General features: G+C 37.3%; 11 protein-coding genes, 1 long non-coding RNA gene and 2 pseudogenes across 20 annotated transcripts in view; 6 read left to right on the top strand and 8 right to left on the bottom strand.

Annotated features, from left to right (window-relative positions):
- LOC132131627 (BOS complex subunit ncln-like) overlaps window positions 1–10,098 on the top strand; it is a 10,506-nt gene extending 408 nt beyond the window's left edge. The window contains exons 2-15 of one of the 4 annotated variants that reach the window (XM_059543688.1): window positions 1,978–2,168; window positions 2,247–2,391; window positions 3,241–3,335; window positions 4,631–4,708; window positions 4,794–4,897; window positions 4,971–5,059; window positions 5,543–5,682; window positions 5,767–5,990; window positions 6,102–6,189; window positions 7,412–7,450; window positions 7,629–7,792; window positions 7,880–7,933; window positions 8,179–8,257; window positions 9,310–10,098. In XM_059543688.1, the coding sequence (XP_059399671.1) occupies window positions 1,978–2,168; window positions 2,247–2,391; window positions 3,241–3,335; window positions 4,631–4,708; window positions 4,794–4,897; window positions 4,971–5,059; window positions 5,543–5,682; window positions 5,767–5,990; window positions 6,102–6,189; window positions 7,412–7,450; window positions 7,629–7,792; window positions 7,880–7,933; window positions 8,179–8,257; window positions 9,310–9,372 (1,553 nt within the window). In that variant the 3' untranslated portion in view covers window positions 9,373–10,098. Of the gene's footprint in view, window positions 1–1,977; window positions 2,169–2,246; window positions 2,392–3,240; window positions 3,336–4,630; window positions 4,709–4,793; window positions 4,898–4,967; window positions 5,060–5,542; window positions 5,683–5,766; window positions 5,991–6,101; window positions 6,190–7,411; window positions 7,451–7,628; window positions 7,793–7,879; window positions 7,934–8,178; window positions 8,258–9,309 lie in introns of all 4 variants that reach the window. The other 3 variants (XM_059543690.1, XM_059543686.1, XM_059543689.1) reach the window with 3 other exon arrangements.
- Window positions 10,099–10,817: 719 nt separating this feature from the next.
- Window positions 10,818–23,139, bottom strand: LOC132131146 (ceramide synthase 1-like). Of its 2 annotated transcripts, none has more exons than XM_059543129.1 (7): window positions 22,104–23,139; window positions 15,958–16,117; window positions 14,632–14,812; window positions 14,292–14,453; window positions 13,688–13,835; window positions 13,205–13,329; window positions 10,818–12,595 (listed from the first exon to the last, which is right to left on the bottom strand). In XM_059543129.1, exons 1-7 carry the CDS (start codon window positions 22,362–22,364, stop codon window positions 12,553–12,555), a joined length of 1,080 nt encoding a protein of 359 aa, XP_059399112.1. In that variant the 5' UTR covers window positions 22,365–23,139; the 3' UTR covers window positions 10,818–12,552. The 2 variants fall into 2 exon arrangements, with proteins under 2 accessions (XP_059399112.1, XP_059399113.1); XM_059543130.1 differs by having other exon boundaries at window positions 22,117–22,334.
- Window positions 23,140–25,299: 2,160 nt separating this feature from the next.
- Window positions 25,300–30,387, top strand: LOC132131427 (tumor necrosis factor alpha-induced protein 8-like protein 1). 2 transcript variants are annotated; one of them, XM_059543445.1, is made up of 2 exons: window positions 25,300–25,503; window positions 28,723–30,387. In XM_059543445.1, exon 2 carries the CDS (start codon window positions 28,728–28,730, stop codon window positions 29,286–29,288), a length of 561 nt encoding a protein of 186 aa, XP_059399428.1. In that variant the 5' UTR covers window positions 25,300–25,503; window positions 28,723–28,727; the 3' UTR covers window positions 29,289–30,387. The 2 variants fall into 2 exon arrangements, with proteins under 2 accessions (XP_059399428.1, XP_059399427.1); XM_059543444.1 differs by lacking the exon at window positions 25,300–25,503 and adding an exon at window positions 27,096–27,250.
- LOC132131429 (uncharacterized) lies at window positions 26,100–27,081 on the bottom strand. Its single transcript, XR_009428874.1, has 2 exons — window positions 26,900–27,081; window positions 26,100–26,343 (listed from the first exon to the last, which is right to left on the bottom strand). It is a non-coding gene; the product is annotated as an uncharacterized LOC132131429 (long non-coding RNA).
- A 3,675-nt stretch (window positions 30,388–34,062) lies between the features above and the next one.
- On the top strand, window positions 34,063–36,369 carry LOC132131470 (uncharacterized). The gene is made up of 2 exons (XM_059543505.1): window positions 34,063–35,413; window positions 35,879–36,369. The coding sequence occupies exons 1-2, from the start codon at window positions 34,484–34,486 to the stop codon at window positions 36,275–36,277; spliced, it is 1,329 nt and encodes a 442-aa protein (XP_059399488.1). The 5' UTR covers window positions 34,063–34,483; the 3' UTR covers window positions 36,278–36,369.
- A 1,302-nt stretch (window positions 36,370–37,671) lies between these two features.
- On the bottom strand, window positions 37,672–40,759 carry LOC132131144 (myeloid-derived growth factor-like). The gene is made up of 6 exons (XM_059543126.1): window positions 40,500–40,759; window positions 39,318–39,368; window positions 38,951–39,012; window positions 38,678–38,759; window positions 38,061–38,133; window positions 37,672–37,887 (listed from the first exon to the last, which is right to left on the bottom strand). The coding sequence occupies exons 1-6, from the start codon at window positions 40,749–40,751 to the stop codon at window positions 37,808–37,810; spliced, it is 600 nt and encodes a 199-aa protein (XP_059399109.1). The 5' UTR covers window positions 40,752–40,759; the 3' UTR covers window positions 37,672–37,807.
- A 1,905-nt stretch (window positions 40,760–42,664) lies between these two features.
- LOC132131651 (protein-lysine 6-oxidase-like) lies at window positions 42,665–45,317 on the bottom strand. Its single transcript, XM_059543709.1, has 6 exons — window positions 44,474–45,317; window positions 44,054–44,162; window positions 43,821–43,958; window positions 43,122–43,278; window positions 42,942–43,037; window positions 42,665–42,869 (listed from the first exon to the last, which is right to left on the bottom strand). Exons 1-6 carry the CDS (start codon window positions 45,315–45,317, stop codon window positions 42,750–42,752), a joined length of 1,464 nt encoding a protein of 487 aa, XP_059399692.1. The 3' UTR covers window positions 42,665–42,749.
- Window positions 45,318–46,553: 1,236 nt separating this feature from the next.
- LOC132131466 (nicotinamide riboside kinase 2-like) lies at window positions 46,554–49,590 on the bottom strand. 2 transcript variants are annotated; one of them, XM_059543500.1, is made up of 8 exons: window positions 49,429–49,590; window positions 48,618–48,708; window positions 48,035–48,083; window positions 47,671–47,845; window positions 47,300–47,371; window positions 47,115–47,221; window positions 46,944–47,029; window positions 46,554–46,855 (listed from the first exon to the last, which is right to left on the bottom strand). In XM_059543500.1, exons 1-7 carry the CDS (start codon window positions 49,452–49,454, stop codon window positions 46,944–46,946), a joined length of 606 nt encoding a protein of 201 aa, XP_059399483.1. In that variant the 5' UTR covers window positions 49,455–49,590; the 3' UTR covers window positions 46,554–46,855. The 2 variants fall into 2 exon arrangements, with proteins under 2 accessions (XP_059399483.1, XP_059399484.1); XM_059543501.1 differs by lacking the exon at window positions 48,035–48,083 and having other exon boundaries at window positions 49,429–49,478.
- A 2,943-nt stretch (window positions 49,591–52,533) lies between these two features.
- LOC132131652 (caytaxin-like) lies at window positions 52,534–58,165 on the bottom strand. Of its 3 annotated transcripts, none has more exons than XM_059543710.1 (12): window positions 57,878–58,165; window positions 57,000–57,096; window positions 55,080–55,138; window positions 54,758–54,994; window positions 54,499–54,675; window positions 54,325–54,427; window positions 54,088–54,219; window positions 53,924–54,010; window positions 53,606–53,704; window positions 53,494–53,529; window positions 53,337–53,390; window positions 52,534–53,229 (listed from the first exon to the last, which is right to left on the bottom strand). In XM_059543710.1, the coding sequence occupies exons 2-12, from the start codon at window positions 57,077–57,079 to the stop codon at window positions 53,199–53,201; spliced, it is 1,095 nt and encodes a 364-aa protein (XP_059399693.1). In that variant the 5' UTR covers window positions 57,080–57,096; window positions 57,878–58,165; the 3' UTR covers window positions 52,534–53,198. The 3 variants fall into 3 exon arrangements, with proteins under 3 accessions (XP_059399693.1, XP_059399695.1, XP_059399694.1); XM_059543712.1 differs by lacking the exons at window positions 57,000–57,096; window positions 57,878–58,165 and adding exons at window positions 55,853–55,994; window positions 56,386–56,599; XM_059543711.1 differs by lacking the exons at window positions 57,000–57,096; window positions 57,878–58,165 and adding an exon at window positions 56,386–56,598.
- Window positions 58,166–59,345: 1,180 nt separating this feature from the next.
- Window positions 59,346–79,397, top strand: LOC132131626 (zinc finger RNA-binding protein-like). Its single transcript, XM_059543685.1, has 19 exons — window positions 59,346–59,513; window positions 59,932–60,172; window positions 60,259–60,373; window positions 61,585–61,800; window positions 62,706–63,046; window positions 67,089–67,271; window positions 67,406–67,625; window positions 69,056–69,204; window positions 69,420–69,539; window positions 70,433–70,578; window positions 71,426–71,552; window positions 71,630–71,820; window positions 71,907–72,075; window positions 73,402–73,549; window positions 75,806–75,891; window positions 77,056–77,151; window positions 77,230–77,341; window positions 78,691–78,788; window positions 78,871–79,397. Exons 1-19 carry the CDS (start codon window positions 59,443–59,445, stop codon window positions 79,033–79,035), a joined length of 2,994 nt encoding a protein of 997 aa, XP_059399668.1. The 5' UTR covers window positions 59,346–59,442; the 3' UTR covers window positions 79,036–79,397.
- Window positions 79,398–93,135: 13,738 nt separating this feature from the next.
- On the top strand, window positions 93,136–98,880 carry LOC132131270 (retinal homeobox protein Rx1-like). The gene is made up of 4 exons (XM_059543295.1): window positions 93,136–93,412; window positions 94,436–94,807; window positions 97,500–97,750; window positions 98,223–98,880. The coding sequence occupies exons 2-4, from the start codon at window positions 94,513–94,515 to the stop codon at window positions 98,667–98,669; spliced, it is 993 nt and encodes a 330-aa protein (XP_059399278.1). The 5' UTR covers window positions 93,136–93,412; window positions 94,436–94,512; the 3' UTR covers window positions 98,670–98,880.
- Window positions 98,881–110,779: 11,899 nt separating this feature from the next.
- On the bottom strand, window positions 110,780–110,896 carry LOC132132003 (U2 spliceosomal RNA; annotated as a pseudogene).
- A 7,615-nt stretch (window positions 110,897–118,511) lies between these two features.
- Window positions 118,512–118,628, bottom strand: LOC132132002 (U2 spliceosomal RNA; annotated as a pseudogene).
- A 7,951-nt stretch (window positions 118,629–126,579) lies between these two features.
- Window positions 126,580–132,592, top strand: LOC132131628 (NACHT, LRR and PYD domains-containing protein 4C-like). The gene is made up of 5 exons (XM_059543691.1): window positions 126,580–128,400; window positions 128,570–128,743; window positions 130,750–130,911; window positions 131,402–131,448; window positions 132,023–132,592. Exons 1-5 carry the CDS (start codon window positions 126,650–126,652, stop codon window positions 132,556–132,558), a joined length of 2,670 nt encoding a protein of 889 aa, XP_059399674.1. The 5' UTR covers window positions 126,580–126,649; the 3' UTR covers window positions 132,559–132,592.
- Window positions 132,593–143,083: the final 10,491 nt, after the last annotated feature.

Raw genomic sequence — 143,083 nt, 5'->3', positions numbered from 1 at the left:
TGAACGCTACTCCTCCGAGAGCTTTCAAGCTAACGTTACACCCCACTAACTCCGATCAGCTCAGACCTCCAGACTTTCTGACTCATTGTTTATCATGAAACTGAGGATTTTAAATGATTAAACTTACATTGACGGAGTGTTGAGATGAGCCAAGACTGTTAGAACTCCAACTGTCAAATTCTAACTCCAACTGTCAAAATTCAAACATACACTCCCAGAATGCCTTGAGACTCAATCAATCTCATTTGTTTTCATCGTTCTATCTATCTATCTATCGTTCTATCTATCGATCGATCTATCTATCTATCTATCTATCTATCAGTCTGTTGTTCTATCTGAAAAACAAAACAACACATTATCATCTGTGAAAGGTCATCCTGTTGCTCCGGGAATATAAATCCATGTGTTTTTAACAACCATCGGCTGTGCAGGATTGTGGCATCTTCGAATTTTCATTGATTATTATGGTGAATGACGTCAAGTTGATCGTTAAAGGGTACATAACATACGTGGTTTCACCTAATCTCATGTTAATCTTGAGTACCTATATAGTACTGCATCCTTCATATATCCAAAAGGTCTTTAGTTTTATCATATTTATAAAAGAAAAATACAGCTTTCCGATTCTTTCCGGAAAAAGCCGAACTCCGGGAGGCGTGCGGTAGGCGGAGCTATACCGTATTTTCCGGACTATAAGTCGCACTTTTTTCCATAGTTTGGCCGGTCTTGCGACTTATAGTCAGGTGCGACTTATTTATCAAAATTAATTTGACATGAACCAAGAGAAAACATTACCGTCTCCAGCCGCCAGAGGGCGCTCTATGCTGCTCACTGCTCCTGTAGCCTACCACTGAGCAGCATAGAGCGCCCTCTCGCGTCTGTAGACGGTAATGTTTTCTCTTGGTTCTAAATAAATGCGACTTATATATGTTTTTTTCCTCATCGTGACGTATTTTTGGACTGATGCAACTTATACTCAGGTGCGACTTATAGTCCGAAAAATACGATAATACTGATGTTTGGTGTTGTTTCCATTAACATATATTCACTTATGTGCTGATTTCCAACAAAAGATAGAAATCTGATGCAATTGTATTTACATGAATGGGGTCTTTTATCACTGGGATCCCTCCATGTCTTAATAGCAAACGATGTGCAAATCCAGCATCGACTTGGGCCTTGTTTATAAAACATTCATCACTCAAATGACCAGAACACACAAAGGCACTTGCTAAACACCGTTACTGCCCTGGAAAAACAAACTGCATCCACTGTTCATGTAACGCTGGGTTCTTGGGGAAGCTGAACACGGTAAACTTTCCCTCACATCCAAAAACAAACTTATTTGGAGGCATTCTGGAACAAATCCTATATTGCGCTGCCAATGATTTTGAAGCGTGTTGATGTGGGCGGTCTCGCTCTCCTCTGGTCAGTGTGTGTGCGCGGGCGCGCTTTTCCGAAATGAGAAATACTCATATAAGCACTTCGGTTCTCGTCCACGTCATTAGATCCGCGATCGAAAAAACCAGCCGAAACTTGTACCAACCCAGAAGTTAGATTTTCGGCGCAGAAATTCTCAGTCATTCTTCTAAATTATTTTTTAAAACTTTGGCCATGTTTAGCATGAGAATCCATCTCTTTAACACTGTGAACAACTCTGAATACACGAAACACCATTGTACCCCCCCTTTAAAGATGGTGGACGCGTCTACGTGCTTGGCGCAGTTGAATTGGGCATCTACCTATACAGTACATAAATATTTTAGAAACATGCTAGCAACATGCTAATCATGTGAGAAACTATTTTTTAAAGATACAGTTTTTTATTTATATTTCGGTACTTTTTAATTTACTTTTTGAGTTATAGCTTTTATTTATAAATAATGTCATTCATTATTTTTATTTTAGTCCGATATTTAATTTTCATATTGTCTGTAATATGCATCCCATGCACTAATAATCCAAGTTTATTCACAGGTTCCCGTAACGCCATTTTAAACACAGAGGCTCGTACGGTGGAGGCCGAGGTGCTCAGCCGTCGATGTGTGATGATGCGACTCGCCGATTTCTCTTACGAGAAATATCAGAAAGCCCTGCAACAGTCAGCGGGGGCCGTGGTCATCATACTGCCCCAGAACATGTCCACTATGCCGCAGGACATAGTGCAGGTAACGCTGGGCCTGCTTGAGTCTGATGGGGCCGTCCCGCTCGCTGGAGGCTGATTGTGGTGTGTTTCACTCCTTTAGCAGTTCATGGAGCTGGAGCCGGAGCTGCTGGCCACAGAGACCATCGTGCCTGTGTACTTTGCTCTGGAGGACGAGGAGCTGCTGTCCATCTACACACAGACACAGATCTCCTCTTCCTCACAGGGGTCTTCATCAGCTGCTGAAGGTACTTCATACTGAACCCAGAAAATATTTATTTCTGTGCCATTGTTTATATCTTGAATTGTATATAAATACAAATGCTTTATTTACGTGTATTTATGTATTATTATTTTTACATATATCTTTTAGCATGTATACATTTTTTTAAAAAAAAATCATTTAAATTAATAAATTTAAGCATTTAGCAGACGCTTTTATCCAAAGCGACTTACAGTGCATTCAAGCTATCAATTTTTACATATCATGTGTTCCCGGGGAATCGAACCCCCAACCTTGCGCTTGATAGATATATTTATATATATATATATATATTTATATAATTATATTTAATTAATATATAATTATATTTAAATTACATGTTCTTTTAATAATGTGTTTTTAAGTATTATATTGTTATGCAGTATATGTATTAGATATACATATTATAATCAAGCCTATGCACACAAATATACCATAAATATATTGTATAAATATATAGTATTATATTAAAGTGTACATATACAACATTTTCACAGTATTTTATACATGTTTATTATATTGTTTATATATTTTATATGATATTTGTACATGCAGATTTCAAATGTATAATGTATTTATAAGTATTATATATATATATATATATATATGGGTGTGTTTGTGTGTGTGTGTGTATATATATATATATATATATATATATATATATATATATATATATATATATATATATACACACACAAACACACCCATATATATATATATATATATATATATATATATATATGTGTGTGTAGTTATATAGTTAGATATATAGTTTTTGGCATATATTTATATCTTAATAGTAAGCTGAAGTGTATTAAAGTATGTTTTTGACCAGTGCTGCTGCATACAGCGACAGCTAACGGTTTTCAGATGGTGACCAGTGGAGCTCAGAGTAAAGCTGTCAGTGATTGGGCCATTACTAGTCTAGAGGTGAGTAAAACTGACTCCAGAACATGAACCCAGCTCCTCTCAGCAAATACTGACCCTCATGTCGTTTAAAAACCCGTGTGACTTTCTTTGTCCTGTGGACCGAAAGTAAAGATGTTTTGAAGAACGTTCACGCAGATCTCATAAAGTGAAAGTCAATTGTGAATGGAAGCTGTCAAACTCTAAAAAGGATCTTAACAGTAATTCATCCACTTTTGTGTTGAATGCTCAGAGCAGTTTTAGGCACAGAGGACATTAAAAACACTAATCTGCAGGGATGTAACGATTAACCGTGAGCCGGTTAAAAATCGATTTAAATATGTGACGATTCAAATTGGTTGAGATGCTCAACAAATTGCGATTCAATTAAGGGTAGAAGTTTTTATGAATATATGTCTGAGGGGAACTTACTGTCTTAAGAAAAGTTTAAATGGTATATTTTTCTTTTAATCTTGCCTCTGTATAATGCATAGTAAAGTTTATATGTGCAGTGCTGCTTTGTTTACAGTGATAACCAAGGAAATGCCTTAAGCTCCACCCGCTGCAGTGTTCGTAAGTGCTTTGTTTACAATGGTAACCAAGGAAACGCTTTAAGCTCCACCTGCCGCAGTGTTCGTAAGTGCTTTGTTTACAGCGGTAACCAAGGAAACGCTTTAAGCTCCATCCGCAGCAGTGTTCATAAGTGCTTTGTTTACAGCAGTAACCAGGCACAGACAAAGCCTTATTTTGTTTATATGAAGATATTTATTTTATTTGTGTTACTTATTTATTTGATTTGGGCCTTTTTTTATTTCAATTTAGTTTTGTTATTACATTTCCATTATATTTACATTTTGTCATTTAGTTGATGCTTTTATCCAAAAGGTAAAATGGACAATGGAAGCAATCAAAACCAACAAAAGAATAATAATATGCAAGTGATATATTATTATATTATTATTATTATTATTATTATTATTATTATAGTGTTATATTTTCAATTTCACAAAGAAATGTAAAGCATTTTGTCCAAGCGATAATAAAAGGATCCTGTGTCAATTCATTTAAATTTTAATTAGTCTTAAATCTCATTTTGTAAAAAGAAAAATCATGAATCGAATCATAAAATCAAAATCGTAAATTGAATCGAATTGTGAGTTGAGTGAATCATTACATCCCTACTAATCTGAGAAAGTCAGTTCAGTCGAACGTCAGGTGTTTATAAACCCTCCAGCTGCACCGAAATGTCACTTGATTAGCTTCTCGATAACTAGTTGCCCTTTTTGACTCCTGATATAATTTCTCAATCTTGTTCTCAGGGTCGTCTCACAGGTGCGGGAGAAGATCTGCCCACTATTGTCCTGGTGGCTCACTACGACTCTTTTGGAGTTGCTCCGGTAAAGAGGTCATGTTGGTTTCATTCTTCATACTCCCTTTTGAGTTGTTTGTTGTTATATTCAGAGTGTTGTTTTTTTCTTTCAGTGGCTGTCGTATGGCGCAGACTCAAACGGGAGCGGCGTCGCTATACTGCTGGAGCTCGCAAGACTGTTTTCTAGACTCTATTCCTACAAACGCTCTCATGCAGGGTAACTGATGATTTATGTCGTTATTTTGATACTGTTTCCTATCTACGTGTTTTACGAAAAATGTCTTTAGTAGATACAACCTGCTGTTTTTCTTGTCGGGAGGCGGGAAGTTTAACTACCAAGGCACTAAACGCTGGCTGGAAGACAACCTGGATCACACAGGTACCTCACGACCAAAGCTGTGCTTGATGGGTTAAACATTTTACTCGCATTTGCGACTAAAATTAGATGTTTATGAACGTGCAGAACAAATATAGTTAACATGAAGTGCAATTTCATAATAAGAGTCTGTTTATTTCAGCCTTGTTTGTAATTAAAAGTCTTGTATAATGCATGTTTTTTTTTCTTCTGGTTATCTTTTGGTATTTTGGGTAAACTGTGTTTATTATGAGCAGCTGAAAATAGTAATGCATGCACATTTCAAAATAAGAGTCCTGGTGTATTTTGGGGTAATTACAAATCAAATTTTATTAGATTTTGTAAATTTTAATTTACAAAAGTCCAATTTTACAAAATTAACCATAATAGCACTATATAGTACTACTACTACTGTTAATAATAAATATGATGTTATGATGTAAAAAAATATATAAAAATTCTTAATTTTAAAAATCAGTACGGATTGACCTCCCCATTGTCTTTCAGATTCCAGTCTGCTTCAGGACAACGTGGCGTTTGTTTTGTGTCTTGACACTCTGGGTAACGGCGACAACCTTTACCTGCACGTGTCCAAGCCTCCGAAAGAGGGAAGCCCACAACACATCCTGCTCAAAGAGCTAGAGACTGTAAGATTCTCTGCTCCTCGTCTAGAAATAAACACAGCATTTACTTCACGCCTTCGGCCGGTCATCGTTGTGTCCTGTCATTAGGTTGTGGCCCATCAGCACCCTGAGCTGGAGTTCTCAATGGTCCACAAGAAGATCAACCTGGCTGATGACACTTTGGCGTGGGAGCACGAGCGATTCGGCATCCGCCGCTTGCCCGCCTTCACCCTGTCCCACCTGGAGAGCCATCGCAGCCCGGCGCGCCACTCCATCATGGACAAGCGGTCAGTGTCGTCCTCTCTGGAGGGGGCGGGAGAGGCCACCGCTGGGTGGGTGATGATTGGTGCTCTCTCTCCCCTGACGGCTAGTTTCTTCCCTCGCTGCCCATTGGTTGATTCGGATTGATGACGTCATCTCGCTCTTGATTCCGTTTCCCGCAGGCCTCACGTGGATCTGGCGAAGCTCAGTCGCAACACTAAAGTCATCGCAGAAACGCTGGCGAGAGTCATATACAACCTGACGGAGAAGGTGATGTTGCATTATCTTCGTTTGTGTTCGTTTGTGTTTGTGTGTGTGTGATTGTGTGTGTGTGTGTGTTTTAGAATAATATATATAAGCTATATATATTGATTTAATGTATTTCTACAGGTTTGCTTTTACTAGTACATCGTTAAAATAATTAAAACGTTTAATTTGCAAGTAGCTGAAGTTATTTAATTATTTTAACTAAGTTGTAAGTTTATGTAATATTAAACAGAATTAAAACAAATTACCATAGTGATATTGAACTATAAAATAAGAAAGTTTTTAAGAAAAATTATATTTTTTATATAATTTACTTTTACAGTACAAATTGTTAAACTCATTTCTTCACTCTTGAAACAGTTTTTGTGATTTGGTATTGTGATTATAATTGCTTATAGCGCACCATGTTTATTCCTTTATTATTATTACTAAATAAAAATATTAAACAAAATAATACATTTTATTATTGTAATATTTGACTGTGAAATAGAGAAAATAATTACTAAATAAAAATATATAAAAAAGAAATATTTTAATATTTGACTAAACTAAAAAGAAAAATAATTACTAATTTAAAAAATATAATATTTGACTGTAAACAAATAATTACTAAAAATATTAAACAAAATAAGAAATATTGTAATATTTGACTGTAAAATGAAAAGAGAAAATAATTACAAAATAAAAAAATATTAAACAAAATAAGAAATGTTTATTGTAATATTTGACTGTAAAATAAAAAGTGAAAAATAATTACGAAATAAAAAAAAATATGAAACAAGTAACATTATTATTGTAATATTTGGCTAAAATAAAAAGAGAAAATAATTAAAAAGAAAATATGAAACAAAATAAGAAATATTTTATTATAATTTTGATTAAAATAAAAAGAGAAAAATAATTATTAAATATAAAACTATGAAGCATTATTTGACTGTAAAATACAAATAAAAAAATTACTAAATAAAAATAAACAAAATAAGAAATACTAATTGTAATATTTGACTATAAAATAAAAAGAAAAAAATATATTTTACAACACAAACTGTAAGAAAACTAAAACACACATCGCATATATTTAATTATAAATTTAAATTTGAAAATCACACTTAACCATATCACAATTTTATCTTTATAACCTTTAATCATGCAGCTCTACCATTGAGCACCACAAAGCCACAAAATGTGTGTTTTAATGATGTGGTCGTTGTCTTGTGTCACGCAGGGAGTCAGCGGAGACCTGGAGATCTTCACTGAACAGATGGTGAGTGTAATCAAAAACCCCATGTTCAGCACATTTGAGTCTTCAGAATTGCATTGAACAGCCCTCACTCACAGTATTCAAAGCAGCATTATGTGCACGTTTCCTAGCGTTTTAGCTCTCCGTGCAGACTCGTCTCTGTGAAGCTGACGTCGTGTGTCTGGTTGTTTTTTCCCAACAGCAGGTGCAGGAGGATCAGCTGGTGTCACTGCTGGACTGGCTGACCGCTCAACCGCGAGCCGCACAGCTGCTGGACAAAGACAGCAGCATCGTCCACACGCTGGAGTATTACCTCAACCACTATCTGAAGGACGTCAAGAGACATCTGGTCAGAGCCGATAAGAGGTGAATTCAAATCAGCACGGCCGCGTGATCCCATGTTGAGTGGAAATGAATTTTCAGAGCTTAAATGATGTGTTGTGTGTTTGACAGGGACCCCGAGTTTGTCTTTTATGATCAACTCAAGCAGACCATGAATGCTTATAGGTGAGATATCCACTGATTAGAGCCTGCAGTTTAAATCTCAGTTGTCAATCCAGGATTGTTTTAAACATGTTTTGTGATTAAACCCAGGTTAGTGATGAATTTGAACCCGGGTTTCAAGGTTGCACGCACTACATGTTCATATTTATGAGTTTAATGATGTTAATGATTAATGTTGGTTACAATGTTGGTGAGTGTGATTAACCCAGGGTTGGTTGAATAATTATGTTGTATTTGAAACGATCCAGGGTTAAACCGGCGATCTTCGACCTGCTGCTAGCCTTCTGCATCGCTTCTTATCTCGGAGTGCTGTATCTGGCCATCCAGGTACCACAAATATTCAGACGCATTTAGAGCTGCTGCTTTATTTATAAAAAAAACATTTCCACACTTTGCATGCAATATATATTTGTCTAGTTACATTTCATCCCCCAAATCAAAAGAAAAAAAATGTGATATTTATTTTTGCAATCTTCTGTTTATGTCAATATTATTATTATTATTATTATTATTATTATTATTATATTTTATTTTAATATTATAGGAATGTTATATTAATAAGATTGAAAAATATACGTGTATATATGTATATACACACACACACACACACACAAACACAGACAAGAGTTAAATATATAATACATTTAAATACAAATACTTAACTTCATTTCATTGTTGTGGTAAGTTTTCAGTTGAGCACATTTCCTCTACTTCTCATTACTATAATAAAATATATATTGTAATATCTGTCTTGGAGTATCATTTTAGTATTGTTTTAGTATCATTTAAAAAAAATGTTTATATAGTTTAGTATTTCTTATTTGTGACCCTGGAACACAAAACCAGTCTTGAGGGTCAATTTTGAGATTTATACATCAACTGAAAGCTGAATAATTCTCTCCATTGATGTGTGGTTTGTTAGGAGGACAATATTTAGCTGAGAAACATTTGATAATCTGAGGCTGCATAAAAATCTAAATACTGTGAAAAGCACGTTTAAATTTGTCCAAACTAAGTTCTTTGCAATGCATATATATATATATTATTTTAAATATTCTTAAATTATATTTGTATTTTATTTTGTGTGATATATATATATATATATATATATAATTTTTTTTCAGTGAAGTTACATTTATAGTTTAAAATATGTATATTTTAATATAAAAAAACTTATATTTATATTATAAATATATAATTTAATTATATATTTTTTTGTTTGTTAACCATTGTCTTATTTCAAGGAATGAATATATATATATATATATATATATATATATATATTAGTTTAATAACCTTGAAATTTTTTTTAAATATGTCATTACCATATTACAAAACAGTAATTTTTTTTGTAAAAGGTAATTCTTGTTTTCCTGCAGAATTTTGGACTTCTGTACAGTTTCCTGCGCAGAGTCACGTCTCCTCGGGTCAAACAGCATTAACCCCCAACCATCTCTTCACACACACGCAATACGAAGGGCCCCCGGGGGCCACAGCAGAGCCAAGAGTGTGTTTGCTTTCTTCATTTCACTAGTTTGTCTGATTGCTTTAGTTTTCTGAAGAATGAATGTTGATTTCCCTGTCAAGAGTTTCATCCACTACACCGCTAGCCTTTCAAGTCATCCTCGTCTCAGCATTGCCTCAAGTCCCACGACCTTAAAAATACAATAAGTAATTGTTCAAATGGAGTAGATTTCAATTTGAATCACAAACAAATCAGTTCCCATCATGAAATGTGCACACTTGCATCAATTACGATTGTACTTCTAAGCAGCGTTTCCTGAAAGCCTTTCCTCGTGTGATTATTCTTCACTGGCAGCTACTACAAAGTGGGCCAAAACCGTTGCTGGTTGAGAAGAAGTCTGTTGATGCTCCTCAATCTTCGTCATGTGCTCACACGAGTCTGAACTCTCACTGCTGATTCTCTTCTGAGAGAGTATTATATATAAATGTATATATATATATATCAATTATGTGATGTTTGGAAACCTGGCTTTTCTTGTTTTGCATATTCTTTTATCCTAAGGTTTGACAAATATGAATTATTCCCATGATTTTCAAGACATTTTATAACTCCCATTTCTTTTTTCCTAATACCACGTGTGGGTTTTGACATCAGCTGTTCACTTCTGCTTTCGTTAAGGAAGCAGTGTGGCACAAATGTGCTGTTTTGGAAGCTGATATGTTTCAACATGCACTGATTTCTTTTTTTTTTTTCCTTTTTTTTTAAATTCCCAAACTCGAATAAACTTTGCAAATCAGAGGTACATAATCTTGACTCTTAAGGACAAAGAAAAATAAATGAATAAATAAAGGTTTTTGTTGAACTAAGAAAATATTGCACTTGTTTACTTTGAACAGTTTTTATTAAATGGAAAAAAATGACAACACAGTTGGGTTCAATTCACTAATTCAACTGGAATTATTAAAATCTGTTCCATTATGAATGAGATAATACTTGTTACTCATAGCAGTCAATGGTCAAAGAAAAATGTTGAAACAAATCTAATAACTTATAAATTATAACGTATAAATCCCCCCTAGTTGCTACTATTGCTAAAATGCATTTACAGGAAAAACAGTAGTATGAAATTACAGTGCAATTTTAAATAAATAACATTTTACAACGCAAAAATACCCCACTTCAAATTAAAGTTGCTTTTCATAACACTCAAGGGGTTTGATATTTATATTTGGCACTTTACCACATTTTGATTATATTCTTAATCAATTATTATGAATAACAAACAATCCAGAACAAAAACAAAAAAAAATATATATATATAAAATCAATGGAGTGTATGGTGGGGTTTAACAGTTATTGCTAGTTGATAACCCAAATTATGAGTCCAAATAATTGCTGGGGGGAAAAAAATCGCAGAATGAGGGTCAACATTTAACAACATCGTTTTTCTTCAGTGATTTGACATGACGGGTAAAAATAATAAAAGATTAGAAAATGACTCAGCTCCTTTGCCAGTACCATTATAAACGGCTGCTTTAAAAACAATGGACGTGTACACAGAAAACACAGCAGCAGCGGTATTAATTGCGTTAAATATTTCACCCAAAAACAAAATCATAAGCGGCTAGCTCTTAGCTCAAGCTTGCGTCATGAACGGAAGACGTGACCACAACACGACGCACAAACCTCATTAGCATTTGTGCGCGAAGATTATGAGCTTCTTCCACAACTGGACTTTTGATACAGTAGGCAAATCAACTATTCAAGTATTGCGATAGTTTTGGAGTAATTAATACGTCGCGAGAGATAATATCAGTTCCATTTGGTCTTTTGTCGTAAGATTAGTTTAATACAACATATTCTCAAATATCATGCATTCCTGAATACAACATCTGCATAATTACTTTGATTAATTTGAGTATAGGCAGCAACAAAAAAAAAAATGTCGGACTGAATAATAATCATTCACTATTAATTATAAGTTCTCGCTCTATATTTTTGTAAAATAAACACGAATATAGCGTCTGGAAGATGTTAGCCAATCCGAAGCTAGTTTAGTTCGCGCCATTACAATAACGGTTGCTAGCGGGAAAAAAACAGTAATAATAATCGACGGAAGGAATGCAATCAGTATTATTGTAATCCAAACATTGAAAGAGATTCTCCTGTACATTCAAACACGGTAATACTGTACAAACATGATTTTGATTGATGCAGGTCAGGCTGATTTGTAGTTGTAACCAAGTTAGTTGGATAACTTCAAATTAGTAGTACTAAACAAGACAGCTGATGTACTAAAACAGAGGTTCTCAGATGGTTTTGAGGTACTGATCAACAGGATACTGATTTTAATATTATATTATGTATTATACAGTATTGTGTATTGCACTTTTTTGTTGTTTAAATTCCTTAAAATTGAAAAGTGTTAATATTACAATGGACTTCTAAAGCCCACACTCTGAAAGTGATGGATTAACATGAAGTTGTGCCAAAATACTGATGAGTGATTGGACGCACATCTTCTCCTTTGATGCAAACAACAAAAGGTATGGTAAGATTTTGTTTTTCTTCACTCCCCTAACTATGTGTGATTACATAGTTAATTGCATTTTATAATTTGCATTTAACATTATACCCATTTAAATGTTCCTTTTCCTGTTTTTCAGATCAGACTGTCAATCTGAGAACCACTCCACTAGTACTCACTACAACAAGTTATGTATAACTATTTTAACTCTTTCACTCCTGGAATGAAAATAGATACAGCAGAATGACAAAAACAGTGGTCTAAATCTAAAAAAAAAAACTGTAGTCGACGACCACAAAACCTGGTTTTCATGGTTTCCGCTGTTCTCCAAAATGCATGGGTTTGTTTCTCACGGGTAGAGATATATGCCGTAAGTTTCTAATTATCAGTGAAAGGTCACTCATTTAACTAAACAAAAACAAAAAAATAATGAAATACACAAGAGAGATAACAATCACAGTGCTATGATTACAGTTAAAAAAACAATAGAGATAAAACACAAATGATGGTCAATATTGTTTCTTCTTATAACTGTCCAAGCACCTTGGCATTCTAGGGTTACAATCAAACAAGGTCATATAAGTACCTTGCAGTCATCAGTAGGTGCCTGCAGGTGGCAGCACCTAGACGTTATAGATGTTTCTTCTTTGTGATCCCGTTCTGCACGTGTTTCCTAAGAGGAAGGAAGAGACGTAAAAAGCACAATGTCAGGCTAGGAGTTTGTGATTGCAGGATGCATGTGGCATGGTTGGATATCACCTTACTTCAAGGTCCGAGAGATAAGAACAGGACTAATGCCGTGAGGCTAGTCACATAGACACGAGACGGCACTTTCATCTAATCTCCACGTCTCACAGATCAGGTCAAAACGGACCATCACACTCCGTGATCTCTGACTGTGTTACCCTAAAGCCAAAGCTATTTCTGCCCAACTCTGAAACTCTTAAAGAAAAGGAGTCCAGATTAAGTGGAAATAAAGTATCTAATATAGCTTTGTTTTATATACTCTTCTGGTCTATTTGGGATTATATTTTAGTAAAGCAAAACATGCATTTTCAAAGAAAACGAACATTCATAACAGCCTTCATAACAGTTGGAATTTATTAATTTAATAAAGCAGACTTGACTTGATTAGGCAAAAACATTTTGGTTCAATCAAGGTAGTTGAATCTACAGCTCTCAGTTCTGCCTGAATTGCAAGTTGACCACACGACTTCCTCTTCGTTACATGCACATGCTGTAAACCTGTGCTAACCACAGACTGCTGCATTTCTTTGCTTACCCTTCAGTAGACATCTGATCATTAGTGTCTTTTTTCTCCTTTAGGTCCTCGTCCTCGTACTCCCGGACGTCATTTACCTCCTTCATCTGGCCCGTCAGGACCTTCACCACGAACAGTACAATGAACTGCAAAAAGAAACAAAAAATGTCTGACATTGACAGAGGGATTTCATAGAAATAGCACATGAGAAATGCAACTTGAACACCTCGTAGGTTATATTTCAAGTTACAGTTAAAGCCAGATTAGTGTGCAGTGTTCATGTTGTAAGTGTAAAGCAAGACACTTTGGATAAAGAATGCTAGATATCTAGCTAACGTGATCTGATACTACTGATTTCGGGACGGTAGGATTACACATTCGGGGCCTAATTGACTTGATCACAGCTCACAGTGGATTCACTGCAAAACTCAAGCCAGCAATCTTCGGGTTATAACCCTGAGCTACACTACACTGCTGTTGTGTTCTTAAACTACCCATTCTTACCAGGAACCAGTAGATATTCATGAGGAGCAGGGCAAACAGGAGTGTGTTGAAGAAGAAATAGAAAGGGATTTCGGGAACCGACTGGATGCTGGTGATGCAGGAGGCCCATAGAACTTTAAGGGGGAACCAGTACAAACGGAACCAAAACCTGCAAACATAAGAACAAGTTAGCTCACATGAGAAAGCAGCTGCAGCAACAGCAACAAAAATCCATTACAAAGTAGTTGTTACATGTACAAGGGATATTGTAGAGCAGGGGTGGGAAATTCTGGCCTTTGAGGGCCAGTATCCTGCAGAGTTCACCTCCAGCCCTAATCAAACACATCTGCCTGTAATGTCTAACCCTAAACCTGGGGTACCCAATCCTGCTTCTACAGATCTACCCTACTCCAGAACTGAGGTCCAGAAATTACTAAGTTTCACATGTATTATATGTATAAGTTTTGTCAGATGAAAGTGGTGGATTGAGCAAATCCATAGGACAAATAAAGGATGTGTGCCTAATTCTGCAAATCACTTTTAGGCTACCATAACATTTCAATGCTGTGTTACTATATGCATCCATTAGAAAACTTCTGGTTTCTTGAACAAAAGCAAACCTCACCATGTGATGCTAAAACTAATGGCCCCCATGTTGGACAGGACATCATTGATGAGGTACTCTTTTCCTCCCCGGGTCTTGAAGTAAACGTTGAGTTTGGTGAACTCCAACTGAACGTCATTGATGTCATGAAGAAAGAGGACGATAATGCCAATGTTGTGGTATCTGAGGATGACATGAAAAATGATGAGTGGTTCATTAACTGTTTTATAGTGGCATATAATTTAAGTTGTTTATCTGGAAGTTTTGGAAATTGTTTATTTATTGTTTTAACTGGAACTTCAAACCCCCATTTCCACAGGCTGTTGCATCACTGCTTGAACATAGTCTAAATTAGCCTTACCTGAAGGCATAGGAGAATGTGATCAGGGCCAGAGTGATAAAGTGATGCACCACCATCACAAGGGAGTCCTTCCTCCAGGCGTCCATGTAGATGGTGGCATATATGGAGTGGCCATAGAAGCTACCCTGGATTAGGTAAGCTATTGTAATATCAGTGGGAACCGACATCCCACTCTTCCAGTCTAAACCAAGAAAGAGAGAACAAACAAGTGAAAATGAGTTCTCCAATGGCGCTTTTTTCACTGCATGATACGACATGGTATGGTTTGCTTTTGGGGGGGTTTCCATTGGGTACAGTACCTGGTACTTTTTGTTTGTACCACCTTGGTTGAGATTCCAAGTGAACCGTACCGTTACCAAAACGTGACATGTAAACTCTGCTGATCACAGATTGGCGTGAGAGAATCGTCACTACCTGTGCCACTGAACTTGCGACACAAACATAACAGAACCGCTAGATTTAAATCGGCACAGCCAGCTAAATATCAAACGAAACTGTTTAGAGCAAGCGCACCTTTTTAATAACTAAAACATGGCTGTTTCTTTGTCTGTTGAGAAAGTACAGACGTTCTTCTTGTTGATTGCAGAGGAGCGGATCCAGTTAGAGATTGATGGGACGAGGCAGAATGAACAAGTTTTTCACGAGTCGCAGCAGTAGAGGTGGTGGAACTATAACGACATGTGAATAATCCCGCCCTCTCTAAAGTGATACTAAACTGCAGTGGAAATGCAAACCAAGCTGAGTCGAGCTGTGCTGTGCCGTACCGAGCCGAGTAGTACCACGCAGTGGAAAAGTGCCACCATTGAACTCCACAACCATAAAAAGAACAACACTAGATGGTAATGACCTTGACTTTCAAAAAGTTGAACACTGGCCTCATAAAACAGATGGTTTATCCAGCAACAACAATCATCTTTGCCAATGTGTCAAACTTGCAAATAAGCCATGACATGATACAGCAACAACCAATGGGAGCGTAAATAGTGATCAGTGGCCAGAGTAAATGGGCCTCTATTGTGTTGATAAGGAGTGTTAACAGATAATAGCAACTTGAGACCTTTAATGTTTATTCATCAGATCTTAAGTCATTAAACATTTAACATTTTCCTCAAGTTGTGTAACTCCCTTGTAAACATGGATTAATGATAACTTAGTACATTTCAGTTGATATTAAGTATATTTATACCCTTTAAAAGTAGAATGCAATATGTTTACTAAACCACTCAAATCTCTGTAAGAAATCAAGGGTTGAGTTATACAGGCCTGACAGGATTTAATAAAACTATTACTTACAAAAACAGGACATGCGTTAGGTATGAAGCTTACCGTAAAACACAGATGGGGGGTTTTGAAAGAAGGAATAGCTAGTGAAAAACAAAAGGTAAGTGCTGTATGACCACGACATTGTGTAGAAGACCAGCTTCCACGCACTCTCCGGCATCTTCGAGACATCTTTAGGTTGGATACAACACCATTGTGCAAAAGGCTGTGAAAAACAAGAGAAAAGAATGAAATAACCACTAGCATTTGAATAGTAAGTGTTCATTCGTCAACAAAGAAGAAATCGCAACCAAATTGCAGAGAACAAATAATTGCCGCATTTCCACTGAAATTACCAGGAACATTTATACCAGGAACTTTTTTCCCAGACCTGTTGCTTTCTGCGTTTCCACCACGGTCTAAAGTGCCTGATAACATCAGTCAGCTCGCATTGGCTACTGCAATTTTTCTCACTGTATATTTACAATAAAACGAAATAGGATATCAAATACCACTGCCTCCTTTCCTTTTCATTTGAACATAATAATAGCCACAGACATGTACTTAGTTCAGGGAAATGTTTATACAGTCATTACAATGAAACGAAATATATCAATTTGCCTTTTTTATTTTCATTTTAACATATAGATAAATTGAATACATACCAAAGATTACCTGTTAGATTTACCCAAAACGAATGATATTTTATGTTTAACGACTAAAGAGACATCAGAGCCAGCGGCACATATCAGAAGGTCTAGCCGAGGTGAGGCTGATCGCGTGGAGCTCACCATCTCTGAAATTGGCAAAACACATTTTTAAATAGGCGCTGTCTTTATGAATAAACCACAGATTTTAGTTTTAAACAACTACATTCTCGCCTGAAATACTTTTAAAATTACATTTCATGACATAATAACAGTAATATTTTGAAAATGATCAGAATAAATGGTGGTTGAAAACACAATGCTGCATGAACTCAACCAATCAGCAAGTTTAGCGCCCAAGTCTCGCCCCCGAAAGTTCAAGAACTTTTAAAAAGTACTACCTCGCCAGCAGGGACTTTCTGGGGGGCATTTTTTTTTACCCTGAACTTTATTTAGTGCCTGGTTCCTGTGGTGGAAACACACCAAGTACCAGACCGAAGTCCCTAGTTCATGGATAAAGTCCCTGCGGTGGAAACACGCCGAGTACCAGCCCAAAGTTCATGGGTAAAGTTCCTGCGGTGGAAACACGGCTAATGTTACACAAAGCTACCCGGTAAAATTACCATGCTGTACATAGTAACTTTGACTCATGTATTTAATTTGCCTGAAAGTGAATGCTAACATTTACTTTGTACTGTATATCTCCCCTGGTGGTACAATGTTAGTGTGATGTCATAAAACCACAACAGTGCAAAATCAGTTGCCAAATGTTTATCAAGTTGAAAAAAGTTAAATACACCATACATTTTTTTCTATAAATTCACATGAAACAAAACAAGGAATAGTAAAGCATCTTTGTGATTTTCCAAAGTAGGATGAGCTATAAAAAGACCACTATGATTAGCTCACGACATTGGATGACTCGTGACATTGGATGACTCACATATCCCACTGACGGTAACAGCCTCAAGCTAAAGTAGTACCTTTGCTAAACTTGGATATTTTGTTCATATGTTTTTTTTGTGTACTGACATGCCTTCACCTTATCTCTCCTGTGACAGACTATCCTGCATGCAACTTGCCGAATGTCACGGTAACCGAAGATGCGATTGAAAGCATGTCTTAATCATTTATCTATTCATGATCACCACCTTTACTTGCCGTTACCTGATCTGCACTCTCCCTAGTGCTCGAGACAATCAAAGAAAGTAGGCATATATTGTATGTTGGCATTGTGTGACCACACTCTTGAGGATTTAGGTCTCATGGTTGCCTCTGATTGGCCAAAAGGCAATGTGGCGCACACTGCAGGATTCTGCTCTCCGCCTCCACCCGCTGGGGTTATTTATAGAGGCCAGCTGTCACCAAAATCCCCCACCCCCCTTCGTCTATCACTGCCTCTTGCTGAGGGCCGAGGTTCAGTCGGCTGATGATGGTGGCTGAGGCATGGCGGATGACTGCAGCTTTTGGTTGTGATAGACAGCACAATCCTTTCTCAGCTGAGGAGCCTGATATTGCTCTGTGGTCGTTTGGCCACTAATTAGTCAAAGATGAGTTCAGGCCAATCCCAAAAAGACAACCACAAATGAGATCTCTTTAATATTCCATTTGCTTGCTCTAGAAGTTCAATGAAGACGTTCTCAGATTGGCTGTTTTCTTCTGGTAAAATGCTCAAGAGAGATATGGATTTCTCTGGATTTGCCAAGAAAAAGTATGATCTTCAATATGATTCAGTATGACTATTTTATTGATTATTTTATCTACGCTATTCGGTTGCATAGATGTGTTCTCTTACTCTGTCAGCTGTTTCATCTGTGTCACTTGTTTTTTCCCTTTAGGAATCATTGAAGAAACTTAATGATTAACAAATGTGTTCCCCAAAAGTTTCTTGAGCTTTGGAAAACCACCTCTACTTGCAACCCATAGTAGGCCGCCAACAACTACTCTCTCTCCCAGCACATGAATGGCAAGCAGAACCGAGGGTTGAATTGAACCCAACCGGAATCTGGTGACTGAATGTGACTAAAACACATTTTGTTTTAGGGTCTTTTACAAGTGGTGACCTATTGGCTAAACCTGCAGTTTCCATGGCAACTGATTGAGGATAGCAGGTGGTTTTGTATAATACATAAAAGACAAATTACAAGAAACAAAAGGAAAAGAAAAAGCCCATCTCGCACATATGTAATTACTGTCATTATTAACTCATCCTCATGCCTTTCTTAACCAATACTTTTACTTTAAAGTTTATTTTAATCTTCATGCAACTTGTATGGATCACTTTTGTGAAATGTGGCCACTTGTATGAAAGACAAGAATGAATATTCTTCTACTAATGTGCTCCATAAAGGTTAAAAACGACATAAGGATGAGTAAATCATGATGATTTTCATTTTTGAGTGGAAAAAGACACTCAATTGCGTTATGAGAGTGCCAAAACATTAACGGATCGGATTGGAGAGAGATCCGGTCAATAAAACCCTGGGACAGATGGCGCCACAGAGCCTCATCTTATACTCAATTGCCCCTTTAAACACCCTCCTCTTTTCTTTCTTTTGGGGTTGAGTTATATTTACTTAAGCGTTGATTGTTCTTGGAATTACTAGTTTATTTTCTGTCATCATTTCGGGTAAAAATTATGAATCTGATCAAGAGATCAGAGTACACTTAACAGGGCGGCACAAAGGGGAAGGAAGGATGCAGAAATTGTTAGATCCCTATTGATAATGGCATGCAATTTTCTCTCTGAGCACCAAACATTGTAAATACATCAATACAAGCATTTGGAACGGCACAGTTTATCAGGTCTCTGAGAGGGCGTAAATAAATGAGTGCTTTAATCGCCTTTCAGGGATGCTACTTTCCGAAGATTTTAGAAGAGTCTTCTATCAGCACTAGCTGATAACTGTTTCTGCTTGGTCATTAACCTTAAGTACTATTTTGTGTTGATTACAAAATCTAGAAGTTGTCCTCTCAGTAGACATACACATAATCGATTACTTAAAAATGTATTGACAATATTTTAACAGGTAAGTACATTAAAGATAAGTGCACCTGCTGCTGTCATAATTGTTTGTGCAACATGTGTTAAGAATGTAAATCGTTCAAACACGTCTGTAACATTAATATCTGAAGATCTGATGATCTCTGTCTGTATGAACTGCTGTTAATACACAGAACCCAAAGGTTAGTGCCTGCAGAATTCACAGTGTGACATGATATTTATTTGGCAGCTCTTCAGACAGCTGATGTTGTTTGCGAGAACACGATATTGTTGTGTATTTTGATTTTAGTGGAGTGATTACTGAAAATATCCTCTGGTCCAGTGATCATGGCAGTCTCAAAACAGCATGCGTTCGGTCTCGCAGCACACAGTCAACACCTTGATTTTTCACAGACACAGATCACAGTACTGGCCAGATGGCCTTGTGCTAGTCATCCGTCCAGTCTGAGAACATGAAAGTGCAAGGGAACTTTACTTAAAAAATGAATGGGCCTCATTAGCACTAAGAGCTCATGCCATAAATTGTTTATTAGGCAACATGGAGATTCGTTTAAAAAGCAGGCAGAAAGCTCATGTTGCGTACAGCATGCATGTGTTTGTGAGTGCAGGACATAGTCCACAAAACACTTTAAATACTGCAGACTGTGTCAGAAATTATCTCCCAAGACGATCTTGTGGCCAAAGTACAACTGCAGTAGTGAGTTCAGACAGCCAAAAAAAAAAAAAGGCTTAATATGACTTGTGCATTATATTTTATGTCTTCTGAAATAATATGATAGCTGAGAGTAACGAAGAGACCCATAGTTGAAGTCATTAATCACTGAAAACCTTGGCACATTTCATGATCACTCAAATCTTTTCAGTTCATCCAGTTACTTCAGGTTCAACTCGATGACTCAGTAATTCCAGTGGTTGAAAGTTCCCTGTCTAAAAACCAGCATATGCTGGTTAGGTATGTTTTGAAGCATGGCAGCTGGTTAAAGCTGGTCCAGAACAGGAGCTAGTTGTATATGTTCAGCTTAAACCAGCTGCCATGCTTCAAAACATACCTAACCAGCATATGCTGATTTTTCAAAAGGGTTCACTGTAGGGGAAGATTATCAGTAAGTAATCTATTACTCATTTAAATCTATTCTTTTTTTTTTTTTTTGCAATAAAAAAACACAGGTTCTATTTGGGTCAACTATTCCTTAAAGAAGCCAGTACCAGTAAACCAGAATCCCATCTGGTTCCTAATGATTGTTTTTTTTTTTTTGCATGTGGTTAACAAGCAATGGTTTTATCATATGGTTGTGTTGTTTAGAAGGGGACACCCTCTTTCATGGAGAGGGATATTATTAGCAAAGAAGCAAAAGTTTTTCAGGCCTGATAAACTGATATGTGACTAACGGCCTGTAAGGGACGAATGCTTGAGCCACGCCTGTTTGTAAAAACAAACTGCAGTGCTGCAACTCTTTGCCATGACCTCACTGTCTTTTACTCAAGGGTTACAAACCAGACAGGGTCCTGACACGTCACATATTTCTGTAGAAACATCACGCCAGCTGCCCCATGCCATCTGTCAGGGTTTCTCAATGCATTGAGAGAAAAGAATAAGAGGGAATAAACCGCAGACTATTGCACCCATGAATGCAGAGCACCAATGAATCATGGCAGTTTTGATCCCGGTAAATGCAGCACATGCATGTGGTGGGCCATGCAAGCATAATAAACGCACATGAAAAGCATGTTTCCGCCCCACACGTTTCAAGACAGGAAGTAAAACTGACATTTGCATACGTCAGCTAGGCCTAAAATAAGCATGAAATGCAAAAGGTGGGGATATCATAATCCCAGACATGAGGCAATTTGGTAAAATTAACATCTAGGAAACTTCATAGTAATATGACCTGTTTGCACAGCTATCTTTGTATGTAAAAGATAAAATCCAATGTAAAAAAACTATGTAAAGTAACTCTTGTGCAGATGGAAACTTTGTACGGTGAGTTTCAAACTAATTTCACTGGCCTGTGAACAGCAAACAAAACCTCTGACAACTTTCGGGTTCAACAGAGGATAAACTACACCACAAACTCATTTTGCATTCACATGTGAAGTAATGAGTTTCTGCATCAAGTGTCAAGACTTCTGCTATACTGCTGCCCAGAAACAACAAGAGTAAAAACTAAACGTTCGAGTCTAAATGAGTGGTTTGCTTGTACATCAAGTATGGGTATTAGTAGCCTACTAATGATACTCGACATAGAAAACACCACTAGAAACACACGCTCGAACATCTAGATGCACAAATGACCTTTAATATACAAATGGTTATGCAACGTCCAATGTTTTGAAATGCTACAAATATTCACTGAGGGCGCCAGTGATGCTTTCGAGACCTAGTGTCTGATACACACACATTTACAGACTACTCTATTGAACTTTTCTAATGAAGTTTTTCAATACCGATACCGAAATTTGAATTGTTTAAATAAAATGAACACTTATTGTACAAAATATAACTGATACCAATCGGTAACTGGTTGCATTTGCATTGATAGTGACTTCTGCAGTATATTCACCTCAAAGACGTACATGGTCAGTCTCCTGCGCAATTTCGTCCACATGACCGCGCACATGAGGAACATGAAGATCTCCATCCATGATATGTATGCATGATCCAGCAAGGTTCTTCTGGACAGCTCCAGGCCGCAGTCTTTACAGTCTCTAAAGGCACTGAACATGACTGAATAAGCTCTGATGATGAACTCCATATAGCTAGGCATGATCTCCATCTCCATGCCATTGCTGGAGGAACCATCATCCATGTGATTGGTGTCCATTATATTAAAAAATACTGCAATATTTGCTATAATGACAAGCCACTAAGTGGGAGAGATTCTTTTATATAATATACTGCATATAGGCCTATGCCATGTCAGCCATTGGGGTGTTAATGGATTTAGTGTGCCACCATCATCTGCTTAAATAGCCTATAACAGGAAATCTTCTCTGTATATAATATTCACTATAACTCCTCCCTTACAGTATGGTTACAAAACCGCACAATATATGATTTAGCATCCTATATTAGTGTATTATAAATTTGAGATGATGGCTTACAATTTAAGGATTCTGAGCAATCCTGAAACAAAAGGTTCATAAAAACGATAACCAGCCTCGTTATAGTCCGCGCATGGGATGTGTGTCCAATTCATGTGCCAAAATAGCGCGTCCTCTTCTTTTCGTTATTTTGTATATATAGCATCTCCTCTGGGTTTCATCTCATGTCGAGAGGTTTAAAGGAGAAATCATCCCACAGTATGTCCATATGTGGGTCGAATATAGAAAACAGGTAGAAATAAAAATCGCCAAATGAATAGACTCAAATAAACCTGCGCACAAAATCGCTCCGTATGTAGCCTAATGCATATGATATATTCACAAACGCACAACGAAAACAAACAAAAAAAAAACCCACAAATGTCTATGAATATGTGTCTAAAATTGAGCTAAAGTCTCCCGTGAGAAGCGACAGACGCGCCGCGCTGTGAAGAAGTTGAGGTTAGTGAGCATAAAAAGCAGATGATGTCCTTGTGCTCGTGTCAACCGGATCTTTTGAACGATTCAGTAGAGTCGATTCGCAATGCGCTTATGATTCACTTGACTGCAGCCATCGCGAGAGATATGTTTTTGATATAGAAAATCTACGATTCTGATAATAATGGCATTTGGAACAAAAATATGTGGCAAGTACATATAAAGGAAGAAATATTTTAGTTTACACAAAAATATCAATTGCACTCATGAAATGGTTACATTTAACTAAATGTTTATATCTTTATCTACAGAAAACAAATTATATAAATTGTCGTTGCAAGTTGCAACAAATCGTTCGAACAAACCGAATCGCTAAAATGACTCGGATTCCTAACTCAAGCGGCGGCCCCGTTATCTTCAGACAGATTACACACACACACACACACACACACACACAGAGAGAGAGAGAGAGAGAGAGAGAGAGAGAGAGAGAGAGAGAGAGAGAGAGAGAGAGAGAGAGAGAGAGAGAGAGAGAGAGAGAGAGAGAGAGAGAGAGAGAGAGAGAGAGAGAGAGAGAGCAGGAACTGGTTTAAAGTAACAGTAGTTTGTTTATTGTGGCTAACAGGGTTTCAGAACTTCCGTTTTATTCAAGTAGATTAGTACATTTCATGTTTACTTACAAAGATAATGTTATTTTTTTAAATGCACTCTCTGTAATGAATATATAAACACATTAGTGTAGATTTAACCACTGCATTAGACGAATCAACAATATTCACATGAAGACGGTTAGTCTTGTACTATATTGCTGGAGGCATATTTTATTATTATTCCCTGATATGACACGTAGCCTACATCACGGAGACGTCTATTTGACGTCTGCATTACATCTGCGAAACGTATTTTTTAGTTTTTGCTCATCTGCAATACGTCTGTAGGACGTTTCCTATCAGATGTCAAATAGACGTTTAGAAGATGTCTTTAAGATGTTTATGATTTAGAATGTTTACATTCTAAATCATAAACATCTTAAAGACATCTTCTAAACTAAATAAATTTGTACACAGCAGATGCTTTCCAGATGAAGCGATCTTTAACAGACATATCTTGCAGAAGTACGTGTGCTATCTGTGTTATTATTATTATTATTATTATTATTATTACTGGAAGTGGCTGTTTTAGTCATTTATTATGTGATGACAAATCTAAATGACATTCAAATGAGCTGTGTGTTAAAGAAATGTGTAATACTTGTGTGTAGTTAACCCATAAATTAATTAAATACATAAAAATATTTAATTAATTCATTAAAAAGCATTAAATAAAAGTTTTTTTATGTTGCTGGAATGGGTTCCAAACGCAGCAGTGCAAAGATGTAACCCTAGGTGGCGCTATCGGCCCGTGTTCAGAAACATCCCATAATTACGTGCTGCATTCTTCCATATATAAACCATATGTGGAAGGTCTGACTAAATTTCAAATCATAATAGTATTTAAAAAAGAAGTTAATGTTGAGAAATGTAATGCATTCGTGTTTAAAAGAGAAAAAAGAGAAAGAAAATATTTTACGTTTAGAATACATATCATTCCTGTGTATTATTATTAACGTATATGATCACTCTCTGTGGTCGCAGGTGTTAGGGCTGTTTGTGTGTCAGCAGTCACTAAAGAGGATGTTATAGGTTTAGAATTTCTAGTGTTTATTTACAGCCACCGGATGTTTCTAATGTGTTCCATTTATGAACGGAAAAAAACCATGTCAAAAACATCCGGAGAGGAATTACTGGATGTTCAATCTGTCTCGTGCCTTTCATGCAAAGTTAACAAAGCACAAAAAGCCATACATAATAGCACAAACATACAAACATAATAATATTAAGAAGCCTACATTTGAGTTTAAATTACAGAAACAATCCAGTTAAACGTCTATAAGCTCGACAGCCATGTGGTTTACAGAAAACAAATGACTAGTTACGAGAGTCCCCCTTCATTGTCCTACAGAATATTCTCTGGGAAATTCTCAGCCTTTGGATTTTCACAAGATAATGACGGGAAACCATATGGAAGGCGGGACGCACGGGCCTCTCCGCCTTCTGATTGGCCCGCTGGGATTCCAAACCCGAGCGTGATTGGTCGATTAGAAGGTCACTCACCGAGCGCCTTGGAACCTCAAGTTTGAAACTCTTCGAAAAAGGTGGAGTCAAATTACAAACTGGTAACCAAACGCGAAAAGAGGGAGAAGAAACACTTGAATTATTTACACCAGTGGCGCAGACCCAACACATACCTGTTGGAGACATTCTCCCGTCTTTAGAAGATATTTTAAAGCCTTATTAATGCGGCTGTAGGTTGTTTATTAGCTGTCAGGGGTGTTTGGATGGAGGTTTGAAGAACGAAAGTTACTCTTTAGACGCCCAGAATCTGCTTCTAATAAGAGGAGAGGTGAGTGAGTTTCTAACTGCCTTCAGTAACACATATTCTGCATGTTGTGCATTCATCAAACCCTTCTTTCATCTGTGTTTATATAAAAATCAACAGTTTGGCATATAATGCACATGCTTTTATTACTGAGTGAGGTTATTTTGCATACTATTTATACAGTGATGTCAAAGCATTTTTTCAGTTATTCATTGTTTTGAGAACAATGCTTTTATTGCATGCATAGACCAATTATAACATTATGTCAAGACTAATTGCTAATTTGACAGCAACTCAAATGTAGGCTACATTTCTATGCATGCAAAGGAAGCATACTGTTGTAATACATATTTGAGATGAAGGCTGATTCAATGGAAAGTCTGGAAGAGTAACAGGCCGGTAACTCATTGACAGAGACGGGGGGATATGACCTTATTTACTGGCCTGCAAAGTTCACTTACATGGAGGCTTCAGTTGTAACCTAGGAAACATTAACCGTCGGTGTTCTTTTAGTTGTCAGGGATGTGTCTTCAGATGGTCTGAACCTTCATTATGTCCTGCACTCAGTTATTAAGGGCTTTAAGGCTCATATAAACTGGGATTTATTATATGGAAATACATTTAGAACAAACTCCCAAAGTCTTTATTATCAAGACATCGAATTTGTTGACTTACAGAGAGTCAGGTCGTTGGATATTCAGTAAAGAACATGTAGTTTTAGTTCATGGAGGCACGACGATGCTGATTAGGTGTTTTCTATGTGTCTGGAGACACTGGGTGCAGGAAAACTCCTCATCCATCTCAGGCAGTTTAGCTTTACTAGTGGTTTGTCAAGTTTCCAATAAATTGAAAGCCACTTTTGACCTCAGAGTAAAAAAAAAAAAAAAAAAAAAAAAAAAGTTTAAAATAATGAATAAAGTCACATTATGAGATAGCGTGAGAAACTAAACTGCAATTGTGAAAAGTTAAAATTCCCAAAAATAAAGTCATAATTAACTTTTTTAACTGGGAAAAAGCTTTTTCAGTTTCAACTGAACAAATTTAATGACAACAAAAAGAAAAAAAAAATTACACAAAATTGCACAAGATTTACTCAATATAAAAAAAAAAGAAATCACAGAAATCAATAATTATTTATTTAATAAATTAAAAATGTATAATATTATGATAATTGAAATATGAATTAAACATTTGATATAATTTAAAATAAAACAATTTTAAGGACTATTTTGTGAAACTGCAGGCTTCTTTAGATCTCTGTGGCCAGAAAAAAAGAGTGCATTTTTTGTATCATTTTAACTACACACAACATAAACCTTGCACAGCAGACGATCGATGAGACCAAACGCTGCAAACAAGAGCAAAACCACATGAAAGACATGCTGCGGTTACATGCTGTGACTCTTGCCTCAGTCCAAACCTGAAAACAGAGCTAGATGTTAGTTGACGTTTGGACAGAAGCCCTTTTGTTGGCTTTTCCAGTTTCAAGAACCCTGTTCCTTGGTTCCTCAAGACATAATTGCTGGGAAGGCCTATTAGATGTCAATGAGTTCAAGTATACTTGGAGAAAGCGCTCCATTGGTTGTAGTTCCATCATCTACCAGTAGGAGCTAAAAGCTCAAATCTACAGGTGAAATCACTCACACCCTCACACACCTGAAACAATCAGTTCAGACAGACATGCATGGCTCAGTGATCTCCACCGTCCTCCACAATCTCTTGCTTTCCCGCTCCCCAGTTATGGAGAATGCAACTTTATACCTTAAGGAAGGTGAGTGTTGGCTTTTGGTTGAGGCTGAGCAACTGAAAACCTCAGTTTTGTGTTACGATGTCTTTGTCCAGTGGTGAATCAAAAACCATGAGCGTTGCTGGGATATCTGGGGTATGAAGTTGTTTATTTCATGTTGGTCTTTGTTGTTACATGAGCTTTTATGTCTGTTTTTTTTCCACCCATGTAAAACTTACCACTAATTATAATATTGTGAAACTGGTTAGTGCCCAATGTTGCTTGGCCAGCATTCAGCTATTTGATGCTGATGCAGTTGGCGACGCACAATGAGAAAAGAACATAGACTTGGAAGTCTGGCCTGGAAACCAGATTATACCTTGGGTTGATTTTAGTATCATCTGTTTTGTGGGAGTATTTTGACAGCAGTTCGTAATGGCCAAATGCATCTAAATTTGGCATTTTCCTGTCAGGAGTCCAGTCTGACCATGTCTCAATCGTATTTACCTTTAATCTAGACGCGTATCAATGCAAGGCTCAGCAGTCTGCAGGTAATCCTCCGAAAACAGTCTCCTGAAGATTTTCCCAGGGAATTGAGTCACATCAAACAGGCCTTTTTTTAAAGAAATGCAAATGTACAAAAAGACAATGAGCTGGAGAATCTGCCAGTCTCGGACCACACACACAGTATCACTTCCTAATGACTTTTGATGTTTAATTAGCAACAGTTCATCACCGCGACTCAGACTTGAAGGGATTCTGTTGTGAGCAACACGTCCCCAGGGAGCGGTCATTTTAAGAAGGGGAAATTGTCCTGTCAGGCCCGTGCAAGACTAGGAAGTCCATCGTTTATTAATGCAACTAAAGTGTAGTATTCACAGTGTGAGAAAGGAAATGCATGGATGTTGTGTTTGCATTGTTGCATACAAAATCTGTGAAGTGACCATTACGTTTGTATGTGCTGGAAGGAAACCTGTACAGTGAGTGGCTTCAGAAACCTTTTCATGTCTTGCCTCTTTGATGAGAAAATGAGTCCGTGTCCTGAAGTGAAAACTTTTGAAGTCTTAATGTAGCGTGGAGGTCTAGCATGTTTCATATACTCTTAAAAATAAAGCTTCCAAATGTTTTTTTTACATGATGCCAAAGAAGATTCTTCCCTAAAGAACCTTTAATCGAACCTCTTAATGATCTTTTCCACTATAAAGAACCTTTTGTCCAATGGACGTTGAACCAATAAAGAACTGTTATTTGTTTGAGACTAAAAAACAGCATGGTTTGTGTTCCTCTCATTAGATTGTATTTGATTTCAAGAGTCGATGTTTAGCATGTTTGGACTTCAACGTGGGAGTCATCTACACTTTCCATGCACGCTCCCAAACGAGACACTCAAGATAAACATCTGTTGTCCCAATTTGGATGCGGTACTGTTGTTGGGAGAATCCTAAGCCACAGCTCTGTTTTAAGTTTTTCATGTTTGGAAAGCTAATTTTGAATGGCTGTCTTTGTCTCATCCATAGACATCATGGACTCGTTCAGCACGAAGAGCCTGGCCCTGCAGGCCCAGAAGAAGCTCATGAGCAAGATGGCGACTAAGACGATGGCCAACCTCTTCATAGATGACACCAGCAGCGAGGTACTGGATGAGCTGTACCGGGTGACCAAAGAGTACACGCGCAACCGCAAGGAGGCGCAGAAGATCATCAAGAACCTCATTAAGATGGTGGTCAAGTTGGGCGTCCTATACCGCAATGGACAGTTCAACAATGAGGAGCTTGCGTTGGTTGAGCGCTTCCAGAAGAAGGTGCACACGCTCGCGATGACAGCCGTCAGCTTCTACCAGATCGACTTCACCTTCGACCGCCGCGTCATGAGCAACCTGCTCAACGATTGCCGTGAACTGCTGCACCAGGCCATCCACCGGCACCTGACGGCGAAATCTCACAACCGTATCAACCACGTCTTCAATCATTTCTCCGACTGTGAGTTTCTCGTGACGCTGTATGGATCTTCGGCAGTGTACCGCGGCCACTTGCAGAAGATCTGTGAAGGAGTCAATAAGATGCTGGATGATGGCAATCTTTGACCACTACCTGTGGTCTTTTTCTTTATGCTAAACTTATTTGAACATGTCTTTGTTTGTTTTACATGGAGCTTAAGCTCAGGAGACGTCGTGCCTTATTTGTTCATTGGACACTAAGTCTTGAACGAAGTCTTAAAACGTGGGTTAGAGGTGGTTTACAGCACCAGTGCAAATCTGCTCCTGTTTGTCCAAAGGTAATTTGGGAGCACAGATTAAGATCCACCATCAGAGGAAATGAAGGACCATTTGCAAACCTTTTTGATGCTGAGAGGACATTTCAAGCACTTGCGAATGCGAAATGCACTGGGGGATACGTATGAAACGTTTCATCTCTGATTTTAGGAAATGAGCCTGCAGCATCACCCTCTCGCTTCCCAAAAATAGACACGTTAAATCCGCAACCCAAAATGACTGTTTTTGGTCATGTCTGAAGTGATTCATCTGGAGGCTGATACTGAAATATGTGTAAACCATCACCCCTGTGATTTCTAAACTTGGTCATATAGTGGTTTACGCTCATTTTGTTTGTTTTTCCTCTTCATATCGCCCCCTGCTGATGGGAGGTCTTTACCAAGATGCAGTTCCTCATCGAGGAATGAAGAATGTGCTCGAATGTCACTGTACTACCTTTCAACATGTTTATTTACTGTTTTAATGAAGGTTTTATATGTTTAAATCCACAACTGAGCCGTTTTCTCCATGATACTTGTTTGAACAAAGAATTCAACGACCATAAGTCTTGATGTCCTATTTCTGCCATCAGTTTGTTTTAGCTCCAGCTGTTTTGATTGATTATTTTGTGTATTTTAGTGGGTGAGGATGTCGATTAACACCGATACATTGTTAAAGCTACCCAGAAATGTGCAAGCAGAAATGCTATTAGTAGAAGTCTATGAGGCAGCTGTATACTTGTCCCATAGACTTACATTGTAATTGCTAATCTGCCCACATTTTTTTTATTCGTATGTATACTTGATTTTAACCTTGAATGTTTTAAACTTGTCTTTTTACAAAATGACAAACTGAAAGAATCACAAAGTTTGAGTTATTTGGATCTTTCTGGGATACCTAAGGGCCTATATAAAGCTCTTAGTTAACTTTTGTTTGTTTGGGTTTTTTTTTTTTTTTTTTTCACTTTTTTTTTTCGCTATGCACTTATTGTTTTTTTTGTTTTGTTTTTTAAGTCCGTAGTTGAATTTGTCATCTTGTCACTAGATTTTTAAGTTAAGCTCCATCTAATAAATGAAGTATCAACAGTTTCAAGGGGAAAAGTGAAACTTTTGAGTAACTCTGACAACAGTAAAAGCCATACCTTCTGGTTATCCTAAAACCTCTCAGGGTTCAGTCTTATATGTGGTGTTTTGGGCCAATTTAATCCGATAAAGGACCGGATACCTTGTTTTGCTTTTTGCAGATGTCATCTGAGCATTCACATCACAGCATGGTTTTAAATTAGAATGTTAAAGGTTATTTTTGTTCATCACAAACAAGTTCTATTAATGTACACACTTCTTTTTTTCTTTTTTTGAAATTGTGTATATAAATACATTATTTGTGTGTGTGTGTGTGTGTGTATAAATATAAATGTGTCAACCTTAAGATGCATGTGTTTTGTTTTTATTTAATAAGAAATGCAGAACAATCTAGTGAAAGATTCCACTAATCTAGTGCATTACAGTATGAAAATCTCTCTAGGCATCCTAGATTGTTTTTGTTTTCCAGAAAAACAAATCCGAACGTTTTTGTTCCCATTACGTGAATTGTGACATTGCAGATGCACGTTTAGCATTAACATAATACAGTGTCTCCAACCCATTTTTTTTTCTATAATATGACTTATTTTGGGATAAAATAATATTCTAGAAGGATAAAAAATTTGTTTTATTAATTAGATTGTGGAAAGTGGGTGTTATCAGAAGGGACCTGCTCTGTACAACATTAAATAACAATACAATAAATGGCTTAAAAAAAAAAAAAGTTGTTTAGATCACAAGGCTTTCTTCTTTTGAGAGGAATCACATTAAGACCAGAAACTATTTATTATCACTTAAATTCTGGACATTTTGATAATTTCGTGCTAAGAAATACATCTGCGTATGGCATCAATGTTTACAGTGTGGTATCAGTATAAAAATATAATCCTAATTCTCCATGAGCCTGAAACCAATCGCAGGGATGTTCACGGCCCTGATGAGAGTGGGACAATATAAAAACGTGTGAAAATGACATGCTGGTTTAATTTGCTAATCCTCTCACGGCTGTTTCGGTGTCGTTCTGACACCGCTTCTGTTCTCTATGCTGATGCTCGATCTCCCTCCGGCTGATACCGGAGATGTGTCAGTTATCAGGGATTTAAGTTCTTAAACCTGTCAAGTTCTTTGGTTTTTTCCCCTCCTCCTTCACTTTTCTCTCCTCTAGAGTGTCCCCTGGGGATCTAAAACCTGCTGTGTTTGTTTTCAGTTGAAAGCAAACGTGAATGTAAAGCAATTATTTATATAATAACAAATACATAGCCTATATAAATAATTCATTGATATTCTGCACGGCTCTCAAGGTTGAGATGAAATTACGGACCCCGCTGGGTGGGTTAACTCACCTTATCTGTCCTGATTTTTATTTATAAGAAATTTCGGAATTATTAATAGCTGGCCAAGACATCATGCATTGACCCGTTCACCGCAATGTCCCTTCACACCTAACCTGCAAAAACGCATCTTATTCGGGCTGCCTGTCAGTCGTCTTGGGAACCGCCACCAGAGGTGTAAAAAATGACCATCTGAGCACAAGACAAAGATGAGAATCACATTTATAGCATGTGTTATAATCAGCTAGCAGAGGCTTGTCAAATCTGGTGCTTTGTCTGATCAAAATTCAGTATAAAAGAAAGCGAAGATATCGTTAGTGCTCCATACTGTAGTGTCTTGAGTTTAAACACACCACAGCTGTTGAACAGCATCTGCAGGCCATAAGTGTTATATAGTGTCATCAGTCTTGACAAGTAATAGCACTTATGCATCTAAACTGAATTTCAAATGAACCGCCGCGTTCATGCGTTTTGCACTATTTATGGCTCACGCTCAGTGTGAGAGTGACGTCTCAAAGCAATGCTTTGTGGTGTGTCTGGTGTCAAACAGAAGACCCTCTGACCAGCGCTCTAGCTCACAGAAGCAATGTGGATTTTTGTGGGTCCTTTTAAAGTTGTTTATCAGTGACACTGAACAGTGTCTTTTTAGTCATGTTGCGTTGGCTGCAAAACCCAGTGTTATACACATAATGCTTTTATTTTTTTTTATTAAAGTGACACTTATGTTCCAATAGCATCACCAAACTGCTTTATTCAAATCAGTTTCTTGTTTAGAATAGCATGCTAGCATGCTGCTATTACGATCCTTGGAGTGTATATAGTATTTACAAAATATACATAATTTTATGTTTGCATTACATTATAGCACTGAAATCTAGTATGCAACAAAATGTAATGCTGTATCCCAAAATGCAATGTCCTCAACTCGACCTTCCCATTTCCAGAATGATGAATGAACTGAAAACAATTAAATCCACATTTGGGTTGATGTGCATCAGAGGTAAAACTCCTGACCTTTCTCAGAGTGATCTTTAAGTTTATGTGGAAATGAGAAAAGAACTGAAACCAAATCAATGTTCCGTTGATGAATAATTTTCGACAAAGTAAAAACCCTTTGAATGACAAAAACATTGATTAATTAATCTACTGACATTTTCGTCAACTAATAAAAATATGCTTAAAATGTTCTTATTGTTAATGAATCATCAAAAGAGAGAAAATCACTCACCTCTCTTGACTGAATCACTTTAGTAGCCCTAATAAGGATTAATATAAATGTAATCTATATAAATATGTAAGCAAGTTGTAATAAAAACATGCATATTATATATCCATTGATATTCCATTGTTTCTTTATGATAAGAGGCTTTATTTAAATATTTTTTAGATAAAGATATGTTATGTGTGAGAACACCTAAGCCTAAATCTGTTTCTATATTGCATGTTCATGTTACCAGGTTAATAGATGTTTTCTCTGGGAATATATAATGAGTTTGGAAATTTTAGAAAAATCCATAATAAATGTAACTCAACCCATTAGGATTTTAGCCGACTGAATCTACTGTACACCTACAATAGTGACTAAATCTACTGTAGATTTAGTTGACCAAAACAATTCAGATGACTAAAATATGTCTAAAACTAAATGGCATTTTTGACTAAAACTAAATCAAAATACAGTATGCTGTCAGAATTAACACCAACAAACAAATACTTAAAACTGTGAAAAATATATACATTGACTTTCCAATTAATTTCATTTAAATTTGATTGTAATTTTCTATAGGTCATTATATAGCTAATAAAACTGTTACTAAAACATTTAAAAATGCAATTGAATTGCTCCAAATGTAGAATTAAAACTTGAGAATATGCACTTTCTGAGAACCCCTGCACACCAGAGAAACCAAAAATAAACCAAATACATGAAGAAGTATTTTAATGCTGCAGTGTGCCAGGTTATTAATTTTAAAAGTCACATCCTCATGCGTATTTTTAAGGACTAGCTCTGCCTGTGCTGCCCCATAAAGCACTAGAGGGGGAGTGTGCCTCCCCTGGCATCCTGCTATAAAATCCCGGGAGTAATTATAGCGTACTGAGGCAAATCAGGAGTAATCAGTTCAGTCCCGAGTCTGGGAACATAGATGGACACACAGCATCAGCACTGGATTAAACTTCCCCACCGCGACCCCCTTCACTGATTGAGGTATGACGAGTTCCTGCAAGTAGGTAAACGAAAGGGAGAGAGGAAAAGCTGTGAGAGGGAGTGGGAGGAAGAATTAACCAGAAAGGGAGGCAGCGCAGTGAGAGCGAGCGAGCAAGAGAGAGGGGACGGGGAGGGAATCAAAGGCAGGAAGCAAGCAACAGCAATGAAACAGATATGCAGGGAGTTTGAGGGAGAGGGTGGAAAACGGAGGCCCGCCGCCAACGAGAGGACTACGGGAGCGAAGTGAGGTAAGAAAGAAAATAGGGCAAGGGTCCAGAGGAAGAAAACACACCGGGATAACATCGGTGGGAGGAAACAACACTCCACAAGGTGGGGGTCAGAGTAAAGAAACATGCAAGAGAGTTTAGAGTTTAAAGACAGGACAGATGAGAAAAACATCTCCTGGTTATGACAAAGCCGGTACACTTAAAAAAGGGACACGTCCTCTCGGGAGTCCCCTTCTTGGGTCGCAGAATGTTCTCCAAGACAAAAAGGGTCTGGGAGCAATGCATTCAACCCACGACTTCAGACCAACTGCAAAATGGAATTCAAAGGCCTCAAGCGGACATCCTTGCAAATTTTAGGACTGGGGACCATGTAACGAACACCTGTGGACCAAAGAAACAGAATTCCCCCCTCAATGGATATACTGCCAAGAATCATTTAGCTAATCAGTGGGGTAATGCACGGCTAGACGTGACTGGCCAGATTTGTCAGACAGAGTTAACCAGCATGCGTTGGAATCGGCCTCCAGGGAAGGACCTGCAGCATAACAGAGTCTCTGTGAACTACAGCTTGAGAGAATGCAGCTTTGTGGTCCACCGTCATCAGATCGAGCCACACCCCTTCTTGAGGAAGTGTGCTCTGGACGCGCCAGCACAGTTCAGAGGTCATGGAAACTGTGGAGTGCCTGTTTGTGCAACGGAGCAACAATCGGGCTCTGTGCGAGGGGCCCTGTTTACAGAAAAACATGCATCGGACTGGATGGACTCAAGTGGTGCTCACAATTCGACCTTTAATAAAAATGCAGAACTTTGCACTTCTAATGGACAGGGGACTTTAAGTAGGTGCCTAGGACGTGTCATGCAAGAATTTAACGGACCTAGTCTGGTGCATGAAGCTATGCTGACTACCAAAGATGTCAACAAGACCAATTCGAACCACCTAAAGTGTAAAGCAAAGGTCACCCAAGGGGATCTCAGTGGACCAGGAAGAGGGTCTTACGCTTTCAGCTCTAAGCACTCGCAAAGAGCAATTCGGGACCAGATCCAAAGAGTTGTTGTGAATCTCGAGGAGGTTCTACGTGGGTTGAAAGAGATACATCTGGAAATGAAGGAGGTAAAGACTTATATATCACTTGGGAATATTAACAGATGTTTCTCATAATGAGGGCGGCGTTTAAATGTTCTGTTTAGTTAAATCCCAAACTCTTTACTATCCATCAACTGCCGGATACTCTTAATGGCCGTACTTTAAATAACACACAGACCATGAATTTTGTTTTAATATTAATCTTTTTATCAACAATGAATACTGTTTATAGAGGCCCCTGAATTTATTGCACATGGGGTAATTTCTCTTCTGTGAGGGGAGAGTGAAACTTTAATGCAAGATTGGTCTGATCCGCTTGATTTATCAAATTTATTTGGCCGGTGGTTTTTAGTCCTTTTAGACAGGCAAAAAAAGACCAGTTGTTTGCTCTTAGCTTTCTGCCACAGTTTCATATTCTTGCAAACTAGCCTGTTGCCACTAAAAACCTCATGTAGTACTCTACATTTCTATTTGACTTCCCCTGGAATTCAGGTTGTCCAGAAGATAGACCTGCTGACGGCCGACATAGATATGGGCAATGAAGAACCAAGGAACACTTTCAAAGGAAGGATAGACACTAGAGCGGGATTATCTCAAGGAGTCTGCTCTGACAAGTCATCCCTCAAAACACCAACTCCATCTGTGGCACCACCAGCATATCCCATAAAAGATCAAGAGCTGCATGATGCAAGTCAAAAACGGGGATCAACTCAGGAATTGGTAATTTCTCAAAGAGATGTATCAGGGACTGCTTCAAGGCTCAGGAGCCAGAAGCCTCCTCCTTATCCCTACCCCAGCACAACAAAAAGAGTGAATCCTAAAGTAAAAGACAAAGGTCAGAAGACGCCACCCTACCCCTTCAGACGGAAACTGCTCTCGACCATTGTTTAAGCAGACCTTGGCTTCAGGGTACAATGTGGAACATTACATTCTCTACATGATGTACTGTGTTACAGGCACCTTTGTGGTAAGTTTGGTCTTTACTAGACCTGATGACTCAAGTGCAGCAATTTATTGAAGGGAAAATCTCTTCGACCGCAGGTGAACCATGTAAAACATTTTCTCTTTAGGTCTATAAATAGGATATGGCAGAAACATCATGTACTAATATATCTAGAGAGTGACTAGGGACCACTTCTTAGAAATATTATTCATCAGAGGCAAGCCAAAGGTAGCGGGAGATTATTTCTAGCCTTAGATGACATCTGGAGTGGGACGCAATCACAATTCCAATCTCCCAGCAACCCTCATCTGCTAAAGGATTATTCTTTTATTGCTTTACTAACTATAGTCTAGTGTTTGTGCCTTGGCAATATGATGTTCTCAGATACACAGTATATTTTAACAAAATCACAATGCGACAGTACTTCGTATTCAAATGTAGGCATTTTTCAACTTGTACTGAAAATAAAATGGGCGAAAGGTACTTTTACATGTGTACTGCAATGCTCATTTCAAGCTTTTTTAAAGATGTAGGACAGTATATTGTATTTTCTGGCATTTTACATTTTTTCTAATGTATTCTAAAGATTCTAATGTAGTTAAAATGTCACGGTTTTGGTTCAAGACATTCATTTTCAAAACTGCTGACAATGAGAATTATGAAACTGTGCAGATGCTCATATCTACATTAGTGGTACTGACAATCCTTTTGCAGAGCTAAGAAGACAAATCTCACGATATGACCAGAATCTGCACATAGAAGGATTTCTGCAGATTTTTTTCAAACACATTTTAGTGTAAAGTATATGCGGCAGAATTGTACAGACTTCACTCTAGTGCAAAACAATGCAAAAAGGTCTGCAAATTCTGGAAACAGATAATTCACATTAACTTTATGAAAAAAAATACAAGAAGTCAAACCAAAAAAGTTCTGAAAACAGATTTATTTAAAATTCCAGTACTCCAAATAAAGCACGATTGGGAAAAAGGGACTCAAGTAACAGTTTTTCTGTCTTTTCCTTCACCACAGAAATAATCAAAGGACTCTGACATACTCCAAAGATTTAGTGGAAATTCTCTACAAGTGTGCCATTACACCAGCTTAAGAAAGTAAGTATGAGCATGAATGCGCTCATGATAATCAGATTTGCAGGTATGAAGTCAGGCTGAAATCCTAAACCCAAAAATGCTGCCAGGAATATAAATCAATCTACTGCTCTGAACTTAATTTAAAGAAGCCTTCATATCACCTCGCAAATATGAATGAATGTACATTGTCCGATAATAGACTTTTCATGTACCTCCCTTAGATGATCAGTCCAGTTCTTAACGTAATGATCACAGGATGTTTTTTTTTTTTCTCATTACTTCCTACCACTTGGCTTGACTTATGACAGTGAGCAGTTAAGTGCCAGAGTGTCCATAGCTGTTAAATAGATGTCCTTGAGTGATGGGACAATCCTCTTTCAGATCGGCCAATCAGAGTTCATCATGCCGTGTCCGACCAATGACAGTGAGCTTGGAAAGCTCAGAATGGAATTTCCCTTCTCTGTGGGTCACTGATTGACAGAATAAAGATGTGCTTGATTAGAAACATTGATATTCAGAATTGAAATTGCCAAGACAGACTTTTTCAAACCTGGAAAACACCATTTTAAAATTCTCTGACATTTCCAGGCTTTTTCCCCATTGCTGTGTCAACCTTGCTGGAAGTAGGAATATGCAGACTCACCTGAAGACTCGGACACATTGTACTCTTCTTCCTTCAAAGCAACATCCCTCTGTTCACCCACCGCCGTCTGGGACTGAGGAGAAGGTAAAGGGAGAGAATGAAGACATTGAAAGAGAAGCCTACAGGAGTGGGCTGAATAACAAAGAGATCCTCACTGAGAAAACAAAAAGAGACATGGAGTCTATGGAGCGCTTGTTTCAAACATTTACACAAGGAACAAGGCCACCAATGATATCACCATCATCCCGCTACTGAGATTTCAATACAATCTGAAGATAAAGATGTTTTCAAGTCTTGTTATGCAACACCTGTACAAAAAGGGCTGCCTGCTTTTGATCTGAGAGCGATGAGCGTTAGGAATCTGAATTAAGGTTTGATCGGCAGCAAATGTCAATGTCACGACTAAGGACAAATTTTAAACAAGATCTTCAAAAACCTATGTCAATTCTTTGTATGAGCAAAGCACACAAATAAAAAGTTATTATTTGAATATTCTTGGTTGAAAAAAAAGCATATTTCTTCAGATTGAATCATATATTCTATGGATTGCTGAATGTTTCACTCAGCTGATGTGGTGTCAGGTCATGAAAGATAGCTAAATGTTAAATGATACTTACATATGCAGTGGCATACTCAATCTTGGCTCCTTTTAGCTCAGCTTTGAACTGGGTAAAAAACAAGTATGACTTCCCTTGGGGCCTATCATGAAAACAAAAATTACAGAGACAAATCTATATCATTCCGTATTTCATCTCAAAATTACACGACAATGTTTGAAAATGCAGAAAACCAAGATTAGATTTGCTTGTACTTCTGAGTAAACCTCATTTTTGGTATTTTATATTAAGTAGAACCACCAAAAACCAATATAACACTGTTTTGAAAGTTACCTCCATACTGAACAGGAAAACATCTGGTCATCGTCACTCAATCCAACGCTCATTTGCCATTGCTAGAGGAAATTGAAGCACAAAGGGTTCGCATTAAAATCTGAAACTACGCAGTATTCTATGAAATCAGGACGTTTTACAACAGCTCATAATTGCTACAATTTCCTGGTCAGTAGTGCCAGCAATTAAAAGCAACTTTTAATTTCCACATTTTATCTTTGAAAATAGAATAACAAACTTCTCAGCAAACATGATCGATATGTATGTAATAATAATGTGCTACGAAATAAAAGTTTTGTTTTTGCACTGACTGCTTTTTTGAACTGTTTATACATATAGCTTATAATTAACAGAAAATATGTCTTACCTCGTTGGTTCCTCCTTGACAAGCATACGTGAAGGTACATTTATACTTTTTCTAAAACGAAAACCAAGAAAGAGATCACTATAAACCGATGAACAGGTTGACAATGCCAAGCTTCCGCCTACGTTATATGTAAATTTCCCAGACTTAACGGAACTCTACATTAGTTTTTACAGATCTTAAAGACATTTTATAAACGCCTATTTGACATCTGATAGGAAATGTGCTATAGACATATTGCAGACACTTAAAATAGGTCTTGCAGATGTCAAATAAACATCTCAGTGATGTACACGTGCTATATGAGATTTGATTTGGGAGCTACTTTACAGAGCAATATTTTGGTGTGTCCCTCACATAAAGAACTCGAATGGCTAAGACTTAAGGTACATTCCAAATCACATACTAATGCACTATTCTATGACGTTTGGGGAGTAGTGCGTTCACACTGAAAATTCCAAAAAGAATAAGTGAACTTTAAACACCCGGATGATGCACTTAACAACATTGAAAAAACGAAGTGTGGAACGTTGGACACTTCAACTGTCACAGTTCAAATTGCGTAGCGAATGGGGAGGGGCTATCAGACTCTGATTATGAATGATAAAATAAACGTATATAATTCATATATAATTCATACACTAACGTTACATGGTCGAGTAAACAGTGTATGCGTGTGTCGTTTGAGACGCAGCTTTATAAACACTTTATAAACCATTCAATTTCATTCATTAGGAAAGAGCAGCTCGGAGACTTTGGGGGTTTCACAGAAGAAATTAAGTCACACGGTGTCCAAATAACATGCAGGTGAGTCAATAATGTAATCATTTTCTTTTTTTCTTTCTTTTTTTTTTACTAAACTATTCCTTTAAATTTAAAAAGTCAAGCCGTGTCGCTAGGGGCGCAGTGAACGTCAGCGATCCCCGACAGTCCAATAAGAAAATGACGGGTGGATTTCCCAAAACACTGCATGCATTCATTACTATAAGAGTGTAATATAAGTTAGTTAGACGCATTTTAACAGATACGAAGTACAGCATGGGATTAATATGGCTACTTTTTAATACGAAAACTGAAAATCAGTTAACAGGAATAGGCCTATACGCGATAATTAGTCGTTTAACTTTAGATTCATAAAAACATTTTTTTTTATTCGTTGTTAAAATATTAAGGGGCTTTACTCACAAGTTTAGCAGAGAAAGTCTGCACAACTCCTCCAGGTTTGACATCGAAGTCGAGAGTTTTAGTCTTGTCAGCAGAGGCGCGTGACGCGCACAACACCACCGACAGCAGCAGAAGCTTTACACACGAGTTTAAGAGATCCTTACATGCCATGATGCTTTCTAGATGAGAGATCTGTGTTGATGTTGTGAATGAAAAGACCCCAGTACTGACTGTTCCTGTGTTCTTCATAGGAAGGGACAGCTGTGTTTTCATAGGTGTTAAGCTTCTAGTGGACTGGAGTAGAATAACATCTCATTTCTACACCTTACATTGCCCAAAAAAGAATGTGGATGCTAAAGGTTATGCACATACAAATGTATGAAATTTTATGAAAAAAGTTTTAATGGCATGACTTTTGGAATATACAAAAATAGCATTATTACTGTACCGTCAAATAGATATTTCACTGTCACAATGTAAGTTTGAATGTTGCATGAAAATGAGTTGAAGCATTAAAGGGATAGTTCACCCAGAAATGTTAATTCTGTCATTAATTACTCACCCTCATGTTGTTCCAAACCAATAAGACCTTCGTTCATCTTCAGAACAGAAAAAAGAAATAAAGATATTTTTGAAGAAATCCAAGAGCTTTCTGACCCAGCAAGGGAAATACTACATTCAAGTTCCAGAAAGGTAGTAAGGACATTATTAAAAAAGTCCATGTGACATCAGTAGTTCAACCGTCATGTCATGAATACTTTTTATGCACAAAGAAAACAAAAATAATGACTATTCAACAATTTCTTCCCTTCCATGTCAGTTCCACGTACCACGACGGATGCATGACTCGGAATGACTGACACAGAAGAAAATAAATAGTTGAATACAGTCATTATTTTTGTACAAAAAGTATTCTTGTAGCTTCATAAAATTCAGGTTGAACCACTGATGTCACATGGACTGTTTTAATGATGTCTTTACTACTTTTCTGGGCCTTGAACATGGTAGTTATGTTGCTGTCTATGCAGTGTCAGAAAGCTCTCGGATTTCATCATAAACATCTTAATTTGTGTAACGAAGATAATTGAAGGTCTTACAGATTTAGAACGACATGAAGGTGAGCAATTAATGACAGAATATTCATTATTGGGTGAACTATCGCTTTAAATATCTTATTATACTTTTGAAGCATTAGATGTTCTGATTTGATTTTTTTACTTTGTTAAAGATATGCACTTCAATCCTTAAGGGTAAATATTTCAACAAAATACATGTCTTTAATTCTACGACAGTTAGCAAGAGGCCCAGGTCTTTGTTTCTTTAATGTTTTCCTGAGACTAACACTTCTCAATGAGTGCCTTGTCTATGATTTAGTGTACAGTAACCCGCTTGTGGGCTTTTTCAGTTTAATTAACATATGAAACAAGTTTCCCAGCCACTCAGGTTGTGGCTCATTTCAAAACATCCAATAGCACTCGTCTCCACAGCCAAACGTGACACAGTTTCCTTCTGAATTCAGCTCTCATATGAATGTTTCCCTGTCCACGATGGCTCTGGAATTTCTCTTTCTCGTCTTATATGTTACATTTTCAAGCAGAAGGGAACGTTTCCAGAGACTCTCATCATGTTTAGAGGTCTTGAGCAAACTGAACTTTCAGGACTCTGATGTCTATGTTTATTTTACCATTTACCATTTTCATATGAGCCACAACCAGAATCACTTCAGAAAACTATGAATATATATGAACCAGTGGTTCTCATGAATGGACCATAAAATCTGGGTGAGCGCTCAACTTTATTTTTAGTATTCTTTGAACAAAACATACCCATGGTTAATGTTATTTACTTGAGTTTTTCTAAAACTGTAACACCAACGTTTACACCAAATTACAGAAATATAAAGCAAAATTTAAATGAAATATGTAAATGAATACTTTTTAAAATTAAAAATTACAAAAGGTTAATAAATAAAAAAAGCATACTGTAGTATAGCATTATTGCCACTTATTAAACATTTTCTAAATATGTCAATAACTTTGCAAGAAAATTGTTTGCAGAGAACATTAATTTAAATAAGTAAAAATAAATCAAGTTAATGCTTAATCTATCCATAACAATGTGATTTTTATTTTTATTTATTTTTTCAATTCAGAGCACCACTTGAGGTTTGGATGGAGAAAACTGGATCAGAATCTGTGAAATAAACCAACACCATTAAAGTGTGATAAAGAGACTATATATATATATATATAATTAAAAAAAATTTTTAACTCACCCTGTGATTCTGCAGTTATATGCTTGGACATACGACCCAGTGTATCTGATGTCACATCTAACAACATTATTGGAGAAATCAGACTCCTGCACCTGGAAACCTGGGTTCACGGTTACCTGTCAATGGTTCACATACTTTCAAAAGGTGTTTCTAACTCAAAATACTGGAATGACTAACTGATAACTCACCTTTAGAATATAATCTCCAGGAGAAACATCTGTAATATCAATCCACTGACAGTCAATGTTGGCATGGTAGGTGTCATAGCAGCCGGGGCCCAATCCCTGCCCCAAAACAGACCACAGTTCTAAACCGGCTGATAAAATGACTTGATTGTAGAAAAATAAGAGTCACTTCATCCTCCAGACCTGTGTTTGAGCTGTGCAGGCGTATCTTCTCCTCACACCTGGATCACAGCTGGTGTCCTCCAGACAGAAACTGGCTTTATGTCCCTCGGCCACCTTTCTGCCCGTGGAGGCGTCCAGGAGGTCGTAATTGCTGAAGGCATCCATGCTGTGATAATGTCTTTAGGACAAAAACAAAGTAATTCAATCACTTTGTTATCAATATATTAATAGAAGAGTGTTTTTTGTACTATACTAATTTCTGTTGTTAGCCATGCAAATGTTCGATCCCCAGGGTGGGTGTTAAAAATGTATATTGTAAATTAATTTTAAGTTGCAAAGAATTGAAGAAATTTGCAAGATGTCTGTTAAAGATCGCTTCATCTGGAAAGCATCTGCTGTGTACAAACTTCTGATAGACGTCTTGAAGATGTCAGTTTTGCATGCATTCTAAATCATAAACATCTTAAAGATGTCTTCTAAACCTCTATTTGACATCTGATAGGAAACGTCCTATAGATGTATTGCAGATGAGCAAACACTAAAAAATATGTCAAATAAACGAAGGCATGATGTACCTGGGCTTTCAGGGAATATATTTAGCGTTATAGCTGCCTTCATAGTTATCATTCTTGGTGTGAACTGGTAAAGAATAAATCAATACTTTCACCCTTTCTTCTACCTTTCTGTGAATGCTGATAGGTGAGTGTTGTAGAAACCTACTGATGGCAGCTGTGCCATTCCCACTGATGATGTGGTTTCACCGGGAGAAAGTCTGCTGTGCCTTGATTTTTGACCCTTTGAGGAAATCTGAGAAGCACTCTGTAATCAAGGTCCCTCACTCTTGAGCTGTACGCAGAACTTTAGAAAAAAAAGGCAAATATTCTACTTAAAACGGTTCAACGGTTTTAATTCTTTACTGATGTTGTGGTGTGGTTCCCAAATGGAGTCAGTACCTGGAGAGGCAGTTCTCTTCTGCAGCACATCTTAATGTGTACATCTGAACTCTCTGGATATATGATGCTGCTTGGATATAGTATGGATCGGGAATGAGATCAGGCAGACCTGGAAGATATTCTTAGAACTTAATAATTAGACTCTTAATTAGTGCAATGATTAATAATTAAGAGTGTGCGCCATTTAACAGTCCTATGAACACTGATAGCACTCGTACGTCTGAAAAATGTCTGTTAGAGATCGCTTCTTCCCTGTGTACAAACATCTGACAGACGTCTGTGAGATGTCAGTTTTATCATATAAACAAACTTCAAATAGATGTCTCCGTGACGTATGTGTGCTATCAGGGAAGACGGTCAAATGCCCTTTAAGTCATTCTAATTTGCACTTTGACTAAAAAGCTTAAAATGTTGTCTTACCGTTATGAAAATAGCTTGTACCATGACCCGTTTCTCTCTGAGGAGATCGACTGACACTTCCATGCTGGAGCAGGTTATGGTGAAAAGAGTTTATTTGATGATTCACTGGTTCATCGCCAGTCATACCGTCACCTCGTCTTCTTCCCTCACCCTGGAGAGGAGGATTTACTGTAGTTCTGTTGTTAACAGTTGCTGGAGGTGCAGCTGGACTGGTTCTTGTCGAAAGTTTAGATTTGTTAGCAGTTTTACCCTGGGTGGGAAGTTGAGGAAGTGGATTCTTCTCAGAACTGATGGTGGGTGGTTTTCCAGTAGCTGATGCTCGTTTTGGCACTGGTGTGCTGGTAACTAAATTATGGCGTCTTGAACTCCTTGAAGCTTCCAGTGTAGTTGTGCCAGTTGGTGCTGTCCCATATTGGATGGGCTGGGGACGCAGTGCTTCGTCAGAAGAAAGTGCTGGTGCATGCAAAGGCATCTGGTTACTAATCCTCACGTGAGATGCGTAACCAGACATCATGTAGGGTCTTGCATCCATACCAAGACTGTCCTCTGGCACATAGTTTGAATGCACCACATGCCCAACTCTGTGTATTTTAGTATTTGCAAGTTGTCCCATGAAAATCCTGCTTGAGAATATTGGCATTTGTCTTGTCAATAAAAACCTTGCGTTCCGTTTTGCAGAAAAAGGTGTGCGATACTGAGAACCGGTGCTCAGTAAACTGTAAACCTGTCCATTAGTTTCCCACTTAACCCTATGTCTCCAGGGTCCGTGGTGCTGTGTAATGCTCAAACACACCAGGATGCACAGGTGTATTGAGAAGAACACAATAAATAAATGTTTTGTCATTTTAAAATGATTAATCTGTGAGCATGATGCAAGTGCAGTACTTTAGGCTCCCAAAAGCTGTTAAATAAGCTCAGGTACAAATGAAGGCGGTATGTTAGGAGGCGTTTCTATTTCTTTTTCCCTAATGAAGTTATAAATATACACCAACAGGCACACCTCACATTTACAACATAACTAAATGTGGTGCCACTTTAATTACAAGGGCATAGTTATTTGACCAACAAAAAAAACAAACCAACAAAAAAATGCTGTAGCCTATTTGTTTTCTAGTCTTTCTTTATTGCAGATCATTGCATGTGATTGGTTTTACTACTTGAGGGAGTGAGATGGGTTCTCTTATTAAATTGCATAAGGGTTATTACTGGTAATGTTAACAATATAGTTATTTCTTTACCAATAAATCTTAAATGTGAACTTCTCAGTCATGCCATTTTCCCAAGAAAATCTGCCCTACGAAATGTTTAAACCACTCGAATCCCCCAGTGACGACAATTGCTCATGATAGCAATGAATGGCTTCACTTTCCCTTTCCACTTATTTCATTGCACAAATATTCAAAGTGAATGTGTAGGCATTTGTCATATGAGAAAGGGACACTATTTAAAAGCACATAGGCACATTCAACAGCTTAAAACATGAGCTCAAGGTTTATTCAGGAACATGTCTAGACAATGTTTGTTTTCATGCAGGTTGAACGTCAGCATAGGCTTTATTGCACAGAGATAAATAGCAGAGCTGAGCTGGAACTTGTGTTGGGACTGGAAAGGATGATTATTTGATCATGGAGATTACTGAATGCATTTAAAAGTTGTTTTTGTAAAAATAATCTATGGATTAACTGCAAGATAATTTAGGAGAGAGAGAAAAAAATATTCCCAGGAATGTTATTTTTCATTTCAAGACCATTAGAAGGGGAAAACCATGAAGGTTACTAAATGGTTACTTAATAGTCAAATGTCTTGTAGAAATTTAGCATGACATTCAGCTCTTGTCTTGAAGTACACATTCACAGTATTTGACTGTTTTATAACTCTAAATTCCTTGTTTACTCAATTAAAACAGAAATGCTCACAGTGGACAAAGTATACAAAAGGACTCATTTTTAAATAAGTATTATGATAAAAACTAGCATTTTATTAAAAGTAAAAAAAATTACATAGTAAAATAAATTGAAGATTAAAGCATGGTCTTTATGGGTGTAAAATGCAAATTCTAATGCAAAGACTGACAAATGTAAAGAAGTCAAAGCACAATGTTTATTGGTACACAGGTACAAAAACAATTCAGTTTTTTTTGTGGTTAACAGACTAGTTCCAATGAGTGCTTTGAAAGACAATGGCAAAAACTATTTTAAAAAAAGAATTAAAATATGGATACAGTCCAAAAAATGGTAATGCAAAAAAGTTCCTCCACAAGTATTTAAGTTAGATTCTGGTCAAACTATTTACAAATCAATTTGTTTAAAAACAAAAGGCCACTTCAAGTAAGATTGATATTTACAATATACTGTACAGATGATCAGTTGCAACCTCCCATTGCTGAAAGACAAAAAACAAAACAAGTTCCTTTAATATGACATAAATATAATTATTCCAGCAAACATCTGGATTTTTTTTTTTTTTTTACCTATAAACGATTCAGGAGTGTGTTGTGGATGTCTTCGTGAACCTGATTGTAGATTTCGTTTTTCGTTTTCAAGCCGTCCAAGTATTCTGTTAAAGTAGACATGACACCAAATGAGTATTTATCTAAAATAATGTGGCTTTAGTACAAAATCAAATGTCTGAAGGACTGTACCGATCGGCAAACCACAGTTCTCCATGTCACTTCTGTGTCTCAGGTACATGGGCCACACGTGACCGTCAAAGAGCCCAGGAGGGTCGGGGACGGTGTATTGCCTGGTTCTGAAATAAATAATACAAAATTATTTCAGCTACTCATATCTAGCACAAATCATGTGTATGATTGAACTTTCAACACACCTTCTCCTTGACTTGCACTCCTCATATGGGATGGTTATGTAATATGATTTGTCAAAGAATTCCAGCAAAGGCCTGTTTGGATAAAAAGAAAAGATAAAAAGGTCATAACCTTAAAAAGAACACCATCTCTGAAACTACGAGTGAAGTCTTTTACTGAATACAGCACTTCTACATAGCCGGCTCAGAAATCAGCATGTGTACCAATTGCTCAGTGCATCTTATCTACGCCAATGCAGAGCGTCACATGAACAGCATGTGTGCCCCGATGGTCCCTTCCTACAGATGCGTTGAGTACGTCACCAAACTTTCAAATAAACTAATCTTTGCCATTGATGCAGTTCATCCCACCAAAAGTTAACCAGGTCACTCACTTGTAGTTGTAGAGCAGAAATCCTTCTACGATGAGTATGTGCACTTGGCTCTCAGGGTCGTCCATTTCCGTGGCTGGGGTCACCTGGATGCCGTGAGAACGGGCGAATTTGATTGGGTTTTCCATCCAGCCCTTGACGGTGTTCACCATGGCCTCCATATCCAAAGCTGTGATCACTACAAAAGCAGAACACCGGCTTTTAGCACAAGACTGAAACCCGAAAATGGAACATGAATTTTGATTTCACTTGTAGCAAAGCCACACAGAGAGAATGTAAATGGGTTGGGGAGGGAGTGTAAAATCTTTTATGGGAGGGCGATGCGTAGAATGAGGAGTTATTACTCTCCTACTGTTTATATTCTTACCATCCCACTGTTTAAAGCCATCCTCTCCGACTGCTATCAGATCCGGCGGCTGAAATAACAGTGACCAGTAAAACACTGCAGCAAATGCCGTCATGTCTATTTGAGCCAGACTGCTGATCTAGAATCAGGTCTCGGCCATCATAACCTGATGAATACAGCTCGACAGATGGGAGGAAGCTGATTTTGGATCAGCACTTTTGAGTTCTCACATGTTACATACACAGACCCTGATATCACAGCCTAATACAAGATGCTAAATTGAAGTTATTCAAATAAAACAGAGGAAAAGCAAGAGTCATTACTGGACCACTTTTTTTAAAGTTACTACTTTAGTCCATGCATGTAGTACTACAACAGGCAAGAACAGAAAGCTACCATTAAAATAGCACAAGAAATAAAATATATAATAATAAAAATCCCAACCTATTATTGAAATACTACCCTAAAGATGAAAAGACTAGGGGGGGAAACGCAGCTAAAGTTTTTTTTTTTTTTTAATCTAAAGGAATCCTTTTTTTTTTTTGCCAAAACCAAAATAACTAGAAATATAAAATAAAAATATATTACATTTAGCTGAACTCACCTTGAAAAAGTCATCCTGGTGAACCACACAGCAGTTTGGTAAGGCTTTTATTAATCTGTTTGTCAGGGTGGTTTTACCACCATTAGTCACACTAAAAAAAATAAAAAAGGAAGGTTAAATCAATAAACCCGAGCAGAAAGCAATCAAAAGCCGAACGACTGTATATATGTCGTTCATAAACTTATTTTAAGTTTGTTTAATCGTGTACATGAAAAATGTATTGAAGTAAAAATGGCGGGATGGTCCAGTCCCTTTCTCCCTTCAGCTGGCTTATGACAACAAATTTACCCAGGTTTACATTGTTAGTAATCCACGTGTTCAAAACAAGTAACTACTTCATTATTAAATAAACTAAAAAAAAATGTATTAAACACAGCAACTTTCGACGTCTTTTAAGTCACCGTTTCTTAAGTAGTTCGTCCTTTGTGGTGGTCTCATTACAATCACTAAACATTAAATATGTTAACTCAACAAGAAAAAAATGAATTTAAAAGCTGTTATTTTACTTCATATAGAAAATACAATTAATAGATGACTATATTAAGGCGCGAATGTCCGTTACAAAAACAAAGAAATTTCGGCGCCCTTACAATTTTAAATCTCCCGCTCAAAAACTCCTACGCTTCAAAGCTCGAATTCTCTAAAAACCCATCCTCGTCATAAATGAGAAGAAAACACAAAACATGGTAAGAAAGTAATACATACTTGTAGCCTATTGTATATTATCTTCATTTAAAAATGTTTAAAGCCACGAGGCAGGATTGGAATTATACAACTAGTTGTTCATAATATTACTGTAAAAGCCACTTACCCCCCTATTCCAATGATGTGCTTCATTTTATCCGATTGAGGTTTTACAATGTAGACGCCGCAAAACGGCTAAAATAAAAACGTACGCTTAAAACTTCCGCTTCAAGTTAAATTCTCAGTCTTGACTCCGTAGACACTCGTGCGATGTGAGAACAACAGAGTTGCACGTGGGGATATAACCAAAGTTAAACGTCACAGAAAAGAGGTGGCTTAAGTGCTAGGCAGCCAATAGCGGCTCACGGAGGAAAGAACATGCTGTGACTTTGAATTGTCACGAATTCCACGATTCAGGTGCAAATCAGCAAGAAAAAAAAATGTGTTACATACTGGTGTGAGGAGTTGATTTCCTTAAATAACTATAAGCCATTCTTTAAATATTAAAATAAGCAAGACTAACTACAAAAAGAACAATTCTGTAATATCTGTCAACATCCCTTACAAAAAATAACTGCAGTACATTGAAGTATAACTGGAGATTTGCAGGATAATGAAGTATACAACTGCAGTTCATTAAAGATCAACATCAGTAAAGCTGCAGTACAATGAAGTGCAACTGAAAATTTGCAATATAGTGAATTACAGATACAATAAAACTGCATTTCAGGTGTACACTACAGTCTCCATGCTCACAGCGTCCCTAATGTATATTTATTTATATTTTCATGGTCTGACTATCAAGGATGTCGGTATGGAGTTAAAGGTTAGGATTATAAATATCACATTGTGCGTGTATATTAGCACCCTTTGTTGTTTTCTCGTGGTATGTGATTGCGCGTTAGGACACGGTGACACGTGGTATTGTGCAACACGTACAAAGTGCTGTGGTTACAGGCATGGCAAGTGTTTTTTTATTATTATTATTCTAAATGTTTTTTGTAATATAGACTTCCTGTAAAATATTTGTACAAAAAAATATTTCTCTGTGGAATATTTCACCCGCATAGATTAATAGCCTTCACGTGTGATCTTCCTCAGAAAAAGTTTCCGGAAGAGAAGTTCATCAGGCAAGGAGCGTTGACTTTGTCGAGTCATCCAGTTTAGCAGTCAGTATAATGTCTAATGTCTTCATATATCTTTACTTATCATTTTAGAGAGATGATAAAAGACGAAGATCTTATTCAACCCCTCAAATGAGAGGAAGGCGAACACAAAGAACTTAAGTCTGATAGAAAGGCAAAACAATTGGGTTAATGATGTTTTTACTACACTTTCACTATAATAAAAGATATATTTTAAAATCTTACAAATCTAATAAAACAACATCTCAATCCAGTGACAACCCTGTTTATAGATGCATTTAATTATAACTCAGCAATTTGTTATAATTTGTTACTTTATTTCTGGAAATGCATTAAAGGTCACTCACATTCTAGTTAGCCACGAATGTAAACCTGATTTAGATAGTATTTAAATGAGATTAATAACTCCAGCTACTTGTAGACTTTTTCCTGTTTAGAGCTGCTTCTGAAAATAAAATATATGACAACATTAAGTACTGGATATATACAGAAATAGAATAAATCAGGATTTTTTTTTACAGCACTGTACACCGGCATTTATATTCAGTAATGTGACATTAATGTGTGCAAATTATTTTGTGTGTGTGTGTGATTGCTATTTTCAGGAAGATGGAACACATATATTCTATTCTACCTGAAAACTTCAGCTGTTAAGCCCATCCTGAAAAAGAGCAATCTTAATAACATAATTTTGAGCAATTATAGACCAATATCTAATCTTACTTTTATAGGCAAAATTATAGGAAAGGTAGTTTTTAGTCAGCTGAACAAATACTTAAACTCAAATGGATACCTGGACAATTTTCAATCTGCTTTCCGACTGCATCACAGCGCAGAGTCAGCACTCATTAAGATAATAAATGATATTCGCTTAAATTCTGACTCTGGCAAGGTATTGCTAGATCTCAGTGCTGCGTTTGACACTGTCGATCATAACATACTACTAGAGAGACTGGAAAACTGGGTCAGGCTTTCTGGGATGGTACTCAAATGGTTCAGGTGATACTTAGAAGGGAGAGGCTATTATGTGAGTCTAGGAGAGCATAAGTCTAAGTGGACATCCATTACATGCGGAGTCCCACAAGGCTCAATTCTTGCACCGCTCTTCTTTAGTCTGTATATGCTTCCCCTAAGTCAAATAATGAGAAAGAACCAAATTGCCTATCACCGCTATGCAGATTTACCTAGCCTTATTTCCAAATGACTACAGCCCCATTGACTCCTTCTACCAATGTATTGGTAAACTTAATAGTTGGATGTGCCAGAACTTTCATCAGTTAAACAAGGAAAAAACTGAATTCATTGCATTTGGAAACAAAGATGAAGTGTTCAAGGTGAATGCATACCTTAACTCTAGGGGTCAAACAACTAAAAATCAAGTCAGGAATCTTGGTGTGATTCTGGAGACAGACCTTAGTTTCAATAGTCATGTCAAAGCAGTAACTAAATACTAAATTAGCATACTATCATTTAAAAAACATTGCAAGAATTAGATGTTTTGTTTCTAGCCAAGACTTGGAGAAACTTGTTCATGCCTTCATCACCAGCAGGGTGGACTATTGTAATGGGCTCCTCACCGGCCTTCCCAAAAAGACCATTAGACAGCTGCAGCTCATCCAGAACGCTGCTGCCAGGATTCTGACTAGAACCAGAAAATCTGAGCATATCACACCAGTCCTCAGGTCCTTACACTGGCTTCCAGTTACATTTATGATTGATTTTAAAGTACTTTTACTTGTATATAAGTCACTAAATGACCTAGGACTGAAATATATTGCAGTTATGCTCACTGAATATAAACCTAACAGAGCACTCAGATCATTAGGATCGAGTCAGAAATATCAATGGCTCAAACAAAACAAATGGAGTCCTTCTTTAGTTACTATGCCGCCCGCAGTTGGAATCAGCTTCCAGAAGAGATCAGATGTGCTAAAACACTGGTCACATTTAAATCTAGACTTAAAACTCATCTGTTTAGCTGTGCATTTATTGAATGAGCACTGTGCAATGTCATTCAATACATGTAATCGGTTACTATTCAGCAATGGATATAGGCTAAAGATCAAGAAAAGACACAAGCAAATCAATACTGTAGTCATACATATAGCAGAATGTTTAATTTTGAGCCATATTCATAGCAAACATAAGGCAACATAAAAGTACTGCTAATGTCTAAAGGTTTTCAGAGATGACTGGTACATATCATTTACAAAAGCTGGTCATGAAACAGGTAAGCATTCAAAAAAACAGGATTCCAGAGAAACATAATCAGCAAAATGGAAAACAGTTTCATTCGATTTGGGCGCATACAAACAGAGAAGCACAGAGATGCTTGGAAATCAACATGCACCGCCAAACGAATCCTGAATGGACACCCGTCAGTTAGGGGCAGATTATACCACATTCTCATGGGTCAGAAAGCATTGAACAGCCTATTGAAAAGAGCGATAACTGCAAAGAGGCTACAGTGCACGATGGTCATCCTGCTACCGAAAACAGCCACATTTCTGTACGTCGTGCCATCTGTTGGTGGATTTGGAGATGTTTTTTTAAAATTGTGCCTTTGCAGATGAAAGTGAGAGCAGCTGGCCTTCTCACCCTCCAACTTTTGCTTAAAGTTTCCGCTTTGTTGCTGATCTGAGACCAGTTTCGAGTCGTCTGATATGTGTATTAATATATAATTTGGGAATATGAAAAATGGTCCAAGATCAGCAACAACAACAACAAAAAAAAACATTTAAAGCTGGTGCGCTTAGAGTCCGGGTTCTACAATCGCTGTTGTCCTGGAGGCAGAGAGTTGTTCAGTTTTTTTATGCAGAATAAACAAAAAACATGTATAATAATGGTTTATACATGTTTATACATGTATAATAATGGTTGGTTTGCTCACCTCTCAGGATTGATTGGCTTCTGTTGTTGCTGCTCTTTCTGTTCCTGCTCTATTCTACAAAGAGAAGAGCATTCTGGGTAAATTGGGAGTTTCTGGTCTCTTCAAGTATTATCTAATAAGTGTCAAATAAGCCAATTTTGAGGAGTTTGTTGATTACCTCTCTTTTCTAGCGTTCGTTCTTTCCTCTTCAAATCTGCAAAAAAGAAGTTGATCTTAAAAACTGGCGTCAGATTATAATTTTGTTTAAAATATGTTTGAAATCTTCTTACTGTAAGACACACTCTGGGATCTGGATATGATCCATAGGGACAATCTTTTCCAGCTCTTCCAGACTGTGCACATAACGGATCTTATTCATGAACTTCACGCTGTAGACAGGATATAACATCATTGATGAGTATGTCTGAACCTTGCATAATGAACGGTAAATAATTATCCATGCACTTTTCGTTAATTTATTTGTATATGGTATAATATTTTATAATTTATAAAAACAAATAAAGTTATGTTATATATATAATGCAATATATTCATCAGATTAATTTACCTATATTTTAGTCAAATCCTGTTGAATGATATGTTTTTACCTGATGAACGGTTTGGAAATTGCGATGACTGTGCGGATGAACCAGGACGGGTGAGTGATGATCAGAGATTTCAGGTTTTTCCTCAGTCTAAGGATGAAGATTGAAGATGTTTATCTCAATTTCTTCCAATCCACTTTTCATAAAACTGATGACAATCTCCATACCTTCTGTCGATCATCTGATAGCACTTCTTGAGCCAGCTAATGCCAGGCATCTTATTCCTCGGCGTTCCTCCGTTCATGAAGATGATCAGGTAATCCTCAGCCACCAGCATCTCCAGACTGCTCACCACGTACCTGAGGAACACACCGTGTGAATATGAGAAGAGAAGCCAAATAAGAAAATCACAGAACTAGAAGATTGTACAGTGCATGCTAAGTCAAGTATTTCCAATGCCTCACAGAAAGAGGTTCTCCATCAGGTAATGATAATCTGGGCAGCTGCTGTCAGGAAGGTAGCAAGCCGTGAACACAATGATGGCGTTCAAACCTTCGCCATAGTACCCTAAAGAACAGAGAAGAAGCGACTTCAGGATACAGCAGAGATTGTATGCTTGATTCTGAAGCGTGACGTACCTCCATGTGATATGACACGTAGATAGGGCCGTATGACTTGCATATCGATCCGATGCTCCTGTTCACCAATGATCACGGTCCTCCACAGACGCCCATTGACACCCGTCCCGTCCACGCCTTCTCCATCATCATCGCTGTCAGCTGGAGGGGCTTTGGCCGAGGCGATGGGTGTATCATCTGAAAGCCATTGATCAATTAATGGAATGGAATCTTATCTATCTATCTCTTTACTGAGTCATGAAGAACAGTATGTTCTTACCCTCCCACTCCAGGTCATTGCCATTGGTTATGAACTCCAGTGAGTCCGTGTCATCGGGCGTCTCAATATCATCCACGTTAATATCCAGATCATCAGGCGTATCCAGGAAGTCATCGGAGAGCAAAGACCCTTCGCTTTGGTCCAAAGACAAGTTCATATTCGGGGCCACCAGCGTGCGCCGTTTCCGGTGAGCTCCGCCCACTCCGGCTCCACCAATGAGGAGAGAGTTTGGGGGAGCTGAGCCAATAAAAATGAAGGAGGATGACGGAGTGCAAATTAATCATTTAAGATGAAGATTTGTGTATGAATCCAAGTCACTTACAAGTTCTCCCCTCGTTCAGGGTGCAGGAAGAGTCCATGTCACCCTCCGCAGGAAGTGGCCTAGTGAGGACAATATTCAAAATTCATTTTAAATACAGATTTATGTAAGTGCAAATGGAGTTTTAAAGGGATGCTCCACCCCAAAATGAAAATTTTGTCATTAGTCACATACCCCCAAACCTGTAAAAGCCTAGTTCGTCTTTGGAACACAATTTAAGATATTTTGGATGAAAACCGGGAGGCTTGTGACTGTCCCATTGACTACCAAGTAACTAAGTAACTTATACCGTCAAGGTCCAGAAAAGTATGAAAGACATCGTCATAATAGTCCATCTGCCATCAGTGGTTCAACTGTATCCTTATGAAGCGACGAGAATACTTTTTGTACATGAAGATAATAAAAATAATGACACAGAGGAGATGAATTGTTGAATATAGTCATTATTTTTGTTTTCTTCGTGTACAAAAAATATTCTCGTCGCTTCATAACATTACAGTTGAACCACTGAAGCTAGATGGACAATTCTGACGATGTCTTTCATACTTTTCTGGACCTTGACAGTGTAAGTTACTTGGTAGTCAATGGGACAGTCACAAGCCTCACGGTTTTCATCCAAAATATCTTAAATTGGGTTCCAAAGGGCTTGGAATGACATGGGGGTAAATGAATAATGACAAATTTTTCATTATAGGGTGGAGTATCCATTTAAGTAAAGAAAGTCCTACATTTTTGGAACAAAATGAGGATGAGTTAAAAAGACAAAATTGTAATTCTTGGGTTAACTGCTTCTTTAAGACCAGAGCATATTGTGATATGCTAATTAGCGAGTATAGGCCCTTGGGGTCGGTGCACACGCAGCTGATAAATAGATGGGGGTTTTCAGAGCCGGCGGGGTTCACAGCTGCTGCTTTTGTGCTAAAAGACTATTTAACTCGCAGTTGTCATTGTTTCCCCCTGAAACGCACATTTTAGACGACAATGACAAACTAAAAGACTTGAGAAAGACAGTGATGAGCATCAAAAACGCAAAACATACAAAGCAATACATAGTCATTTTGCATAACAATACTATCAAATGCTAATAACTGTATGAATCACAGTCTAAATTTGGTACGCTGTTATTTATAACAACATTAGATCCCCTGTGGAGATTCATCGGATTTCTGTTTTTTCCAATAGGTGTTTGGAAATAAACAGTAATTCGGCATTATTAAACATCTTAATCAACATAAACCTAATAAAATGGATGGTTTTAGTACAAACAAACCCGAAAACGCACAATCAAAGCTGCTCTCGCTTAACTTACCTGCTGCGTGAGACAAACTAGGTTTCTGGCTGCTTTTTTGATTCTGCGAGTTCTTATTCCAAGCTAGCGTGAAATCTCATGGTCCTAACGCTGTTTAGTATTTCTAAAGCATCATTCTGTCGTGTGATGCTGGAGCTGCTCCTCTAAGCCTGACCTGCCTCCATTTTCCTGGTGATGCTGCTTGTGTTGTTGGCAGCTTGCTGCGTCACATGACGTCGTGGCTGGTTTCCATGTAAGGAGAGAGCTGCACCTGCTCCCGTCTCCATTCAGCATCTCACTCAGGATTCGCTGAAGATATTATGCTTTTTCAACCCCTTTTTTAAGGCTGTATCCATCTGTAAGCCCAGTATAGCCTTCAAACAAGTTTGCTTTCTTTTCTTTTTTGGGGGAATTTCTTGCATTCAATTCAAACTGGAATAATTCATCAATATTTGAATGCATCAAATGTCCAGTTTCTTCAAATTCCTTGCAAAGTCATATGATGTATATTATGTCACAATGTAAACAAATTTTGAAATTTAAGTCGGAAAATGTAACGGCTCAACCATTCAAAACCAAATCATAAATATCTAAGTATACTTTTCGTAAGCATAAAAGAAACCATATATGCTTACATTGGAAAATCATCGTCCAGCCATTCGTCTCTCGCCTCTATGATCTCCATCAGTGGGCCGAAGTCAATGCTGCTCACCATGCTGAAGAAACCTGGACCTGAAAAATGAAAAAAGTGTGCTATGGATTAATGGAAAAAACATTTTAATCCCTCTTTTAATCCCTGGATGAAGTGGACTAAAATAATTCCCTTTCGTTTACCTTTGAATTGTCTTTTTGATTTAGGACTATTGTTGTCTGAACACTGGTAGAAATACAAACAAGAAATCAACAGGATTATAATACTTAATTAAAAATGTAAATGTAAATGTTAACTGGAATCAATTTGATAAAATATAAAATAATTATAATAAATTAATTAATAATTATATAAACTAAAACATTATACATATACATTATATATATATATATATATATATTTTTTTTTTTTTACTAGTTGCCAAGGCAGCATTTTTTTTTCTTAGGTTTAACTTGATGTACTAAATTGACTAAAATAAAAATAACTAACTATATAAACGTATTGTAAATAAAACAAAAAATAACAAAATTACATTTAACAAAATTTATTTAAAATATGGCAAATTTAATAAATAAAAATCTAAATATGAAAAAAAAAATTTAATAGGACCTCAGTGATAGAATAAAACTGTTATCTTTGGAGTCTCAATGTTATTTTTCATTTTAAATTCTATATTAAATTGAAATTTCATTGTGGTGTGGCTTGACTACTATATCCACTATATTTCTTCACAATTCGTTCAGTCAACGCATCCTGTTTAAAGCTTTTTAATAAAGAAGAAAATTTTAAGAAAATCTTGCTAAATTCAGTCTATGATAGATTAAATGAAAAACATTTGATAAGTAAGCCGTTCGTACTCACATCAGATCAGATTATTCCTGGTGAACTGAGTATTTTTCCTCTTCATCCAGAGCAGAACGCAGGTGTTGATGCAGGTGCTGCAGGACAAACACAAGACTCCTCTGTTCACTGTGAGGGAAAGAGAAAACTACGCTCACTCTACAGGTCACAAACAGGCAGGTTGACACTGAATTCAGCTGATCATGTTTCCAGAAGCATGTGTATTCTGCTATTTTAATCCTAACATTACTAGTAAGGATGCTTGAGGAATATCAGTGATGCTTTGTCATAATGTTCCTCCTCCTGAATGCTGGTGGTCAAGACTCAGAATGAATAGCGCATCTGTTTTTTAGGCACTTCCACATCCTCTGAGCACTGGAACAACAGAGCCTTTGAAATCCCACATCTTACACATTATCAACCCACAGGTGGCGCTAATTTGCAAAGACATTCTGGTCATTTTGAGTGGATGAGACTTTTATTTTGAGTTATTTATGGTTTTGTTACAAAATATCTGTAATCCACATGGGCAGATTTAGTTGATTATTAACTTAAATGTTATGTTATATTATTATATGTTTAATTTTTAGCTTTTTATATAAATAATTTATATATATTGAATATATTTTTTATAATGTTTTTAATATTTAAAATATTTGTACGTATAGTATATATATATATATATATATATATACATATATATATATATATATATACATATATATATATATATATATATATATATATATATATATATATGTCGTGCATTTAAAATTATATATGAAATGTACACATTATTATGTATTATATCAAATATGGTATAAGTATGTGGACATATATTGGGTTATGGTAATGATATTATATTATAATATTCTATAATGGTAACGTTTTTTAAATGTTATATGTTACTTTCTGTTTTATATATATGTATTCAAAAGCTATATTATTCACCAAAACAATATAAATATGTGTCATCAGCAAACAATACCATTTTAAATATTTTAGACATTTGACAAATATCATTTATTAGTCTACAGTACAAACTATTTGGGGGCCTAGTACCAAACCTTGTGGAACACCACAAGTGACTTTCATTAGATCTGATGTATTAATATTTATTTGTACAAACTGATATCTGTCATTAAGGTATAACTCTTTAACTATTACACCATATCTATCCAGCTTCTTCCTCTGTTTTTTTTTTTTTTTTTTTTTACACATAGGAACACCCCCACATTTTGTATGGTAATCCAATTTGTATTTATATATTTTTATTTAGTAAATGTTATTGTTCTGTTTATAAAAAGTTTCATAAAAACACAGTAAGAAAAAACAAAACCTCCGTCTATCTCCAGTTTTAAAACTAAGTTTAAGTTCTTTAAGCTGAATTCCACCGATAAGCCCTGAAAATCTACTCACCCTGGAACTACTCCCGTTTTTAGGTCTATATACATTATTACATGATTGTATCACAACGGGTTTATCTTTAGGCTCTGCGGGGGGCAGCGGCGAAGTGAACGTTGACGTCACGGACACGTGTTGATCACGTGAGCGCCGTCGCGCTCGCAGACGCCGCTGAAGCTTCTATGATGGCGGCCAGTAATTATTATGGATTCACACATGCAGCCGCAGCAGCCGCCGCCGGCCCGCAGTACAGGTACAAAACACACACAGACACGGACTCTCACGAACACACCGCTTATTTACAACAGCCATAAAGCCACGACGGATATTTAAACTAGATACTGACGGCCAGTGCGCAAATATCTCATAGGCTAGTTATTGATGCTTGCATGATATCGTGAAAAGTGAAATATGCGTGTGCTAGTATAACTACCGCGGTGCTTTTTGTATTCATTTGGACTCGTAGTACCATGGTAAGCATTTAGCACTATGTTTTAACCATGCAATTACATTGCACTCTAAATAGTGCGTTAAAAATGTGCATATGCATGCAAAAAGTACTATATTTTGATGCTCTGCAAAGTTTATACTACGAAAATGGTATTTTAGACCTTTGGTGTAATTGTGCATGTAAACCACATTCATTCTGAATCCTAAAATGTCCCATCTAGTGCCCAGCCGCCTCCTGTTTATTCCCACCCAACCACTGGCAGCTATAATGTCCAGGCCGCCCCTGGAGTGACCCATGCGGTTACGGCCTCGTATCCCACCGGCCCACCGGTAAGTCCCGCTGTCACCGCCCCCTACCCCACCTACCAGCCCCATCCTGCCCCCAACTACGTCTACCGGCAGCCCGAGACGTCTCCGCAGCTGACGACCGCCCATCAAACCTACCAAGTGCTGACTGAACCGGTCAGTCTTTTCTTTGCATCATTCTTATCAGTGATGCCTCTCTGCTGGCCTCATTTATTTATTCCCTGATTAATTTGGTTATACAGCAGAGTTATAGCTACGGTCAACCGCCTCCGGTCAGCAGCTACGAGAACAAGCAGTACTTTCAAACCAGCATCGCACCTGCGCAGCAAACCGCAACCGAGGCCTACTTCCAGACAGGTGAATCTGATTTCTCTTTCAATGCTTTAGAATCTGCTAGCTACACAAACAGATTCATCGAAGATGACATAATGTGTTTTAGTTCACCCAAAAATGGTTCCAAACTTGTATGAGTTTCTATACTTGTATGAGAAGCTAGTCCCAATTTTTGGGTGAACTACGCCTTTTAGGTTTTGTGAACATGTTTCCTGTTTTTCCAGCAGATATATTAGGCTTTGGCACTCATAATGCTGATTCAAGTCAGGGAAATGCTAAGTAATTTAGTAAATTTGTAACCGTAATAGTAATGCAATTTAGAAATATGATATAGTTTAATATTTTAATGTTATATGTCATGCATTTATATTTTCGTAAGAATATCAGTGACATATACTTGTTATAAATGATATTATAGAACTATATATTATAAACATTACATTTAACTATCATTATTATACATTCATCCAATATTGGGATTATTGCAATGATTTTAATGTATTTTTAAAAAATCTGTTTCAGTGAATTAAGCTTTACATTAAAATTCTTAATCAGTGGTTTATTGTTGCATTTTTATTTAAATTAAAACGTTATACACGTGTATTGGTGTAGTTTTGGTTAACTATTGCTATTAAATTTAGTTGTCATGAATTGAAATGAAGCTAAAATAAAATATTAATGTAAGATAAATGTCAAGAGGAAATTGTTGCCTTGGAAACTAACAAATTAAATATGTTTAAGATGAAGTCAATTAAAATAAAATAAAGCCAAACAAGTATAATAATAATAGGAAGAAATAAAAAAAAATTGTATAAAAATTACAAATACATTTCTACATAAAATTACTAAAACATCCAAATGAAAGTTTGAAACACGGAAAATAACTAATTTAAAATATACATAAATACTATAGTAGTATATAAATAATAGTGTTGCAAATGTAGATTATTGTTCATTATGTTTTGATACGTTGGTGCATATAAATGAAAATAGTTGACACTTCATGTTCTTTTGGTGAGGAACCATGTGAACTTTACATCTTGCATTTTGAATGCACTTGGCTTGATTAAAAAAACAAAAACAACAACCAGTCAATCTAACCCATTCACAGTAATTAAATATCATCAGTATACAAAACAACAACAACAACAACAAAAAGAGATATCTAGTTATGCTGCTCAGATAAAGCTTCCAATTTTTCGGTTTAAATGAGAACATTTTTGGTTTTTTTATAGGGTTGAAACCTGGCTACAGCACAACGAGCACAGCGTACAGCCAGCCGCCGGTTCAAAGAGCAGTCTCCGCTCTGAAACCCCCTCCAGCTGCGAGCGCTGTGTCCTCTAGCTACACCATCTACCCAACATCAACCAGCGTTCAGCAGACTCCAGCCCCCATATCCACCTACACCCCCAGTACTTCCTTCAGCTCCACAGCTGCTACGTCCTACTCCGGTACGGACACGGCCCAATCTGATTTACAGGATCAGAGCGATTTTTATGGTTTTTTTTACAGGAGTTTCTTATGCTCATCAAGGCTGCATTTATTTGATCAAAAATACAGGAATATTGTGAAATATTATTATGACGTAAAATAACATTTTTCTATTTTAATATACATTCAAATGTAATTTACTTCTGTGATTCAAAGCTGAATTTTCAGCATAATTCAGTCTCACACGATCCTTCAGAAATTATTCTAATATGCTGATTTATTATCAGTGCTAGAAACTCTTGTGCTGCTTTAAAAATTTTTTGGAATCTGTGATTCTTTTTATTTTTTATTTTTTTTTTAGGAATCTTTGAATAAGAATTTAAAAAGAAGCATTTATAACAATTAAATTTATTATTTTTTATTTTTTTTAACTTTTATTCAGCAAGGATGTTAGGAATAGGAATAGCAAATAATGATATTATTAGAAAATATTAATATTTTGAATAAATGCTTTTCTTTTTTTATTCATTAAATAATCCTGAAAAGAGTATCGCAGTTGCCAAAAAAAAAAAAAAAAAAAATTGGCAGCACCAATATTGATAATTCTGAAAATCTGATTTCTGAAGGATCATGAGACATTTAATACTAGAGTAATGGCTGATGAAAATTCAGCTTTGCATCACAGAAATAAATTATATTTTAAAAGGATATTAAAATAGAAACCAATATTTTATATTGTAATAACATTTTGCAAGATTACTGTTTTTCTTCTGTATTCTTGATCAGATAAATGCAGCCTTAATAAGCAGAAGAGACCTCTTTAAAAAACATTAAGACTTACTGATCTCAAGCTTTTGACTGGAAGTGTATACGCCACAAATAGCCACCAGCGTATCATCTAATTGTGTTGCTTTCTTTGCTTCAGTTGGTCTCAGCTATTCCAGCTATGAGTCTAGCGGCTACACATCCACACCATCTTACTTCCAGCCGGCACAGATGCCCCCCCCACAGGTGCAACCTCAACCTCAGCCGCCCCTCCAGCAGCTGCAGCAGCCTCCACCACCGCAGCCGACGCAACAACATCCAAAACAGCTCACCAGCTCCTCTTGGAGCAACACCAGGAGTGGCACAGTCACCACCCACACTGTCAGTGCATACAAGAAACCCATTTTCCACCAGAACAAAATCCAAAAACCCAAAGGGCCGCCCAAACAGCCACAGCTGCACTATTGCGATATCTGCAAGATAAGCTGTGCCGGTCCACAGGTGAGCGTTTGCATGAACTCCACATTCGACTTCACTCAAAAATTAAACTTTTTTGATTATTTACTCTCCCTCAGGCCAGCCCAAGATATATAGGTCATTCTTATTTCAGCCGAAGAGAACTTAAGGCGTGGGAACCTTTTCATAGTACCAGAACTAATTGTGGAACTATCCACTTTTTGGCATTTTTGCACCGCCTGGAACTGGGTGCGATATTTAGTACCGGACTGCTTTTTTTCGTGAACCAAATTAGCTCGTACTCTGGAGCAGGGTCTAACCAGCACAACTGGTACTATCTGTGACGTAAGTAGACATTGATTGTCTAGACGCGTTTGAAAACGCCCTCACCCGCCATGATTTAAAACGCCATGTAAACACATTGTAAACATTGTCAACTTATTCCACAAGTATGTTGAACAGCGATAAATGGGCAGACACTGGAGTGCAGGCACTTGTAGCAAATGTAGCACTGCCCATTTGTGGTTGGAGATTCTTAGTTCTTTACGTTCTTTCAATGGCTTTACGAATACATCAACATTTCTTGTCCATTTTTGTGAAACCCGCGAGATACAACAACAAAAACACAGCTTTGAACACTAAACGGTACTGGGAAACAGTTTGCGCGAAAGGCCCTTATTTAATGCAAGTGAATGGTGCTTACCGTATACCACTTCCAGTGGTCCAAGTATATATATTTATGTCAGTTTATTGTTACCAGTCTATTTTCATTTGTAGACTTAAATTTCATTTAATATCTTTAACCCTTTGGTCCTCTTCGTTTAGGAGTCACACTTGCCTCGCAGTCAGAAGTGACCGAAGCTGTGAAATTAACATTTAATGGTAACTTTCCCCAACATGACTGAGGGCTTCGTTCATATATCATTCACATTTTATTCCTTAGATTCTTAAGCATAACCTTTTAGAGAACTTGTATTACAAAAAATGTTTGCAATTTGTTTTATGCAATTAATCCACTTGGGAAGTATGGTGATATCGATTAGGTCAGTTTTTACCCTACTTCGATCATTTTTGACAGTCCAAAATCCATATTTAGCCAGCTTAATAATAATCCACATGACCCTAGTTTGCTAAAGTTTGCAAAACTTTTATGTTTTACAAAAATCAAGCGAATGATAAATTAACAAACCCCTCAGTGAAAATCTTAAGGATATAGTTGGGAATAAAACTGTAAAATTTAGTGTATGTAAGTGCTGCTGAAATGGATAAAAAAAAAAAAAACACTTTGAGAAAACGGCTGTAAAAGATATGGAATGAAATTGTAATCTATAGTTGAATGTTTTCCTACAAAATCTTAATTTCTCTTCTGCTAAAGAAAAAAGCCCCAGGCAATCCAAGATTCATAGGCAAGGCAAGTTTTTTTACATAGCACATTTCGTACACAATGGTAATTCAAAGTGCTTTACATAAAAGAAAGTAAAATAATAATGAAGAAAAATAATAACAAGAATAAAACAAGCAATTTTAAAACTTTTAAAATTATTAAAACTGTACTTATTTAAAATTAGTATAAAACAGTTAGAAAATGATTTTACATAAAAAGAAATAAAAAAAACAGTGAAAATATATAGTGCAATCAGTTCGGACATTGCACAGTGCTCATTCAATAAATGCACAGCTAAACAGATGAGTTTTAAGTCTAGATTTAAATGTGACCAGTGTTTTAGCACATCTGATCTCTTCTGGAAGCTGAAGAGTAACTAGTAACTAAAGGAGGACTCCCCTTGTTTTGTGTGAACTCTTGGTATTTCTAACTGTCTCGATCCAAATGATCTGAGTGCTCTGTTAGGTTTATATTCAGTGAGCATATCTGAAATATATTTCGGTCCTAGGTCATTTAGTGACTTATATACGAGTAAAAGTACTTTAAAATCAATCCTAAATGTAACTGGAAGCCAGTGAAAGGACCTGAGGACTGGTGTGATATGCTCAGATTTTCTGGTTCTAGTCAGAATCCTGGCAGCAGCGTTCTGGATGAGCTGCAGCTGTCTAATGGTCTTTTTGGGAAGGCCGGTGAGGAGCCCATTACAATAGTCCACCCTGCTGGTGATGAAGGCATGAAGAAGTTTCTCCAAGTCTTGGCTGGAAACAAAAGATCTAATTATTGCAATGTTTTTTAAATGATAGTATGCTAATTTAGTATTTAGTTACTGCTTTGACATGACTATTGAAACTAAGGTCTGTCTCCAGAATCACACCAAGATTCCTGACTTGATTTTTAGTTGTTTGACCCCTAGAGTCAAGGTATGCATTCACCTTGAACACTTCATCTTTGTTTCCAAATGCAATGACTTCAGTTTTTTCCTTGTTTAACTGAAGAAAGTTCTGGCACATCCAACTATTAATTTCATCAATGCATTGGTAGAGGGAGTCAATTGGGCTGTAGTCATGTGGAGATAAGGCTAGGTAAATCTGGGTATCATCAGCATAGCTGTGATAGGCAATTTGGTTCTTTCTCATTATTTGACTTAGGGGAAGCATATACAGGCTAAACAAGAGCGGTGCAAGAATTGACCCTTGTGGGACTCCGCATGTCATGGACGTCCACTTAGACTTATGCTCTCCTATACTCACATAATAACCTCTCCCTTCTAAGTATCACCTGAACCATTTGAGTACCATCCCAGAAAGCCCGACCCAGTTTTCCAGTCTCTCTAGTAGTATGTTATAATCGACAGTGTCAAACGCAGCACTGAGATCTAGCAATACCAGCACCGATATTTTGCCAGAGTCACAATTTAAGCGAATATCATTTATTATCTTAATGAGTGCTGTCTCTGTGCTGTGATGCGGTCGAAAACCAGATTGAAAATTGTCCAGGTATCCATTTGAGTTTAAGTATTTGTTCAGCTGATTAAAAACGACCTTTTCTATAATTTTACCTATAAAAGGAAGATTAGATATTGGTTTAAAATTGCTCAAAATGGTGTTATCAAGATTGCTCTTTTTCAGGAGGGGCTTAACAACTGAATTTTTTAAGGAGTTTGGAAATGTCCCAGAAAGAAGTGAGGCGTTCACTACTTCTAAAAGATCTGCTTCTAAGCAGTTAAACACACTTTTGAAAAAAGATGTGGGAAGTGTGTCAAGACAGCAGGTTGATGATTTTAGGTGCTGCACTATGTCTTCCAGAATTTTGCTATCAATTGCTTCAAAAATAGACATAGTATATTTTTGATATTGTGGCCTAATCTGTCTGACCTCTGCATTACTTGAGGATGTGCTAATCACCTTCCTGATATTGATGATCTTCTCAGAAAAGAAGGATGCAAACTCATTGCTCATAGGTATAAGTACATAATTAGAAAATTGTCCTTTTTTTTGCTGAACTATTACTTTAATTGAAACTATTGTTGACCAGTGTGCTATACAGTTAGTCCAAAAACAGCCAACAAAAACCCTGTGGATTGATTACATTGAGAATTGCAAACAAGTAAGTTATTTTTTACATATGCAATTGAACCATTATTTAATTAAACATTTACATACATTTCCACAAGAAATCTGTAAAGTCAGAATATTTTTTTTTGTTGACATTAAAGTTAAAGGCTTCTAATGAGTGGATTTTAAATATCTCTCTTTATCACTCCATAAATCCAAAATACTCTCTACAGCAAGAAATAAGGTAAATTTCACCAATGTTTTTGGGAAAAAAATGGTATATGAACAAACCCCTCAATAAAAATATACAGATTATAGATAATATAACTCTAGAAGTTGGAGTATGTAAGTTGTACCTAAGTTCAGAAACTCATTTTTAACTCATAGAAGCTCATAGAAACTCATAGAAGACGGACTTTAAAGATATGTGTTGTAATTGAAATCTATAGATGCAAATAGTTAAAGTTGCAATATAATAAAATAAAATAAGTATTTTGGATGTTTTCTTTCCACGTTTAAACAATGTAAAGCCAAATAGCCCCAATTTCTTAAAACTGACCAAAAAGTAAAACAATGTTGCCTGTAGTGTCTTGCCTTAAAGTTTCCCACATTCAGTGGAAAGTAGTAGCAAACGTATGCTCTCCTGCAGACGTATCGAGAACATCTGGAAGGACAGAAGCACAAGAAGAAAGAGGCGGCTCAGAAGAGCGGCAGTCAGGTGACCAACGGACCTCGTGGAGTCCAGACGCAGCTGCGCTGTGAATTGTGCGACGTCTCATGCACCGGCGCCGATGCTTACGCTGCACACATCCGGGGATCCAAGCACCAGAAGGTTTGTTAAAGTCATAATGATTAATTTTACTATTTCAGTGCTCTTGGGTTTTTCAACATGTTTTGGTGTAACAGCTTTGTTGGCATCTTCGAATCTTTTCATTAGTATGCAACTGCTGTTAAACTTTTCCTCAGGTGTTGAAGTTGCACACCAAACTTGGCAAACCCATTCCTTCAACGGAGCCCATTTTCGTGAGCTCTGCCTCTGTTGCCGTTACAATCACTACTAGCAAGACAGCGGCGAAAACCACTCCCACCCCTACATCGGTGGCGCAGAAGACGCTTACGACGGCTCCGTCCAAACTCACGGTGTCTCTTGCGAAAAAACCAGTCACTGCTAAAGTTGCCATCGTCGGTGAGTGATTTATAGGGCCTTTTCGTTAAGTGTTAGCATAATTAATTTCTCTGTAAATCATTCAGATTACTGTTACAATTTTTTTTTTAAATGACTTGTGCAGAAATATTTGGCGACCACGAGGAGTTTTGCGAATTATATTTTTTGCAATTACGCCATTACATAATATAAAATAAGTTTTACAATTATTAAACTAAATTTGTTTGTATTTGAAACATTTTACGTTGGATTTTGTGAATTATTAGAAATTAATTTGTATTTGTGACACTTTACGTAATGATTCAGGACCTTTTTTGTGAAACGTGAACGGAAGAATGTTGGTGTAAATCATTCAGAACACTATCTGTTTTCAAAACAATCAATTTTACGAATGAGTTGTGCAGAAATTGTTCGCATTTATGAGAATTTACACAAGAATGTTTTTTCTTTTGTATTTTTACACAAAATTTCGCAATTGCACAAGTTTGTAGTATAAAAAAAGTTTTCTAAATGATTACCGTATTTTCCGGACTATAAGTCGCACTTTTTTTCATAGTTTGGCTGGTCCTGTGACTTATAGTCAGGTGCGACTTATCAAAATTAATTTGACATAAAGCAAGAGAAATGAACCAAGAGAAAACATTACCGTCTACAGCCGCGAGAGGGCGCTCTATGCTGCTCAGTGCTCCTGTAGTCTACACTGAAAACATAGAGTGCCCTCTCGTGGCTGTAGACGGTAATGTTTTCTCTTGGTTCTAAATGAATGCAACTTATAGTCCAGTGCGACTTATATATATATTTTTTTTCCTTGTCATGACGTATTTTTGGACTGATGCGACTTATACTTAGGTGTGACTTATAGTCCGAAAAATACGGTAAAAGGAATTTGTTCGCATTTGCAACATTTATACTGGTGATTGTGAATTTATTATAAATCTGTTAGATGTTGTGACGGGACGTTTTTCGTTAAACATGAGCAGATTTAATTTCTGTGTAAATCAACCAGACTACTATCTGTTTTCCAAACAGTTAACTTTACGAATGACTTGCAAAGAATTAAAAAAAAATAGCTTGTGCAGAAATATTTGGCTACCATGAGGAGTTTTGCAAATATAATATATTTTTTGCAATTGCACAGGTACATAATATAAAAGTTTTCCAAATTAAGCAGAATTTGTTCGCATTTGAAACATTTACATTGGAGTTTAATTTATTAGAATTTTATTTGTGAAACGTGAACGGAAGAATTTTGGTGTAAATCATTCAGACTACTATCTGTTTTCAAAACAATTAATTTTACGAATGAGTAGGGCATTTTTTCGCATTTATGAGAGTTTACAGAAGAGTGCTTTTTAAATTTTTTCACGTAGATTTGGCAATTGCACAAGTTCGTAGTATAAAACAAGTTTTCCTGGAATAATGTAAATTCCCTAATATCCATTTCTCTCCAGGCAGCAGAACATCCACCTCAGCTCCGGTGAAGATGGAGGAGGCGAAGCCGTCTGTAGTGAAGACGGACGCTGTGAGTGAAGATGAGGATGGTGACGGTTCTGGAGCTCAAGCAGACATTCAGCCTGTGGGACACGATTATGTCGAAGAGGTGAGAGCGTTCAGACAAATTATTTCATTATTTGCATAATGCATTGAGGAAAACTTTAACAAAAACTTTTTTTACTCAATGAATCAGTCAAATTTATTTACAAAAATCAGGATTTCTTCTAGTAAATGTTTGACATTCAAGGATAATTGGGTGTTTGTTATTCTATTGAAGGATTAAAGTTTGAATTGTGTGGTTTGTTTGTTTTTCTTATACAGGTTCGAAATGATGACGGAAAGGTGATTCGTTTTCACTGTAAACTGTGTGAATGCAGCTTTAACGATCCCAACGCTAAAGACATGCACCTGAAGGGACGGAGACACCGGCTGCAGTATAAGGTTAGATGTCACCCTGAGAGAAGAAAACTAAACAAAAATACATTGTATGCTATTTTTTATTTTATTTATTAGTATATTTCTATATATTAATAATGATTAAATTCATCAAATTATAAAAAAAAGAAAAAGTAAATTAAATATTTGCCCTTTGGAAATTTCTTCATATAATAATTTTTATTTTATTGTTTTATTTATAAATTGATGGTCTCAAAGAAAAGGGAACAAAAAAATGTAAACACTAAATGAAACAAATTTGTTTCATGATATACATGCATCAATTTAAATACAAAAAATGGCTATTTAATTATAATTATATATTTTTTGTAAATATAATTATTAAACTGAACACATAATTATTTATATAATAAACCAGAGTATGCTTATTGTGGAATAAATACCTTTTTATTTTCTTTATTATGTTTTATAATTTTATTTCGATTTTGGACTGGAAAAAAAGCTTAAAAGCAAATATTGTATATTTGAATTATATCATTAAATAATTATATTTATACATGTATGTGTACTTTTGTATATTAATATATTAAATTCAACAAGTAATTATTTTGAAAATGAACTTAAATACCAAAAATTACTTGACCAATGAAATTATTCATATATTTTAATTTTTAAAGAGATTGTTGGGCTTATCAAGCGATTTTACTGTTTGACAAATTAATAGTTGATTATCTTCTCATTTTATTGTGAACTTCATGAAAGATTAGATTATTCATAATTAATGAATTATAAGTCTATAATCAGTGCAAAACCGCTTCACTTTATTGAACTGTTTCAGTTAAAAACACAAGACAGTCAAGCTAACATTATAAACCGATAGTAAAGACTCATAATCTAGCAGGGCTGCAGTTATTGACCATTTCTTATCTAATTTTCAGAAAAAAGTGAATCCAGACCTTCCTGTGGAGATCAAGCCCAGTAATCGAGCACGGAAACTTCTGGAAGTCAAACTGCGAAAGCAGAATCAGAAATCTGTGCTGAAGAGACAACAGGATGATGAACAGCGCTGGCACATAGAAATGAGGTCTTTATCAGCTTTCAGTTAACTTTTTTAACATCAAACTCTTAAAAAGTGCATCAGAAATGGTTTAAGGCACTTAGAATATATTCATAATTTATATATATATTGTATATATATATATTTACAAATATGTAAATTATAAATGTAATGTTCACATTACAAAATATAAAAGTATAGTAAGTAACATTTTTCATATAATAATTAACATGTATCAGTGTAAACATTTTATTGTACGTTTACAAATATTATATGTAATAAATAATAATTTTTAATGTATGTAAAATTTAATTATTTTCAAAGAATTATAAATCATATAAAACATTTTGCATATAATGATTACAATTTGGCATACTTAGTTTTTTTTTACAGCAAATACTATCTATAATAATATAATCACAAATATAGTAAATGTTATTTCACACCATGTTTTGCACTAAATGTAAATTATTTTTTTCAGTGTTTATCTAAGCATCTTATTTTATAATTTTTGTACAAAAACATGGTTTAACTGAACTGAATAATTCATTTTTTTTTTTATTCTGGAAAAATCTGGAAAAAATATTTTTAAACATTTTTCATATTTACACACTTTTTAACAATGGTGTACAAAAACCTGGTTTAAGTCACTAAATAAATCATTATTATTTTATATTGGGGGAAATTTATTTTCATATTTACACACAAACAGAAGCATTTTTTATATAAAGATTATAGTTTGGCACTCTTTAAAAATTGAGTACATATTTTTCCAATGTTGTATATAATAATTCTCATCATTTTGTTACACTGAATGAGGAGTGTGTGGGTTACGATGGCATGATTTGTAACTTTTCGGTGTGTCGTCCCTCAGGAGGTACGAGGAGGACATGTACTGGAGGAGAATGGAGGAGGAGCAGCTATACTGGGTGGACATGAGGCACCGAATGGCCCCGCCCCCTCTCATGGGCCATCCCAGCATGCCCCTGCCGTCCCTTTCGGTAAATACACACAATGACATCTCCAACAAAAACTGGCGAGATCATATCTGACCAAGAATCCTCCCATTTATCTGTAGCCCGTGCGCCGTCCCGATTCGCCCGACGACCGCCAGGTCATGGCCAAGCACTCGGCCATCTACCCCGTGGAGGAGGAGCTTCAGGCCGTACAGCGAATCGTGTCGCATTCGGAGCGCGCTCTCAAACTGGTGTCTGATTCGCTGCTGGAGAAAGAGCCGTGTGCTGGGGACGATGACGCAGCGGACAAACAGTGAGGACTCCCACTAGCTGGCTTTCTGTTCATGCTCTTGAACAGCAGTGCGAAGTAGTGTGGATTTACGTGCTTTTCTTAAACAGGTCAGAGTCTCAGGCACGTGTTCTTAAAGGAGTCATGCGTGTGGGAATCCTGGCTAAAGGTCTCCTGTTGCACGGCGATCGCAACGTCCAGCTCATCCTGCTAGCGGCCAAGAAACCCACTGCCTCTCTATTGAGAACCGTTGCGGAGCAACTGCCCAAACAACTAGCGGTAAGCTTGTGTTTTTATGAAGTTGCTATGCTTGGAAAATAAATGTTTTTGTCAAAGCTGCTGAAAACTTTATTAACTTCTGACCTGTTTATATCTTTGCACTTGTGGTTTTTTCACCTAATTTCCCTTTGTGCTGGCTGTTACATGATGGAAATGGCCCACAAGAGAAATCACATGGTCCCAGGTGTCATGGCAAGATTATATATATATATATATACAGCGACATGTAGCTGGGTGTGTGGTTTTACGTTTACGCTTGGCTGTCATATGCGTGAATCTGACTAAGAAATGTCCAAGTCATATTTCACACCTGAATAAAAAAATTTATAATTTTTTTTTTTACGTATAATATTTACATTTATTCAAACGTATTTATACTTGAAAATTATTTATATTTTGCATAAAGCAATTGAAGTGTATTTGTAAGCCCATTAAGTTAACATCTGCTAAAATGCCATTACTTTAATGCTACAAAAAACAAAACAAAAAACCTTTCAGTTATTTTCATGAGGGTTAAAAAAAAAAACTCATTACTGTAACATGCATTAAATTATATAAATGTTTTAATCACAGTTTAACAAATTTTTTTTAAATTAAATAACTATATTAAATAATTTTTTTTAAATTGTTTTCATGACAATTAAAAGTATTTCCTAAAATCTCATTAATGCAGCACAAAACCTCATTAAATTGAGATCGTTGTGCATTGCGGTAATGACTCAGTTCATTGGGAAAATGTGCTAAGTGTCATGAAAATATTGTTAAATCTTAAACATGCAACAAAACGTACTTGATGCAATCAGTAACATACAGATTTATTATTATTTGATTGTTTTTCACATTACAAGTAAGGAGATTGAGATGGTTGTGCATTGCGGTAATTACTGAGTAAGGGAAGTGTGCTAAATGTCATGAAAAATGTCCAATCTTAAAAATATGCATTTACTTTATGCTAAATATACATTTGATTTTAACTGGGATGAAATATGACCCAGACATGTTTCTGGTGGTTTATTGTGTGATCCACCTAGAATATAATTGAAAATAACTGCGGATAAATGAGCTTATGACTTTGCTCCTTCTGCTGCTGTTGTGGCCCGTGTATCTTTAACTGATCTTTAGTTCCACTGCCTGGTTATGACACCTACAGAGAGAGACTGGGGCGTGTACTTCATTCACATATGCATTATATATCATTAACCCTTGCATTATCCAGCCATTTGAGTGTGGCGATTACCACTGGGATTATAAGGGACAAATTAAGCCCCCTGTATGGACCCCCACCGTCTCCTCTGTAGTAATGCAAAGTGTCCTTTTAACCGGCAGACCTTTTCTGAAGATCAGTATGAGGTGCAGGTACACCCTGAGGAAGCCAACATCGTCATTTTTTCAAGCAAGGAACCAAAAATGCAGGTCACCATCTCTCTTACCTCGCCAGTGATGCGCGAAGACCCCGTCCCCAACATGGAGAAAGGTTAGAGAACCCGTGCTTTCCCTCAGCAGCACTATATGTGTTCCCTTGGTTCACAAAAAGTACGGATATTTCCATACAGAATTGAATTTTCCATCAGTGAATTGGCTTTCCTGTTCATTTCTTTCCCCCCTCTTTCATTTTCTTTGTGTTTTTTTTCTTCTTCTTTTGGTTCAGTCCATTATTTGCCCTTGTTCGGTTTTGCATTGCTTTTTGAAAGCGTTTTAAGGAATCAAAAACAGGATCTCTGACCTTTCTTTACCACTGTGGCGCAGTATTGTACAAGTTGTGTTGTAAGATACATGAGCACCTCAGGATGAGAGAGATCTTTAGCTTTGACCACAAACTTTTTTTCAGGTCAAGTTGTTCACGTGCATATAAATCTGGCGGTGATTGATGTAAAGTCTTGGGAGTGACAATCACATTTATTTTTAAATGTACAGAAAAAGTCGATCCTACATAATGCAAAATTGTAGTTTCTAATAATTAAAGGTACAATTTGTAAGATATTTGCAGTAAAATATCCAAAAACCACTAGGCTAGTGTTATACATTTTGTCCAGCTGATTTCTAACAATATCTCTAATGTTTTCAACTACTTGTGAATCATGAGAAAATCCCCATTCTAAACAGTGACACGGGGCAGTGCAGTCGCCTGTCAATGACGTTACCCTCTGTTACCACCTTTACTGACATATAAACCATATGACAACAGTGTCGTGGACAAACGCGGAAGTAGCTTCGCAAAAAACTTTAACTAGAAAGAGATGCCGATCTCGCTTGTTTTACTCGACAGGTGAGTTGTTTTGATTTGTATCTTTACAGGAAACATATGCTATTATAACAAGACTAGTATTATGGGGCATTCATGCCAAACAAGGGGGATCACGTCTCTAGACCCGCGCGAGGACGCGTCTGAGCCATAGTCTGATTGCATCTTTGCATTGACTTTGTATGTAATCTACTCGCGCAAATCGTTGATTTCGCGTTAAATCCATGATTTATCTTTCCGTCTGATTGATGGCCGTCAGCGGTTGGGTAGAAGACAACAAATCCCATCATTCCACGCTCCTTCTTCTTAGCGTCATCAAACCATGCGATTGTTATTGTTTTGGTAGTGAGCCCACTAGTGGCGGGTCCTACAACCTGTACCTTTAACGGTGGATAATATTATTGTTAGTAACAGTTTATTATTAAATACATTTTATTAAAAATATTATGAAATTTATTTTTGTTTTTTTATTTATTGTAATTATTTTAAATATTAATTTCTATTTTATTAAATTTTAATGATTACATTATATTACATTATATGAAACTTTTTTTTATAATTTTTAATAGTAAAAAAACGGCGTTTCTCATTGTATTATTAAAAATACAACTGTTGTTTATGCTTATTAAACTGCCGCTTGTAGTTATAAATTACATTTAAAAATGTAAAGTTTTTGCAATTGCAACTAGCTGTGTTAGTTCATTTTTGTGTATGCTGTGCAAATATTGTTAATTAGCTTTTAAGTGAAATTCATGAATTTTCCTGGTTAAAAACAACAATTGCTTAATAAAAACAAGCTCTTAATAGAGAACTTTAGTTGTAAAATACGTTTGTCACTCCTATCAAATATGTGGGCAAAATATTATTTTGGGGCTGAGAATGTATGATTAGTTTCACAATAGTTTGCGTGATATCAGCAACATTTTGGTGTTTTGTGTCTGTAAATATGACAAAACCTAAACTACAGTTTTATTATTATTTAACGTTTGAGAGAATGGATTTTATCGTCCTCCATGTGGCCTAAAGTTATTTTGTCCTCTCATCCTGAAGTTTCTGAACCGCGATCTCAAAAGCCTCTGAAATTCTGACTTGTTACCTCAGGTCATTGTTTTTTAATTATATTAACAATATTCTCAATTCTATTTCTTTCAAATAACCAAAAAACCAAAGTGGTTCTCCACACTTGTCTTGTTTGGGTTTGTTAATCATGCATTAACAGACCGAAGCAATATTTACAATTTTTGCATAACATTGCAACAATTTTTTTAGGAACCTGGATGTGCGGAAAACCCCTCGTCTTGTGACATTTCAGTGTTGTCACTTTGTTTTGACGTGTGTTGTAATTATCACATTAACACAGACTATTGCCACAAATCCCCTAAAAAACTTTGTGTCATTTAATCAGCAATAAAATATCTACCTACTTTTTCTTACTATTTATAAATTATTAAATACAATTGACAATGTTTCCTACATGTGCCCTTGCAGCCTCAGAGAAAGACCCTCCAGATGTTCTCAGCAGGACTAAGTGCCTTGAGTATTTAGCGGCTCTGCGACATGCTAAATGGTTTCAGGTAAAAAATTTTTTTACAAATATCTAATTTAGGATAGGTTTCACGTGGCAGTAAACACATTACACGTTATTAATCTTGTGAAAGGTCTCGGAGAAGCTGCTTTGTAATTATATTTGGCTATGCTACAAGCAACTTATTTAACTAGCGCTGCGTAAAAAATTTTTTTTTTCCGATTAATCGTTTTTTAAAATGTGGTCGATTCAAAATAGATTCTCAAAGGCCATTATTTTATCTTAAATGAAATAACTTGATCCTGTTTGATCAAACATGTATACTTAATAAATATACACAGTAAACACATATATTATGTAAACAAACTTTTATTTAGGATGCGATTAATCATTGCCCAGCACTAATTTTAACGTAGTTGAGTTAGACATGAATTAAAAAAAATCGGAAAAATTAGTGTCTGCTCTCCAAGCTACTAGCAAAAAGTAGCTAAATATAGATACATTTTTAAAGTATTATTTAAGCACAAATTTGACTTAAAAAATAGCTACTGGGAAACTTACAAAACTGTTTGAATTTGTATTGTATAAATTTTAATTATTGTCAAGTGGCATTTATCAAATGAATATTATGTTGCATATTAACTTGAATATTGAACATTTAAAATGTAATTGGAAATACGCAGAAATTCAGATCGTTTGACTTTTTGGTGATCATTTACTCTTCCCTGTGGATAACCTCTGACCTATGTTCTGTAGGATCTGAATTTCTGCGTATTGAGATCTAGAATATTTAATTTTTATGTTCCGAATTTCCTCTTCATCTGAGTCTGAGATTTCAGAACAACAAATTTGCTTTTTGAAAATCCATAAATACTATAAAACTCATTTCAAATATTCAAGTAAATTCAATTAAATAAATATAACTTAATTATACAATACAAATTCAGATCGTTTTGTCATATAAGCATCGTAGTTAGCTAGCTAACTATCTAAATAATTTGTAGTGAAGCGTTAACAATGGAATTGTGCACTTGCGATACAAAGGCTGATTGTTTGCGAACTTGCGTAGAGTATGGTTTTGATCTTAGACTCAACCGTTGAATAATTTTAGTAGCATTACCATTATCATTTAGTATTTACATTTGTGTTGTTAACTGAATTGCTGTTGTTTTTGCAGCTGTGATTGTTGTGTATTAATGAGTTTCGTCCACAGGCTCGGGCGAACGGTCTTCAGTCTTGCGTCATCGTTATTCGGGTTCTGCGGGATCTTTGTCAGCGCATACCTACCTGGGGAAAGATGCCGGACTGGGTCAGTTAACTTTGTTTGCTAACCGTGTCTTTTGCTTTAGCCAGTCACAGTCGTATTAACTTGTTTTCTTTTGCAAAGGCCATGGAGCTGCTTGTAGAAAAAGTCATTAGCAGTGCATCAGGTCCACTCAGTCCTGCAGAAGCTCTACGAAGAGTCCTCGAATGCATCGCCACCGGGATTCTCCTGCCAGGTCTGACCAGTCTTAGTTTAATTTGTGTATATATATATTTTATATTTTATACTTTTAATTACGAATTATACAACGTACCCAAACATATATTATGTAAATAAAAACTTTTATTTTGGATGCGATTTAATTGCGATTTAATCTTTTGGCGGCACTAATATTTATATACTATTTTATAGTTCTTTATTTTAAATCCTAGTAATTTTGTTACGTGCTTTTGTAATTTTTATAAGTTATTAGTTTTCTAAATATTTCTATTTAGTTTTAATTGATTTAAGTTTTAGTAATTTTAGAACTTCATCTTAACTTTAAGTTGCCAAGGCAACATTTCTAATTACTACTACACTTTAAACTTACTGTACTTTAAGAAAAATGCCTCTTTTCTAATAAATTTAGATCATTCATCAAAATGTTGTTTTAGTTTAATCTTTATTTCCATTAACAAATTATTTCTAATAGTTAACAATATTTAACATTTGCAACAACGCGGAGATATGACAGTAATTTAGTTTTGTGCTTATTTTCCCCGATTTTTATTAGTTTCCATTTTTCTAAACATTTAGATTCAGCATTAATTAATTTTTATTTCAGTTTGAGTAATTTTAGTATTACTTTTAGTAGTTGTTTTATTTTAAATTGTTTCTAGCCAACCTTTCAAATTTTTGCTTTTTTTCATATATTTAGATTTAATTTTATTTCAGCTTCATTGTAATGGAACCTGTTTTAGTTAACAATAACAAGGCTGGACTAGGATGCAATAATTGAATGTGCTTTTGCCATTTTAGACTTAGTTTTTAAATATGTCCGTTTATATTTAAGGTATTTTTTTTTGTATTCTTAGTCATTTTAGTCCCTAAATTTAATTAAAACAAAATAAATGAAAGTTGAAATGTGTTGCCTTGGCGAAACAATTTAATCAAATATTTAATTTTTTTTTTTTATTTAAGCTTAATTTTTAATAGTCAAAGTTAAGAATAACAACACTGGGATAAGACGAAGCAATTTTGTGTTCTTCTGTCATTTCATTATTTTTTTCTTTTTTTTTCTTTTTTCCTATTCCACATTTAGTTTTAATTCTTAAACTTATTTAATTTCAGTTAGTTGCCAAAGCAACATTTCTCATTTTCACTTACATTTTAAACATAACATTTATATTGTGTTTTATTTCAGCTTTTTTCACTTAACAAAAACGATTTTTAGATAGTTTTGGATTTAGTTAATAAGAAAACTGGTTGAGATGCAGTAGTTGCCTTCTGACTATTAAAGTACATCGCAAATGCATCTTTCGCAAAACGTTTTCTAACCTGTCTACACTTACATTTATATGATTGAACCTTGTGTCCACTCCTCAGATGGTCCAGGTCTTCTTGACCCGTGTGAGAAAGGTCAAACTGATGCTCTGGGAAACATGTTGAAACAAGCTCGGGAGGACGTGACCGCTAGTGCCCAGGTACTAAACGAGGCTAGCCTAGCCAACATTTCCGTTAGCATGATCCATGCTGTTCTGAAAGCAGCGTGTCCTTGTTTTTCAGCACGCTCTACGACTGCTGGCTTTCCGTCAGATCCATAACGTCCTGGGCATGGGCTCACTGCTGGTCTCAAAGACCGGAGCCCGAAATCGCAAGAGACGACGCGACTCCGGCGAGGGAGAAGCCTACGGAAAGAAGGATAAAAAAGACGATTCTCACGACCCTTGAGACGTCTTCCTAATCTACACAAGCGGTCATGTCTTTAGAAATGTATAAATATAACTCAAAGAGGAAAGAATACAGCACTCGATGGTTCCGTTTTTCAAAAGCACTATAGATGAAAAAAACTAAGTTGTTCTCCTTTTATAATACAATGTGTCTCTATTACATCTGAGCTGGAAATAGCCAGTCGCATCACTTTTTCAGTGAATCAGATGATGACCGGCATTTAATAAAAAGTTACATCACATTAGCTCTGTCAGGCACTTTGACACATTAATGGCACTTAATTAAAAGCTTTAATTATCCCGACACAGGCCAGTCTTTTTTGTTTACATATATTTAAATATATACAACCTTTTTTTTTTCACAGTGGGGCCCAAAACACATAGATTTTTTTTTTATATATATATATATATTCCAGGCATTTTAAGATGGAAATAAATGTCTTTTATTGTTTTGAAAAATTCCAAATGACAATTATAACATTTAAAATTAATAAGAAATATATATATATTTATTTTTTTTTTCCCATGAAATTAAGGTAATTTATTGAATCTGAATGAATTAACAGATGGTCATTGCTCTCAAATTATTTTGGAGAAGATTCTTTTTATTTTTATTTTTATTTTTTGGAAAAATTAAAAGTTTCAGATTTTGGATCCCACTGTATAAAACACAAAATATTTAGATATATTTATAAATATGAATACTATTCTATATAATATTATCATGTATTAAATAATATGTATGCAAAATTTGTTTCTCTACTGTGTATCTTAATTTTTTTTTCTTCTTTTTTTAAATAAGTAGTTATTAGTATTGACTAATAAGCTGTTAAAAGCGACACGATTCAGCTTTGTGTGGTTGTTTATTAACCTGACACTGGATTTATACACTTTTAAGCGTCAGATCTGTAACCGACGAAGAAGAAAAAAAAATATAGACTTCTCTGCAATCATTATTTTTATTTGCATACTGAATAATCGCTCATTTGAGGTTGAGAAGCTGGCGTTTCGACAGGGTATGGAGCCGTTGTTCTCTAGTGAACGACACGAAAACACAACCTAAAGTCTGTGGTTCTTCACAGGTGCCTGCGGTAAAGATTTAAAGTACTTGAAACGTGAACGAGGAGGTGAATTTACGGTTCTTCATGTTGCAATATAATATAATGTAATACCTCTCTATTCTTAAATTTTTATATAAAAGTCAAATCTAACGAGAGATGCACAGTTTGCTAGAAAGATTGCTGTTAGTATATTGAATTGATTCTTCATCTATCGCCTGGATTTGCGTTCTGCCACCAGTTTTTATGTATAATGCAATCATTTCCCAGTGTTTTTAAATGTTCCTGCTGAGTGTCTTGTTCTCGTTTTGTAGGACTGTGAATAATTCTAGTGTGATCTTTCTTTCAGTTGGAATATCTGTGTAGTGCTGCTTAACTAATAAACGGAGAAAACGGTCAGATTACGTCTCTGTCTGTTTTGGCTCGAGTTGAAGCCAAATATATAAATTTATTTATGTACATTTTCTTTATTTCAGTTGCCTTTTTGGCTTTTTTAGGCAGGTACTGTAAGTGGTAAGCAGTGTTTTTTTTTTTTACATTTTGAATAAATTTTTTAGCTTTTCAAGGGGTTATGCAAAATTAAAGTTTTGAATGTGGGTTTTTTATTTATTTAGTACTCATTTATATTACATTTTTGTACACTCATTTTTAAATTTTTAATTTATTAAATGACAACATTTCACAGTCAAGGTTTATGGTGTGACTATTGTTATTATTATTATTATTATTTTTTTATTATTAGCATACGTGTTCAAGATTTGCCAATTTAGTGTAATATGAATTTATATTATATATTTTTCATTTCATATGCATTGAGGTTTTACGGGCCTTTTTTTCTTTACCAATCACCATTTTTACCATTTAAAACCTTTTTCTTTTTTTTCAGTGTAATTATTTAATTCATGTGTTTGTTTTTGAATTTGGGCCATTTTTGGTTACATTTCGTCGTATTTTAAAGTGGCTATGTAGCTTGATACTAATTATTGCTATTAAAATATCGAATTAATGTATCACTTTTTTAAATTTTCAGATATTTTCAGGACTTTTTTGGGGGGGCCATTTCTCACTATTTTAATCACCTCTGCAGTGACAAAAATCTGTGTTTTTGGGTTTTGGAATAACTTTCTGGGCTTTTTTCTTAACATTTTTAGAAACCTAATGAAGTACACCATTTTACATGCCAAATCATTTCTTAAGTGCTTTTTACCGCAGTTTCTCCATCAGGTTGAAGGTCTGAAGCTCTTCAGATGTCCGGTGCTCAATAAAAACCCAAGGCGCTGGTAAGAGAGACATTGTGCTCTACATTACACACCTCCAGAAGTTTTCACACCTCACTTCTTACAGCTCTTTTATTATTACTCCAGAGGAACTGGACGGCAGGAACTCAGTGTGTCGCCAAAAAACAGCATTGCATTCCTAAAGCAGGGGAAGCAGTGTATCACAAAGGAGACATCTTGACATTCGTTGGACCTGGAACAATAAGTTAAGCACTTTTCCTAAACCCAATCTCCCAAATAAAGAGTAACACTGTAGATCAGGATCGGGACCGACCGAGCAGTCAGTTATAACAAGCAGCAGCTGAGCTCACAGAAAGACGACAATCGCGAATCATTTGAGTCAGTTCGGGAGTTCGGAGCGGGATCGCGAATCATTTGAGTCAGTTCGGGAGTTCATAGCGGGTTCGCGAAACATTTGAGTCAGTTCGGGAGTTCGTAGCGGGTTTGCGAATCATTTGAGTCAGTTCGGGAGTTCATAGCGGGTTCGCGAATCATTTGAGTCAGTTCGGGAGTTTGTAGCGAGTTCGCGAATCATTCGAGTCAGTTCGGGAGTTGGGAGTGGGTTCGCGAATCATTTGAGTCAGTTCGGGAGTTCATAGTGGGTTCGCGAATCATTTGAGTCAGTTCGGGAGTTCGTAGCGGGATCGCGAATCATTTGAATCAGTTCGGGAGTTCATAGCGGGTTCGCGAATCATTTGAGTCAGTTTGGGAGTTCGTAGCAGGTTCGCGAATCATTTGAATCAGTTTGGGAGTTCATAGCGGGTTCGCGAATCATTTGAGTCAGTTCGGGAGTTCATAGCGGGTTCGCGAATCATTTGAGTCAGTTTGTTAAGTTGTGCGACACTCATAGTTTCAGTTAGCGTTGCTTTCGGAGGAAAAATTGGACGATAGAGATGGATTATCTTTAGCCGTTCTTGGCATATTTATTTTTCTAGCTGCCGACAGTCTCACGGTCATACAGCCATCAGTAAGAGAGAACCGTAAATCAAATGAGACAAACATAATAAAGCATACGCGTCTTCTGTAGCTTACACTTTAGTGCCCCCTTGTGCCATACACATATGCATAACACAGAAACCAGTACAGCATTACACAACTGAGGACATAATGAACATATTTTAACACAGTTTGTCCAGTGTTGGGCAGTAACGTGTTATAAGTAAAAAAGTAATTAATTTTGACTGAAGTGCAGCCTAACCTGCAGCAGCGACGCATTGTAGGATTGGTGGATGCCATATATATGTATATGTATGTATGTACCCAGCCGGCATTTCAACGTTGAATTACCTTTCGATTTTGCAAATTGTATCAATGTTGAAATCGCGACGCTGTTTCACCGTCTTATCTGCATCACGGGTGAATTACGGTCGTTCTGCAGACCTTGGATTAACGCTGAATGAGGTATTGATTTTGAAAAGTTAATCAACGTTGATAACACGATGTTGTTTCACACCTGACACCATGTATAAATACACACTTGTATGTTCAATTAGATCCTAGTTTGCATTTAGATCAACAGTACATGATAAAGGCTAACAATCAAATGACTGGCAGCAATGGCTTTACAATCAACTTCAATAAACTATCACATGCTCAAAACTGTAAAACAGCAGTTTTATTTTGGAAACATACTGTATAAAACAGATGAAAATAATCCCAAACTTTATGATGCAGAGTATGCATGGATGTATTGTTAAAAACATGTAGTAGAACAATCCAAATACAATAATATTTAAAGGTTTTTGTAAAATAATTTGGCATATAAATGCATAATTTCTGCGGCACTTGCAAGAGAAACCCTTGTACCTTTATGACTGAAACCAGTTGATCTTTTATTTTGGAGGAAAACTACTTACTGTAAAAAACATGTTTTATGTCTAATGGGAACCCTGTGTCTTCTTTACCGTGGGGAATGCAGGATGAGATTTCTACCAAAGGGGACTCTAAAATGTTAGAACCAACAGCCTCGTGCATATAGTGTGGTTGTGCTTCGGGTGATCCTTGAAAGAGTCCCAGCGCTAGGTCCATTCTGACCCCTCCCCTCCACTCTCTCCCACTTGTGCACTTTCTGTACCGTCCTGTATAAACATTTACATTTAATCATTTAACAGATGCTTTTATCCAAAGCGACTTACAAATGAGAACAACAGAAGCAGTCAGGTCAACAAGAGAACAACTACAGTATACAAGTGCCATGACAAGTCTCAGTTAGTCTTGTACAGAACGCATAGCCATTTTTCTTTTCTTTTTTTAATATGAAAGACAAGAAAAGAAGGAAAAGTGCTAGTATTAGCTGGTTAAGTGCTGGTGAAAAAGATGGGTCTTTAAATGTTTCTTGAAAATGAGTAAAGAGATTGGTAGGTCATTCCACCAGCTGGGCACAGTCCAGGAGAAGATAGTGAGAGTGATTTTGAACCTCTTTGGGACGGCACCACACTCTGGAGGGCACATAAGATTTAACCAGTGAGTTCAGGTATGTTCACAATGTTTCACAATAACTTTGATATTGTGAAATATATTTAACTGAAAACTGAATGCAAAATAAATCACACAATAGTTTCACTTTACAGTTCAGCAACAGTGATGTTGGAATCAAAGTGGACAACACTATTCATTAAACATTTATTAAATGTATTCAGATGAAAGTTTACAATTCACAAATTATTCACAAGCAGTGTTTTCAGAGCCCCCAGTTACACTGTTTTAATCAGAACACTAGCAATACAGTGTAGTAAAACAAGTAAAATCAAATTAAGTACATTTTTATTAAACTAAGTACAATCAAAACCTTTCACAAAAGCTCAAAGCATCTCTAGCAGAAGTGATAGTGCAGTGTAGCAGATGAACAATTTCTTACCAATGTTTCAAGAATAAACTGGATCCTTGATGACTCTACAAGAGGAAAGAAGAAATGGTTTACTGAAAAGTACCATTTCTTGAAACCATTGGTTCTCAAACTTTTTATACCAAGTATCACTTCAGAAAATATTTGTTATTAAATATTAAGTTCCACCATAATGACCAACATTAAATTTCAGCATCGTAGTCGGCCAAACTATTCAGCTACAGCTCTACAGGTAAAAAATGAGGCAGTTTTAGTGAAAGTGAAAGTGAAGTGACATTCAGTCAAGTATGGTGACCCATACTCGGAATTTGTGCTCTGCATTTAACCCATCCGAAGTGCACACACACAGAGCAGTGAACACACACACACACACTGTGAGCACACACCCGGAGCAGTGGGCAGCCATTTATGCTGCGGCGCCCGGGGAGCAGTTGGGGGTTCGATGCCTTGCTCAAGGGCACCTAAGTCGTGGTATTGAAGGTGGAGAGAGAACTGTACATGCACTCCCCCCCACCCACAATTCCTGCCGGCCCGAGACTCAAACTCACAACCTTTGGATTACGAGTCCAACTCTCTAACCATTAGGCCACAACTTCCCCTCATTTTAAATTTCATTTTAAATGAAAACTTAGTTTAAATTAAAATGTGTTATAACAAAAGTTACATAACTTTACTGTACATTAACTTTACTTAAATGTACAAAACAAAACCTTACTCAAAGATTAAATTAAAATAGCAAATTTGACTCAGTTCGGGAGTTCGTAGCGGGTTCGCGAATCATTTGAGTCAGTTCAGGAGTTCGTAGTGGGTTCGCGAATCATTTGAGTCAGTTCAGGAGTTCGTAGTGGGTTCGCGAATCATTTGAGTCAGTTCAGGAGTTCGTAGTGGGTTCGCGAATCATTTGAGTCAGTTCAGGAGTTCGTAGCGGGATCGCGAATCATTTGAGTCAGTTCGGGAGTTCATAGCGGGTTCGCGAATCATTTGAGTCAGTTTGGGAGTTCGTAGCGGGTTCGCGAATCATTTGAATCAGTTTGGGAGTTCATAGCGGGTTCGCGAATCATTTGAGTCAGTTCGGCCCAGGACTGTGCAACGGTACTTAAATGTACAAAACAAAACCTTACTCAAAGATTAAATGAAAATGTATTAACATTAATATTTAATTTAGTGATTCACCTGTAACCACTAGAGAGGGGCCTGACACTGAGAACCACTGCTTTAAACAATCCTAATTCATTTTTAAATTCATTTTCATTAATTCATTTAAATTGTACCGAAATTTGCACTTATATGTTTCAGAAAACACTTTGAAACTATTATTAGAATAAAAACGTATATAAAAACATATATAACACACAGACGGCTGGCTTCTGGATCTGTCCAAGCTGACCTTAGGAGAAGTCATCGGAGGAATGCTTCCCTTCTGAATGTGTGACTCCTGAGGACTGTATTATTGTAGTTCTCTCAGTAAACCACTAGAGAGCAGCTTTTGAACAAGATATATAAGAAGAAACAGCACTAACTTACTACTAAGTGCACACTATTTAAAAATGTAAAAAGTATATTATGCAGCATGCTACAGTGACCTCATTACATTGTGTTTAATTCAGTGAGTGGCGTTCAGTTAGCATTTTAGAAAAAAAGTATGCTTTTTTAAACCAGATTTACACACACACACACACACACACACACACACACACACACACACACACACACACACACACACACACACATAGCATTAAGTATATTGTGTATTTGGGAGAAAATGTGATTAATTGTCATCAAAATAATGTTATATTGGTCTTAAAAATCTTTCCCAGCAGTTTTTAGTTTTGGAAGAAATAAAGCCTTTCTTATTTTATTGTTATGATATTAATAATTAAATATTATAATACAAAAATATTTTAATCAGTATAAATTAAAACAGTACAGCATATACTGCCATGATGAAATACCTATATTACTCAGTATATTGTACACATACATGGATTCGTTGTTGTATAATACAAATTTGAATTTTGGAAAAAATTTGCTTAATTGTAATTAATGTCATGCCAATGACTAAAATATTAATAAGTATAAAGAAAATCAAAATTACAACGCTTTTGCATGTATAATAAACAAAAAAAGAATCTGATTAGAATTCTGTAATTCCATAAGAATTCCATAATTGCAAATGCAAATATTATATAATAGTACAATATTTGGAATTTAAAAGAAGAAAACTGTCCAGACACATGGTTATTATTATGTTATATTTTATATTATGGTAATAATAATTATTTGGCTTAAAAAAAATAGGCTTTAGTAAATTTTTTCCCCCTTTTCAGATTTTTGTGTGAAACATGACCCAAGTTTCTCACAAATGATGAAATTCATTATCGCACGTGTTTTATTATCTGCTTCAGTCTTCAACGAGGTCCTGTAAAAAAGAGACTTTCTTACTTGCGTTGAACATGCAACTCAGAAATGTATTGATTGTCACAACAGTAAATAAACGCATCAGGAAACAGATTTTTCTACAGGTTTATCTGGGATTAGCACACGTATCTGCTCGTTTTGTGCACTAATTGTCCAGAAATATGTCCAGCGACTTCAATCTTAATAATATGAGATCACAATGTCACAAAGACTTGAAGGTTTAGGACTCTTTTCCAGCAACCGCCCAGAACACCCTTAGCAAGAGCCCAAACATCATTTCCCAAAGGTTCATGGGATTTATTTTCATTGCATTGATTTGCTCAATCCAGATTATGGCCTTTTGCATGTCACTGGATTGGTGTTTCTCTGTCACCCATGAGACGGTCAGCAGATTGAATTCTGATTTATAAATCCTCAAAGAGGATGATGTGTCATTCCTCGAGATGATTTCTCAGACCTACACTGAGGAGCAGATGTGGGAAATATCTTCATATTCAGCTCATTCCTGCTCATGTTTTGGGTGTGTGTGCAGTGGTTTCTTCCAGTCTCACGCGGAAAACAAAACCTCTTTCCATTTAAACTGGGAGACACCAAGGGCAACTTTGTGTAGGACTGAATTCGAGTCAGTTAAAGATAAAGTGAAGATCTGTGTTGGAAACGATTGGTAAATAATGTAGAGATGATAAGATTTGTGCTGTGGATGTTGCTCATGGAGAAACAGTATCACATGTACAGTAGCGTGAATCAAGTTTTGACCAAATATAATCAGAGAATATCGATCCAAAAAATACTTGCCAGCAAAGATCTCTTAAGTATGGAGACCCATTTCTGCCACATAAGAAAAAAATGCTTTACTAAGTCATTACTATGAGATAAAAAGTCTAAATTGACGTTAGTAGAAATTATTGACACAAATCGAATGTTTATTTCATAACCTTGACTTTTCATAATTTAAATTTTATTTTTAACTATTTGATTTGATCAAAATTTGTAATCATATTTTCAACTTGTTGCCATAATTAACAACTTACTGTAGTATGCCATCATGTTGACTTTTTTATCTTATTGTTTTATTCCAACTTGTCAATTTAGATTTAAAAAAAAATATCTAAAAAAAAATAAAATAAAAATTATTCTCATGATTTGTCATAATCATCACTTGCAGTATTTTGACTTTTTATCTCTAAATAGTTTTTGTCTTAATTTTGGCATTTTAATCTTAAAATTGACTTGGTATTTGTTTTGTCAATTTAGATTTTTCATAATTTTTATAATAATAATTTTTGTCTTTTTCTATTTATTTCATAATTTTTTATTTCATGGCTCATACTCTTGACTTTTTTTTATCTCATAATTGGTTTTGTCATAAGTTTGGCTTTTGATTTTAACTTTTCATAATTGTGATATTTTTTCATAATTGATTTAGTGTTTAATATATAATTAATTGATTTCACAATTGATTTCATAATTTATAACCATTTATCTCATAATTTTGCGTTTTTGGCAATTTAAATTTAATTTGAACTTATGTCAATTTTGATTTTTATAATAGTTAGGAAAGTTATTATTTTTATTATTTATTTTTTTTTTTTACTATTCCTCATGTTCATGAGACAATATTCAGTGCGGATAGCCTGCTTCAGAAGACTTAAATATAGTCAAGATAAATACTATTTTTGTACTTTTTTATTTATAGTGCCTTATTGTCAGCACTATGAACAACTGTTGAATGGAAAAGATCTTTAAGCGTCTGCTTTAAGTGTTTATTTTTGTGTATAAGTGCACAGTGCTGTAATCGCTCTCTTAAGTCATGGAAAGATTTGGCCAGTGATGTCAGAGTGGGAGGAGCCTGTGGACCCTTTTAGAATAAGGGGGAGGAGAGATCATTTGACTGACAGGTGAGGCATCTAATCAGCCGATTAAAGGCCGAAGCGCGTCAGTGCCTCCCGAGGAACATCAGCTTTAACAATGTTAAGAGTATCAGATTAAGTGTTAAGGAGGAAAGTTTAACCTTGTTCTTTCTGGGCTGTGAAGCTCGTAAACTGTCTTTTGATCCTGCAGGGGCATACAGGGCCATAAAGACAAATTAAGGGCATAACATGGTCACCAATGCAGCAATCACCTCTGAAAACTGTTTATAATCAACAACTATCAGAAACAAGTTTTTCTAATGATGTGATGTTTACCCATGCAAACGTTGCTATGCATTCACACAGGTGTTCTGGGTGGTTTTTCTGTTGTTGTTGTTGTTTTTTTGCATATTGCTGTGCAGATCTGAGGAATCATTCATGTCTGGAGCACAGTAGTTATACAACTGTCAGTATTCAGTGTAAGGGGTTTGATCCGGTCACTAATGCTAACTGTAAGAACTTGTAATAGTGATGCTTGACTAAGAGCCACGTATCACTAAACAACGATTAGTTTAGCAATTTACATCTGTAATGCATCTTACGACACATTATTGAACTGAGTGCTAGTAATTGCATTGGTTTGAATTAGCATAAGGTTAAAGAGTGTATTTAATTTTATTAAATTAAACTGGCTAGTATTTCTACATCTCTTCCCAACAGGAATTCCATGATCAACCTGCATGATTGTCCAGGGAGCATTTCTGGCTGAGTGTGAGAATCTGATTCCAGCATGGACCTGCATATGTTTGTTTGGTTATTTGCTGTACAGGTAAACTGCACACAGTCGTTAGTTCACTGGGTTTACAGAGGGGTCTTACGCGTTAATCTACAGATTACTAGGTGTCAGGAGAACTGGGAGGACAACACTGCAGGATAAACTTGTGTCAGTCACTCTGAACAGGATTCGTCCATTTCCAGGTTTCTACGCACCTCCTGATATGCCATGCAAGTTCAGCTGAGGCCAAATATTGTCTTAAAGGTGCAGGTTTTTCCTCATATTTTACTATTAAACCCTCACCCTCAACTTGTTCCAAATCTTACTTTATTCTGTAGAACATGTAAGAAGATGTTTTGAAGAATGTTGGTGTCTAAACAGTTTCTGGGCCCCATTGACTTCCATAATTCCCATACTGTGAAAGCCAATGGGGACCAACAACTGTAAGTTCTTCAAAACATCATCTTTGGAGTTCAAGAGAAGAAAGAAACTCATACAGTTTTGGAACATCTTGAGGAGGGAGTAAAAGAGGATATTTTGGGGGTTGGACTATTCCTCTAAACTATCTCATGAGCTGAAAACTGATCACATTATCTCAAACTTCCATTTTAATAGCAAAAATAAATGTATCATAATAAGAGTTGCCATAAACACAAATGGCGCATTTACGTAATAGCATCGTTTAGCAAAAATGCCACTAGTTTATGTGATCCAAAGTGACTGCCATCCACCTTATTTTTTAATGCAGAACCTGTTTCTGTGAATGTACGAGACTTCCGGTGTAGAAAAAAAGCGAGAAGATTAACAAAGTGCAGTAAATGGTAAAAACTGTCTGTGCTATAAACCATGTGTTTGTAATCGATACCCTCAAATTATATGGTAAGAAACGCCAGTTTGCAATATCAAGCAGCAAAAAGAGTACATCTAAAAACATCTGAAAGTGTATAACATTATAGTTATACTTCTCCTTGTTGTGAACAGGTCTTTATTTTGGTTAAATGTAGGATTCAAAGTCCATTTTCTGTGTTATGGTCATACACACAAATGGTGAAGCTAGTTGTCATGGTCATGAGCTGAATCTAATGAAGTTCTGTCCATATACGAAATGTTGGGTACAACAGCTGACTTTCTGCCTCTCGTCTTTCTTCTTGCTTCCCCCCCGGTGAGCTGACACGGCTCCTCTGTGTTAGCTGCTTTGCGTATAATAGGATCAGAGGACTTTACATTGTCATCTGATAAACCTAATCCTCTTGATAGCTGCGCTGAAACTTCTGAGCCAATTTGTACTCAATTAACGTAATGAGGAAACAAGCGCCTAGCTTCAGAAAAATACATCAACGTGATTGAATAATTGTGTCTCGCCCAGTCCCATTAAACATCAAACTGGGAACTCGAATCATTGATATGAAATCACCTCTTATGGCCAAGACCAAAAGTCTAGTCGTGGTTCCTAACTGGTTGCACCAAGATTTGACATTCCCACAACAATTGTTTACTGTATATATTAAATGAATTTCAACATATTCTCTCAAGAATTGCATATATTAATGCAATTTAGCATTACTTTGGAGAAATTACTCAACATTGGACAAGTGCCATGTTCTCCATATCCATGTTTAACTAGCTTCCACCAAGTAAAACCAAGTGACACTAAAATGCTCTAAATATATGGCGCCAGATGACAAGTAGAAGGATTGGAGGACGTAGAGATGGATTAAAAGGGTCATGACATGGGAACCAATCAAATTTGCCTTGATCTTGTGACATAAGCTGTATTTATACCATTAAAACATCCTGCAAGTTTCATAGCTTAAAATGTCCTCCTCATTATACCCAGATACTGTAGCACATCTGATAAAGATCGCTTCATCTGGAAAGCATCTGCTGTGTGCAAACATCTGATCGACATCGACATCAACAGACCAAGGGTCAGAATGAGGGTTGAACATAAAGATGTATATTTTTTTGTGCAAAAAACTTTATTAAAGGGATAGTTCAACCAAAAATGAAAATGTGGTGTTTATCAGCTTACCCCCAGGGCATCCAAGGGTGACTTTGTTACTTCAGTAGAACACAAACCAAGGTTTTTAACACAAACTGTTGCAGTCTTTCACTGTGGATGGGAGTCACGGCTAAAACACACAATAAAACAAACTAACAAAACCAAATAAAACCCTGCGGCTCATGACAATACATTGATGTGTAAAGACACAAAATAATCGGTCTGTGCAAGAAACAGTATTTATATAGTTTTTTTACCTCTGATTCACGCAATGTCCCAACTGTTAGAACTCTCCTGAGCGTGTTCCCAGCAGCAGGCGCTAGGCGTCGTCGTCGTCTTGTTTTATGGCAGATCGCAGACACTCCTAATTGAGATTGTAGATTGAGTGTCAAATGGTCCATTTGAGCGATAGGTGGTGGCAATGCACTTATAAGTCTGCGATCTACCATAATGCAAGAAGAAGAAGAAGACGCACCAAGAGCATGCTGTTGACAAACGCGCATAGAAGGACGTGCTCAGCAGCTCTAACAGTTAACCATGATAAAAAATCTACGTAATGACCCCTTTAATCCCATTCCTTTCTAGGAACTACCATTATCCTCAAATGCTTTGTGAGCCAACAGAGATCTCATGCACGTACGATGCAGCTGTACGATGAAACTCCAAGCTTTCTAGGTACTTCCTATCTCCAACTTTGTCCTTTGTCCCTGGCAACATATAAGCAAACATATGGTTAAAGTCAATCTTTGCTGGAGATATTCCATGTTGGCTGGTTTTGGCCCCTTGCACTGGCTGTAACGTTTGGCTGAGCCAAGGGATTGTAGATTTCAATGAGATCCAAGAGGTTGTTTGGAACACATATTTCATGCAGTCCATTAACCAAAATTTCAGACCACATCTTTACTCGTCATTTCTTGTCTCACTTCTGTACACTAACACTGACCCTAAACAAGTACAGTAGGCTTCTCCCAAAGTTTGAGTCCAAGATAACCAGATTAGACAATAAATGTCTAAAAACCAGAGACGCTTAAGGAGATCAATGTTTATTTTATATGTTTAATAAAAATTATAGTCTGTTCTGTATTTGGTACACACACACGTGTGTGTTGAGGTTCTCTGTTGTAATTTACTACAGTCGTGTTAATGGAAGCAATTAGATTGTTTACATAGATTCCTTTGAACGTGAATGAGTTAATCTTGTTCTGAGGTCATATCTCTTAATAAGCGCCGATCTTTCGTGAGTATGCCTGGGTTAACTCTTTAATGAGTTTTAAAAAGAGTCTGTGCTCATGTTGTTTGCTTTAACTACTTGGCTAATTATTCTGCAGGTGATAGTATTGAGTATTTACTGTGAGACGTTCTGTGAAGCGTGCAGTTCACGCCAAAATGTGTCATCTTGTCAATATATGCAAATATTTACATTCGGAATGTATATATAAATATATATATATATATATATATATATATATATATTTTTTTTTTTTTTTTTTTTTAAATTTAATAATTTTTTAATAAATATAGTTTTATGTAATACTATGTATAAGAAAAATGAATGATTATACATGTATAATTCATTTACTTATTTTTCTTATATAAGATTGAATATTTATTTATTTTTAATAATGGCTCTATCAATTTTCAAGGCTAATAATGGTTTCTTTCGAAACATTTTTATGAATTTATGTCAGTAACAGCTTTCTGGGGAAAGACTTTGTGAAACTTTTAGTTCATCCCATTGTCACTAAAACAACTGAATTTTCTAAGAGGAAGGAGAAACGGCTTCATTAGTGTCGCCCCCCTCCTGTGGGGCGAATTCAAGCTCGAATTACTTGAGCAGAAACCGTCTGTCAATCATTCTTAAGGGGGAAGAGTCCCGATGAATGAGCTCCTGTGTAATCCTCTGCTATTATTTCCCTTCTGAAGAGACACACACACACTTACACACCAGCTCTCTGTCCAGCAGAATCCACGAGAGAACTTCTGTGCATTCGTGTATGTTTTAATGCTTAAAGTGAGAGCAGTCGAGGTCGTTCGGGGCGTACAGTAGCAGACGGAGGCGTGCTCATCACCCGCTTGTGACCCGCTGCTGGGAGAAACAGGTGGAGGCGGGTCAGACCGGAGACAGAAAGAGCACGGAGCATCTCGTGTCAGAGGTATGTCCCATGCTGTGGTCAATCTGTGCTGAGGAAACTTTCTTCCAAAGGACTCTTCAATTATATGTCATTCTCGTGTTTCGATAATATACATGATAAAATATATAATTGCTATAATATTTATATATGCTATTATATACATATACATGTAGATATAATAAAAACATTCAATAAATAAGATGGTTATATAATATTTCATGTTTAATAATTTTTATATACTGTAATGCATATATTTAAAAATAATTTTATTTATCTAATTTAATTTATAATCTAAATTATTTCTTGTAAACTCAGTTTCGGGGGTTTAGATGGTATTTAAATCTGAATTATGGATGTATTACACATTCGTCAGATTATCAGTATATTATAAATATAAATGTTATGTTAATTTTAATATAAATGTCTGTCAAATGCCAAGATATTATGGCTTTCTGAGAAACATTAACAATGCAGACATTATATTGTGTGTAGTTATATGCTGTGATACTAATTGTACATATATTTGCCTTTTTAACTTTTTTACATTATCTGTAAAAGTTGATAATAAGATTATTTGATCTTACTTAGCTTATTAAACTATAAGTATTAATACATGAGACCTTATTAGGACACTAATAAGCTCATGCTAATTAAGAAATCGTTCTGAAGTTTTTTAGTGCACTGATTTTTAGTCTATTTTGATGTCAAAGATTTATTGTATTTAAAAAGATTGTGTCATATGCTTCAATGTTTATTAATTATGTATATTGGGATGATATATATATATATATATATATATATATATATATATATATATATATATATATATATATATATATATATTACTGTAAAAATAGAAGTAGAAGATCTTATCTAAACTTGTCTGGAGAAAAGCGCTTCTATTCTAACTATAAATATTCATAGCAATGACACTAATAAACTAATATTAATGAAAAATTTGACCTGAAATATGAAGAACTTGGCTTCTAAAACATTATTTAATGCACTTGTTGATTCTAGTCTCTCTTTGATGATTCCAACCAGGTAAAACCTGTCCGTTTTGGATTCCTCCATCAGATCAAGTGGATTTCTCAGTTGTACGGCTCCATCACAGCATTCGAATGCATTTGTCACTGGACACCATGAACATGGTGGATGACAGCTGTCTTTCGCCCAGTAACTTCCACGAGATGGTCAAAGCAGGGGGCGTAGCGGTGGGCACTCGTGTCCACAGCATAGATGTCATCCTGGGCTTCAGCAAGGACCAGGACCCTTTGGTCAACCCTGGAGGCAATACTGTAGCACACAAAGTTGGAGATGAAAGTCTTGGAGATTTAGGGAAGCGGGAACAGCGGGTACAACCCTACGGGCACCTGCCACCCCTCAGGGACGGTTCGGACCAACCTGCATTTCACAGTGAGTTCTTCATAGGTCAAATAACAAGTGTTTCTAGCAATCACTCCTGAACTGGCCTCATATGATGGTTATTTAGTACATTAAGACACACTGTTACTAAAACCCAGAGGCAGACACAGACCAAGTTCTTATGCTGAGCCCTCCTGTCAATTTTAAGGTAACAATGGCAGCTTGCCAGGGCATTAGCATCGAGCGTCACCTTAAGAGACCTAAACGAAAGTCTGACGCCTACTTTACATAACTTACAAAACCAATGGCACAGTTACCTAGATACATTCTGTTAAAATGCCATCAGTAGTTTCAAATAATGCTATGGATTGCCGAAAGATGGACACTCCTAAAGGATGATTGTTTTGCTAAGAAGTTGTTCTTTCATTGTGGTGTTGACATCAACGTTGCCTCAGATGTTTCACCTAAAAATGCTTAGTGAAAATGTAGAAGACTGTTAACATGCATTATAGATCAGATAATTTGGTCTTGGAAGAATCTTGAGAAATTGTTGACATCTCAGACTTTGATTTTGACTTGATTTTTTTCTTTTTTTTTATCTGAGAAACTGTTGCAATTATAAAAAGATCTTGTTTTATGGGATATATTTTGGCAGAGGTGATATGCCAGGCTAAAGTATGTCTAAATATGCAGAGCGATCACATTTTCATGTCTTTACAAGGTCCTTTCAAACCTGAAAACAATTTTGACAATGGGGCTCATCCCCTTGAGGAATTCCAATAATCTGCTCCAATCTTAAACAAGATTGCACAACTGTGCATGCCGACATAATCATTTTTCCATTCTGCGCTATTTCTTTTCCCCATTGGGCTTATAATCCATTAGGCTTCTTAGTCCTGTGATGAGAGAATGTCTTGCATGACCCAGAGCCATGACAAGAGACAAGTCATTCTGTTATTTTGACTCAAACGGGACAAGATCCTTTTGAATGGTTTGAGCCTTTGAGATCGATTGTCCTCATTTGAAGCAAGCTGTCTGAGCATTTTTATAGGGCTGTCTTGAATCTGACAGGCGTTGTGCTGATCCTTGAACCAGCATTGACTCTTGAATGTGTGAGTTCAGTTTATTGCGTGTTAGCTTGTTCCTGTCTGATCATTAAAGCCTTTATTTATAATGTCGCCAAAGTGAGTTGTTTTCTTGCATTGTTTACTGTGTTAGCCATTCTAACAAACCTAAATTGAGATATTATGCATTTTATTTCCACTATGGAGAACTGTATTCAGATAATCAGAAAGTCTGTGTTCATTAGCATACACTTCTCCCAAAGTGTGAACTTACTGCTGATTGCAAGGACAGTCACCACAGGAAGCTTAAATCTGCAGTGAAGTGTCCACAAGGACACAGTAATGATAAGGGTTCACTTCACAGTCCAGTTCATTGGTTGATCTTATCTGGGACTTAACCTGCAGCAGTTCAGTTATTAGTAGAACCTGCAGCATTTTATTACTAATTTAAAAAAAGCTAACAAATAAAAGTCTAGTGCTATTATCAATGTGTAACACATTTAACATTTTTAAATATTTTTGTAGATTTCTGTAGATTTTCAGCACTGAAAATGTGGAAAATGGTCTCCAGATACTATTCTGTAATTTTGCATCATGCTCTAGTAGCTGGGCTTCACGATACTATCAGCGCAGACAAAGGCTGCAGACAGCGCACCTTGTTTGTTATCTTTATTTTATAAGTGCACAAAGTTTTGTTGTTATTATGTCTGTATCCAAAAAAAAATAGACCCTTTACAGATTCGATTGATGTATTGCTCTTATCTGTACGATTAAAACTGAAAGTGTATTTTAAGTTCTTTTCGGGGTTATCAGGAAAAAATGACTCAAAACGCGTTAATCGACTCGAGAGGGTTAATGTTAACAGTTATTTGTCTAGCATGTACATAACATTGCAGCTATTGTTAATGTTTACTTGTGCAGTCAGCACATGTTCTGAGCTCGTTTACAATTGGACAGCAACAACTTAAAGAGTATATCAACTCATCTTCTGAGTGCATTGCACAAATCCAGTTGCCCTGATGACCAGTATTTTATTGGAAGTAACTGAATTAGCTTGACAACTGCCAGTAGGTCTCTCCAGTTTATCCAGGTAAAGCTTTTCCTAGAAACCTAACCTTATGTTGAGGACATGGGTTAGAATCAACTGAAGCCCTTAGGTAGATTACGGCCTGGTTTATGGGGAAACTATCAGGGGAATTAACAGGCTACATCTGTTTCTGCTTGGATTATGGGATGGGAAACCCTCAGTGAAAGCCATGCCTACCATCAGTGACATTAAAATGCTTTAGTCCAAGCCTGTTTGTTACAAGAGATTTTGGCCAGGAGTATTATGGGATTAGAATCTCGGTTTTGGAAACACCATATCAGTAATGAATTACATGCAGTCCATATTTACCATCCGTAAGTAACAGAGATCATATTATTCATTTTCTTAATTTAACTTCAATGTGAAATGGTTGTGTGGTGTTAGTGGTCGAGAATCAGGACTGGTGACAGCAAGGTTGCTTGTTCAATTCCAAAATAACTTTGTTTCCTTGAATATGACTCTTAACCCTAGGTTTCTCCAGCGGGAGTGTGATCTTGCAATATGTTCAGTTCTATTAAAACATCATGTTAAAGTCCGTCTAACATGGACTCTCGAGTTATGTCTTTTGTTCTTCTGTCACCCGTGGCTTTAGATTCTGACATATTATCCAATAAGTGTGACGGGGAGTTGGGCGATCTACGGAAGTCCATTGAAAGTGACAGCAAGTCTCCAGATTCAGCCGATGCGGAGCAACCCAAGAAAAAGCACCGCCGCAACCGCACAACCTTCACTACGTACCAGCTCCACGAGCTTGAGCGAGCCTTCGAGAAGTCCCACTACCCTGACGTTTACAGTCGAGAGGAGCTGGCCATGAAAATCAACCTCCCTGAAGTTCGAGTGCAGGTGTGTTTCAATCTCTTTGTGAAATTAAAAGTATCAGTTTCAGAGGAGATCATACCGTGTTGATAAAACCACTCTCTTTTTGGGAACTGGTAAACTGGTCCCTATCATGAGATGCTGGAGTTCTGGTTTCTCCTCACCTGGTTGCTTAACCACTTGCTTAAACTTCTTTACCAGCAAGGCCACATTCATTGATCACCTTATACAAGAACAAGCTTATATTGCAAGGCCACAATATTCAAGCAGCTTCATCGAAAAGACAGAGCAGCACTAACCAGAATTCATGCTGATCTCAGCTGGTCCTTTCAGTAGGGTTTCTAAACATCATCCATGACTTAAATCCAACTTTGGTTGTTTCCCAGTAAGTTTGGGAAACAAGTAGTTTGATAGCACAGATGCTTTTTGTGAAACACCATCTTATTGACTTTGTATTGCCATAACAGATTGATTAATTGAGGTGTATGTGTTTGCCCAGGTTTGGTTCCAGAATCGCAGAGCCAAATGGAGGCGACAGGAGAAAATAGACGCCAGCAATATGAAGCTCCATGACTCTCCCATGCTCTCCTTCAACCGCCAGCCAATGCACCCCACCGTGGGCCACATGAACAACTCGCTGCCCCTTGATCCTTGGCTGCCCTCCCCTCTTTCCAGTTCCACTCCAGTACACAGCATCCCAGGGTTCATGGGTCCTACACAAGGACTACAAGCGGGCTATGCCAATCATGGTTTCCTTAGCCCAGCCCAACCCATGACCCAAAGCATGCAGCCCATGGCTCCACCTCCATACCAATGCCCTCCACCCTTCACCGACAAATACCCTCTGGAGGACGTAGATCAGGGCAGTTCAAGCATTGCCGCACTGAGGATGAAAGCTAAGGAACACATCCAGTCCATGGATAAAACCTGGCCACCCATGTGCTAAGACAGGGTACATCTCTCTTTAGCTGCGGGCCTTCATATTTCTTGGTTACTAATTGGCACTGAAGGTTACTCAAGAACCGTGTTTCTTGTATTGGATGGTTATCTTATTCTCCAGGTCAGAAAAAGTTGGGCCAGCAAAATGTAGGCGCTAAATGAATTGTGTGCCATTTTTTTTTTGCAACTGGATGTAAAAACAAACAAACAACAACAAAAAACAACGTCCAAGCAACTGTTGAGTCTGGATGAGGTAAACATTATGTTCCATGTATTTATTTGTAAGTCACATGCTGGCACATTTTATTTCTTTACTGTCCTTACAGGTTTAATTGGTTTTGGAGCGATTTCTATAACCAGAGTTACTGGGTGTGTTTTGCATTACATGACCTCTGTCTGCAAATTCACACTTCCCCCTGAAGGACTGGTCTAGATGTTTTGGGTTGAAACAAAAGATAAATATGGTCAGCGGTTAGAGAAGACCTCTTAAACAGGCAGCTGATTTTATCAAAACCCTTCTGTTTGATAACAAAGGCAAGGACAAGGGACAGTAATGATTGGTTTTGGGGGAAACGTTTGTATGCTTCAGTGTTCATTAGAGGCAAATGTTTATTGGCAGCAGGGCCGGCTCTAGGTTATTTGGTGCCCAAGGCGAGAGGCGAGAGACCCCCCCCCCCCCCCCCATTCATTTTTTATTTTAAATGTTCACACAACAACTCTTTAAAAGCAACAACCTGAAGGATACAGTAAAAAAAAACAATAGAGAAGCATTAAGATCTCACCTCAAGGAAAAGCAGTTATAGTGTTTTCATTTTATTACGTGTTTTCATTTACCCCATCATTTAAAGTGCTAAAACCAGCTGTCAGATGTTTTCGCGCCACTCCCGGTTGCTGAGCAGCTGAGTTTGACAGCTGCCTGTCAGAGTGACTCAGTCGTTTTTTAGGATTGTAAATCTAGTAAAAGAAATGGACAAATACAAGCAGTGTGTGGACAGTGCACAGTAAAAGTGTACAGCGTGTGCGCAGCTTTCATAATACGATACATACATTTAATTAACTTTTTTTTTTTTATTATTCTGCAATTTTGCGCCCCGTCCAGCAGACGGCACCCCAGGCGGCCGCCTGTGTCGCCTGTCGGCAAAGCCGGCCCTGATTGGCAGACCCATCTCCTGTACGTGCAGAAGAGCAAAGGGGAAACCATTACCCTTTCATGACTCCCCTTTGTTTGGGCTACTTGATCAAGGTCTGATCTTTTTGTTTCAGCTTTTTATATTTTAAGACTGCCAGAGACTGTCACTTTAAGTCTCCAAAAAAATCAGAAGGTTTTTAAGAAAAAACACCATCATTGTGCTTTAAGTCCCATTTTGTGATGACTCACAGAATAATTAACCTTCAAAACAAACCTGGCTTCAAATGACCACCGTCATGTCCCACAAACACGCAAGTGGGATTCGCTGCTTATTTTTAAAAGGAAACTCACTCAGTTCATGTTGCCAGGGTTTTTGTAGCAATAAATCATGTGTAGGTGTGTTTGACTAACAAAGTTATGGACAGTTATATATTTCGAGTCCTGTCAGGAAAGGTATTAAACTTTCAGATTTACTGAATTATTCATTTGAACAAACTATGGTTTACTAATAATGTTTTAAGATTAGCTGTATAAGGATGTCAGGGATGGAGAGTCAGTAGATGTTATAAATATATACAGTTGATTAAACTGTATAAGCCAGTTGTTTTTTGTTTAATGTTGCTTCCCACATTCTGTCATGTTAGTTTACAGTCTGAATCTATGTTTAGATGACTTACACAGTTTGAATAATTGCAAAGCCAAAGTTAGACAGCAATATGACAATCATGAGTAATTAAAATGAGTGAATGATGTTTTTTGTTCAAACATAGAAATGTGGTTCTCATGTTTATAAAGTGTCCTAGACGTTTTTACAGTTAACTTTGAATCAAGCAGAGAAATGAATGTCCACAAACTTTCTTAAAAAATAAACATCTAGTTTCTCAGAGATCTGCTGTTGACTCGTCCATTTCTGGGGAGGTTGTGGTTGAACTATAGGAAAGACTGTCGATTTCCTAACCCCCTTCTGTCTCTGTTTCTCCTGACCCATGGCGCCGAGCCAGCCTGTTAGGAAGATGAGGTTCCAGTCAATCAGCCTGGCCCCTGGAGGGGGCATTGGCCTCGGGGGCCGCTGTTCCCTAATTGCCTCCTGACGCTGCTGTTAAGGCACATGTTCAGAGTGCCTGGTGCTCGACTGTATTCATAATGTGTGAGCAATGCTCTCAGACAGATGGGACACTACCGGGGCCATCTGGGGCTCCAAAAATCATGTGCTGGGAAAAAAGCAAAGGGGTGTGACCATGGGCTCTTTCGTGTTGTACAGTTTCATATGATGATTACCACAATGCAGAAGGTGTGGACTTGCTTTGGTCCAGATTTTACATTTGGGGGGAGAAATAAACAGACAAAAATTCCATAGGCTTTAAGAAAGGACACAAGCCGAGGAGAAGTACCGTATTTTCCGGACTATAAGTCGCACTTTTTTTCATAGTTTGGCTGGTCCTGCAACTTATAGTCAGGTGCGACTTATTTAGCAAAATTAATTTGACATGAACCAAGAGAAATGAACTAACAGAAAACATTACCGTCTACAGCCGCCAGAGGGCGCTCTATGCTGCCAGAGATGCTGCACAGTGCTCCTGTAGTCTACAATAAGCAGCATAGAGCGCCCTCTCGCGGCTGTAGACTGTAATGTTTTCTCTTGGTTCTTGGGTCTAAATAAATGCGACTTATAGTCCGGTGCGACTTATATATGTTTTTTTCATCGTCATGACGTATTTTTGGACTGATGCGACTTATACTCAGGTGCGACTTATAGTCCAAAAAATACGGTAAGCAACCACCCAGCACACCCTAACTTGATATAAAGCACTCCAAAAACATTTACTTATCAGTGTCAACCAATGTTGGTGGTAACGTATTACAAGTGTAACGTACATAAAGTGCAGTGTGCAGTGTTGAGAGTGAGGTGCAGAGGCACTTCCTTCAACCTTATGCTATTAACCTCACTTTCGGTGCAAAAGGGCCTTTACAGTTGCCAAAAATATAACCTTTGGGTTTTTTTTTTGTTATTAAAAAAAACTAATAAGCAAGACAAGCCCATATGAGAAAATGTAACATAAAAGTAAAGCAATGCATTACATTCCATAAAAAGTTATTAGCGTAATTAGTCACTTATTTATCAAATAATGCAGTATTGTAATGAATTACTTTTTAAAAGTTAAACACCAAGAACAACCAAGAACCATATACTGTATTTCCACAAAAAAACATAAAACAACCTAGCAACCACATAACATAACACTCAGAAGAGTTTAGTTAATGAATGCATAGCAACACCTTGGCAATTACCAAGGTAATCCTAGAACCATATATTAAAGTTCTACAAAAAACATATTAGTACTGTGGGCTGAACTTTGCAGTGATCAAGGGTGGGAAGGCTGCTCATCAAGGTTAATGATGGAGAAAATCCCCCAATTAGAGCTTTTCCCGCAGGCCAGGATGAGTTCAGCGTGAGGATTAGAGACCGAGCAGCCACTGAGCGCTGCACATCTTGGCAGACGGGTGGCTGGGTTGTGGCTAGGCATGCGTTCACCTGGACTGGCACAAAGGAATCATGGGAAAGCAGCAGTTCATCCACTGCAAAAAGCTTTGTTCGCCAGGCTGAGGGGAATATGCTGTTTCTCCACTCTCATGCTTCGAATTCGGGTCAGTCTGTTGTGTTTAAAATCCGTTTTATCATCTCACGTTCAGTTCACAGGTTTTTTTTAGTAGGTTAGATGCTTTTTTAATACAGTTGTGTTTGACTAAAGCTAAAAACTGCCAGGGTGACCAGACCGTTCTCATCCCAAAGCGTCATATACTGACCCTTTTGACATTTCGTCAACATCCTACGCACATGGCACCCTCTAGCGTCAATATTAGAAGCAGATAAAAATGGGCCAGAAGGCGCCTCCTAGCGGTCTAACCCTAACCCTAACCCTAACCCTAACCCTAACCTTAACCCATAATCTGTGTCTCATATTGACGCTAGAGGGTGCCATATGCGTAGGATGTTGACGAAATGTCAAGAGTGTCAGTATATGACGCCTTGGGATGAGAATGCGTTAGGGTGACACGTCATCCAGGACTGAAACTTTCAAAATTGTATGAATGCGTAAAGTTTTTCCTCAAGATCATCTTCTAAAAATGCCTCCTCATGAACTGACTGAAAACATATTCCACAAGCCAATCAACAATCAAGCCTCTAACGACTCAATTAATTGCATAATCTATTATTTTGCTCCCTCGACACGGCGCAGGCTGAAGTTAAGAGGCTGATGGGGATGACGCGTTCCTCGAAGGGGATAATACGGGAAGCGAGCGGAATTAATGGGGTTTGATTAAGCGAGGTTTTCAATGGGACACGGCTCTTTCACATGACATAATTAGAGGTCATGGAGAATGGGTGGGAGGTGAAGGGCTGGATCTGAGCCAGTATTCTTCTCATCAGTGCAAGGGAAAAGGGTTTTTTGTCATCCTTTGTAAACATGTGGAGTGATGATGATTAGTAGGACAGTTGGAAATTAAACATTTAGAGACATTATAACCTATATGGGTGAATCTTCAGGTAGGGCACGTCTTCTGTGCTCTAAAAATGACTTTAAAGGTTATGACTTTTTATTGTGTAGCTTCCATGATTTATAATCAGAAATCTTTTTTTTGTTTTTTTGTTACTTTTTTACATCAGATTCATCATTTACATTTGCCATTCAAATTTCCCGTACTATGCATGACAACACGCCCCACAATTTTTTAATGATTATTTTTTGACAAATATTACTCTCACAAACACGTCTGTGTGAATCAATCAGCACCAGTGTGTCTGTAATCTAGTTACAGATGTAATCTATGTGAGAGAAAGACTCGGATACTACTGGAAGCAGCACACCTGCTGGTCAAAACACCTTTTACAGACCCATTAGCAATGTTTTATTGAAACTGTGGTCAGTGCAATTAACAACCACTAAATCCCATTAAATATGTTTATGTATGCATTTTTATTTTATTAATGTACAAGGCTTGTTTGTTTTATTTATGCAGGGCTTGGCTACACAGGCCAATCAGAGACATAAACTACTACTACTGGTTTTATTATACAAATGCATCATTAAAAAAGTCTAAAAATTTTAACTATTCCAAAATCAGATAGGTTAAAATCATAGACACTGAGTCATGAGTTCACAGAGATTATATCATCATACTTTGGTAGTTTGAAACTGGTTCAGAAGAAAAGATTAACAAAGGTTTCAAAGCTTTTCGAAAGGGGCAATTACTGACAAAAAGAACTAACTGTTGTATGCAGTATAATATAATATAATATAATAAAACAGTGCAGTATTTTCTACATTGGATGATTCAACCGATTTATTCAAGCACACTGATTCACAAACCAAACACTGCTTGTCGTGTGTTTGTTCAGACACACACAACTAGGAAGGGAGATACACACATTTATTTATCAAGCTTCTAAAATATACATTTATACTTTATAATAAAACTTCCTGTTAAATATTTGATTCTTCCAGACTTCAGAGATACCTCCTGAGGAACATTTGCAGTGTGATTTCATTCTCATCATATCATTTTAGTGCAGAATTTGTTGACATATGATGAAATATTTGTGTTCACGTAATGTTATTTGATCACGCTTGCATAAAACACACTTTTGGTAGCCTGTTTTATATGATGGGTCAGTATTATTTTTCAGCTTGAGCTCTCGTTGTATAAAACCCAGAATATTCATTTAACAAATATTTGGATAAAAAAGAAAAAATACTTCTGTCACTGCTCATGTGACATTGTTTAAATGGTTCAAAGGTAAATCAGTCCACATCCTGTTAAAGCATCTGTGAGAACTTCCTGCTCTGTGACTCTGATCGTTAACCCTTTGTGTGATCCTCAGGTTCTCATAATGTGTATTTGATCCTGCTTATGATTTCTGTCTTTTCTTTTCACAGCTGTGTATGTGTTTGTAATTGGATTACATGTGGACATATTCAGAGGCGGTTCTACATTGAATTACACCCTGGACGAGACCCCCTTCGAATGAATGTGTTCTTGGAGCAACATTTAATGAAAAAAGGAGTGTAATAATTGGGAACATTTTAATAATAATATCTAATATTTCATAGGAATATTGATGTGTAATTTATTTCCATACCCACTGTCTCCCAAAATGCCTGATAAACATGATTCAAGTCCTGATGTCCTCTACAGATGACAGTATGCAATCAATGCCCTGTTCTGTAACAGAAAGTAATTTTTTGATTTGAAACCCTATAACATTTTGACATAACGTATGAGATGTTGGTTTATGAAATACATTTTGACAATAAGTCCGATTTAAATTATAATTACACAGATTTGAAAATTCGGTTGGCTAATTATAGGCTCTAACGTTAACCCAACTGATGGAAATAAATAATAACTGAACTTGTGACAGTTTTGTTGCAAAGCACAATATTATGCTTAAATTAGATCTCTTGTTTTTGTTGAGTTAGCAAGCATCATAACAAAAAGGCTAACAAAATTAAAGGGTTAGTTCATCGAAAAATCTAAATTATGTCATTTATAACTTACCCTCATATCGTTCCAAACCAGTGAGACCTCCGTTTATCTTGGGAACACAGTTTAAGATATTTTAGATTTAGTCTGAGAGCTTTCTGTCTTTCCATTGAAGCTGTGTGTATGGTCTACTGTCCATGTCCAGAAAGGTAAGAAAAACATCATCAAAGTAGTCCATGTGACATCAGAGGGTCAGTTAGAATTTGTTGAAGCATCGAAAATACATTTTGGTCCAAAAATAGCAAAAACTACAACGTTATTCAGCATTGTCTTCTCTTCTGTGTCTGTTGTGTGAGAGAGTTCAAAACAAAGCAGTTTGTGATATCCGGTTCGAGAACGAATCATTCGCTGTAACCGGATCTTTTTGAACCAGTTCACCAAATCGAACTGAATCGTTTTAAATGGTTCGCGTCTCCACAATCCACAAATGACTTAAGGTGTTAACTTTTTTAATGTGGCTGACACTCCCTCTGAGTTAAAACAAACCAATATCCCGGAGTAATTCATTTACTCAAACAGTACACTGACTGAACTGCTGTGAAGAGAGAACTGAAGATGAACACCGAGCCGAGCCAGATAACGAACGAAAGACTGACTTACTTAATTTGTCGAATTGTTTTACTTAACTGCAGACATGGATGTGGTACAGTACAAATATTTTTAGCATCCCTTATTCTGCCCCTTATTTTCCTATAAAGAATCACAATTATCCCTTATTTTTCTTCATGGTATCCCTAGTTATATTGTCAGTAAAAGTTTAAATTTTGTGAATTTTAACTACTTGGTCTGTAATTATTTACTTTTTCAATAAAATGAGCAAAACTCTTGGTGGTAAAAGGAGCAATGTGATAAGATGATATTGAGGCTTACTACACAGTAATTTTAACATAAACAACATGCAAACACCAATACAACTATTAAAGTTATGAAAAACAATCAAAATGTAGTAAGAAACACAAAAAGCTGGATGAACTAGTTTAAAAAAAAAAATCTGATTTAGTTTTTAGATACTACACTTTTGCAGTAGTGTTTTAGTTATGTAAGGTCATCCAAAGGCAAAGTGCAGTATCTGCATTTTAGTTGTCAAAGGTCACATCAGTGTTCATGGTTTTTATCTATAAACAATTTCATCCTAAAAAGGCTTTAAATGAATGCATTGCCACTAATCTACCCACAACATATTTGACTGGCTGATGTAAAAACGCATTTTTCTGAGTTTCAGTGTTTTTGTGATTACTGCACTTTGCCTTTGTAGGGCATTATATGCCTATTCATAATAATATTATGAATGAAATGTGTGTTATTTGGAATAAAGTCGATGTGTGACTTACTTTAGCCCTCAAAAACCGCTAATGCACCTTTGCAGGTGTTTCACATACCAACATTGTCTTCCTGTTTTACAGGTAAAATCACACACCAGTGGAACCAGTTTATTTTTTTTTTTAAAGTAAAACAGTTTCAACAGAGTCTATTTTGTGAAAGGGAACAACATGAAGAACACCAGGAGAGAAAAGCTGTTTGTGAATAATGAGAAACCGTTTGAGAAAAGTTTAATGCAGATGTCTAGACACTGAATGACGTTTGTGTTTGATGATCTTCATTGTTGAGACAGAGGTAGGTTTGAGCAAACACATTTCTAGATTCATCATCCGTTGGTTAATCTACATGAGTCAGGATTTCTAAAAACTGCGAAATAATAAATAAATCTTGCTGTAATGTATTTTCCAGATGCTTTAGTCTCTCCATTTTTTTTCTTACTCGTCTATAGTTTAATAGAACCAGAAGCCAGAAATGACCCAAATTTCATACAGTAGCCTGTTTGGTGACAATGTGAAGTGTGATTCCTCAGAGATAAAATGAATAGCGTCAGCTCTACTGGCTGACTGTGGATCTCAATGGAATGGGGAATAAGGAAATTTAAAGTTTAAAAGTTTAAAATAAAGTCATGAATGGATTCAAACAATCAGACTGATTCTAGATGCTGTTTCTAAATCTTTTGAACTTGTATATGAGCTGAACAGCTTTTGATGGGTGATTATTCGTCCAAAGCTTAGTGGTTCAGAGTCTGAATGTGTTTACAAGGAAAACAAAGTGTTAGGAAAATACAGATTGTTTTATTAGATGTTTCAGTATTAAGTGTGGCACAATAGTTCAGAATTTTCATTATTTTTTCTAAATAATTAAAATTTAGTAATATATTTTATTGTCTATTTCTGCAGCACTGTCGATAAAATGAGTCTCTCACATAGAGCAGCATCTCCAGAACCCAGCTGTGTGTCTATGAAGAGTGATGTATCCATTGGAAAACCCCCAGATCTCAGTGATGGAGCACTGACCTCTGACACATCTGTGATGTGAGGAAATCAATGATTCTCTATCAGCATTTATAATAAAAATAATCTGCGTTATACTATGGGACTGTTGAATGCTTGAATCTGATGTTCTAAGGTGTGCAATTAATTTCAATGGCCATTATAATGAGATCAATTCATTAAAGAATATCTTACACTCATGGTTTTTAAGATAATGTTATCACTAAATTGGCCTAATCTGGCCAGATGCACTGAAAATGTGTTGTTTTAATAAAGGGAATTTAAAGGGGTCATATGACGTTGCTAAAAAGAACATTATTTTGTGTATTTGCTTTAGTGAAATGTGTTTATGCGGTTTAAAGGTCATGAAACCCAAATTCACATTTTTAGAGATGTTAACAGATATATACGAGTTGCACATTGTAATAGCTGTTTTCGTTTCCCTGTGACGCGACCAGAGCTGAAGTTTGGCTGCACAGAAAACACATATGTTTGCAAGTAACATTTTTTACTGGACAGTTTTGTGTATTGGGGCATACTTGCCAACCTTGAGACCTCAGAATTAGGGAGATATTAAAAAGGACCCGGGGGGGGGGGGGGGGGGGGGGGTTGTGTGTCGTCATATATATCACATACACAAACGATGTGTCGTCATATATAATACCACATACACAAACGCAAAGAAAATTGTAATTCATTTATTTGACAAATTCAATTCCTTAAGGCCTCTCCTCAGGAGGTTAGACCCTAATTTGTTAGCTACTGTAAATGAAGAGATATGAAATAGCTAGATCTTATCAATAAACATTTATTAATTCATAGCCTAATGCAACAATTACATAAGTAAACTCTCAAAACATTATAATTATGACATTTCATTTTTTAATTTTTTTCGCCATGGGAGCGCAAGCGTTTGGTCTAAAACGGTGGCCAGTGACGGATGGTGTAGCAATATTGTTGTCCGGGTGGAAATCGGGAGAAATTCGGGAGAAAGGTCGGTCCGGGAGATTTTCGGGAGGGGCTTTGAAATTCGGGAGTCTCCCGGAAAATTAGGGAGGGTTGGCATGTATGTATTGGGGACCAGTGCAAACCGTTTTCATGGATAGTGTTTTTTAAAAAAAATACACCGTGCCAGTTCCTGTCCTCTCTACCGCCTGCACAAATGAGTTACGTGTTTGCCTTAATCTTAGCTGTTTTTTACATTTGAATTCATATTATATGATTTTATCTTCCACAACATTCCTTCATTTTTATGAACAAATTAGAGCTTTATCAAAAAGTTGTAACATTTCTAGAACAGACATAAGTCAAAATAATCACTATAGTAAAGGTGTAACAAAATGTATAAACTTACGGCAAAAAATATATAAATACATAAATCCCTTGTCCAGGGACTTTTTTTTTTTGCCATGCATTGTTCATAGAGCTCATTAATTGTAGCGGTGCCTCAGGTGTTGAAATAGATTTGTTATACATTATACAGGTTCACACGTACTCCGTCTGTAGTGTGTATACAGTATGTGTATGCTGTCAGCAGCGAAAACGCATTATTGTCTCCTCTCTCTTAAACTGTGTCCTGTGCACTCACAACTCTCTCTATGCTCATGTGCACGTTTTTATTTCTAGCCTTTTACCGCGTGAATGGACTGGAAATGAACAGAAAATAAATCGGCTGGCACCGCTCAGCAAAATGGGAAAACCAGATCTAGGCAGTGCTCGGCAGCGGGTAGATAGTCAGCTGAGCAAGCAGTCAGGAGGGAACATGCTGAAAGCCATTTATGCACGTTTAAATTTTTTGTTCTGTAGCATATGCAGCAAAAATATCTAAGATAAATTGGTGGTTTATTCTTAAACCAATCAGCAAGCTCGAATAGTGGAAGCATAGTAACAGTTTAATATGTATTTTTTGTTATTTAATTATATATATGAAATTATGTTATTATGTTATGACTTAGACATTTTTACATATATTAACAATATTATTATTTCTTTTAATAGTAATTGGTGGCCCACCTGCAATACCACCGCGACCCACTAGGGGGCCGCGGACCACAGGTTGAAAACCACTGGGCTAGAACATAAATAAGTTTAGGTGATATTGCTTCAGAAACCATTTAGTGCATTAGTAGTATTACCTGTGTTCTGTCTTTGCAACATACATTCTCCCCGGGACTGAGTCTGGAGCAATTACAACACGAACACCTATTATAAGATTACAACGTGATGCACGTGTATTAAATTACTTTCAAAACGGGACATACTATAGTTACACATGTCTGCGAAGCAGAAAAAGTTTCTAGTTTACTTTTGCTGCTGTCATATACAAGATAGACTTTGAATAGTTAGTTTACTAATATACAAACGCTACCAGTATGAAACTTCCACCGAGGCTTTATCTGTTTCATCTTCTAGTGTATGCACATGAGGGTCCAAAGGTTCAAACTGATAAGGCATTGGACCTGCACTGTCATCATTCTGAAGTGACATAAGCCCCTTTCACACTGCACGTTGGACACAGAAAATTGCCAGAACATTGCCTGGTCGCCTTCTGTCTGAAATCAAACACATCCTGAGATTGATTCTGGGATTGATCCTGGTTTGGGGACCTAGTCACATTGCCGGGTTCAGTCCTGGAACGAGCGCTGTGTGAACAAAAGCCAGAACTAATGCCGTAAAAAGGTGTGTCGTAGTGATGACGCACGTTATCGAATTACTTTTTTACCAGGTGTTAAGAAAGCAGATCAACATTTGCGATGAAAAAATATGTGCATGCTGTGATGAAGCAGAGATCAGTTAGTTGCTCATTTTCCGCGCTGAAGTTGAGATCGTTCGACAGCTTAAGTGAGAGTTAACGTGCCTAGCGTTTTTGACTTGTACATTACATGTCACGCCCTGATGTCACGTGTCTTAATGGGACCTTTACGTGTTGAGCGTGAACGCACGCACATATTCAGGGTAATCACTGGCAGTGTGAAAGTGCAAAATCTAGCAACCCGGGAACAATTGGCAGGACCTATTACACGTGTATTTTGCAGTGTGAAAGGGGCTATACTGTACATCCCATACTCAGAATTCCTGCTCTGCATTTAACCCATCCAAAGTCCAAACACACACAACGTGCACACACACCGGGAGCAGTGGGCAGCCATTTATGCTGTGGCACCCATGGAACAGGCCACAACATCCCCAAAATTAAACTGATAAGAACAGATACTACACTTTATCTCAGCCAAAAGGCTGAGAAGCGATCTGGTGGGGAGAAGTCCTCCACTTCCACACAGCTCTCAGAACCGCTGTAGCTGCTGCTCTCGGCATCGCTGTCCATCTTGCCAATGTATGTGTGTTTGCATTGTCTGTGTGCAAATAAGCAGTATTTATTCACTTGTTGTAACTCCCCTTTTATGCAATCTCCGCCTTTACTCCACATTCTACCCCCACACCGTACCACCAGTGAACAACGCCCCTTTTCAGAAAGTTTTTCAAACTGGAGGTGTGAAAAACTAGAGGTGTGAAAAAAGAGGTGTGCTCCTCTATGCCCCGCCATTCTGAAAAGTGATGATTTTTACAAAGCTTATCGTTCTAAAAGATGTGGCAAATTCTTTAAATATGAAAAAGTACTTAAAGGCTGTGAGTCAGAAGCACTAGACTGTCCTTGCTAAGTTGGATCTGCCTCACTTTATGGTAGGGGTGACCCCGAATAGTCGACGATTCAATGCTTCGATGCTTCGATTCGAGGAGCCTGATTCGACTACCAATCTCACAGTCGAATATTCGTGGGGTGTTATTGATTATGCCATTCTAAATATATGTGAGCACTCAAAAGTCTGATTTCACATAGAACTTGCGGTTTTCTCCCAATAAGTTAATATGCAGCCTATTATGATAAAGCCGTGAATAAGAATCTGAAAAGAAAGAAACTTCAAATTAATATTTTAAAGTGCGTGAATATATCCAACCACCCCTATAGATTTATGTTTCACTTTCCATAATCCGTGATCAACAGAGGAGCATCTTGGCGGCAGGGATTTAAAACTTTACCAAGACTCAAACTGACACAGGCACAGACTGGATTTTTTTCGAACAGGTAGGGTCAAGTGTTTTTGAAACATTTCAGCCGGTGTATATATATCGTGGATATATTATTTACCTGATATAAGATGCATTTGGTTTTGAGTCAAGCGCTTCATTGTAGTACGGATAGCTCTTCAGCGCACAGTGCGAGCAGGACAAACTACAATGCAGAATATTAATAACTATGACTAGACTGTCACACACATTTTCACACATATTCTGCCCCGCCCCCAAACATATGATTAGATCAGTTGAATATCAGCAAGATTCGAAAATTCCGGTCAGGTACAACCCTACTTTATAGTAACAGACACCAGCATTATAGGCTACTCTCACAGGAAACAGTCCTCGTCCTCCATAAAATGCACTGCACACATCTGAATATTTGGGATGAACTGTTCTGGAACGGTGTTGTAAATACAGTTTAACCACTGATTTCTACTTGTGTCCTCTTTTGGAAGGCCAAACAAAGTAGTTTCGCTTTTTGGTTGGGAAGTCTTGGTCTAGTGGTTAGAGATTTTGACTCTTGTGGTTGTGGGTTTGAGTCTCGGGCCGGCAATACCATGACTGAGGTGGCCTTTAGCAAAGTAGAGAATTCCCAACTGCTCCCCAGGTGCTGCAGCATATATGGCTGCCCACTGCTCTGGGTGTGTGTTCACTGCTGTGTGTGTGCACTTTGGATGGGTTAAATGCAGAGCACGAATTCTGAGTATGGGTCACCATACTTGGCTGTATCTCATGTCACGTCAATGAAACACACAGCTCCTCCACAACATGGCGGAAGCGGCAACAGTTCACGTTTCATCAGTCAAAATGTTTATTTTTATTCATCAGCCTAGTTCACACCACACAACTCAGCAGATCACTGTGCTGTTTAGACTACATGAGTTGCTGTCTTTGTGGTGTTCACACTGCATGACACTACATAAATGTGACCCTAGAGCACAAAACCTTTAGTTGCTGGGGTATATTTGTAGCAATAGCCAAAAATACATTGTATGGGTCAAAATAAATTTTTTATTTTTTTTGCCAAAAATCATTAAGACATTAAGTAAAGTGAAAGTGACTTGACATACAGCCAAGTATGGTGACCCATACTCAAAATTCGTGCTCTGCTTTTAATCCATCCAAAGTGCACACACACAGCAGTGAACACACACACACACTGTGAGCACACACACACACACACCGTGAACACACACCCGGAGCAGTGGGTGTTTAATGAATCATGTTTAATGAAACTGTTTTGTAAATTTCCTACCGTAAATATATAAAGAGTTTGATTCCACAACGTGATAAACACCACATTTAATAATAAAAAAAAAACACGGAGTTTCCGCAAAAATCAGTATTGTATCTGGTCTGTATTGAAAAGTAAATTTTTCATTTTATGCAAAAGTACAGTCAATTTGTGATCAACAAACAAACTTAGGGCTTTAGGATTGTCATGTGCATCTCGTCAGTAAAGTCTGTTCTGTGATAAATCATGTGATTTCAGATATAGTGGCATTTAATTCACAGAGCTGTAGATCATGACAAGTAATGCAATATTACGTTCATTATCGCAGATAATGAGATTAAGATGAGATTAATAAGATTATGAATGTGATATTGCGCAGCTTGACAGTGTAAGTGTTATTATTAATGCCATTAATGTTTCTCCTCTATGCCCAGCCTTTCTGAAACACGTTGATTTTTACAAAGCTCATCAGTCTGAAAAATGGGGTGTGCTCTGATTGGCTAGTTATCCAGTGCATTGTGAATAGCCGAATGCCTCAAGCATGTGACGGAAATGTTACACCCCTTACCATACTGTGTTGCATGTCCCAGTCAGAACTCTGGCCGTGACAAAACAACAACAATAAAACCCATTACAAGCGAGCCATTTGTTGCATCCAGTGGGGACATAATTATGGATTGTAATGACTTATACTGTGTTTTACTGCAATGCATTGCACGTTGCGTAAACATAAAACCATGTCTGCATTTTTGATTGAAGAAATGCCAAACAACAAGTGCTACCCAACTACTCAAGCTGAATCATCAGTGACAAATCCTTTAAATATGTAAACATACTTACAGATTGTGAGTCAGAACAGCTGGCATTGTAGTCTTCTCTCCCAGAACCAGGAAACAGTCCTCCATAAAATGTGCTGCACAGATCTACATATTTTGGTTAAACTGTTCTGGAACAGTGTTGTAAATACAACTTTACCACTGATTTCTAGCTGTGGCCACTTTTGGAAGGCCAAACAAACAACAAAGCGTATCCATGACGTGGCGCCAGCGGCAACAGTGAGAGTCAAAGGTTACGCCTTCTTTCTTTGCGTGAACATCTGGGCGGCACTATACAAATCTTCCCACATCATGAGGTAGACATGTGGGGCGTGTTAGAACGAGGTGTTTTAGGGGGGTGTGGTTGAATCTTAACTTTTATAAAGAATATCTCTTTGGGTTTGAGACTTTAGTCTTTACAACTTTACAGATTTTCTTTATGCACCAAGAGCTTCACTTCAAAGAGAAAGGAAAACTTGAAATTGCATCATATGACCCCTTTAAATCGTGCACAAAATCCTGTAGTGTGCACTTGGCATTAGCTACAGCAGAGATTGCTTTGGCTACAGCTATAGCTGGTTGCTTTTTTCCATATTAGGAATTTCCTGGCAAATGTAAGTTATTTCTATGAGGCTGTTATGGACTTTCTTGGATTGTCGTGATGATTACAATGCCTAGTTTATACGAATAAAAAGTCAGGTCATGCAAAGACTATCTTGTCTCTGAATTTAAAATTAGATTTATTTACACTGGCCTTTGAAAACCTCTACGTGAACACACTTAGCTAGCAGTGTTGCTTGCTAAGTAACAATGTGCCTGTGTGAAGTTCAAAACACACTAAACATGCCGAATTGTTGTTTATGAAAATGCAAACAAATGACACATAAAAGTCTTGGTAAAGACCAAAGATTTTTTTACTTGCTGACATGGCAAACAATTTCTTCTTTTTGACAAACAGTTTTGTCTACTTCACTTAGACTTTTCATCTGGTCTTCTCAATGCTTATTCCTATTTCAAAGTATGAAAATGTGACATATTTGAACATGGGCATGGCTACCAGTGTCACACTTGGATCTGGTTCGGGTTGGATGTCCACTACAGGCTGCAGAGATATACTTCTTTCATGGATGGATTCAAACACTCTTTCTAGGAGATTTTAGGAACTGTTTAGTAATATATTTTATTGTCTATTTCTGCAGCACTGTCGATAAAATGAGTCTCTCACATAGAGCAGCATCTCCAGAACCCAGCTGTGTGTCTATGAAGAGTGATGTATCCATTGGAAAACCCCCAGATCTCAGTGATGGAGCACTGACCTCTGACACATCTGTGATGTGAGGAAATCAATGATTCTCTATCAGCATTTATAATAAAAATAATCTGGGTTATACTATTGGGCGGTTGAATGCTTGAATCTGATGTTCTAAGGTGTGCAATTAATTTCAATGGCCATTATAATGAGATCAATTCATTAAAGAATATCTTACACTCATGGTTTTTAAGATAATGTTATCACTAAATTGGCCTAATCTGGCCAGATGCACTGAAAATGTGTTGTTTTAATAAAGGGAATTTAAAGGGGTCATATGACGTTGCTAAAAAGAACATTATTTTGTGTATTTGCTTTAGTGAAATGTGTTTATGCGGTTTAAAGGTCATGAAACCCTAATTCACATTTTTAGAGATGTTAACAGATATATACGAGTTGCACATTGTAATAGCTGTTTTCGTTTCCCTGTGACGCGACCAGAGCTGAAGTTTGGCTGCACAAAAAACACATATGTTTGCAAGTAACATTTTTTCCTGGACAGTTTTGTGTATTGGGGCATACTTGCCAACCTTGAGACCTCAGAATTAGGGAGATATTACAAAGGACCCGGGGGGGGGGGGGTTGTGTGTCGTCATATATATCACATACACAAACGATGTGTCGTCATATATAATACCACATACACAAACGCAAAGAAAATTGTAATTCATTTATTTGACAAATTCAATTCCTTAAGGCCTCTCCTCAGGAGGTTAGACCCTAATTTGTTAGCTACTGTAAATGAAGAGATATGAAATAGCTAGATCTTATCAATAAACATTTATTAATTCATAGCCTAATGCAACAATTACATAAGTAAACTCTCAAAACATTATAATTATGACATTTCATTTTTTAATTTTCATGTAACAGTCTAAAGCTAAATAAATAGCTGTTCTTGCCTTTCATTTCAGACGTCTGCTTCTAGGGGCCGTTCACATATCGCATCTTTTTCGCGCTCAAGGTCGTTATTTCAACCGTAGGTGCGCGGCCGCGGTGAGCACGCTCATAATGGAAGCAACAAGGTGCGCTACTTTTTCCAGGCGGGTTTTTCCTTCTCATCTCCAGAAATATATCTAGTAGTAAAGCTAATGCGAGCCGAGGTGAGGCTAGAAATCAATTAATCCTTTGCTGATACTTCTTCGTCGTCATCATGGAGAGCGCAGTTTGGTTGCATAGCAACGACAGACGCCATGGGAGCGCAAGCGTTTGGTCTAAAACGGTGCCCAGTGACGGATGGTGTAGCAATATTGTTGTCCGGGTGGAAATCGGGAGAAATTCGGGAGAAAGGTCGGTCCGGGAGATTTTCGGGAGGGGCTTTGAAATTCGGGAGTCTCCCGGAAAATTAGGGAGGGTTGGCATGTATGTATTGGGGACCAGTGCAAACCGTTTTCATGGATAGTGTTTTTTAAAAAAAATACACCGTGCCAGTTCCTGTCCTCTCTACCGCCTGCACAAATGAGTTACGTGTTTGCCTTAATCTTAGCTGTTTTTTACATTTGAATTCATATTATATGATTTTATCTTCCACAACATTCCTTCATTTTTATGAACAAATTAGAGCTTTATCAAAAAGTTGTAACATTTCTAGAACAGACATAAGTCAAAATAATCACTATAGTAAAGGTGTAACAAAATGTATAAACTTATGGCAAAAAATATATAAATACATAAATCCCTTGTCCAGGGACTTTTTTTTTTTTGCCATGCATTGTTCATAGAGCTCATTAATTGTAGCGGTGCCTCAGGTGTTGAAATAGATTTGTTATACATTATACAGGTTCACACGTACTCCGTCTGTAGTGTGTATACAGTATGTGTATGCTGTCAGCAGCGAAAACGCATTATTGTCTCCTCTCTCTTAAACTGTGTCCTGTGCACTCACAACTCTCTCTATGCTCATGTGCACGTTTTTATTTCTAGCCTTTTACCGCGTGAATGGACTGGAAATGAACAGAAAATAAATCGGCTGGCACCGCTCAGCAAAATGGGAAAACCAGATCTAGGCAGTGCTCGGCAGCGGGTAGATAGTCAGCTGAGCAAGCAGTCAGGAGGGAACATGCTGAAAGCCATTTATGCACGTTTAAATTTTTTGTTCTGTAGCATATGCAGCAAAAATATCTAAGATAAATTGGTGGTTTATTCTTAAACCAATCAGCAAGCTCGAATAGTGGAAGCATAGTAACAGTTTAATATGTATTTTTTGTTATTTAATTATATATATGAAATTATGTTATTATGTTATGACTTAGACATTTTTACATATATTAACAATATTATTATTTCTTTTAATAGTAATTGGTGGCCCACCTGCAATACCACCGCGACCCACTAGGGGGCCGCGGACCACAGGTTGAAAACCACTGGGCTAGAACATAAATAAGTTTAGGTGATATTGCTTCAGAAACCATTTAGTGCATTAGTAGTATTACCTGTGTTCTGTCTTTGCAACATACATTCTCCCCGGGACTGAGTCTGGAGCAATTACAACACGAACACCTATTATAAGATTACAACGTGATGCACGTGTATTAAATTACTTTCAAAACGGGACATACTATAGTTACACATGTCTGCGAAGCAGAAAAAGTTTCTAGTTTACTTTTGCTGCTGTCATATACAAGATAGACTTTGAATAGTTAGTTTACTAATATACAAACGCTACCAGTATGAAACTTCCATCGAGGCTTTATCTGTTTCATCTTCTAGTGTATGCACATGAGGGTCCAAAGGTTCAAACTGATAAGGCATTGGACCTGCACTGTCATCATTCTGAAGTGACATAAGCCCCTTTCACACTGCACGTTGGACACAGAAAATTGCCAGAACATTGCCTGGTCGCCTTCTGTCTGAAATCAAACACATCCTGAGATTGATTCTGGGATTGATCCTGGTTTGGGGACCTAGTCACATTGCCGGGTTCAGTCCTGGAACGAGCGCTGTGTGAACAAAAGCCAGAACTAATGCCGTAAAAAGGTGTGTCGTAGTGATGACGCACGTTATCGAATTACTTTTTTACCAGGTGTTAAGAAAGCAGATCAACATTTGCGATGAAAAAATATGTGCAAGCTGTGATGAAGCAGAGATCAGTTAGTTGCTCATTTTCCGCGCTGAAGTTGAGATCGTTCGACAGCTTAAGTGAGAGTTAACGTGCCTAGCGTTTTTGACTTGTACATTACATGTCACGCCCTGATGTCACGTGTCTTAATGGGACCTTTACGTGTTGAGCGTGAACGCACGCACATATTCAGGGTAATCACTGGCAGTGTGAAAGTGCAAAATCTAGCAACCCGGGAACAATTGGCAGGACCTATTACACGTGTATTTTGCAGTGTGAAAGGGGCTATACTGTACATCCCATACTCAGAATTCCTGCTCTGCATTTAACCCATCCAAAGTCCAAACACACACAACGTGCACACACACCGGGAGCAGTGGGCAGCCATTTATGCTGTGGCACCCATGGAACAGGCCACAACATCCCCAAAATTAAACTGATAAGAACAGATACTACACTTTATCTCAGCCAAAAGGCTGAGAAGCGATCTGGTGGGGAGAAGTCCTCCACTTCCACACAGCTCTCAGAACCGCTGTAGCTGCTGCTCTCGGCATCGCTGTCCATCTTGCCAATGTATGTGTGTTTGCATTGTCTGTGTGCAAATAAGCAGTATTTATTCACTTGTTGTAACTCCCCTTTTATGCAATCTCCGCCTTTACTCCACATTCTACCCCCACACCGTACCACCAGTGAACAACGCCCCTTTTCAGAAAGTTTTTCAAACTGGAGGTGTGAAAAACTAGAGGTGTGAAAAAAGAGGTGTGCTCCTCTATGCCCCGCCATTCTGAAAAGTGATGATTTTTACAAAGCTTATCGTTCTAAAAGATGTGGCAAATTCTTTAAATATGAAAAAGTACTTAAAGGCTGTGAGTCAGAAGCACTAGACTGTCCTTGCTAAGTTGGATCTGCCTCACTTTATGGTAGGGGTGACCCCGAATAGTCGACGATTCAATGCTTCGATGCTTCGATTCGAGGAGCCTGATTCGACTACCAATCTCACAGTCGAATATTCGTGGGGTGTTATTGATTATGCCATTCTAAATATATGTGAGCACTCAAAAGTCTGATTTCACATAGAACTTGCGGTTTTCTCCCAATAAGTTAATATGCAGCCTATTATGATAAAGCCGTGAATAAGAATCTGAAAAGAAAGAAACTTCAAATTAATATTTTAAAGTGCGTGAATATATCCAACCACCCCTATAGATTTATGTTTCACTTTCCATAATCCGTGATCAACAGAGGAGCATCTTGGCGGCAGGGATTTAAAACTTTACCAAGACTCAAACTGACACAGGCACAGACTGGATTTTTTTCGAACAGGTAGGGTCAAGTGTTTTTGAAACATTTCAGCCGGTGTATATATATCGTGGATATATTATTTACCTGATATAAGATGCATTTGGTTTTGAGTCAAGCGCTTCATTGTAGTACGGATAGCTCTTCAGCGCACAGTGCGAGCAGGACAAACTACAATGCAGAATATTAATAACTATGACTAGACTGTCACACACATTTTCACACATATTCTGCCCCGCCCCCAAACATATAATTAGATCAGTTGAATATCAGCAAGATTCGAAAATTCCGGTCAGGTACAACCCTACTTTATAGTAACAGACACCAGCATTATAGGCTACTCTCACAGGAAACAGTCCTCGTCCTCCATAAAATGCACTGCACACATCTGAATATTTGGGATGAACTGTTCTGGAACGGTGTTGTAAATACAGTTTAACCACTGATTTCTACTTGTGTCCTCTTTTGGAAGGCCAAACAAAGTAGTTTCGCTTTTTGGTTGGGAAGTCTTGGTCTATTGGTTAGAGATTTTGACTCTTGTGGTTGTGGGTTTGAGTCTCGGGCCGGCAATACCATGACTGAGGTGACCTTTAGCAAAGTAGAGAATTCCCAACTGCTCCCCAGGTGCTGCAGCATATATGGCTGCCCACTGCTCTGGGTGTGTGTTCACTGCTGTGTGTGTGCACTTTGGATGGGTTAAATGCAGAGCACGAATTCTGAGTATGGGTCACCATACTTGGCTGTATCTCATGTCACGTCAATGAAACACACAGCTCCTCCACAACATGGCGGAAGCGGCAACAGTTCACGTTTCATCAGTCAAAATGTTTATTTTTATTCATCAGCCTAGTTCACACCACACAACTCAGCAGATCACTGTGCTGTTTAGACTACATGAGTTGCTGTCTTTGTGGTGTTCACACTGCATGACACTACATAAATGTGACCCTGGAGCACAAAACCTTTAGTTGCTGGGGTATATTTGTAGCAATAGCCAAAAATACATTGTATGGGTCAAAATAAATTTTTTATTTTTTTTTGCCAAAAATCATTAAGACATTAAGTAAAGTGAAAGTGACTTGACATACAGCCAAGTATGGTGACCCATACTCAAAATTCGTGCTCTGCTTTTAATCCATCCAAAGTGCACACACACAGCAGTGAACACACACACACACTGTGAGCACACACACACACACACCGTGAACACACACCCGGAGCAGTGGGTGTTTAATGAATCATGTTTAATGAAACTGTTTTGTAAATTTCCTACCGTAAATATATAAAGAGTTTGATTCCACAACGTGATAAACACCACATTTAATAATAAAAAAAAAACACGGAGTTTCCGCAAAAATCAGTATTGTATCTGGTCTGTATTGAAAAGTAAATTTTTCATTTTATGCAAAAGTACAGTCAATTTGTGATCAACAAACAAACTTAGGGCTTTAGGATTGTCATGTGCATCTCGTCAGTAAAGTCTGTTCTGTGATAAATCATGTGATTTCAGATATAGTGGCATTTAATTCACAGAGCTGTAGATCATGACAAGTAATGCAATATTACGTTCATTATCGCAGATAATGAGATTAAGATGAGATTAATAAGATTATGAATGTGATATTGTGCAGCTTGACAGTGTAAGTGTTATTATTAATGCCATTAATGTTTCTCCTCTATGCCCAGCCTTTCTGAAACACGTTGATTTTTACAAAGCTCATCAGTCTGAAAAATGGGGTGTGCTCTGATTGGCCAGTTATCCAGTGCATTGTGAATAGCCGAATGCCTTAAGCATGTGACGGAAATGTTACACCCCTTGTTGCATGTCCCAGTCAGAACTCTGGCCGTGACAAAACAACAACAATAAAACCCATTACAAGCGAGCCATTTGTTGCATCCAGTGGGGACATAATTATGGATTGTAATGACTTATACTGTGTTTTACTGCAATGCATTGCACGTTGCGTAAACATAAAACCATGTCTGCATTTTTGATTGAAGAAATGCCAAACAACAAGTGCTACCCAACTACTCAAGCTGAATCATCAGTGACAAATCCTTTAAATATGTAAACATACTTACAGATTGTGAGTCAGAACAGCTGGCATTGTAGTCTTCTCTCCCAGAACCAGGAAACAGTCCTCCATAAAATGTGCTGCACAGATCTACATATTTTGGTTAAACTGTTCTGGAACAGTGTTGTAAATACAACTTTACCACTGATTTCTAGCTGTGGCCACTTTTGGAAGGCCAAACAAACAACAAAGCGTATCCATGACGTGGCGCCAGCGGCAACAGTGAGAGTCAAAAGTTACGCCTTCTTTCTTTGCGTGAACATCTGGGCGGCACTATACAAATCTTCCCACATCATGAGGTAGACATGTGGGGGCGTGTTAGAACGAGGTGTTTTAGGGGGGTGTGGTTGAATCTTAACTTTTATAAAGAATATCTCTTTGGGTTTGAGACTTTAGTCTTTACAACTTTACAGATTTTCTTTATGCACCAAGAGCTTCACTTCAAAGAGAAAGGAAAACTTGAAATTGCATCATATGACCCCTTTAAATCGTGCACAAAATCCTGTAGTGTGCACTTGGCATTAGCTACAGCAGAGACTGCTTTGGCTACAGCTATAGCTGGTTGCTTTTTTCCATATTAGGAATTTCCTGGCAAATGTAAGTTATTTCTATGAGGCTGTTATGGACTTTCTTGGATTGTCGTGATGATTACAATGCCTCGTTTATACGAATAAAAAGTCAGGTCATGCAAAGACTATCTTGTCTCTGAATTTAAAATTAGATTTATTTACACTGGCCTTTGAAAACCTCTACGTGAACACACTTAGCTAGCAGTGTTGCTTGCTAAGTAACAATGTGCCTGTGTGAAGTTCAAAACACACTAAACATGCTGAATTGTTGTTTATGAAAATGCAAACAAATGACACATAAAAGTCTTGGTAAAGACCAAAGATTTTTTTACTTGCTGACATGGCAAACAACTTCTTCTTTTTGACAAACAGTTTTGTCTACTTCACTTAGACTTTTCATCTGGTCTTCTCAATGCTTATTCCTATTTCAAAGTATGAAAATGTGACATATTTGAACATGGGCATGGCTACCAGTGTCACACTTGGATCTGGTTCGGGTTGGATGTCCACTACAGGCTGCAGAGATATACTTCTTTCATGGATGGATTCAAACACTCTTTCTAGGAGATTTTAGGAACTGTTTAGTAATATATTTTATTGTCTATTTCTGCAGCACTGTCGATAAAATGAGTCTCTCACATAGAGCAGCATCTCCAGAACCCAGCTGTGTGTCTATGAAGAGTGATGTATCCATTGGAAAACCCCCAGATCTCAGTGATGGAGCACTGACCTCTGACACATCTGTGATGTGAGGAAATCAATTATTCTCAGCATTTATAATAAAAATAATCTGGGTTATACTATTGGGCGGTTGAATGCTTGAATCTGATGTTCTAAGGTGTGCAATTATTTTCAAGGGCCATTATAATGAGATTAATTCATTAAAGAATATCTTCATTCATGTTTATTTAATTCTGACATAATATTTGACCATTGCTGTTCTTCCTGACTTCCCCTCTGTAAAATTAGGATTTGGCAATACCTAGGTAGCGACACTCACGACCAGAGCTGAAGTTTGGTTGCATGCTGCTGGTTTGCGGTGTCCTACAAAAATTAAAACTATTGAACTGAGAGTTGAGTTGAACAGCTTTTGACAGGCGATTTATTCATCCAAATATTTTTGGATCAGAGTATGTGTTTATAAGTATGTGAGGAAAGTAAAGTTTGTTTGTTAGATGTTTTAGTACTAAGTGTGGCATAAGAATTCATACAGAAGTTTGTTTTCATCATTTTGTCTAAATAAATCAGTTCAGTAGTATATTTTATTGTCTGTTTCTGCAGCAATGTTGGTAAAATGAATCTCTTTGAGAAGAGAGAGGAGGAGGAGGATGTTAACTCACATGAAGCAGCATCTCCAGAACACAGCTGTGTGTCTATGAAAAGTGATGGATCCATGAAATGTCCCCCAGTTCTCAGAGATAGAGCAGTGACCTCTGGCACATTGGTGATGTGAGGAAATCAATGATCCACTATCAGCATTTATGATATTACTAATCTGAAACATGCCTGTGTTCAAGATCATCTCAAAACTAAATAAAGTCTGCAAAGGGCCAACCAGCATTTTTTATTTTTTTAATTATAGTAATTTTTTTTACTTCGTTTAAAAATACTTGTGCACAGCAAAAACAGCTTCCATGTGTGACATCCCCTACCTAAATCAGTTCTTCCTAGACACCTTGTGGGATGTTGTCTGAACTAACACTTCTGTATGAATGTTGTGTGATGTCAAATTAGAACTCAGAGTTTGGTGTGCTGGAACAGTTGAAAAGGTTTCTCTCTTGCTTTTCTCTCTTACTTTTTTACTGTTTCTGTTCATCTCTCTGATTCTGCAGAGTGAAAACAGTAGATGTGATCATAACAGTGACGCGCTGTCTGACCTGCACTGACCGTCAGACCCTCATCAGACAGAGATTCAAAGACCAGCACAAAACCAGCATGAAGAACAGGTATGAGAGTTTATTTGAGGGAATCAAACTAGAAGAGAATCAAACCCTGCTGAACAGTTGCTGGGGTATATTTGTAGCAATAGCCAAAAATACATTGTATGGGTCAAAATAAATTTTTTATTTCTTTTGCCAAAAATCATTAAGACATTAAGTAAAGTGAAAGTGACTTGACATACAGCCAAGTATGGTGACCCATACTCAAAATTCGTGCTCTGCTTTTAATCCATCCAAAGTGCACACACACAGCAGTGAACACACACACACACACCGTGAACACACACCCGGAGCAGTGGGTGTTTAATGAATCATGTTTAATGAAACTGTTTTGTAAATTTCCTACCGTAAATATATAAAGAGTTTGATTCCACAACGTGATAAACACCACATTTAATAATAAAAAAAAAACAAGGAGTTTCCGCAAAAATCAGTATTGTATCTGGTCTGTATTGAAAAGTAAATTTTTCATTTTATGCAAAAGTACAGTCAATTTGTGATCAACAAACAAACAACAAACAGATTTTCTTTATGCACCAAGAGCTTCACTTCAAAGAGAAAGGAAAACTTGAAATTGCATCATATGACCCCTTTAAATCGTGCACAAAATCCTGTAGTGTGCACTTGGCATTAGCTACAGCAGAGACTGCTTTGGCTACAGCTATAGCTGGTTGCTTTTTTCCATATTAGGAATTTCCTGGCAAATGTAAGTTATTTCTATGAGGCTGTTATGGACTTTCTTGGATTGTCGTGATGATTACAATGCCTAGTTTATACGAATAAAAAGTCAGGTCATGCAAAGACTATCTTGTCTCTGAATTTAAAATTAGATTTATTTACACTGGCCTTTGAAAACCTCTACGTGAACACACTTAGCTAGCAGTGTTGCTTGCTAAGTAACAATGTGCCTGTGTGAAGTTCAAAACACACTAAACATGCCGAATTGTTGTTTATGAAAATGCAAACTGATGACACATAAAAGTCTTGGTAAAGACCAAAGATTTTTTTACTTGCTGACATGGCAAACAACTTCTTCTTTTTGACAAACAGTTTTGTCTACTTCACTTAGACTTTTCATCTGGTCTTCTCAATGCTTATTCCTATTTCAAAGTATGAAAATGTGACATATTTGAACATGGGCATGGCTACCAGTGTCACACTTGGATCTGGTTCGGGTTGGATGTCCACTACAGGCTGCAGAGATATACTTCTTTCATGGATGGATTCAAACACTCTTTCTAGGAGATTTTAGGAACTGTTTAGTAATATATTTTATTGTCTATTTCTGCAGCACTGTCGATAAAATGAGTCTCTCACATAGAGCAGCATCTCCAGAACCCAGCTGTGTGTCTATGAAGAGTGATGTATCCATTGGAAAACCCCCAGATCTCAGTGATGGAGCACTGACCTCTGACACATCTGTGATGTGAGGAAATCAATTATTCTCAGCATTTATAATAAAAATAATCTGGGTTATACTATTGGGCGGTTGAATGCTTGAATCTGATGTTCTAAGGTGTGCAATTATTTTCAAGGGCCATTATAATGAGATCAATTCATTAAAGAATATCTTCATTCATGTTTATTTAATTCTGACATAATATTTGACCATTGCTGTTCTTCCTGACTTCCCCTCTGTAAAATTAGGATTTGGCAATACCTAGGTAGCGACACTCACGACCAGAGCTGAAGTTTGGTTGCATGCTGCTGGTTTGCGGTGTCCTACAAAAATTAAAACTATTGAACTGAGAGTTGAGTTGAACAGCTTTTGACAGGCGATTTATTCATCCAAATATTTTTGGATCAGAGTATGTGTTTATAAGTCTGTGAGGAAAGTAAAGTTTGTTTGTTAGATGTTTTAGTACTAAGTGTGGCATAAGAATTCATACAGAAGTTTGTTTTCATCATTTTGTCTAAATAAATCAGTTCAGTAGTATATTTTATTGTCTGTTTCTGCAGCAATGTTGGTAAAATGAATCTCTTTGAGAAGAGAGAGGAGGAGGAGGATGTTAACTCACATGAAGCAGCATCTCCAGAACACAGCTGTGTGTCTATGAAAAGTGATGGATCCATGAAATGTCCCCCAGTTCTCAGAGATAGAGCAGTGACCTCTGGCACATTGGTGATGTGAGGAAATCAATGATCCACTATCAGCATTTATGATATTACTAATCTGAAACATGCCTGTGTTCAAGATCATCTCAAAACTAAATAAAGTCTGCAAAGGGCCAACCAGCATTTTTTATTTTTTTAATTATAGTAATTTTTTTTACTTCGTTTAAAAATACTTGTGCACAGCAAAAACAGCTTCCATGTGTGACATCCCCTACCTAAATCAGTTCTTCCTAGACACCTAGTGGGATGTTGTCTGAACTAACACTTCTGTATGAATGTTGTGTGATGTCAAATTAGAACTCAGAGTTTGGTGTGCTGGAACAGTTGAAAAGATTTCTCTCTTGCTTTTCTCTCTTGATTTTCTCTCTTACTTTTTTACTGTTTCTGTTCATCTCTCTGATTCTGCAGAGTGAAAACAGTAGATGTGATCATAACAGTGACGCGCTGTCTGACCTGCACTGACCATCAGACCCTCATCAGACAGAGATTCAAAGACCAGCACAAAACCAGCATGAAGAAAAGGTATGAGAGTTTATTTGAGGGAATCAAACTAGAAGAGAATCAAACCCTGCTGAACAGGATCTACACAGAGCTCTACATCATAGAGGGAGAGAGAGAAGGAGTGAATGAAGAACATGAGGTTTTAAAGATGGAGAAAACAGCCAGAACACAAGACACTCCAATCTACTTCAATGACATCTTTAAACCCTTACATCAACCAGGATCCAAGGAGAAAGACCAAATCAAGACTGTTCTTACTAAAGGCATCGCTGGAATTGGAAAAACCATCTCTGTGCAAAAGTTTATTCTGGACTGGACCGGAGGAAAAGCCAATCAGAATGTAGATTTCATGTTTGTGCTTCCATTTCGAGAGCTGAACTTGATCCGAGATCATCAGTATAGTCTTCACAAACTTCTGCTGGACTTTCATCCTGAACTTCAACATCTGGACTCACAGATTTACGAGGAGTGTAAAGTTGTGTTCATCTTTGATGGTCTGGATGAAAGCAGAATTACACTGAAGTTTTCAGATGATAAGAAAGTTTGTGATGTGAATAAGTCTTCATCAGTGGGTTTGTTGATGTCAAACCTCATCAGAGGAGAGCTGCTTCCCTCTGCTCTCATCTGGATCACCTCCAGACCAGCAGCAGCCAATCAGATCCCCTCCAAATACATCCACCGTCTGACAGAAATTCAGGGATTCAATGATGCTCAGAAGGAGGAATATTTCAGGAAGAGAATCAGTGATGAACATCAAGCAAGCAGTATCATCTCACACATCAGAAAATCAAGAACCCTCCACATCATGTGCCACATCCCCGTCTTCTGCTGGATCTCATCCACTGTGCTTCAGAAGCTCCTGAAAGAAGATGAGAGTGCAGAAATCCCTCAAACTCTGACTGAAATGTATATCCACTTTCTGCTGACTCAGATCAACATGAAGAGTCAGAAGTATGATGAGAGAAAACCAAAAAATCTCCTGAAGTCCAACAGAGAAGTGATTATGAAACTTGCTGAAGTGGCTTTCAAACAGCTGATGAAGGGCAATGTGATGTTCTATAAGGAGGACCTGATTGTGAGCAGCATAGACATCACTGACGCCTCAGTATATTCTGGGATTTGCACTGAGATCTTTAAGGAGAAATCTGTGATTCATCAGAGGAAAGTCTACAGCTTCATTCACCTGAGCTTTCAGGAGTTTCTCGCTGCTTTACATCTGTTTTACTCCTATGAAACCAAGAATAAAAAATCACTGAAGTTGTTTATGAATGAAGGATATAGGTGGAGAATCTCTCTGTACGATCTATTAAAAGAAGCAGTTGATAAATCTTTACAGAGTAAAAATGGACACCTGGATCTTTTCCTGCGGTTCCTGCTTGGCGTCTCACTGGAGTCCAGTCAGAGACTCTTACAAGATCTACTAACACAGACTGTGAACAGCTCAGAGACCATCAAGAGAATCACACAGTACATTAAAGACAAAATCAAGGGTGATGATCATCTCTCAGCTGACAGATGCATCAATCCATTCCTCTGTCTGCTGGAATTGAAGGATCAGACTCTGTACAGAGAGATTCAGGAGTTTGTGAAATCAGAGAATCAATCAGTGAACCAAATCTCTCCTAGTCACTGTTCAACAATCGCCTACATGCTTCAGATATCAGAGAAGGTGCTGGATGAGTTTGATCTGAAGAGATACAACACATCAGATGAGGGGAGAAGGAGACTTATACCAGCTGTGATGAACTGCAGAAAGGCTTTGTGAGTAATCATTTAAGTGATTGGATATCAAACCTAACGTGTTTGTTCTGTTGAGATGCAGTAACAAAATTATTATCAAAAACAATGACTGTCATTCTTGTGTGTTGATCATATTAACATTATTCAGCTGACTGTCAGTCAGTTTTATCAATTTCATCCTGTGTTATAGACTCAATGGCTGTAATCTCACTGATCAGTGCTGTGAAAGTTTGTCTTCATATCTAAAATCATCAAACTCCTCACTGAGAGAGCTCGACTTGAGTAACAATGACCTGCAAGATTCAGGAGTGAAGCTTCTCTCCGATGGACTGAATAGTCCACACTGTCACCTCTACATATTGAGGTAAGAAAAACAGATATTAAGCAGAAAGTTAAAGTACAGTGACTATATCTTCTAGTTAAAAGATGGATTAATTTGGCTGTAAATATGGTTTTAATGAAAATAAATTAACATTTCTGTTATGTGGTAACAATTTATGTGTCAGAAATTTTTTTTATTCATTCACTGATTAAAATTGTCAAAGTAGTAAGGAGTGGAGATGAACAAATTGTTACTGAGATCAGTTTTGCTCAATTAATTAACACTGAGTAAAACACTGAAACCAGAGAGACTCCAGCTAAACTAAACCTGTAGTCAGTGATCTGTGCATAAAACGTGCTGCTGTCACGTTTATAGACCTAGTTTCTGTGCTTCCCTGTTCTATCACTTGTTTTGGTCATTGACACAGTTTCTGTTCCAGCTTGATTGCCTCATTCAGTTCACCTGTGTTTTATTATGTCATTAAAGTCTCTCCGTTTTGTTCCTTCCGTGGCCAGTTATTGTTTATGTATACACTTCGTTGGTTTGCCTGTTCTCCTGTCTATATTATTATTAAAGACTGTGTGTTAGGCAACTCCTGTGTCGTGCGCTTGATCTCCTGCCAGCAGGTGCTATGGTTGCCACCCATCCCTTAAAATACGGAACCGTCGGATTGATACGGATGTGATTTTTCCCGTGTTTTACAAAGGCCAAGGGTTTTGCAGGTTGGATAATACTAATAGTATTTATAATGAAACACATTTTATAAGAAATATAAGAGAAGTTCATTTGCGCGTGATTGCATTTTGGCATCTTTGTTTCCATAGCGATGGAGTCTATAGCGACCAGTTGAATGAACAAAGCCACCATGTTAAGACTGTCTTAAGATCTAGTTTGACCTATTAGCAGTTGCCAAGGGGTAACCAGTCTTAGTTTTCCAATACAAGTAAGACCAATCTACCTTTTCATAACTGAATTAAAAAAGTTATGTCCAGTCTTGAAGAAGAAAAAGAGATGACTAACTTCTTAAGACTATTTTAAACAGTTTATGCAACCAGCCTCAAAGCATGTGCCATTAAGGCTCTTTCACATGGAACACAGCATGCGGTAAAACTGCGTGGCTCATGTCTGACCAGGCTTCCCTTTGAACATCTCATGATGTAGGGCTGGATGGTAAAGTTATCAATGGGTCTGTCCAAATAATGAACGTGCAGTTTGCAGAGAAGCGTTTCAGTTGCTCACGGTGGACTTAAAGAGGTAGTTCATCCAAAAATTTTAATTCCGTCATTTACACACCCACAAGTTGTTCCAAACCTGTAATTTCTTTCTTCTGTTGAACATAGAAGATACTTTGAAGAATGTGGATAACTAAACAGTTTCTGGTCCCCGAAGACTCCGGTAATATTTTTTCTCTACTATGGAATTTGAGGACCAGCAGCTGTTTAGTTTCCCCACATTCTTCAAAGTATATTTTGTGTTCAAGAGAAAAAAGAACTTTGTGTAGGTTTAGAACAATCTCTGTGTGAGACTGATTTATATACTGTTTGTTATTGGTAGCAGCTGTGTGTAATTGGCTTCAAGTGAGAGCTTGTAATTAGTGCAATGGAGTATGGGAAATGGAGTCCAGGGTCATGTGTAACAGTCTGTGTTTTGTGAGAGTCTATGTGGAGAGCAGGTGACCTCTGGTGGTGAGTGAACGGAAGTCCATGGACAGGATTCGTGACAATCAGAGCTTGGCTATATCTGCTAAATGCATAAATGTAAATATAAATAGTAGACATAATTATTATATTATTAGACAGTTGAAATAATAGATTATATTTAAATTATAGCAAAATTAAGGGAATTATGGAACAAAAAGAATAAACAACAACAACAATGACATTCCTTATTCAGAATACAGAATATACTACCTTGCTGAATACCCCTTTTCCCATTTAGGTCAATAAAACATAGAAAACACTAAAACACATATATTTGAATGTTGTGGTCTTGATCAGCTTTGAAGTGTCAGATGATGTGATGTTTAGTGTTTGTGTTTCCATATTTAGATTATCTGGCTGTATGGTAACCGAGGAAGGCTGTGGTTTTCTGGCTTCAGCTCTGAGTTCAAACCCCTCACACCTGAGAGAGTTGGATCTGAGCTACAATCACCCAGGACAATCATTAGTCAAGCTGCTCACTGATCCAAACTACAGACTGGACAAACTCAAGTATGTTCAACACTAACAATCATCCTTTCATTTGTGTTTTTACTTGTTTTTAAAGTCATGATGAAAAAAATGATCCAAGATACAGATTCAGAGATCAGTCTAAATAAGAAGAAAATATGTTTGACCTCATGATGCTGGAACTGGACTGGATTTGGATGATTGCGTTGACCTCAGAATAATAATAAAACAGGCTAATATTAGTGTAAATCCCATTTTTCTTAAAATGTTATAAGTACACTGGGAAGTGTTCCCATCTTAAAGATTCTTCATCAGAAGAAGCAACTTATATAACTTTGTGTGAGGAAGACTAAAATTGAAATCAATAATCACATGTACTTTATAAACCCGCTCCAGACTTTTCATGTTTGCAATTTAAAAGGGTTAATTAATTTTGTCAGTTTATGATAAAAAACTAAATAATAAAAAATGCATTAATGTTTAAAATGTCTAATTTTCAATGTAACATCCTCCTCATCCTCTAATTTTTTAGTTTGGATCATGGAGGACAGTTCAGGATTAAAGTAGGACCACAGAAATGTAGGCCCCTCTCTCTCTCTCTCTCTCTCACACACACACACGCACGCACGCACACACACACACACACACACACACACACACACACAAACACATCTAAATTATTATTTTTGTGCTGTGTTGGGTCAGTGCATCGAGTGGTCCAAAAATTGTAAAGTTGGTTGATGAGAAGAAACAGAAGTAGAATTCTTCAAAATTATTCAAATTTAGTCATATTAACATAATCTCAATTCAAATTATAAAAGAAAACACTAAAATAATATGCATTATTTTATTTATTTTTTATTACAACATGCCTAGATATAAGGGCTTGAATAGGCCAAGGTATTGAGGTTTCTGTGAAGGTCTATCTAACCAAAATTAGTTTTGGGCCATGACACAAAGACAGCTGCTGTGGTTAAACTATGTAAGTAAAGAAGAAGAAGAAGAAAAAAAAATAGTGGTTTTGCAATATACATAATAGTAATAAAAAAAAAGGAGAAAAATAAAAATGGTCAAGCAACCAACTATATAAATTTGGACCACTACTGATGGAATGACTTCTGTTATAAATGTTTTAATCTCTCTTCTTCTGTAGATGCATGTGATCTCACACTGGATTTAAACACAGCAAACATCCATCTCGCTCTGTCTGAGAGGAACAGAAAGGTGACAGGTTTGAAAGAGAAGCAGGCGTATCCTGATCATCCAGAGAGATTTGATGTGTGTCATCAGGTTCTGTGTAGAGAGAGTCTGTCTGGACGCTGTTACTGGGAGGTTGAATGGAGCGGGCTTGGGCTTAATATATCAGTGACTTATAAAGGAATCAGCAGAAAAGGGGACGGAGATGACTGCTGGCTTGGATTCAATGAGAAATCCTGGAGGCTGGACTGTATTAATAACAGATTCACTGCCATACACAAGAAGAAGAACACAGACATATCAGCTCCTTCATTCTCTAACAGAGTAGGAGTGTATCTGGACTGGTCCAATGGTGTTCTGTCCTTCTACAGCGTCTCTGACACACACACACTCACACACTTACACACATTCACCAGCACATTCACTGAACCCCTCTATGCTGGATTTGGAGTTTATTTCGATAGTTCAGTGTCTCTGTGTGAGTTTAAATAACCGTAAGAAACAAATGAGACACAAGAGTTCAGTGAAAAACATACTATATATATATATATATATATATATATATATATATATATATATATATATATACAGTACAGACCAAAAGTTTGGACACGCCTTCTCATTCAAAGAGTTTTCTTTATTTTCATGACTCTGCTTTATTATTTTTTATAAATTTACCCCCCCCCCCCCCCAAAGTGATCAGCGCTACTACACAAGTTTTGTGATCTGTCTTGCCACTAATCACGGATCCGTGGTTTGATTAAAGTTAATTTTATTTTAAAACGCGCTACTTTGGCTGCCTCTCTGTATTCAGCACTCTGCAGGCTTGCTCAATGTCCCGCCCACCGCGCTATCTGATTGGTTACACCTCACGAGTAATAGCCTATCAACACTTGCGAAACGGTTGAAGCCGGTCCGCTGGGCAGTGTTGCCAACTTTGCCACTTTGTCGTTAGATTTAGCGATTTTTTTCCCAAAAAGCGACTAGCGACAAATCTAGCGACTTTTTGGACAATCACTATTTCTCTGAGACTCTCTGGTGCTGCCGCACGAGCGCGAGGTCTCTCTTTCCCAGCGCGAGCCTCTCTCTCTGCATCTGCTGTGTCCAGCGAGCGCAGAGAAGAGCAGCACTTTCAGTAAAAAATCAGTCAGAGCACAACCACTGACTTTATCGTATGTGTATTTGATTTAATTAGTGCAGATTAATGTTTGAGAGCTGGTTATGTAGTCTTTATAATATTCATTACGTTGTCTGACAACAGTAACATTAAAATATAGTAATAAAAACAGTTTTATTGAGAATTAAATTAAATGGCTGAATTAAATGCAGTATGTGAGCATAGGGAGGCAATATAACACAATGCACTTACGTCATAATTAGCGCATGACGTCACAAATAAAAATGTTTCAAAACATGCCCCCTCTGTTTTTATAACAAATCGCACCCTGTATATATATATATATATATATATGTATGTATTTTAAAAGCTTAAACTATACGTATATACATAAAAAAGTACCCTCTGTGAGAACAATAATGCTATTATATCTTAAAGCCTATATTTATGTTTTCCTTAAGTTGCATTCAGTGTGATAGATTGATTAGAATTGATTTGAATTGTTAAGTGGAAATGTTGCTGTATTCTAATCTAATGGCTGCTGAAGTTGGACATTTTGTCTGATTTGTCTCATTATTCCGAGATCAAATGAGTATTTGACATCAGTGTGTTTATTTAAATGGACTGTAATATATGAAAATTTAATACTGACACATTTTAATATATACACATACATTTACATAATCACTTGAAGTTCTGAGCACCATTATTTGTGTTAATCTAGGCTATAAATTCATAAATTAATACAAATAAACTTTATTAAAAATACTTGCCGTCTCAAAGTGTTTTTTTTGTTTGTTTGTTAAGGATTTAAATTTACACATTGTAAAGGAGCTGACAAGACATGAGGATCCATGTGCAAGCTTTTATTGGTCACAGACGTGGTCATAACAGCCATGGGTCAAACAATGGCAAACAGATATATAGAGGGCAAGACACAAGAATAATCCAAGGGCAAGCGAGGGTCTTCGATGAGCGAACGATATCCAGACAGAGTAATCTAAAGGATAAATCCAACTACCCAAAAATAAGAATAAAAAACCAGGTGAACAAACCACAAAGGCAAGACAAGGCAGGAAACCAGACAACATAATTTTTAATAATGTAAATAGTTAATTAATTCATTCATTCATTTGTTTATTGTTAATTATTGTTCTGCTAATATTATGTCTCTCCTGCATTAGACATCAAATCAGTGATGGGAGAGAGAATATTAACTCTTATTTTCCCAAAGATACTATCCTTCATCCTTCATATTTGCAATTACTTGGATATCCTACTCAATTTCAGTATCTTTCTGTTTGCATATCACTGATAAAAATGATTCCGTGGTGAAGGAAATACTACAGAAAAACAAATGTCTTTTCTAGTAACAAATTCTAGTACTCAATTAGAGATTGTAGAAATTAAAGCATAGATATCAACATTATAAAATTAAGTAAAACCGACTAAACTTTTCTGACACTGGTGTTCCCATCATGCACCGGGGCATGAATAATTAATACGGTTGATTTTTTTGCTATTTTCCAGCTGTACTTACAATGTTTTATCATTGCTTTTGTTGTTAGATTTAGTAACTTGCGATTTTGTTACATCTGGAGTTCATTTTCAACTCAAAATGACACATACTCAATGAACCAGAGTTACTGTCATTGTGTATTGTGTGCCAAGTCTGTTTTCAGATGAGTGCTGCATCACTAATTATGTAGATATAGTGTATAGATATGAATTGTATTATTTACTCAAATGCTTCGGAGTAAAACATACACTTTAAAAGCAGGGTTTAATTAGGTTATATATTAAGTAAAATCAAAGTATTGTCAAGTAAGTTTTGATCAGCCTAAGTAAAAATCAACCAAAGTTTGAATTGTAGATTCACACTGAAGGCATCAAAACTATGAATTAACACATGTGGAATTATATGTGGAATTATGTACATAACAAAAAAAGTGTGAAACAACTGAAAATATGTCATATTCTAGGTTCTTCAAAGTAGCCACCTTTTGCTTTGATTACTGCTTTGCACACTCTTGGCATTCTCTTGAATGCTTGAATGGTCAAATAGCCCTTACACAGCATGGAGGTGTGTTTTGGGTCATTGTCCTGTTGAAAAATAAATGGTCCAACTAAACGCAAACCGGATGGAATAGAATGCCGCTGCAAGATGCTTTGGTAGCCATGCTGGTTCAGTAGTGTCAACAGTGTCCCCAACAGTGTCACCAGCAAAGCACCCCCGAACCCCCACACCTCCTCCTCCATGCTTCATGGTGGGAACCAGGCATGTAGAGTCCATCCGTTCACTTTTTCTGCGTTGCACAAAGACACGGTGGTTGGAACCAAAGATCTCAAATTTGGACTCATCAGACCAAAGCACAGATTTCCACTGGTCTAATATCCATTCCTTGTGTGCTTTAGCCCAAACAAGTCTCTTCTGCTTGTCGCCTTTCTTTAGCAGTGGTTTCCTAGCAGATATTCTTCCATGAAGGCCTGATTCACACAGTCTCCTCTTAACAGTTGTTCTAGAGATGTGTGTGCTGCTAGAACTCCGTGTGCCATTGACCTGGTCTCTAATCTGAGCTGCTGTTAACCTGCGATTTCTGAGGCTGGTGACTCGGACGAACTCGGACTGACTGACCTTCATTTCTTAAAGTAATGATAGCCACTCGTTTTCCTGTACTTAGCTGCTTTTTTCTTGCCATAATACAAATTCTAACAGTCTATTCAGTAGGACTATCAGCTGTGTATCCACCTGACTTCTGCACAACACAACTGATGGTCCCAACCCCATTTATAAGGCAAAAAAAATCACACTTATTAAACCTGACAGGGCACACCTGTGAAGTGAAAACCATTTCAGGTGACTACCTCTTGAAGCTCATCAAGAGAATGCCAAGAGTGTGCAAAGCAGTAGGCTTGGGCGGTATCCAAATTTTGATACCGTCAAACCTCCTCCCTATTTTACCTCGGTATACGGTATTACCGTGAATAATTTAAAGATGATGAAGTAAGGCTGAGACAGCATCACCAAACTGTTGGCTTGTGCCTAAACCATTCAGAAACTGAATACCAAACACTAATACTGAAACAATAACAAAATTACATGCAAAACAATATTAACAACTTTTATTAGCAACAAATAGCAATAGCCAAACAGAATTAAATTAACAAACATACAGAACAGTTTTTGCACAGAGACACGCACACAAATCAATAAAATCACTAGGGGTGTGCACAGATAGTCGAACATTCGAATATTCGTTCTGCTCTAATTATTCGATAAATAAAAATGATATTCGAATTTCGACATTTTTTTGCTTGCCATAAAAAAAAAAATTCCACAATAAAACCTAATTCGGTCACTTTCTGTGATTCTCCACGGCATATCTGAAGATGTATGCAAGCAAAAAATAATTAATGAATGCGGTCTTCTACAGTACTTCAAATATGCAGTGGAGAATCACAGAAAGTGACCGCATTCAAGAACATTGTTGCGGCATCTCTCCAGCATCGAATAAACACTGTTAACTTAGGCCCTGTCCACACAGACACGGGTATTTTTATAACCGTGACTTTTTTTACGCGGTTCGGCCTTTCGTCCACACAAAAACGCAGTTTCAGGGCACCAAAACCGAACATTTTTAAAAACTACGGCCAGGGTGAGCATTTTCAGAAACGCCGGTTGCAGTGTTGTCGTGTGGACAGTATAACCGGGGTTTTTGCCTTGCGACGTCAGAGTGTGCGCCGTTATCCGCTGTGTTTGACGTCAGATTGTGCGCTGCTGACTGCTTCTGATTGGCCAAGGTGACTTTACAATTTGGGTTATATCGCCGCCTGCTGGTGTGGCATGCTCTTGACAGCGCTTGATAGCATGTTTTGGCGTTTTCATGTGGACGGGATTTTTTTTTTAAACGCAGGAGGAAAAACTCCGGTTATAAAAATACCCGTGTCCGTGTGGACTAGGCCTTAGAGAATGCAGTGAAAACTCCTCTTCTCGTGTCCGCCCTAGACCCTCGGCACAAACATCTCAGGTTTCTCGATGAAAACATGAGAGAAGTAAGAAAAAAAACTTTTTTGAACATTATCAGAACATTTTCCTTGATGCGAGTGGTGCGGATGCAGCCGCCGTCACCAACGATAAAGGGGATGCAATGCCCACTCGTTGGAAAAGGCTGAGCCAGTTCTTCAGCGATGATTACAGAGAGTCCAGCCGAGACGACTGGGAACAGTTCTTGCTGGAGCCATGTATTCCATGTATTCCACCAGATGAGGATCCCATTCAGTGGTAAACGAAAACACGAAGCGCTTCACAAAACGTAATCGCTTAACACACCGTTATTTGTGAGTCCCGCCAATGTCTGTGCCGTCAGAGCACGTTTTCTCCGCGGCCGGCCTTATTGTTAACAGACTAAGGAGCCGACTTTACCCCGATCATGTTTACATGCCAGTATTTCTTAACAAGAACATGTATATTTCACAATATTACAGTTTTTTTCTGTATTTTTGATCAAATAAATGCAGGCTTGATGAGCAGAAGAAACCTCTTTAAAAAACATTAAAAATAGTAATGTTTCCAAACTTTTGGTCTGTACCTGTATATATATATATATATATATATTATAAAATTTATTGAAATGCAATAGGTCTAAATAAAAACTTCTTCTTTCCAGTCTTCTTTCCAAAACAGTTTTTAATGAAAACCAAATAAAAATACCTGAATCCATTAAATAAATAAAAAATAAACACAGTGCCAATAGGAACGAATGGCAAGTGGCATACAATCTAGTCAAGATTTTTCGCTAGGGCACATTGTGGACCGACAACTTTACCTGCGGTGCTGAAAACCTGTTCCGATGGTGTGCTTGTGGCACAGACGCACAGGTACTTTCGTGTCACTCGCGACATCTGGGGAAAACACCAGGCAGCATTTTTCAATGAATGAAGTGGGTCCTTGTCTCCTTGAGTAACTGGCTCCAAACAGTAGGCTGTTATTTCAGCTCCGACTCGGTCCTCTACGTTGCCGACAGGACCTGCCATTGCATCTGCGTTTTTTTTTTTGGCAGCATATTCCCAGAGTCATCTTTTTTCGTGAGGGTACAATTTGCAAATAGCCTATTTACCGCCTCTCCCTTCTCGTTCGGTCGAAACCCGAAACACTGGCAACCTGCAGAAGTTGTGTTTTTTTTCGAGACCAGGTCACTCGGTGCGCAACTCGCCATCTTTCCCCCTCTCTCTCTTTCTCCTCGTCTCGTTGTCACGCGATGACAACCACGCATACGCATTTTTAGGCATTAACTAAATTATATTTAATATTTAATCCTTGTCTCCTATATACATGCATTGTTTTTTGTTTTTTGTTTTTTTATTGACGGTATGACTGTATTGAAACTGATACCGTTGCTATTTTTAGATCCCGCGGTATACCATATTACCGTATTACCGCCCAAGCCTACAAAGCAGTAATCAAAGCAAAAGGTGGCTACTTTGAAGAACCTAGAATATGACATATTTCAGTTGTTTCACACTTTTTTGTTATGTATATAATTCCACATGTGCTAATTCTTAGTTTTGATGCCTTCAGTGTGACTCTACAATTTTCATAGTCATGAAAATAAAGAAAACTCTTTGAATGAGAAGGTGTGTCCAACCTTTTGGTCTGTACTGTATATAGTAAAATAGACTAGATATATAGATAGATAGACAGACAGATAGACAGATAGATATCGACCAACAGCGACCCAAATGCACTCGCTTCCCTACAGCACAAGCTTTCCAACACAGTTTCCATGGGATGGCACCCACACAAGCACCTGCCAAACACAGCGACAGTCTACGTTTGCAACAACATTTTCACCGGAGGAAGAGATAAACACTTAGAAACGTCCATATAGCTAGCATGTTGCCTTCTATTTCTAGATGACAAAGACAAAGTTTACCAGTTCTACGATACTATGACAAAGGTTACCGGTACTTATCTGAACTAACGTCATGATCACTTCCACTAGATATAAAGAAAACGTTGATTATTCAGTGACAGTAAAAAATATATGTGTCATTATTGTGCACTGCTGCTCATAGACTAGCTACAGTGCTCATTGCTGCGTTGCTAAATGATAGCAACTCACCAGGACACTTCACCAACTCTCCACTCATTCTCCTCGGACCATGCATTTAATTGGCTTTGACGGACATCAGTTCTTGGGAATTCCTCATTTGCCCTCTCACGTCTGGCTGGTTCGAAATTACACAGCTGCAGGTCATCATACATGTTGGCTCTTGCCACCTCTTCCTCATCCCTGTCAGTCGCTATAGTTCTGATGCTGCGTTCCAGGCAGGTTTTTGAGCTCATAATCACTATTTCATACCACGACTAACGACTTTGTACCATTCAAGGCAAGTTACGCCAAACTTTCTGAGCGCATGGAATTGTAGCTAGATTATTTATTTTATCGCAACGTTACATTGACCTAAAATCGTTTTTTCAATGTGTCCCACTTGCATAAACACTGCATCCGTAGGCAGTATTATCCGCAGGGGCTGTCATTGTTGTTTCGCGTGCTGTGTGACCTCGGAACTCGGAGTACATCGATCGTATTAGTACGAGTTCACGGGTGGGAAGTCACGGGTTTGACTGCCGTTCCAGTGCACTTTCAAGGGTTTAAGGTTGGAAAAACACGGGTTACGGGTTGCCTGGAACGCGGCATCATACTAGGCTGAGGCTACCTTTGCTCCACTTCTCCCAAACGTGACGTCATCACCGAGTTGCGTAAAAAAAACGTTAATACCAAAAACGTTTTAAATCATTTTAAAAATGATATACATATCTTGAGTGATTTATGTATCCATTAATCGAAAGTGGTGGTTAACCTGCAACATGGCCTTTAAAATCACTCTTTTTTTCCTTCTTGGACAACCAACCAATCACAGTCTTCAAAAGATTGTGTCATACATAGCAACGGAGTCAACCCCGCCTCCTCACTAAGATGAAAGTTTTTGTCTTTTCCTTACTCAGAGTTGCTCTCAGATCGGTCCCGAATCGCTCTTAAGATAAAATTCCTACGTAAACATTTTTAAGCTAAATTAAGAGTTTTCTGAGAGGATTCTTAGAATCTTTATGAATACGGGCCCTGAATAATATATTCAGAATCAAAAACTAAAGTGGCTTCTGCATCATAAAAGCTGTTGTGTTGAGCCCTTAAAAATGTTCCTTTCACAGCTTAAGTATGAAAACTATCAACAATGGACAACATAACACAAAACATTTTGAAATAAATAAATGAAAGCAATCTGAATTATTCAGAATCAATTTCGAGAAACATACATACACACACACACACACACACACACAGATATATATATATATATATATATATATATATATATATATATATATAGATTCATTAAAAATGAAATCTATGTTATCATGCTAAGGAGCTGACTGAAAGCCGGTGACTCCACAGTAGAGATAGGCTGCATGTTTTCAACAATGTTTCACCTGAATGAGAAAAACATACAGAGAATCACTTAAGACACTTTGCTGTAGACCCATTCCACATAATAATATTCATTAAAACTGTATGTTAACATGTAGGAGCTTGCTGCCTGAATCCGTGAGTAGGCTACAGTTTACAAATCCATGGGAACAGATTGCGAACGTGTGCATGCAGATTATGAATTCGTGGGTACAGATTAAAAAACCGAGGGTATGGTTTACAAAATCTGAGCGCACGGATGGGAAATTGACTTCATGCTCTACTAAAGTGAAATAATGAGCTAATAATGAACTGACTCAAATGATTCACGCTCCGAACTCCCAAACTGATTCAAATGATTCGCGATCCCGCTCCGAACTCCCGAACTGACTCAAATGATTCGCGAAACCGCTCCGAACTCTCGAACTGATTCAAATGTTTCGCGAACCCGATCCGAACTCCCGAAATGACTTAAATGATTCGCAAACCCCAAAACTGACTCAAATGATTCGCCAACCTGCTCCAAACTTCCAAACTGACTCAAATGATCCGCAAAGCCGCTCCGAACTCCCGAACTGACTCAAATGATCCGCGAAGCCACTCCGAACTCCCGAACTGATTCAAATGATTTGCGATCCCGCTCCGAACTCCCGAACTGACTCAAATGATCCGCGAAGCCGCTCCGAACTCTCGAACTGATTCAAATGATTCGAAAACCCCAAACTGAATAAAGTGATTCGCGAACCTGCTCCAAACTTCCAAACTGACTCAAAAGATTCGCGAACTTGCTCCGAATTCCCATTGAAACTGACTCAAATGATTCATGCTCCGAACTCCAAAACTGACTCAAATGATTCGCGATACCGTTCCGAACTCTCGAACTGATTTAAATGATCCGCGAACCCGCTCCGAACTCCCAAACTGACTCAAATGATTCGCGATCCCGCTTTGAACTCCCGAACTGATTCAAATGATTCACGCTCCGAACTCCCAAACTGACTCAAATGATTCGCGAACCCGCTACGAACTCCCGAACTGACTCAAATGATTCGCGACCCCGCTCCGAACTCTTGAACTGATTCAAATGATCCGCTAAGCCGCTCCGAACTACCGAACTGACTCAAATGATTCGCGAACCCTCTCCGAACTCCCGAACTGATTCAAATGATTCGCGATCCTGCTCCGAGCTCCCAAACTGACTCAAATGAATCACGCTCTGAACTCCCGAACTGACTCAAATGATTCACAATCCGAAGTTCCCATCCAAATCAAATGACTCCGCCAGCACTACTATTGGCTTAGTTCTCTAATTTCATAACATTTACTGAAATTAAGGTACGAAAAGTATGTTGTTAACAAATAAAATATCAATATTTCCATTCCGAACTGCTTTCCACGTCGAAACATCCACAAACATAACCAGGTGAACAGATCACTCTCTCACTATTTGATTGCTCTAGTCTTTATCCACTCATCATCATCATCCACCAATCAGAACACACGAGAACTCTTTGACCACAGCTGCTGTGCTACTAAAGCTCTTGCAGCAGCTCAACACTGGTTTTCTCTGAGGTGATCGGATCACATCAGATTGTGGTTAATCTTGCAGATCATGACTTATATCTACTCTTCCTCTCCCTGCAGTTGGGTAATATAAAGATTCCTCCTTTGAACTCCCACCTCTTCTGTGGGTTTTATTGTTCTGGGTCTGAATTTGGGCTCGTGGGGTATCAAAAAATGAAAAATTTTCAATCTCCCAGGTGAATGTTATGACAACACCAGTGTTGTGCTAGTTACTAAGAAATAGTAACTAGTTACAGTTACTAGTTACTTAATTAAAAAAGTAACTCAATTAGGTGAGAGGTGGTGCTAGCGCAGTGGATAAGACACATGTCTTTGGTGTGAGAATCCCGGGGTTCGAATCCACTGTTAGGGTGTACTCACACTAGCCAGTTTGAACCGTGCTCGAGTGCGTTTGACCACCAAAGCGCGGTTTGTTTGACTAGTGTGAGTGCTCCGAACCGTGCCCGGGCGCGGCTCGATTAGCCGGCCCTGGCCCGCTTGGAAGAGGTGGGCCAGAGCACGATTCAGTTGGACTTGGGTGCGGTTCGCATGCAGTGTGAGCGCTAACCGTGCTGGAGCACGGAACAGGACGCGTGGCGTCACGGTTTTACGACGCTCCAAAAGTGCAGCTGCAAAGTCCTTGCTGCACTTCAGCTGGTACCTTGCAAACCTCCTCATACGAGCAGCACAATTACGTGAAAATTTTCGCGCCACTAAGGCGACACATCTGTTTAACAACAGGCTGTGAGAGGGCTGTGGACCAAACGACACAAAATTATCCACAAAGAAAACAGAGCGATGGACTCCATTGTGTTCAGAGAGCGCCGCTCTTCCTGTTTATCCTGAAACCGTCGCGCACCATAATGAC

This window comes from Carassius carassius, chromosome 48, assembly GCF_963082965.1.
Source record: "Carassius carassius chromosome 48, fCarCar2.1, whole genome shotgun sequence".
NCBI lineage: Eukaryota > Metazoa > Chordata > Actinopteri > Cypriniformes > Cyprinidae > Carassius > Carassius carassius.
The sequence above is the reverse complement of the archived record's forward strand: the minus strand, read 5'-3'. Positions and strand labels throughout refer to the sequence as shown.

Bases quoted from the DNA above. Each gene is read 5' to 3' on its own strand.
- LOC132131652 (XM_059543710.1), bottom strand. From the start codon at position 57,079: ATGGTGAGCAGCATTGACTTCGGCCCACTGATGGAGATCATAGAGGCG. The intron at 55,139-56,999 runs GTAAGCATATAT...TGTCCTCACTAG, and splicing joins CTGGACGATGATTTTCCAAT to GCCACTTCCTGCGGAGGGTG. The intron at 54,676-54,757 runs GTAAGAACATAC...AATGGCTTTCAG, and splicing joins CAATGACCTGGAGTGGGAGG to ATGATACACCCATCGCCTCG.
- LOC132131651 (XM_059543709.1), bottom strand. From the start codon at position 45,317: ATGACAAAACATTTATTTATTGTGTTCTTCTCAATACACCTGTGCATC. The intron at 43,038-43,121 runs GTCTGGAGGATG...GTTTTGGGGCAG, and splicing joins CCTGCACAGCTCAAACACAG to GGATTGGGCCCCGGCTGCTA. The intron at 42,870-42,941 runs GTGAGTTATCAG...AACCATTGACAG, and splicing joins CTGGAGATTATATTCTAAAG to GTAACCGTGAACCCAGGTTT.
- LOC132131270 (XM_059543295.1), top strand. From the start codon at position 94,513: ATGCATTTGTCACTGGACACCATGAACATGGTGGATGACAGCTGTCTT. The intron at 94,808-97,499 runs GTGAGTTCTTCA...CCGTGGCTTTAG, and splicing joins GGACCAACCTGCATTTCACA to ATTCTGACATATTATCCAAT. The intron at 97,751-98,222 runs GTGTGTTTCAAT...GTGTTTGCCCAG, and splicing joins TCCCTGAAGTTCGAGTGCAG to GTTTGGTTCCAGAATCGCAG.
- LOC132131427 (XM_059543444.1), top strand. From the start codon at position 27,160: ATGCATGGCTCAGTGATCTCCACCGTCCTCCACAATCTCTTGCTTTCC. The intron at 27,251-28,722 runs GTGAGTGTTGGC...TCTCATCCATAG, and splicing joins AACTTTATACCTTAAGGAAG to ACATCATGGACTCGTTCAGC.
- LOC132131466 (XM_059543500.1), bottom strand. From the start codon at position 49,454: ATGAAGCACATCATTGGAATAGGGGG. The intron at 47,372-47,670 runs GTGAGTGACCTG...TTATCCAAACAG, and splicing joins TTTCTGCTCTACAACTACAA to GCCTTTGCTGGAATTCTTTG. The intron at 47,030-47,114 runs GTACAGTCCTTC...CTACTTTAACAG, and splicing joins GAACTGTGGTTTGCCGATCG to AATACTTGGACGGCTTGAAA.
- LOC132131144 (XM_059543126.1), bottom strand. From the start codon at position 40,751: ATGAAAACACAGCTGTCCCTTCCTATGAAGAACACAGGAACAGTCAGT. The intron at 39,013-39,317 runs GTAAGACATATT...AATTTCCTCTAG, and splicing joins GTCAAGGAGGAACCAACGAG to CAATGGCAAATGAGCGTTGG. The intron at 38,134-38,677 runs GTAAGTATCATT...CCTTCTCCTCAG, and splicing joins TTGAGTATGCCACTGCATAT to TCCCAGACGGCGGTGGGTGA.
- LOC132131628 (XM_059543691.1), top strand. From the start codon at position 126,650: ATGAAGAAAAGGTATGAGAGTTTATTTGAGGGAATCAAACTAGAAGAG. The intron at 128,401-128,569 runs GTGAGTAATCAT...CCTGTGTTATAG, and splicing joins ATGAACTGCAGAAAGGCTTT to ACTCAATGGCTGTAATCTCA. The intron at 131,449-132,022 runs GTAGGCCCCTCT...CTTCTTCTGTAG, and splicing joins TAAAGTAGGACCACAGAAAT to ATGCATGTGATCTCACACTG.
- LOC132131626 (XM_059543685.1), top strand. From the start codon at position 59,443: ATGATGGCGGCCAGTAATTATTATGGATTCACACATGCAGCCGCAGCA. The intron at 60,374-61,584 runs GTGAATCTGATT...GTTTTTTTATAG, and splicing joins CGAGGCCTACTTCCAGACAG to GGTTGAAACCTGGCTACAGC. The intron at 61,801-62,705 runs GTACGGACACGG...TCTTTGCTTCAG, and splicing joins AGCTGCTACGTCCTACTCCG to TTGGTCTCAGCTATTCCAGC.
- LOC132131470 (XM_059543505.1), top strand. From the start codon at position 34,484: ATGACAAAGCCGGTACACTTAAAAAAGGGACACGTCCTCTCGGGAGTC. The intron at 35,414-35,878 runs GTAAAGACTTAT...CCTGGAATTCAG, and splicing joins TACATCTGGAAATGAAGGAG to GTTGTCCAGAAGATAGACCT.
- LOC132131146 (XM_059543129.1), bottom strand. From the start codon at position 22,364: ATGGACACCAATCACATGGATGATGGTTCCTCCAGCAATGGCATGGAG. The intron at 16,118-22,103 runs GTGAATATACTG...TGTTTTTCACAG, and splicing joins TGACCATGTACGTCTTTGAG to CCTTTTGCACAATGGTGTTG. The intron at 14,813-15,957 runs GTAAGCTTCATA...TTCTTGGTTTAG, and splicing joins CCCCCCATCTGTGTTTTACG to ACTGGAAGAGTGGGATGTCG.